This window comes from Oncorhynchus mykiss, chromosome 16, assembly GCF_013265735.2.
Source record: "Oncorhynchus mykiss isolate Arlee chromosome 16, USDA_OmykA_1.1, whole genome shotgun sequence".
In the NCBI taxonomy this organism is placed as follows: Eukaryota; Metazoa; Chordata; class Actinopteri; order Salmoniformes; family Salmonidae; genus Oncorhynchus; species Oncorhynchus mykiss.
Genome location: NC_048580.1, coordinates 53955844 through 54100022, shown reverse-complemented (window position 1 = coordinate 54100022; position 144179 = coordinate 53955844). Strand labels below are relative to the sequence as shown.

The 144179-nt window shown below is 42.4% G+C and overlaps 6 protein-coding genes across 32 annotated transcripts in view; 1 reads left to right on the top strand and 5 right to left on the bottom strand.

Annotated features, from left to right (window-relative positions):
• The window catches only part of LOC110492305 (acetyl-coenzyme A synthetase, cytoplasmic), a 20237-nt gene extending 19156 nt beyond the window's left edge, over positions 1–1081 (bottom strand). The window contains exon 1 of one of the 3 annotated variants that reach the window (XM_036947292.1): positions 147–1081. In XM_036947292.1, coding sequence (XP_036803187.1) covers positions 147–273 — 127 coding nt within the window. In that variant the 5' untranslated portion in view covers positions 274–1081. The remainder of the gene's footprint in view (positions 1–146) is intronic. The other 2 variants (XM_036947293.1, XM_021566515.2) reach the window with 2 other exon arrangements.
• A 150-nt stretch (positions 1082–1231) lies between these two features.
• LOC110491104 (WD repeat-containing protein on Y chromosome) lies at positions 1232–21756 on the bottom strand. Its single transcript, XM_021564464.2, is given in 27 exon segments — positions 1232–1822; positions 4175–4273; positions 4503–4674; positions 4927–5059; positions 5555–5723; positions 6619–6768; positions 8597–8812; positions 8976–9107; positions 9285–9503; positions 10594–10798; positions 10976–11046; positions 11152–11379; positions 11515–11622; positions 11789–11926; positions 12114–12262; positions 12483–12550; positions 12852–12982; positions 13712–13782; positions 13902–14010; positions 14013–14017; positions 14924–15041; positions 16800–17017; positions 17285–17307; positions 17879–17982; positions 19201–19319; positions 21280–21427; positions 21712–21756. Coding segments are annotated over 27 exon segments (3582 nt in total). The 3' UTR covers positions 1232–1588.
• A 262-nt stretch (positions 21757–22018) lies between these two features.
• On the bottom strand, positions 22019–29690 carry LOC110492304 (microtubule-associated protein RP/EB family member 1). 5 transcript variants are annotated; one of them, XM_021566511.2, is made up of 8 exons: positions 29116–29297; positions 28439–28461; positions 28172–28295; positions 27820–27965; positions 26909–27101; positions 26455–26564; positions 26172–26324; positions 24175–24810 (listed from the first exon to the last, which is right to left on the bottom strand). In XM_021566511.2, the coding sequence occupies exons 2-8, from the start codon at positions 28457–28459 to the stop codon at positions 24760–24762; spliced, it is 798 nt and encodes a 265-aa protein (XP_021422186.1). In that variant the 5' UTR covers positions 28460–28461; positions 29116–29297; the 3' UTR covers positions 24175–24759. The 5 variants fall into 5 exon arrangements, with proteins under 5 accessions (XP_036803185.1, XP_021422186.1, XP_021422189.1 ...); XM_036947290.1 differs by lacking the exons at positions 28439–28461; positions 29116–29297 and adding an exon at positions 28997–29018 and having other exon boundaries at positions 22019–24810; XM_021566514.2 differs by lacking the exons at positions 28439–28461; positions 29116–29297 and adding an exon at positions 29545–29690.
• An 8483-nt stretch (positions 29691–38173) lies between these two features.
• On the bottom strand, positions 38174–54088 carry LOC110492303. 2 transcript variants are annotated; one of them, XM_036947289.1, is made up of 25 exons: positions 53919–54088; positions 52883–53009; positions 52490–52635; positions 50668–50866; positions 48972–50533; positions 48690–48807; positions 48372–48416; positions 48167–48252; positions 47986–48063; positions 44522–44671; positions 44269–44376; positions 44044–44185; positions 43499–43786; positions 43299–43343; positions 43107–43186; positions 42391–42503; positions 42066–42249; positions 41846–41930; positions 41397–41542; positions 41217–41307; positions 40782–40930; positions 40215–40300; positions 39658–39727; positions 39338–39459; positions 38174–39227 (listed from the first exon to the last, which is right to left on the bottom strand). In XM_036947289.1, the coding sequence occupies exons 2-25, from the start codon at positions 52995–52997 to the stop codon at positions 38990–38992; spliced, it is 4446 nt and encodes a 1481-aa protein (XP_036803184.1). In that variant the 5' UTR covers positions 52998–53009; positions 53919–54088; the 3' UTR covers positions 38174–38989. The 2 variants fall into 2 exon arrangements, with proteins under 2 accessions (XP_036803184.1, XP_021422185.2); XM_021566510.2 differs by having other exon boundaries at positions 52883–53014; positions 53921–54087.
• Positions 54089–65677: 11589 nt separating this feature from the next.
• On the bottom strand, positions 65678–128072 carry dnmt3bb.1 (DNA (cytosine-5-)-methyltransferase 3 beta, duplicate b.1). 18 transcript variants are annotated; one of them, XM_036947287.1, is made up of 23 exons: positions 127598–128072; positions 125084–125194; positions 110887–111037; positions 106281–106375; positions 105855–105909; positions 104660–104836; positions 95188–95349; positions 94416–94574; positions 93552–93659; positions 91755–91896; positions 90460–90582; positions 90082–90126; positions 89877–89956; positions 81072–81184; positions 80511–80694; positions 80215–80308; positions 79576–79721; positions 73562–73652; positions 72724–72872; positions 72428–72513; positions 72071–72140; positions 67351–67469; positions 65678–66822 (listed from the first exon to the last, which is right to left on the bottom strand). In XM_036947287.1, exons 4-23 carry the CDS (start codon positions 106367–106369, stop codon positions 66681–66683), a joined length of 2334 nt encoding a protein of 777 aa, XP_036803182.1. In that variant the 5' UTR covers positions 106370–106375; positions 110887–111037; positions 125084–125194; positions 127598–128072; the 3' UTR covers positions 65678–66680. The 18 variants fall into 18 exon arrangements, with proteins under 18 accessions (XP_036803182.1, XP_036803183.1, XP_036803171.1 ...); XM_036947288.1 differs by having other exon boundaries at positions 104660–104833; XM_036947276.1 differs by lacking the exon at positions 105855–105909 and having other exon boundaries at positions 104660–104833; positions 125075–125194.
• A 3815-nt stretch (positions 128073–131887) lies between these two features.
• On the top strand, positions 131888–143112 carry commd7 (COMM domain containing 7). 3 transcript variants are annotated; one of them, XM_036945764.1, is made up of 9 exons: positions 131888–132064; positions 133100–133153; positions 133484–133586; positions 135218–135274; positions 135385–135422; positions 135533–135623; positions 139161–139210; positions 141326–141374; positions 141475–141608. In XM_036945764.1, the coding sequence occupies exons 1-9, from the start codon at positions 131981–131983 to the stop codon at positions 141480–141482; spliced, it is 534 nt and encodes a 177-aa protein (XP_036801659.1). In that variant the 5' UTR covers positions 131888–131980; the 3' UTR covers positions 141483–141608.
• Positions 143113–144179: the final 1067 nt, after the last annotated feature.

Below are 144179 nucleotides of genomic sequence, written 5' to 3'. Positions count from 1 at the left end.
TGTTACCTTTATTTCGTATTTGTATTTTTTTAAACTGCATTTTTGGTTTGAGGCTTGCAAGTATTTCGTTGTAAGGTCTACATCGCTTGTATTCGGCGCATGTGACTAATTCCATTTTATTTAAATGTGTTTGTAAATAAACCTACCATCTGGATGTTCAATAGATTTCAGGTAGAGTTCTTTGTACTTCTCAAAGTTGGGTACATGAGCATCCTTCTTTAAGTCTCCTCCTGCATGAAATACGTCCTCCTTCGGTGCTTTGTCTGGAATCATTTTGCCCTTCAGTCAGCTGGCTTGCGATCTATCCTAACTATCGAAATACGAGACAAAAGATGGAAAAACTGCGAAGAATGGTATTGACGATAAATTGCGCTATTTGCTCGTGCCCACTGCAGCTCAAACTACTACGTGCAATTTAAAAAAGCCTCCAGTGAGTCACCCTCTCACTACATGGTATTGAACAAAAACAATGGTACAACCAACTGGCATAGTTAATTCTGACTTCCTTGTTTAAGGATGCTTCTTTAGCCTCCTAGCTACTTTAGAAGTCGACTATCTCGATTAATGCATAGGAAAACAATACATTAACTAAAATAATAACTGTCAAACTAGCCAACGTTAACTTAACTGGTTGCGAATCTAAGCAATATTTCCAGGCAGTGGAAACCAAAAGAAACGAGATAGCAGCTAGCTAACTTTAGGGACATCAGCTATTCAAAGCGTTAGAAAATAGCTTAAAATATAAACCACTTCCTGCTATTCAAGAAGGTTAATAACTGCGTTTCCAGTTAGCTAGCTAACTTAGACCCACCGCTAGCTGGAGTTCAAATCCTTGTAAAAAAAAATATCTAGCTGCTATAACTATAAGGAAGTAAGTAGTAAACGATTGACTTGAGAGCGAGACGAGGCCGTTCTGTTTGAAGTGGTAGGTTGGACACCACTTGACTTGATAGCGCCTTCTTCCATTCAAATTAAGCAACATTAAATATTTTTCTGGAAAAATATCCGTTTTTCCTGAAGTGGAAGTGGTCTGCCCTTCGTCCAAATGTCTTTTGAAGGCAGAGACAACGCGAAGGAAGAGCGCATGAGGAATGACGGTAAACTGAACTCCGGTTGGCCCTAAAATGGGCGGAGCGGCAGCCAATCATATTTGAGGAGAACGATGACGATACCATTAAAGACGTTTGAAAGACCTCCACTTCCTCCAAAGCCAAAGGGTATTTTTATTGATACACTTTCATCTCATCAGGTGTGGGTATGTGTGCATATCACATTTTATTTGTCACATGCTTTGTAAACAACAGGTGGAGTTAAAGTGAAATGCTTACTTATTGGCCCCAACAATGTGTCTCCAGGGGTCAGTGTTTTGGGGTCATAAATAGGATGCCACTGGAGATAACTGATAGCCCTAAGTCCACTCGAAGGTTGTCACCACTGTGTAGTAGACAGTAAAACAGGTGCCAATTAAAACAATTTAATAACATGACAGTAATTACACAAATTGTGTATTGAAGCAGTTAATTCAGAAACAGGGAGAAATAACAGGTAAAACCAATGGACACTGCCACAATCACAGCTATTCAGTTCCCTAGGCGATGCTGCTGCCTCCCCTGGTCTGCTGTTTGGGAGCAATAGACTTCCTGCGCGCCCCTTTGTTCGAGCTGAAGCGTACATGAGCACCACGCTTGTTGTTCCTCTTCTGCTTGCCCAGCATGTCAGCCCCGTCCTGGGTCTTCTGCTGCTGCTCCTTCAGTAGCTCAGGTACTGGAGGCTGGATGATGGGCAGCAGGGATGTGCAGGGCATTGACTTGTACACCCGTAGCTGCAATGGACAATGAAGAATGTTAGAGTAGGAGCTGAATACACACAGAATTTGTATTTTTGTCTCCTATGAGGCTTGACATCTATGCTTGCTGTATATAATGTGACATTATGAGGTAAATCCTCCAGGGTTGGGGTCAATTCCAGTTTAATTAGAAATTAAATTGTTGAATTCACTAATGAAGTGGAGAATTAACATTGAATTCAATTCAAATGAACAATCTTCAAGTTATGGAATTTAAATTAGACTGCTTGAATTGGGAAAAACATTTAATCTTTGGAATTGAATATTTGTACATTTCCCAGTAATTTTAATTAATGACCTTAGTATTTTTTTAAATCACTGCAGGTGTTAAATCATTTCAACATGTTTTTATATATTTCCAGCTAGGCAGTCTGAACAGTGACATGATAAGCCTGAAAGCCTGAGGGAATTGAATTCATATTGGGATTTGTGGAATTGTCAGGGATATTGAATTGGGAATTTAATTATTTGAATTGAACCAACATTGGAATTGAGAGGAAATTAATTCTCTCTGAATTCAAAGACTGACCTGGAATTTTGAGTTAATTAAATGGAATTTACATGGAGAGCCCAGCTAGCACATTTGGTTTCTTGAAAGTTGTGGGAACGCACGTTTTTGGATTACCATTGTTTCAGGGAGCAAAGCCATACGTTTCCTAACCGGTGAAACTGAACGTTTTTTTAAACGTTCTGAGAATGGATGTTTTGCCTGTTCTGGGAACATTCATTTGTAGTTTGCAGGGAAGTCAAAACATTTTACTATGGTTCCCAGAATGTTTTCCTGAGAAGTTTTATAATTTCTGTTCTCAGAACATTAAGTTATTTGAAGATTTTTGAACAACTTAACTTTCGCTGAATGTTTCAGTAAGACTTAATAACACTGCTAACTTTGTTTGGTTTAACTGTTTTGAACTCCAAGCACAGATAGGACACAGAAATGAATTTGGTTATGCATTAATCATGCAAACACATTTATTTATTTATTGTGGCACGTGTCAGTGAGATTCAAACCTATGATCTCTTCTATATACCTGGAATTAGTCCACTGTGCCACCAGGATGGTGTTTTTAAAATTCATACAAAGCTGTTCATTTTAATCTACTCAAAACAGACCACATTTCAAAGGAAATAAGCACTCTTTAAGATGAGGCGTGGCAAATTAGTGGGCGCAGCAAACACACCTGAACACACTTAAGATGGAGGATAGAGTGTTTTGTTATTGCTGAGAATGGAATGCATGTTTTTAAATCGCATTCTTAGAATGTTATTTTTTTTGGAAAGTTCTTAATGTTTTGACAACATGACTCTAAATAGAACCACGAGGAAACCTGCAGAAAAAATGCTGAAGTACTGAAATTCCCACAGAAAATTGTTGTTTCTTAAATGTTCTCAGAACAATGAGAACATTACTTTAAAATAGAACCACAAGGAAACGTTATGCTGAAGCAAGCGGTACTGGAGCACCAAGTCTGGGACCAACAGGCTCCTGAATAGCTTCTACCCCCCAAGCCATAAGGTTGCTCAACAGTTAATCAAATGCTTCCCGGAATATTTGCATTGACCCCCTTTTTATTTGCACTGAATCTCTTGAATCTCTATGCAGACTCACTGGTCTCTACCCACATACTACACTGACACTCCAACACACACCCACCCACCCATGCACACATATTGACGCCACATGCACGCACATACTCTTTCACATATGCTGCTGTTACTCTGTTTATTATCAAACCTGATTGCCTACCCCTACCTACATGTCACAAGAGGTTGGTGGCATCTTAATTGGGGAGGACAGGCTCGTGGTAATGGCTGGAGCGGAATGGTATCAAATACATGGTTTCCATGTGTTGATAAGATTGCATTTACTGTATTACCTCTACCTCTTACCCCTTGCATATTGACTCGGTAGCGGTACTCCTTGAATATAGTCTCGTTGTTATTTTATTGTGTTACTATTTTTTAACTCTGAATTGTTGGGAAAGGGCACGTAAGTAAGCATTTCACAGTAAAGTCTACACCTGTTGCATTCGACGTAACAAATCAAGTTGTATTTGTTTTGAAGTACCAAAATTCCCACCTAAGAAACATATGGTTCTCAGAATGTGCTAGCTGGGTATCCTGCTCTATTCCCAGAATGCTGTGGGAAGGTTGTATGCAAAATAACCATAGGACAACCACACGCTCACCAAGCTCTGAGAAACATATGGTTCTCAGAACGTTAAGTGACCGCTGGGAGGTCATTGAATTTGTGGAATTTACCCCAACCCTAATAGTCTCATGCGGAGGAACAAGGAGATGGTCATGGTAAAAATGGGAAGCACCCACCTGCTCTCGGCTGCTAAAGGACACCTGGAGGTCCGGGGGACAGGAGGGCAGGTGGTGCCTCACTTTCTGCTTGTAGGCAAGCCCCAGGATGGCACTCGTCTGCAGGGGAAATACAACAAGTAATGCTCTCTCACACCTAAACCCAACCACACTTTACAGTGCTATATAACATTCAAATTCAAATTGATTCATTTGAACAATATAACCACAAAGATTTGAAAGTAAGATTGTGGAACTAACAATTCAATGTGATATGGTTGGCCATATATATGGAGCACCTATGTATCCCCACTATCCAGTACCCCGTTGTCATCCTCCTGCCGCTCACCTGTTTGCCCTTCTCTTGCCAGTGCTGCCAGGTCTCCTCGATCTGGTCGTTGCTGTACTGGGCGATGCGTGGGTCGGCTGGCACCAGCTCCTGCAGGTCAGAGGCAGTGCTGGCCATGGCTGTATGCCGGAGCTTCTGCTGGGTCAGTGTCTCCAGGATACGTTTGGCACAGCTGTTTAGTTTTTTGGGCTCAGTTCAGTAAATCTTTATCGTCACAGGTGGGCAATGTGTGCAGCATTAGAAATGTAAAACCATAGAGCCACAACACACAATATAAGAAATAGGAAAAGCGTGTAGGCTTACTGTATAATAGGACATGTTTAAGTAAAAAAACAATGGCTCAGCAATGCACTCACAACAGAGGAGTCACAGTGAGACCAAAAACTCCCAGGTTGCACTTTGCCCTTTGGGGTTTGAGACTCACTTCCAGTGGGGTTGTGTTCCCTGGTTGAGCACTTTGAGGGTCTGGCAGGAGCCAACCCTCCTCAGGTCCACTGGCAGTTCCCAGGGGAAGGCATGGTGGTCTCCAACACGCCACTGGGCCTGGCCAAACGTGCCTGAAGAAAATACTTCTAGTTAGCGTGACATTACCTCTACCCTAGCCTCCAACCAGCCATGCGCATCTATCCTCTATTATGACTGATAGCTCAAACATTGTATTGTGATTATATTTGACTGTACAGATGTGATTCAATAAATAAATAAAAAATAAAAAAAGACTGATAGCAAGACCCCCACAGTCCTAAAAGCATTTCACTGTTACGGAGCAAGCATGTGTCAAATAAAACTTGATTTGAAATGATATCATTTTCATCTAGGTGCTTTTGAAACAAGATCACACAGGGCAGCAAGTACACTACTGGTTAAGAGCGTTGGGCCAGTAACCGAAAGGTTGCCGTGTCGAATCCCAGAGGCGACTAAGTTCAAAAAAACTTCTGATGTGCCCTTGAGCAAGGCACTTAACCCTAATTACTCCTGAAGTCGCTCTGGATAAGAGCTTCTGGTAAAATGTAAAAATGAGACCGCAACAGGCCCATATGAGAGCACCACACCTATGTAGCTGCCAGCGATGGTCCACAGTCGCACATTACAATCCAGGCTGGCGGTGACAATGAGGCGGAAACGTTCCACATACTCCAGACTAACAATGCCCTTCAGGTGACCCCGCCAGGAGCTGAGGAGGGGCGGAGGGGTGAGGGAGACGCTCCAGCCATCCACCACCTGTCAAAGTGGAAACCGTGAAGAATTAATGAATAAATGAGACAGGGTTATAAACTCTACAATCCTCTTTGATTGGAATGAAATGGATAATGTGGTGAAAATAATATATCCATGTACACTGAGTGTATAAAATATTATGAACAAATGCTCTTTCCATGACAGTGTAGATGAAGAAGAGGAGACCGGTTAAAGAAGGATTTTTAAACCTTGAGACAAATTAAATATTGGATTGTGTATGTGTGCCATTCAGAGGGTGAATGGGCAAGACAAAATATTTAAGTGCCTTTATGGTAGTAGGTGCCATGTGCACTGGTTTGTGTCAAGAACTGCAACGTTGCTGGATTTTTCATGCTCAACAGTTTCCCATGTGTATCAAGAATGGTCCACCACCCAAAGGACATCCAGCCAACTTGACATAACTATGGGAAGCATTGGAGTAAACATGGGCCAACATCCCTGTGGAACACTTTTGACACCCTGTAGAGGGCAAAAGAGGGTGCAACTCAATATTAGGAAGGTGTTCTTAATGTTTTGTACACTCAGTGTATATTAATTAGTCAGTGAGAAAGCAACAATGGATTTGTTGCTATGTATTTTCAATATTTATTTCCCAGAAAGCCACTGAAATCAACATGTAAAATTTGTCTGAACAGGGTCGTGTGCGGTAGGCCCGAAGCAGAGAAAACGTTTTAAAATGGAGGATGTGCCACAGAAACTTGCGTAACACTGATATCGGTCTTCTGTTGCAAAACATTTCACTACAGTGTGCCATACAGAACATGACTGATTTTGTAACCATCTCCTCCTACTCTTACCCACCAAATTAGAATGGTTTATTAGAAATTAGAAAGGTTTATGACATGTTACTCTTGTATGTTCTCTCTCTATGCTGCACCTCGGTTCTCTTCTCCACCTTCATCCTGCGAGGCCCAGTCACCTTACAGTACCTGGGGATGAGGCTGGGCAGATGAACGGCCTTTTCCAGAGGGGCCATCCCCTCCCGCTCCCCTTGCATACAGAAGCAGTACCTCTCTATGTCCCACAGCTGTGGAGGGGGATAGAAAGTGTTAACTGTAAGTGGCTTCAGATAAGCGTCTGCTAGCAGCAAACAACCATATTCACATACAGTGGGGAGAACAAGTATTTGATACACTGCCGATTTTTGCAGGTTTTCGACTTACAAAGCATGTACAGGTCTGTAATTTTTATCGTAGGTACACTTCAACTTTGAGAGACGGAATCTAAAACAAAAATCCAGAAAATCACATTGTATGATTTTTAAGTAATTAATTAGCATTTTATTGCATGACATAAGTATTCGATCACCTACTAACCAGTAAGAATTCCAGCTCTCACAGACCTGTTAGTTTTTCTTTAAGAAGCCCTCCTGTTCTCCACTCATTACCTGTATTAACTGCACCTGTTTGAACTTGTTACCCGTATAAAAGACACCTGTCCACACACTCAATCAAACAGACTCTAACCTCTCCACAATGGTCAAGACCAGAGAGCTGTGTAAGGACATCAGGGATAAAATTGTAGACCTGCACAAGGCTGGGATGGGCTACAGGACAATAGGCAAGCAGCTTGGTGAGAAGGCAACAACTGTTGGCGCAATTATTAGCAAATTAAAGAAGTTCAAGATGACGGTCAATCACCCTCTGTCTGGGGCTCCATGCAAGATCTCACCTCGTGGGGCATCAATGATCATGAGGAAGGTGAGGGATCAGACCAGAACTACACAGCAGGACCTGGTCAATGACCTGAAGAGAGCTGGGACCACAGTCTCAAAGAAAACCATTAGTAACACACTACGCCGTCATGGATTTAATCAAATCAAATTTATTTATATAGCCCTTCGTACATCAGCTGATATCTCAAAGTGCTGTACAGAAACCCAGCCTAAAACCCCAAACAGCATATTAAAATCCTGCAGCGCATGCAAGGTCCCCGTGCTCAAGCCAGCGCATGTCCAGGCCCGTCTGAAGTTTGCCAATGACCATCTGGATGATCCAGAGGAGGAATGAGAGAAGGTCATGAGCTTTTTGGTCTAAACTCCACTCGCCGTGTTTGGAAAAAGAAGAAGGATGAGTACAACCCCAAGAACACCATCCCAACCGTGAAGCATGGAGGTGGAAACATCATTCTTTGGGGATGCTTTTCTGCAAAGGGGACAGGACGACTGCACCGTATTGAGGGAAGGATGGATGGGGCCATGTATCACGAGATCTTGGCCAACAACGTCCTTCCCTCAGTAAGAGCATTGAAGATGGGTCATGGCTGGGTCTTCCATCATGACAACGACCCGAAGCACACAGCCAGGGCAACTAAGGAGTGGCTCCGTAAGAAGCATCTCAAGGTCCTGGAGTGGCCTAGCCAGTCTCGAGACCTGAACCCAATAGAAAATCTTTGGAGGGAGCTGAAAGTCCGTATTGCCCAGCGACAGCCCCGAAACCTGAAGGATCTGGAGAAGGTCTGTATGGAGGAGTGGGACAAAATCCCTGCTGCAGTGTGTGCAGAACTGGTCATGAACTACAGGAAATGTATGATCTCTGTAATTGCAAACAAAGGTTTCTGTACCAAATATTAAGTTCTGCTATTCTGATGTATCAAATACTTATGTCATGCAATAAAATGCAAACAAATTACTTAAAAATCATACAAATGTGATTTTCTGGATTTTTGTTTTAGATTCCGTCTCTCACAGTTGAAGTGTACCTACGATAAAAAATTACAGACCTCTACATGCTTTGTAAGTAGGAAAACCTGCAAAATCGGCAGTGTATCAAAAACTTGTTCTCCCCACTGTATATCGTAATATTCTGATATGGGAACGTCTACGCTACTAATCCTCCATGATTCTTCCGACCAACCATGATGTAGCCGGTGCTGTCCCCAGTTAGCAGCATCTGGTCTTGCAGATCAGTAGACATGGTGCTGATGGCCGTGCCCTCGGAGTGGACCGCCCGGAATTTGCCCAGCAGCCCCCCCAGGTGGTGGATGGACCAGGCGTACACGTAGCCGTCAGCTGCACTGGTCAGCAGGATGGCTGTGTCAGGGCTCCGCTCCCTGGTTCCCAGGAAAAGAGCCTGAGGGAGTGAAGGAGGGGATTTGTGTGTGTTCAACCAATTTGTTGGTACTTGTTACATCATTGTGACCTGATCTGCTCTGATGTCGTGGGAATATTGCTCAGTGTCTGAGGGTGTCCAATGTTGCGTCCAGACTCCCACTGACTGGTCCATTAGCCCATACCTTCTCCACAGCCAGTCTGGGTTTCTCTAACTCTTTTGCACTGATCGGCTGAGGTTTGCCGCTCTTGTGCCGCTGCTTTGGTGACTTCTTCTGATGAGTTCTCTCATTTTCTTTCTCAGCGCCTGACTCCCCCTGGTGGGGTCAAACAAGGTCAAATGTCAACTAAGAGAGAAGCCAATGGGAGGGTTAGAAGAAGGGTTGAGGTCAATTCAGTTTTCAATTCAGGCAAATAATACATCCTCATTGAAAACACACACTTCATGAATGGACCTTAACCCTGGTCAGCAGTTATGGGTCAGAATGTCTCACCTGGATCATCTCAGGGGTGCTGCTGCAAGAGCTGTCCTTGTCCTCCTGAGGAGAAGGGGGATGAGGAGGGGGTGCACCGGGCCCCACTGAGACCCCCTGGCTGGACTGGGAGACTGTGGCCTCCCCTCTGTCCTCTGATGAATCTGTCCATTCGCTCTCATCAAATGAGCCCTTAGACTCTGATGCCTCAAATCTGTCAAAAGCTGACCTGTCAATCACCTGGAAGGCAGGATTGGGCAACAAAAACATGATAATTTAGCCTTCTAGGGTTTTCAAACTTTACTTGCCCAGGGACCCCCTGCCCAAGCAAACTGGCAACCCAGGGACCCCCATCATATGTTAGAAAAAAAAGAAAAAAAAACTTGCGTCTTGTAGCCTGGGGCTATGGAACCCTGACCTGTTCACCGGACGTACTACCTTGTCCCTGACCTGCTGTTTTCGACTCCCTCTCTCTACCACACCTGCTGTCTCTCACACTGAATGCTTGGCTATAAAAAACAACTGACATTTACTCCTGAGGTGCTGACCTGTTAAACCCTGTACAACCACTGTGATGATGATGATTATTATTATTATTATGATGATTATTATTATAATACCCGGCTGATCATCTATGAATGTTTGAACATCTTGTCCATGTACGGTTATAAATCTCCACCCGGCACAGCCAGAAGAGGACTGGCCACCCCTCAGAGCCTGGTCCCTCTCTAGGTTTCTGCCTTTCTAGGGAGTTTTTCGTAGCCAACGTGCTTCTACACCTGCATTGCTTGCTGTTTGGGGTTTTAGGCTGGGTTTCTGTACAGCACTTTGAGATATCAGCTGATGTAAAAAGGGCTTTATAAATACATTTGATTGATTATCAGGTGAATGATAATGGCAAGTAGAAGTAATCAACATTTTAAAATGAATAGAGTTTCATTATTTTGACCTCCACACACTTAATTGGAAGAGGAAGTGTAAACTCTAACATACCCTATTAGCTAGAAAGGTATCTTGGCAGCTAAGAAAATATTTTTGTTGGCATGTTAACTGTTTCTGTAGATTTTTATTAATTGTGCTAACGCCAGTTAGCATTGGCTCGTGAAACTACATATGACTTCATACTGGACACAGACATATAAATGGCATTATGTTGTAGCTAGCAATATTCATAAAATAACTTTTTCTCCAAATAATAAAACAAATATGATAAAAATTACGCTGACCCCCTGCAGTACCTCCTCGTACCCTAGTGGGCCATGGACCCCAGTTTGAAACCCCCTGTTCTAGGGGATTGGTCAAAAAGTAAGTATGATCACTATCCCCTCACCCGATTGGGCAGCAGAGGTCGCGAACTCTCGCAGGCGTTGAAGCGGCAGAAAGCCCGCCCCGAATCGATGTTCCATACGATGATGTCACCACTGTAGGAGGCGGTCACAAGCATCTTGTTGCCGTGGGCATGCATGGAGTAGATATCCTCGGCATGGTACTGGTTCCAGATACGGTACTCCATCTCCATATCCTCCTTCACATCCCTGGCAGCCATAGCAACAACCACACGCCATCAGAGGAGCCTTAAAAAGGTACACTCAGAAATACAACATCATCCGGCATGAAGTTGTTCCGCAGTGTATGATGTCGTCACATTGCTCAGTATACATTTAACCCTGCAGACTTTAATGGCACATGGTGTGGATGGGAGGTGTACTCACAAGTACCACATGACCCTTTTGCTCCAGCCGGACACATATATCCTTTGGTTGATGTAAATGACCCCAGTCACCTGGAAAAAAAGCAGGGTCAGATGTTCTTATCCCCCTATTGGATAAGGCTGAACGAAGGTAGGCTAGCTACTGATCCCTGATCTGTAGTTAGGCTTAACTTCTACCTCGTTATCGTTCAGTATGGGGAGTGTAGCTAGCAGCGCTCCGTTGTTGAAGTTCCAAAGGCGCAGGCTACCATCCTTGGACCCCGTGATGAGGCGGCGCTTGGGCCCGTCAAACGTCATGGCCGTCACCTCCACCGCCTTCTCCGGAGATGTCTGGAATTGCATGATCTTCTCCCCAGTCAGGATTTCCCACACGCTCACCACGCCGTTATGACAGCCACTCACTACCTGGAACAGAGAGAAGGCAGGCACCTTGGGGTTCAAATGGGACAGAACATTGTTCTTTCATTCATCTCTTAATGAATGAGTTATTTGTTCATTCATCCAGCCAACTGGTGTTTTAGAGTATACCCAACAACTCACCTGTTTGAAGTTGGTGTTATAGAGAGCTGTACACAGGGGCTGCTCATGTGATGTCTGCAGCTTGTGAACAGTATCCACATCATCCACCACTCCATGTAGAACCCCTATCTGCACAAAGATTGCTGTTATAATAGGGGGAAAAAAGCATAGCTGTTGATGCTAGAGTAGCTGTAACATATTTGTGAGACGATAATCTTCCTAGGGCCTTGATTACGTCAATCAGTCCCCTTTTATGTGTCCTACAGTATGTGAATGAACAAGGTGGGGAGCATACCAGAAAGGTGGCCAGCACTAGGGTGTTGGTGTCTCTGTTGTAGTGGACACTTGAGATAGGGAAGCGACTCATGGTCACATTCCTGGAGTGGATGTTCTGGAGACAGGCACAGTCCTGCAGGTCCCACACACGCACATTCTGAAACCAAGAGAGACACAGACAGAGAATAGGAAAGAAAACAGTGTGATCATGTGCGTGAAATCTAGCAGTGCTTCTCTTACATTCATGGCAATTCTTGCTCATCACATTTCTCATAACATGATTTCAAGTAATCCTGATCACCGAGTAACCAGAGACCGTAGATCAGGTTTGTCCCCAGACAGACCTTGTCCTTGGAGATGCTGATGATCTTGTTGTCACTGCTGTTGACCATGATGTGTGTGATGGCTGTGGAGTGGCCCTTCATCTGAGAGGTGGCACAGTTGTTCACGTACGGGTTCCATATCCTCACAATGCGGTCAAAGCCTCCAGTCACTATAACAGGGATTCAAATTCAAAACACAACCCTTCTTTTAACTTTGAAATTCATTTATCTACACAAAGTGATTTGACAGTAAAAAAATGTAAGAAACAAAATGCAGGTGGTGAAAAAAAGACACAAAAAAAGATATTTTTGCACAAACATAACCCAAATTACTAATTGCCTTATTATTAGACTTTAGTGAAGGAGGATTCATCCTAATCAATCTCTTACCCAGAATGTTAAACTCGGGAGAGTAGTCAAAGCAGAGGATTCCCTTCCTCAGCTGAAAGAATGAGTTGCTATGATGGAGAAAGCAGTCACTTTTGGAAACAAATTGTATTCCTAAACATTTAGTACTTTTGTGAAAATGAGCAAAATGCTACTGTAACAATCAGGGCTCTTATTCAGTGTCTTGAAAGTATTACTTTTAAAGGGCAGCTGATCCTAGATCAGTACTCAAAAACGCTTTGTGAATATGGGCCCTGTTCCTCTGTACGGTCGACAGAGATACAGATACGTGTGAGTGGAATAAGGTAGAAGAGAGAGTTCCTGGACCACTATGTAGGAGCATGCACTGTGTGCCGGGCAGGGGGAACGTACTGTATTTTAGCCTTCTGAGAGTGGGGCACAGTGGTGAGAACCATGGAAGTTTGGTCAGATGCACAGCAGGTGGCGACAGCGTTTAACTCCGGTAGAAAGCGGATCTGATGGCACCAGTTATTGTGCAGGGCCTGGGGGGGGCACAGAGGCATGAAAAGTAGAGATACAGTAATGGTGTGAAAAAGGCGAGATCCTGATCAAATAAGAGACCAACGTAATAAATAGGTAATAGAGTAGTGTAATAAGGGCTGCTGAGAGGGAAGTGGAGGCACATGTGGTCAAATGGAAGTGTGGTCTACTATCAGTCCATCTTCCGGCCCAGGCTCCCCCCTGACAAGCAGACTATCATCTTCTACCTGATTAGTATGTATTAGTCAGTGATATGTCCCCAGGGTCACAGATGGGTAAATAGGACAGTCCCTTTGTGACAGACTGATCCATCACAGAGGTAGAGACACTCTCTCCATAACCCCATCCCCATCTCTCACAATGCTGTTGTCATCCCTTTATTTTTCCTTCCTCTCCAACAGACACAAAACTGTGTTGACTATTATAAAAATAGAGACCTTATCATTAACGTTATTTTCATCAAATCCTTTACATCTCTGCAAAACTCTGGAGCAGGAGAGAGGGTTACCGTCCACCCAAATCTTCATTCCAGTCCTAAAGATCTACTGGTGGGTGGACATTCATTCAAAAGCCTACAGTAACAGACCCCAATTCAGCATAATTGTAAGTGAAGTGAAGACCTTAATTAGTTAAATATTTGAATCAAGTGTTACTGCTGGGCTATAACAAAACCATGTACAGATTCCTGCTCTTAGACTGACCAGAATAATTGCCTTTGTAGAGCAACGTACCACTTTGAAACACAGGAAATACTTGGAGGTATTCTTCAACAGAGCTGGGACCGGGATGCGGCAATTCCCCCCTGAGACAGAGAGAGAGAGGGTAACCATCCACCCAACTAGCTGAGAACCATCATAAGGTGAAGAGAAAGGGTTGAATTATGTACAGTGAAGGGTGCATCAGGACAGGGAGGGTTAGTACCAGACTTAAAGGCCCCGCTGTTGAACAGTCCATACTGGAGCACATCACTGGAGATGAAGACAGACACATAACCCTCAATGTCCCCTATCGAAAACACTGCTTTGGTTCCATCTGACCTGGACAGACATATAGACAGACACAGACAGTGTGGGAAATTAGCCTTACACAACAAAATGCACCAATAACAGATCCTCCCTTTGACTGACCTGATGTTTTATCTAAATGTGTGATGCCCTATAGCCAATGTCACACCAGTAATTGAAAGTCCTAGCCAATGCCCTATCAGCAGTGGTGTAAAATACTTACAAGTACTACTTCAGTCGTTTTTTGGGGTATCTGTACTTTTTACTCCATACATTTTCCTTGACACCCAACAGTACTCGTTACATTTAGAAATGCTTAGCAGGACAGGAAAATGGTCCGAATCATACACATCAAGAGAACATCCATGGTCATCCCTACTGTATTTTATCTGTCAGACTCCCTAACCACATACTTAAGTATATTTAAAACCAAAAACTTTTAGGACTTTTACTCAAGTAGTATTTTACTGGGTGACTTTCACTTGAGTCATTTTTTATTTAAGGTATCTTTACTTTTACTCAAGTATGACAATTAGGTACTTCTCCACCACTGCCTATCAGTAATCTAAAAACATATCCATTGCCCTATCAGTAATATAAGTTGCTAGGACTAGCTAGTGTCCGGAAATCCAATGCACTTGCCAATGCCCTACCAGTAATCCATGACAACCACGTAGCCCTCCAGTCCAGTCAGAGAGAATACAATGTCACACTTGCTGGCGCTGATGTCATAAAACTCTAACACACAGACAGGCATAATACACAGAGAAACACATTAAATAATGTCTAAAGCTATACAAAGTGAAAGTAAGGGATGTTAAATTGCTACTACCGAATCTGTTCTGATGTGGTTCATGGTTTTGTTCAGGGTTAATTACAATTCTTACAGACACACACCCTCGCATGCACTTTCTGCAGGCTCCACACATGCATACACACCAACGTCTCGTCCGGTGGAGGCGATGGCCAGGAGGTTAAGGTTGCTCAAGCAGATCATGTCGGTTACCCAGATCTGTTGGATGGAGGTGGAGGGGGGGGCTCGTTTCAGCTGGTCCAACTGATAGAGGACAGATAGAGAAGGACGGTCAAAAGTCAGTAGACCACTACAACCACACATACACTCCCGTCCAAAATGTTTGGGTCACTTAGATATGTCTTTGTTTTTTTTGTACAGATGAACATGGTACCTTCAGGTGTTCGGAAAATGCTCCCAAGGATGAACCAGACTTGGAGGTCTAGAATTATATATTTTTTCTACAATCTTGGCTGATTTCTTTTGATTTTCCCATGATGTCAAGCAAAGAGGCACTAAGTTTGAAGGTAGGCCTTGACATTTATCCACAGGTACACCTCCAATTCAGAAGCTTCTAAAGCCACGACATGATTTACTGGGAATTTTCAAGCTGTTTAAAGGCAGTCAACTTAGAGTATGTAAACCTCTGACCCACTGGAATTGTGATACAGTGAATTATAAGTGAAATAATCTGTCTGTAAACAATTGTTGGAAAAATGACTTGTGTCATGCACAAAGTAGATGTCCTAACCGACTTGCCAAAACTATAGTTTGTTAACAAGAAATTTGTGAAGTGGTTCAAAAACGATTTATATATATATATATATATATATATATATATATATATATATATATATATATATATTTATATATTTATATATATATATATATTTATATATTTATATATATATATATATATATATATATATATATATTTATATATATATATATATTTATATATTTATATATATATATATATATATATATATATATATATATATATATATATATATATATATATATATATATATATATATATATATATATATATATATATATATATATATATATATATAAGCGATAATGTTGATGTTTCAACTAAAAGGGATGATGGCCCATGTTGACTCCCACAGTTGTGTCAAGTTGGCTAGATGTCTTTTGGGTGTTGGGCCAATTCTTGCAGCATTGCAATTCTTGACACAATCCAGTGCACACGGCACCTACTACCATAAAGGCACTTAAATAGAAGTCTTGCCCATTCACCCTCTGAATGGCACACATACACAATCCATGTCTCAATTGTCTCAAGGCTTAAAAATCCTTCTTTAACCAGTCTCCTCCCCTTCCTCTACACTGACTGAAGTGTATTTAACAGGTGACATCAATAAGGGATCATAGCATTCACCTGGTCAGTATGTCATGGAAAGAGCAGCTGTTCTTAATATTTTGTATACTCCGTGTATACTGTGTATAGACCACTAATCCCATGTAATAAGGTTTAATTAAGTAAGACACCTGCTTGGTACATAGGTCTTCTGGATCACATTACAGAGATAGCATACCATGCAAGATTCAGAGGGTTTAGATATATTGAGATGTTGGTAATCTTGGTCAGCCTTTACAGAAGCAGTGGTTTTAACAGATCCATGGAGAGACGAGGCAATCCGCCTACGGTGTCCTCAGTGGCCCGCCCAATCAGACGGGTGATGTGTGGCACCACCTGTCCCAGTGGAGCTGAACTATGCCGGCCTGATTTATTGCCATGGCAGATGTCTACTTTATATCCATGGATGAGTCATTGTGGCCAACTTTAAAATAGACTAGGTGGTGACAGGACATCCATCCTTCTCTATGGAAGAGCAGCATTGACTCAATTCAGGTTTTTTCATCCTACCATGCAATGCACTGAATTCCTCTCTCCTCAGTCTAACCTCTGAAGGGAAGTACTCTGGTGTTTTAAGTGTGAACACACAAAGATGCACTTGTACACACACAGTGGCGTGCACACACAGACACACTCACGTTGACAGTGCGTGTCAGTTTGAACCTCTCGCTCCAGTAGTTGAGGATGCCATCTCGGCTGACAGACAGGTAGCGTCCCAGCTGGGCGCGGGTTTTGGGCACGGCCCTGCCCTGCCCCCCGTTCTTCTCTGCCTGGGGGGTCTGGAAGGGGTAGAACTGCAGCCGAACGATGGGCTCACAGTGGGCACTGTAGAGAACCAGACAGAAACCACACAGACCTCACAAACCACCAAGACATCAGTCAAAGAACAAAACCTGTGTGGATTATTGGACATTTAGGATTCAGAGTATTTTGTTTGTCAAATATATGAGAAAAAAAGCGGCAAGCTGCAATATTTCTGAAGACCTGTTCTCCAACGATTCCATTAAATGACATTATCTTAGCCGTTCTCTGGTGATATTTATAGACTGCCTATATCCATGTCTCCTACAGTCAAAAATAGACCCCAGGGGGACTGGATGCCAGTGATCTCAGATAGACACACCATGAGTAAGGAGAGTAGCAGTGCTGTGTCATCCACGGACATGAGTTATCATGAGTCACTGACACAGACAGGGGGATGCATGCATGGCCACACCAGACACACACAACCCCGTACAGACAGAGAATAGGAAAGAAGGCATACACTTGATAGAACAGAAGAATGCAAAGGGCGTGGGTGTAAAGAGTGGGGGTTAGAAAGTATGGGAGATTCATGGCAAAAATCCTTGGACCCTTTGAATAATTTACATGTGAAACTACAAAAGGCACTGTTATATGCAAATAATCTCTTTCACCCTCTCCACACACATACAACTGGGGAGTAGTTGTCCTAGCCAACGATAATGGGAACCATCCATGTCTATCGGAGAGCCATCACTCGTCTCACATACAGCAGTAGCATCCCATCCTTCTCCGGTCTCCCAGGCATGGCACCGTACCATGACAACACACCTAACCCAGGGTCGAATTAATGGACTGAAACACAGAGGGACTGCTTGGACTTTTCCAATAAGAAACGCTTGTTTTTGTTTTCCATTGCAAAACGTTTTGCAACGGTGTGCTGTAATGAATAGGATCCAAATGAGAGAGCACTTACACAGGGACGATCTTTAGAGGTTTAGGGAAGTAGAGGGGACGGTTCTGCTTCTGTAGGGAGTCCTTCTCCCTGTACTCCAGCAGCATGTAGTTTAGATACTCATCCTACAGGCAGACAGGCACACATGAGCTACTGTATGTCCAAAGGCGAATAAGAAATGACACCCTATTCCCCACATGTGTGCTAGAGAGTAGGGAATAGTGTGTCATTTTGGATGCATGAAAAAGAAAGTCGCACTCTAGGAGCTCAGAAGCAAAATTATTTTACAACCAATGTTCCAACATCCAAGCTATCTTCATCAGAGTATAATGACAAACACTGCAGATCACTAGTTTATATAGTTTGAAAGGACACACACATACCGGTGTCCATAATCAAAGCTAGCTGTGGCTTGATTTCATTGGTTAATTTACAGATGTCAATAGACCTAAGTCATGAATGGATAACATGTGATCATAAATACAATTTGGCTACATACGCCTACAAACACTTATAATGATAGCAAAAACACAATAGCTTCAGATCAAACTCTACGTTGAATGTGCAGCTCTGCTTTTCTTTTTCAAGTGTTCTACTCTGCTAGCCAGCACCTCTTCTAAGCAGGTGTGCATTTCTGGGCCTTCATTTTGGGTGCAGCCATTAAGTATGTGGAGAAAGGTGGAATTTTTAAAATATTGCTCACTACTTGTGAGCATAGAGGTTTGCCAAAAAGTCTAATGATCCATGGGTTTCATGAGAAAGCTGCCTGCCTGTGGATGTATTCATATAGGGAGTAAAAGTAGTAAAAACATCAGTGAGGAATGACGAATCATATCCAACTCCATTTGAAACTAAAACAATGAGATCATGTGTTATTCAAATAAGTCCTTTCTCCCTCTGGAGTGGATGTTGCATTCCAGTCTTTCTAGTAGGAGTCTGGCCTGGATCAGTGTGTGTGTGTGCGGGGGGGGGGGGGGGGTATTCACTCTTCAGGCATTTAGATAAGAGACTCCCACCACAGTCACCCTCTGTGCCTCAGCACACAGACATCCCTGGTCTGGCCCTCTGTCTAGTAACAGGCGAGGGATCATCGTAAATAATGGTTTGGGGTGGCAGCTAGGGGTTTGAGGCAGAGGGGGCTCACTGTGAGAGACGAGTGGCACTCTTTGGGACATACCCACCGGAGCATGTAAAAAGCCTGAGGAATGATGAAATTTGACTCTTTTTATCCCCCTAGTCCCAATTTCGCCCTGCCGTGTACCCATTAACCCATACCCTGAGAAATATAAAACGCCTTTGTTTACAGTCCTGAAAACTACCAGCTTGGCCAGACAGACACCCACCCAGTCCACACCGCCGTCACAGTTGGTGTCCACCTTCATGAAGATAATGTCCACATCTTCATCATCAATGTCACCCATGATCTTCTTGATTGCCTCACGAAACTCTTCCATATCCAATCCTTTCAGCGAGGGAGAGAGAAAGAGAGGAGAAAAGAGGGTCATTAGGATAATAGTGTTGAACCATGGTTGTACAGTGGGGCAAAAAAGTATTTAGTCAGCAACCAATTGTGCAAGATCTCCCACTTAAAAAGATGAGAGGCCTGTAATTTTCATCATAGGTACACTTCAACTATGACAGACAAAATGAGAGAAAAAATCCAGAAAATCACATTGTAGGATTTTTAATGAATTTATTTGCAAATTATGGTGGAAAAAAAGTATTTGGTCAATAACAAAAGTTTCTCTCAATACTTTGTTATCCTTTTGCGTGTAGGGGGCAGTATTTTCGTTTTTGGCAACAAAAAAAAACATACCCATTTGAAACTGCCTATTTCTCAGCTCCAGAAACTAGAATATGCATATAATTGTCAGATTAGGATAGAAAACACTCTAAAGTTTCCAAAATTGTAAAAATATTGTCGGTGAGTATAACAGAACTGATATTGCAGGCGAAATCCTGAGGAAAATCTAATCAGGAAGTGCCTCTTATTTTGAAACCTCTGTGTTCCTATGCATGCCTATCCTTCATTTAAAGGGATATCAACCAGATCTTTTTCTATGGCTTCCCTAAGGTGTCAACAGTCTTTAGACATAGTTTCAGGCTTTTATTTTGAAAAATGAGCGTGAAGGATCACATTGCGTAAGTGGATAGGTGGGGGCTCTCAGAGTGAGTTTTGCGCAACTAAGTAAAGCTGCCATTGTTTCTCCCGCTGTTATTGAAAAAGCTACACACTCGGTTGAAGTATTATCGAATATATATTTTTAAAACAACTTGAGGATTGATTATTAAAAACATTTGACATGTTTCTGTGGACATTATTTGGAATATACGTCTCAGCATTCTTTGTCCTCCAAACACGACGAGTTGAGTTTTTACCAAAAAGTTATATTTTGGTTTCATCTGACCATATGACATTCTCCCAATCTTCTTCTGGATCATCCAAATGCTCTCTAGCAAACAGACGGGCCTGGACATGTACTGGCTTAAGCAGGGGGACACGTCTGGCACTGCAGGATTTGAGTCCATGGCGGCGTAGTGTGTTACTGATGGTAGGCTTTGTTACTTTGGTCCCAGCTCTCTGCAGGTCATTCACTAGGTCCCCCCGTGTGGTTCTGGGATTTTTGCTCACCGTTCTTGTGATCATTTTGACCCCACGGGGTGAGATCTTGTGTGCAGCCCCAGATCGAGGGAGATTATCAGTGGTCTTGTATGTCTTCCATTTTCTAATAATTGCTCCCACAGTTGATTTCTTCAGTCTTCCCAGCCTGGTGCAGGTCTACAATTTTGTTTCTGGTGTCCTTTGACAGCTCTTTGGTCTTGGCCATAGTGGAGTTTGGAGTGTGATTGTTTGAGGTTGTGGACAGGTGTCTTTTATACTGATAACAAGTTCAAACAGGTGCCATTAATACAGGTAACGAGTGGAGGACAGAGGAGCCTCTTAAAGAAGAAGTTACAGGTCTGTGAGAGCCAGAAATCTTGCTTGTTTGTAGGTGACCAAATACTTATTTTCCACCATAATTTGCAAATAAATTCATTAAAAATCCTACAATGTGATTTTCTGGATTTTTTCTCTCTCATTTTGTCTGTCATAGTTGAAGTGTACATATGATGAAAATTACAGGCCTCTCTCATCTTTTTAAGTGGGAGAACTTGCACAATTGGTGGCTGACTAAATACTTTTTTGCCCCACTGTATTTCTGATCATGCCACAACGTATCTTCAGACGGTGTTGAAAATGAGCACAGCGATGGCACTGCTATAGTCAAGAGGCTTTCATGAGGAGTGAGGCATCAGAACGGTACCCTTGTCTCCAGGTTAATTTCTACCGCATATAGACAGACGTCAAGCTAGTGGATTTCACTATCAGAACTGGATCAACAGGAGATGGGGTGTGGATGAGAGGTACGAAATCTATGTACCTCCCCCTCCGTCGGTGTCTGCTTCATGGAACATGGCCTCAATCCGTTGAAGGTGCTCCTCGTTGATCTGGTCCTCCACACGTCCCTGGTTCCTCTTCTCGCCCTCCTCTGGGGAGTTACTCTTTGTGCACCCGCTGCCAGCAGTCGGCTACACAAGGGACGGAATAGAAGGAATAACAGTACTTTTACATCTCTCACAACCAGACAATCAGACCAAGAAGAATAAAGTAGAAGGTTCTGTAATGCACAAGTGGTCTTTACACTATACCTGTGGTCCATTTTGTTTGTGCTTGTCTCCATCAGTAGGGGACCTGGAAGAAAAGTTATTTATGCAGACAATTGTGATAAACATTTACAAAATGTTGATCCTCAGTGTAAATGGCTAGACAGAAATCTTATCACTCAATGCACATACCAGGCCTCTGAAGATACCTTCATCATGTTGGTATTGCTGCCCTGGGGCGAAGTACTTCCCATGACTAACATTAGGCCATATGGTTGGTTTGTTGTTGTCTCAGGCTTTTCAACAATTGAGTTTCACTTCAATAATTGACATTCCAGAATAATGCACACTCTTTATGATGTCACAGCAATGGAATTCCAATCTGGCAAGTTGACCTGGAAATGTGAATTTCAAATTCTGAACTAGAACTGCTTGTTTTGTCAACTGAATAACAGACATTTTCCGTCATATATCACCTTTATATTAGAGCAACAAAAATGAACAGCCAACAGAAGGTGAAAAAAAAAACTTGAAATACTGTTTTATTGTTTGTAAGAAACTTGAGTCGGCTAACATGATTTAAGTAAATCAGAAAAAAATAAAATACATTTCCCGCTGAAATATATAAATGTAAACAAAAATCACAAAATAAATAAAATCACCAAAAAAAAACAGAGACAAACAAAAAAAAAGAGAGCAGAAGGTGGCACAAGGCCCACAGTGTACCAGAATGTCAACACAGATGTCACAGGGGAGATCTGATGCAACACCACTGATCTTTCACACCCCAAAAACACAAGAGCTGCAAGGGCTCCTTCCAATAACCACACCAATCATTCAGAAGATCTAGAAAATAATACAATCAGGGACCAATAGCTAACAGGGTTAAAGGTCAAGATTGGCACCAGGTTAGATTGAAACAGGCCATTGCGGGGTTCTGCCTTGTATATAAAATGCACTTCACCAAAACAATTTCCACCTTCCAGACTGACTACATTATAGATGTCTGCCAAATCTCAACTCCTGGATAAGTGTTTAATATCTGCAAACCACATATATAGCAAACTGATAGACTGTGCAGTCGATGACGTTGGTTGTAGACTGCTGGAACATGACCCGTGTTTAAGACCCAAATAGCCACAAAAATCTGCCACCAGGATAGTTTAGTCATCAAACAAGCCAAGTTCAAAAAAGACAATTATGTTTTTAAACGATCACTCAAAACAACATTTCTTGACTTAAGGTTAACAGTCATAATGATTATTTCTGTGTTTTAAAACATACACATTCATATCCCAATACATTTTGAAACACTGTTTTGGACATGGTATTCCCAAAAAGTAGACAAATTAAATTAGGGTTGTGGTCCTGAAGAACGTAACGAGGACCAAAACGTAATTGAAAAAAATAAATATTACAGCCAGGCATCACCATGCAAAAACTTTCCGAAATGCACGACATTCAAACTTCCTTCATTACCTAAAAAAGTCCCGTTTTAGTGCCAGAAAACTAAAGTACACTACAATGGTCAAATCTATGTGCAGCTCCCACGTGGGCTTCAAGCCAATTCATTACATATTCAGCATCAGAAAATCCCCTTCATAAAAAACTACATGCAAAGCTGATGCCCAGCCATCAGCACAACCAAAGGATGCTATAGATCACATTGTGGCATTACTGTTCAATTTATTATACATTATTTAACAGGCCTTGTAAGGAGGCAAGACTTTGGACTTGTCAGTTATGTACTTCTAATTAATCAGATAGGTCATTTCAGCCAACAGATGGGTGGCACGAGTTAGATTAAGTACACCAATAAGTTCAGAACACTTCAAATGAACCATCAATGATGTCCACATGGAAATTGGCCTGTCAGAGCATTGTATTAACTGGAAGACTGAACATCTATTTGCCAGATTCTCTAGACGTCCATTCAGAGCAGCAGAAAGAAGAAAACAAGATCTGAAATGACAATTCTTTAAATTGAATTACAAACATTTGCCAAAAAGAGAGTACAAAGTCACATATGTAGGTTATGAAAGGTATATAAGAATAAGGCAAAGGTATTTATTATGATTTATTCTTAAATACCTTCCATAACCTACATATGTGACTTTGTACTCTTTTTGGCAAATGTTTGTAATTCATAAAACTTTTTTTTTTTTTTAATCTCTGATCTTCCAGTGCAGAGACTGGCAGTTGTATTTGTGCATCAGCATTTTGGGCCTAGAACCTGTCAATGGTGCAGTGGCTACATAATCAAAACAGATTAAAACGCAAGACAGGAGTTTAAAAAAATAAATGAACTTAAGAAAATGAACACTAGAGGTGCTAAATCAAGTTAAAACTCCATACCCTGCCAACTGAACAATTTTAGACAAGAGAAATTACAAAAAACAAAACAAAGTGGGTAATTTGGGATGTGCTTGGGACCAGAGAGTTTCTGGCATCCACAGTGCACATGCCTTCCAACATCCAAGAGACAAACACGCACAAAATATTCCACCATAAGCTTGTAGTTTAACATGTTTCTTCATAAATATCGTCAGGTTGTTATGAGCTGTCCCGAGAATTGCAGCCACACTAAGAGACGTTGACCTGAATCTTTGAGAAAAAAGTGCCACTTTCCTAGAATAAAAAGGATTGCACCGTTTAATAAAAATTGTAATCTCCAAACAGGAGGAGACCAAATGAAAGTAGACAACTCAACTAGGTTTGAGAGATATGAACAGTTGGTTACTAAAGCAGATAAAAATGTCCCACGATCACTACATTAACAAAGTGAATTTGCTCAGACCCAGAAAACAAAGACAGTGATAATTTAGAAAACAGATAAAACCAGAAAAATACTATGTACAAAAGTGAGTGCAGGTTCCAATGACCTTGTAACGCCAATTCCTGGAACAGACACAGAAATTGAGGGGAAAGACAAGCAAACAAAAAAATCTTAGACAGTTCACTCTTCTGGACCCCAATGGCTGCCTTCTAACAACATGATGCTGATACGGGCCAATGGGATGACCCAGAGAAGGGCTTTCAAAAGAGGTACTTCACACACACACTTACTTATTTCAACTTGATTTTACAGAAAACAAACATTTGATATACAGTCCACTCGGAGATCACGAACGCATAACATGATACATTTTTTGGAGTGGGTGTTGTACGTAGGGAGAGGATAGAGATGTTGTAGCTGATTGAAGGAGTTTGGTGGGTTGAGGGGTTGTATTAAAAGCTGCATGATCCAGTCTTGAACGTTAGAATTCCTCCTGGTCCTCTGACTCAGCGTCCGGTATGACAAAGCCCTCCTGAGATCACAGAGGGATGAAGAGGAAGATATCAGGTTAGATATTAAATTGAGATCGACGTCTGACCTGGGCCAAATACACTACACAGCCAAAAGTATGTGGACATCCCTTCATATTAGTGGATTTGGCTATTCCAGCCACACACTTTGCTGACAAGCACAGAGCCATGCAACGTTCATAGACAAACAGTAGAACGGCCCGTACTCAAGAGCTAAGTGACGTTAAACATGGCACCGCCATAGGATTCCACCTTTCCAACAAGTCAGTTCATCAAATTTCTGCCCTGCTAGAGCTGCCCCAGTCGACCTTAAGTGCTGTTTTTGGTGAACTGGAACCGTCTAGAATCAACATCGGCTCAGCCGCGAAGTGGTAGGCCACACAAGCTCACAGAACGGGACCGCCAAGTGCTGAAGCACGTAATAAAAAAAAATTTGAAAGTCACCTGTCCTCGGTTGCAACACTCACTACAGAGTTCCAACCTGCCTCTGGAAGCAATGTCAGCACAATAACTTTTGTCGGGAGATTCATTAAATGGGTTTCCATGTAAAGGGAAATCCTAACGCTACGCCAGTCAGACGATTCTGTGCTTCCAACTTTGTGGCAACAGTTCGGGGAAGGCCCTTTCCTGTTTCAGCATGACAATGCCCCTGTGCAAGGTTTGCCGAGATCAGTGTGGAAGAACTTGACTGGCTCCACAGAGACCTGACCTCAACTCCATCAAACACATTTGGGATGAATTGGAATGTCCTCTCTCATTAATACTCTTGTGGCTGAATAGAAGCAAGTCGCTGGTGCGTGATGAGACAAGGACATCCCTACCGGCCAAGCCCTCCCTAACCCGGACGACGCTAGGCCAATTGTGCGTCGCCCCATGGACCTCCCGGTTGCGGCCGGTTACGACAGAGCCTGGGTGCGAACCCAGAGTCTCTGATGGCACAGCTGGCGCTGCAGTACAGCGCCCTTAACCACTGCGCCACCCGGGAGGCCCTGTAGTGTACTTTTCAAACACTTGAGTGGCATTTAATTTGGTTTGCCTGGTATAGAAGGCACCAATGGAATAGTCCCAAAAGTGCAAAGTAAGCTAAATCAAGCACACTAGTGTTTGGGCATTTATTAGACGCAGTTCTGATCTAAGCACGCATGAATTTCAAACAGAATGAACCAATCATGCGTCGCCTGGGAAGGAAACTGCACAAGCTGTATGAGCATGCTTTAGCATTCCGTTTGAGCTACATACATGCCATTCCACAAACTGAATTTTAAGAAGGCATCAGCAGTTGTTTGAACCAAAACACATGGGCTCAAACCTAAAAAAGCTGAAGTGACCCGGCGAGGCTGTGTGTAATGTTGACTAAACTCACATCTGTGGCGTAGAGTATATCCACGATCCTCTGCAGTGTGGGATCACCCTCTCCTTCCTTTTCTTGGCAGATGAGCTCAATGTTCCTCAGTTTGCCGAAATAAAAGTCCCTCTCCTTCTCCATGTCCTGGATGGTGGACTTTAGTATATTTACCTGGGAAGAGGGAGGTGGGAAACAGATGATATAACCTGTATCTCTGAACTTTGGCAAGAGCTTCAGTCAAACCAATTGTTATCATTTCTAATAAGACATGGCACATGAATGGAAGGATGGATGACAGTACCTCCTGAATGAGTTCTGCCCGCTCCTCGTCACCTCCGCCAGCCCCTGGTCTCCGCGCCAAGCTGGGCGCCATTTTGGGTGCTACCTTGGCAACTGCTGCTCGCTGGGATGCTGATGGGAACAAGCAACCAGTCAGAAAAGAGATGGGGAGAGGTTGTTATTGACAAGCTCAGTAGATTTAAGTATGGAAAGACAAATCACCTCTAGACTGCTTACAGAAGCCATTTCTTGCTGCTAGTCAGTCTTTCTCCTACAATGTTTCCATTCTCCCCCCAAACTAAAAGCATTTTGATTTTGTTGCTTTCAATTGACAATTAGTTCAACAGGTCTCAAGATGTTGATTTTGGGGCCTTTGTGCCCCACCTAGAACCTTCTGTAGGGGAACCACTCCTAAAAAGTAATTCCACAGTGAATATTAAAAAAAAACATTGCACAGGCTCAGCTACTACTCTCACCAGCGTTGAGGATTTTCTTGGGCTTGTTGAGGGCCGACATGGCGGGGTATGGCATGGAGTCTTGGCCCTGGCGAGCCTCCACAGGGTCGTACTCTTTCCCATCATAGTTGGCATCAAAGAACTTCTTGAACCACTGCACAAACTCAAAGTTGTCCTGGAACTTGCTTTTTATCAACTTGTCAACAGGGATGATCTTGGAAAGAACAAAAGCACCAGGTAAGTGAATTCAACACCACAAAAAAGGGTTAAATAAACACTAGTGGATGTCCACATCATACACAGTTGATTTAGACTAAACATGCATCGCAGAGGTAGTGACTATCGTTAGAAATGCTGTCGGGATGTGGATATAACACACAGAGACTAGGAGACGAGGACTGTCCATTTCTAAGGGACTTTGTCATGACACTGAATTAGAGAAAATCTAAACTCTCGCTCTGAAGTGTTTTGCTCTCTGTCTCTCAAAGACAGGACAGCTCTTCACTGTAGCCGAATCCAACAAATACACCATCTAACTGCTGGATGAGAACCAATGACTAATAGAATGGAGATTGCATAGGATGCCAACAGTCCTGTCTCTGCAGGCACAGGAAAGTCAATATCAGTGAGCCACTGTAGAGAGGTCATGCTAGCTCAGCAGTAAACACAATTAGCAAGCAGTGGCAGAGCACAGCAGCTGACGACATTGGTACACACACAGACAAACCCACACTACGGGCAACTCAGATGTGTAAGTCCAACAACATGCCGTTGTAACATGATAACAATTCAACAAGCCAACACATGGTAAAGACAGAACGCAAAAGGATCAATAGATTAATATGCTTCGAAAGCAACCAGTTCAAATAGAGCTCTGGATGTAGACTAGAGCCTAGGACATGCTGAGAGGGAAAACGAAATATCCCACTTACTTTTTCGACACCCATTCTTTTGAAGCCAGCTTGCAAGATCTTATAGTTGTGAATGAATTCGTGCTCTAGTTTTGCAGCAAATTTGACTTTCTTCAAAGGCACACAGCCGGGGAAGAGCATGTCCATGAACTGGCAGTAGGCCGCACCTTGAGAGGACAGGCACACCAGGGGTCAACACAAATGCTAATGAACTATTCCTCTATGATGACATACTGACACTAAAGGAAAGTAGGATTAACCTTCAGGCTACATCAATTACAGGATTTACTTTCATTTTCCCTAACCATTACTTACACTTTATGAAGTAATGGAAGAACAAATGCAGTTGTGCCATCCATAACCCGCAAATTACCTGAACATAACAGCTCTATCTTAGTAAGGTTGATCTGTAACGATTCGTTGATCCAGGCAAGCATGTCATGACGACTCAAGTTATCACTACACACTGAGGTTGAGTAAACGTTCACAGCCATTTTCTGTTGAAGCACAAAAGGAGAAATGTTGATTTCAACTTCATGTCACGTTAGAAAAAGCACACAGGTGATTATTTTTGGGGGACATTTCTATGCAATATAATCATGTCAGAGATACAACAGGTTGGGGTTGGGGGGAAACCTACTACTGGTTCAGTGGGGACCATTCCTGAAACGAAGGGAAATGATCATGATCAGGAGAAGATGAGTTGAAGAAAGCTGCAGTCAGTTCTGTTAACCAAAGACAGAATCCCTTCTGAACACTGGCTAGCTAGCTAGGTAACTAACTAGGTAGTTTAGTTCAGTTGGACTAGCTTTCGTAACGTTGGGTAGTTAATGTAGACGTATTGGTGAGTGGAAATTACGAGGATAGAAGCAAGCATTGTCTTGCAGATGTGTAAACTACCCAAGTTAGGTAGCTAGAATATCCCTGAAATTACTATCAAATAAATGTGCCAACGTTAGTTAGTCATGAAGTCTGCTTGTAATGAAAGTTAGCTAGCTAACGTTTCTAAGTTACGTTAACTAGGTTGTCATTTTCAACCTAACAGCTAGCTTATCGAGCTAGTAAAGACAAAGTAATGTTAGATAGCTACGTTACATATTAATAGTGCGCAAACTATCTGTGGGTGGCTAACTAGCTGGTCTGGTAACATTTCCCCCCGCCCAACTCAGTCGTGTTAGCTAACTAAACCCCCATATACCAGAGATATGCATTCAATCGAACCCCGGCCTCTGCGCCCCATCCATTCCATTGGCTAACTAAATGCTAGCTAGTTAAATTACGTTTTCAATTGCAAATATTGCTGTATAAATGACTTACCCTGTTTTGGCGTAGGTGTTGCCAATATATTAATTCAAGAGACGTCAATGTTTACTGCTCTCAGTTCATTCGAGAAATCTACCCGCGAGGCGATATATTTAAATGCAACTGAGTGCGTTTGTTCTCAAGTCAAACGTCGTCAAGACGTAAAGTCTAGACGCATGCTGGAGCATGCTGATGCTGGTGGATATGGGAAGAGATGGATACCTGGGCCCAATGAGTGTCGAATTTAGTTATCGAAAGATGTCATGGATTATTTGCTACGTGTGGTTTATTTGATCAAATATACGTTTCGTAAAGCACAGTTAGGTTGTTGCGAGTGTACTGATATAAGTAGGACACGTGACATCACAGCAATTTTGAGAAAAATATCGGAGTTGTGCCTGATAACGCACTCGAATCTGCCCTCATTGGCAATAATGGTCTCACCTGTTATCGCCTCCTCCCAACTGTCTTCCATATTTCTTTGAATACATGTATTTTTATTGTTAGAGCGCCCAATTGAGTATCACACACACTAGCTGGTGGGCTAAGTCAGCAGAAGACATGGAAGCCCGATATCCTCCCATGAAGGGGAGAGGTAGGAATGAGCTGTCACACAGCCTTGGAGGGCAATTTTCGCGCTCTGACCCACAGGTCACAGTTGCCCTGTGGTCATAGCTAGGCTCACCTGAAATTATTGTAGCTCTCTACCCTTACTGTGTATACATTCTCCGGTTACTAATTATATTACTTAATTTGATGAATTAGTATATTGCTTAAGAAATATTTTATATTTATATTTTGTAACCCATTTACCATTTTGTAACCCATTCTTTAAGAAGGCCCTGGCAGCTACACCTTTCAGTGTGCCACCTTCACCGGCTTTTCTTACGGAGCTTCAGAGATGCTGGTCCGACCCACGGGCTCTCGCCCACCATAGCAAGGACAGTAGGACACTATCTGACATGCACGATGCAAAACAACATGGGCTGGACCATATGCCTAGGGTGGATGAATTTATAGCAGAGCTGATGCTCTCCTTAGATGAAGGATGATGGCCGCTGCCCCAGACCTCATTGCAGGGCCACAGATGAGCTACTGTCACGGGCCTCCAACACAGCACCCCGCATTGGGAACTCCCTCTCAGTGCTCATGTTGCACAGAACAGTATGCTCCAGCCAGACCACGCAGACCTGGACCTCTGCAACCTGAATGACGCATCTCTTCAAGCGTTTGCGTTCATGACCAGAGAGCTAGGCAGACTGATGTCCACCCTTGTTGTGACTCGTCACCAGGTCTGGCTCGCCCAAGTCCCAGTGTCCGATGACTCCAGAAGGGCACTGAGAAAGCTCCCAGTAGCTCTTCTGCAACAATTCTTCTGCCACAATTCCAGTTGAATGCATTGGTGAAGGTACGAATGTTCCAACAACTGATGGGCATGCTTGCTGGGTGACACCATTAGGCTTGTCTTTAAGGCCACTACACGTGTGGTTCAACGACCTTCACGTGGAGGAAGAGAGCCTACCTGATTACAGGTGTCCCTCTCGGATCATTTCCGGCAAGGCGGGAAGTAGTGATGACCAACGCTTCACTAGCAGGCTGGGGATCAGTGTGGCAACACAGGTCTGTATGGGGAGAGTGGTGCCCCTGCTGGAGGAAAGAGCACATCAACGTGCTAGAACTTCAGACAGTTTGCCTAGCCCTGATTCACTTTCTGCCGGTCCTCAAACACAAACATGTCATGATACGATCAGATAATACCTCAACAGTGTTCCACATCAACCATCTACCACATCTGGCCTCCCTACGAGCCTACCACATCTCTGAACGAGGTGGCAGACTTCTTGTCTTCACTCCCTGGGGGAGTGGAGACTTCACCCACAAGTAATGAAGATGATATGGCAGTGGTTTGAAACAGCACATTTGGACCTGTTCGCCTCAGAGCAAACACCCCACTGCTCCCTCTGGTTCTGTCTGTCAGAGATCAAGAACCCCTTGGGAATGGACGCCTTAGCCCACACATGGCCAGAGGGCCTACTGTATTTTTACATGACATAGGGTTGAGCGTTCTGACCTCACAATGGCCGTCAAGCACTTAAGGTAACTAGCTAAAGTTGGCTAGCTTGTGTGTGTTATCAATCAAATCAAATGTATTTATATAGCCCTTCGTACATCAGCTGATATCTCAAAGTGCTGTACAGAAACCCAGCCTAAAACCCCAAACAGCAAGCAATGCAGGTGTAGAAGCACGGTGGCTAGGAAAAACTCCCTAGAAAGGCCAAAACCTAGGAAGAAACCTAGAGAGGAACCAGGCTATGTGGTGTGGCCAGTCCTCTTCTGGCAGCCGGGTGGAGATTATAACAGAACATGGCCAAGATGTTCAAATGTTCATAAATGACCAGCATGGTCAAATAATAATAATCACAGGCAGAACAGTTGAAACTGGAGCAGCAGCACGGCCAGGTGGACTGGGGACAGCAAGGAGTCATCATGTCAGGTAGTCCTGAGGCATGGTCCTAGGGCTCAGTTCCTCCGAGAGAGAGAAAGAAAGAGAGAATTAGAGAGAGCATACTTAAATTCACACAGGACACCGCATAGGACAGGAGAAGTACTCCAGATATAACAAACTGACCCTAGCCCCCCGACACATAAACTACTGCAGCATAAATACTGGAGGCTGAGACAGGAGGGGTCAGGAGACACTGTGGCCCATCCGATGACACCCCCGGACAGGGCCAAACAGGAAGGATATAACCCCATCCACTTTGCCAAAGCACAGCCCCCACAGCACTAGAGAGATATCTTCAACCTCCAATTTACCATCCTGAGACAAGGCCGAGTATAGCCCACAAAGATCTCCGCCACGGCACAACCCAAGGGGGGGCGCCAACCCAGACAGGAAGATCACATCAGTGACTCAACCCACTCAAGTGACGCACCCCTCCTAGGGACGGTATGAAAGAGCCCTAGTAAGCCAGTGACTCAGCCCCTGTAATAGGATTAGAGGCAGAGAATCCCTGTGGAAAGAGGGGAACCGGCCAGGCAGAGACAGCAAGGGCAGTTCGTTGCTCCAGAGCCTTTCCGTTCACCGTTCATGTGTTAGGCTAGTAGGTGATTGTGTTGTACTTACCAGTACCCAGTGTTCGCGGGGTCCGACATGCCAATCAACCTGCTATCTGCCAAACACGGGAATGCCTGGAATGTTCTGATGCCGGGCTTCCTGGTGGTTGGCAGAGTGGCGTGGAGGGGGGTTGGGCAGGGGGATGGAGCATTGGAAGTTAAGACCAGGTTTAGCCATTGTTCTCTCTCTTACGTCTGGCCTTCATAAGAGAAGGTCACGGTTGGCTTGTGGGTTATCTTTCATTTATTTGACGTGGGCTATGGCCAAACAGGGTTTATTAACTCTGTGTAAAGTTGGGTTAATAAACCGTCAATTCGTAAACTCAATCCTCTGTCTGGACAATTGTTGTTTTATGATCTAGTTAGGTCATTACACCACTTCCAGGCACAAATGAGAGCGAACCTCGCTCTGACCATTTCACTCGCCTTATCAGAGCTGTTTAGGCTGTTTTCATGTTATCTAGACATTGGTGACTGTAACTGCTGCTGGAAAAAATGTAATAACTTTTTTTTTTAACTGACACCAGTCATTTTCATCTGGTTTTACGAGTTTGTAAATTCATCAGTTTTTCTGCGCTCTGGCACCCTCAGACGAGAGTGCTCTGAAATCGGAGGAGATAGCCAGAGTGAATTTATGAATGGGCTGGAGGGAAGCAAAAGTAATTCCGCTACCCAAGAACAGCAAAGCAACCTTTACTGGCTCAAACAGACGACCAATCAGCCTGTTACCAACCCTTAGTAAAATAAATAATGTTTGACCTGTGTAGCGTGCAGCAGGTCAGCCACCAGGGGGAGACTCTTCGAGGCCTGGTGACAGATGGAGTATACATCACGAGGCGACGGCTCCATCTGCTGGACGTGCCAGGTCTCGACGGTCTCTCCGGCCAGGACTAATTGGGGCTGATTGGGAGTTGGTCAAGGGTTGATTGCTCACCAGCTGTGCAAGTCCCATAAATCTGCCAGACGAGCCACACACAGGGAGAGAGTGGGGGGGAGAGAGAGGGGGGTGGGGGAGAAAGAAAATAAAAGAAAAGAAAAGAAAAGAAAAGACTCCTGTATAGTTGGGGACGGTTGCAGAGGTAACAGGAGTGAGTTAAAATTTTTATCCCCACAGGATACAGCAAGACCCGGAGCCAAGAAGACGTTATCCCAAAGAGGGTCTCATGGGGGAGACCTGTTATTTTCTTCTGAACTATTATTTTAATAAACACCTTTGAAACTGAGCTAATCCTACTGTGTCAGTGTCTGATCTGTGTAAACATTTTGACCCCCTGGTCTGCCACACCAGATATATTTCACAGTAAACAAATTAACAGCTTTTTAGCACTTTTATAAGGGCTTTCAACATGTATGGCACTTAAACAAATTACTGATGATTGGCTGACAGAAATTGATAATAAAAAGCTTGTGGGAGCTGTTTTGTTAGACTTGTGCAGCTTTTGACATTATCGATCATAATATGCTGCTGGAAAAACGTGTTGTGGCTTTATATCCACTGCTATATTGTGTATCGAAAGTTACCTGTAACACAACACGGGGTGTTATTTAATGGAAGCCTCTCCAACATAATCCAGGTAGAGTCAGGCATTGTTAATTGTTTCAATCTTTACTAATGACCTGCCACTGGCTCTGAGTAAAGCCTGTAAGTCTATGTATGCTGATGACTCAGTACCTTACAAGACAGCAACACCTGACAAAAAGCTGCAGTCAGTTTCAGAATGGGTGGTAAGGAATAAGTTAGTCCTACATATTCAAAAAAACAAAGCATTGTATTGTATTTGAGACCAATCATTTACTAAACCCTAAACCTCAATGAAATCTTGTAATTATTGTGGAAATTAAGCAAGTTGAGGAGACTAAACTGCTTGGAGTAACCATGTATTGTAAACTATTGATGCAACAGTAGCTAAGATGGGGAGAGGTCTGTCCATAATAAAGCGCTGCTCTGCCTTAACGTTATCAACAAGGCCGGTCCTACAGACCCTAGTTTTGTGGCACCTGGACTACTGCCCAGTCGTGTGATCAGGTGCCATAAAGAGGAACTTAAGAAAATTACAATTGGCCCAGAACAGGGCAGCACGGCTGGCCCTTAAATGTGCACGGAGAGCTAACAATAATACGCATGTCAATCTCTCCTGGCTCAAAGTAGAGGAAAGATTGACTTCATCACTACAGTCGTGGCCAAAAGATTTGAGAATCCACAAAGTTGGCTGCTTCAGTGTCTTTAGATATTTTTGTCAGATGTTACTATGGAATACTGAAGTATAATTACAAGCATTTCATAAGTGTCAAAGGCTTTTATTGACAATTACATGAAGTTGATGCAAAGAGTCAATATTTGCAGTGTTGACCCTTCTTTTTCAAGACCTCTGCAATCTGCTCTGGCATGCTGTCAATTAACTTCTGGGCCACATCCTGACTGATAGCAGCCCATTCTTGCATAATCAATGCTTGGAGTTTGTGGGTTTTTGTTTGTCCACCCGCCTCTTGAAGATTGACCACAAGTTCTCAATGTGATTAAGGTCTGGTGAGTTTCCTGGCCATGGACCCAAAATATCGATGTTTTGTTCCCCGAGACACTTAGTTATCACTTTTGCCTTATGGCAAGGTGCTCCATCATGCTGGAAAAGGCATTGTTCGTAACCAAACTGTTCCTGGATGGTTGGGAGAAGTTGCCCTCTGAGGATGTGTTGGTACCATTCTTTATTCATGGCTGTGTTCTTAGGCAAAATTGTGAGTGAGCCCACTCCCTTGGCTGAGAAGCAACCCCACACATGAATGGTCACAGGATGCTTTACTGTTGGCATGACACAGGACTGATGGTAGCGCTCACCTTGTCTTCTCCGGACAATATTTTTTCTGGATGCCCCAAACAATCGGAAAAAGGATTCAGAGAAAATAACTTTAACCCAGTCCTCAGCAGTCCAATCCCTGTACTTTTTGCAGAATATCAGTCAGTCCCTGATGTTTTTCCTGGAGAGAAGTGGCTTCTTTGCTGCTCTTCTTGACACCAGACCATCCTCCAAAAGTCTTCATCTCACTGTGCGTGCAGATGCACTCACACCTGCCTGCTGCCATTCCTGAGCAAGCTCTGTACTGGTGGTGCCCCGATCCCACAGCTGAATCAACTTTAGGAGAAGGTCCTGGCGCTTGCTGGACTTTCTTGGGCGCCCTGAAGCCTTCTTCACAACAATTGAACCGCTCTCCTTGAAGTTTTTGATGATCCAATAAATGGTTGATTTAGGTGCAATCTTACTGGCAGCAATATCCTTGCCTGTGAAGCCCTTTTTGTGCCATGATGTCAGCTGATCCTTTTGCGGTAGGGCTGAAATGCATTGGAAATGTTTTGGGGGGATTCAGTTCATTTGCATGGCAAAGAGGGACTTTGCAATTAATTGTAATTCATCTGATCACTCTTCATAACATTCTGGAGTATATGCAAATTGTCATCATACAAACTGAGGAAGCAGACTTTGTGAAAATTAATATTTGTGTCATTCTCAAAACTTTTGGCCACGACTGTACCTGTATTTGTGAGAACTATCGACATGTTGACTGCACCGAGCTGTCTGGTTAAACTACTAGCACACAGCTCGGACACCCATGCATACTCCACAAGACATGCCACCAGGTCTCTTCACAGTCCCCAAGTCCAGAACAGACTACGGGATGCGCACAGTACCAAAGAGACCTATTCTAGGTCTAGCTCTATTCCACATCAAGTAACTCTTGGAAGCAATATAATCAAATGTAAAAATCTGATAAAAATACACCTTATGGAACAGCGGGTACTGTGAAGAGACACACACACACATGATAACACACTCATTATATGTACACATGGATTTTGTGTTGTAGATATGTGGTAGTAGAGTATTGGCCTGATGGTGCACACTTAATGTGTTGTGAAATCTGTTGTGAAACTGCTTTAATTTTGCTCAACCTTTGGCAACAGCTAATAAGGATCCATAATAAACACAGCTAGTGGGGTGGCTTGCTTCCTCTTCTGCCTTTTTTATTATTACTTTCCACAAATGGCTATAAATAAAAACAAATCATGAAAACAACAATTTGGTTTTTAATCTTTATTAATTAAGGTTAGGTTTAAAATCTAATTTTAAGAAGAGAAAGTGAAGAAATAGCCGGGATTTGAGTGCTTGGCCATCGAATCCCCGAGCTGACAAGGTAAAAATCTGTCCTTTTGCCCCTGAACAAGGCAGTTAACCCACTGTTCCCTGGTAGGCCGTCATTATAAATAAGAATTTATTCTTAACTGACTTGCCTAGTTTAAATAAAGGTTACATAAAACAAAAATACTAAAGGGAACATCAGTTATTTGCAACATAGTAAGCAAATAAAAAAGAATAATTCTAAAACAGATTTCTTTACACTTTTGCTTTACACCATTTATTTAAACTTTACAACTGTGGCAGTCATGCTGGTTATTAGTACAGGCATCAGTGTTGGGGAATAGTGAACTACATGTAGTTCAACTAGTAATTAAACTACATTTATTTAAACTTTACAACTGTGGCAGTTATGCTGGTTATTAGTACAGGCATCAGTGTTGGGGAATAGTGAACTACATGTAGTTCAACTAGTAATTAAACTACATTTATTTAAACTTTACAACTGTGGCAGTCATGCTGGTTATTAGTACAGGCATCAGTGTTGGGGAATAGTGAACTACATGTAGTTCAACTAGTAATTAAACTACATTTATTTAAACTTTACAACTGTGGCAGTCATGCTGGTTATTAGTACAGGCATCAGTGTTGGGGAATAGTGAACTACATGTAGTTCAACTAGTAATTAAACTACATTTTTCACTAGGTTTGTGGTCGTTAAACTAAATTCAAATTTTGCTTTTAGCTTATTACTTTTTTTTAACCATGTAGCTAGCTAACTACTGGAACTACATAATACTTTTTTTTATATATATAGAGAAGAAAATATGGGGGGATATAAGCAAACATTGTCTTTATCAGCAACAGGACAGCTTAATTCTCACTTGAAACAGTTTTTGTGTTTAATACGGCAAATTACACATTCTTGTAGTCTGACATTTCGGATTTAGATATGTCCTGAAGTAGCTTGGATGTAGTGAACTACGTTTTCAAAGTAGCTTAACTTCTTCTAGTGTGAAGTATTTGGTAGATTGGTAAATTAACAATTACTTGCATGATTCCCTCCAATCCAACATGGGGTAGGATAAACTGCTCAAGTTGTATCTCAAACTAAATATCAGTGACTTCATCCTTTTATTCTAGATGGTTGTAATGTTGTCACCAATGGCTCCTCTGTGCTATGAAAGGGCCATTTCATCTGAATGGGCTCTTCTCACAAAAGGCTTGACCACAACCTACACACTTACAAAGCAATGTATGCACTAGAGGTCGTCTTGGGTGCAAAACATTGGTAGTGTTTATTACTAGATGTGACACTACTTGTCTCAAGAACAATCAGACCCGAACGACAAAGAAAGTACATGTTGGAGCTCATTATGAAGAAAGACCAGTGGTTGTTCCCAGTGCTGACCGGCTCGCTGCTTTGAGGTAGGCCTGGTTGAAATGTAAATATGTGACCCCATGGTCTTTTGGGCAAGTATTGTAAGGTAGACTCAGTGACGTTGCCACGAGCAGCACCACAGATATTGAGATGCAAGACTTCTCTCACAGTATCTGTGCATGTGCACGGGTTCACTTCACGCTGTTCAGTGTGGTAGCCAGGGTACCAAAACAGCTGAGAAGTTGAGCCTCACGCTCCAACGCTCTTAGTTGTTGCGGAAATCGACCCACTATGCTGTTTACTTTCTGCATCTACGTCATATCGCTGAGTCTACCTTTAACTTATACTAATTACTATAATAATCTATTTGGATTACATTTGTATGACATACTACAATCACCCAATGCATATGACTGACGATACAATAAAACGCAACCATGACATCATATTAAACATTTCATAAAATGTTTATTTGTACTATTCATTTTTAAATAAGACATCGCTATATAGCCCTGGGCTTAACACAATAGCACTCAGTTTTTAAAAAATGACCATGATTCTGTCTGCCTCCTTTCACACAATAAAGGAATCTTATAAAAACATCCAATATCTGACCAAATTTACAGTAGTATCATACCATAACAACTTCAATTCTATGTACAAAGGTACATTATATTTACAGTAGAAGGTGGCTTGTTAGCAGCAGATGTTTGAGTGTTTCTCATATGGCTGTCATAAAGCAACAGAGGTAGTCTTGCTGGATCTAACCAGCTTTGTTGAGAACATCCCTGCATGTCACAGCTTCAACTTGCACAGAAAGTGACAGTGCTCATAGTAGGGAGGCCATTGACCTCATAAAAAAAACATACATGAAATCTCAAGCCATCTAATAGAGGCCAAATATCAAGTATTTTCCCATAAAAAGAGACAAATGAATAATAACCCAATGAGAGGATTATCCCAACTCAGAACTATTAACACAATCAGACTGAACCCAACGGTGATGATGAAGAAGCTTTGTCTTAGTAAGATGTGTCTGCTCTTTCTTGCTTGGCCTTTGTCTCAGGTAAGAAAACCAGTGTGAAAATAAAAGAGATGCATAAAAGGGTTTAAGTAGAACACTTAAAAGATTAAAAAAGATCAGATAAGTAGATTTTTTGTTGTGGGTATTTTCTGTTTAGTTTTTTCCCCTGTTAATTTAGTTCTGTCTTATTGGCTAAAGCCCCGTAGGGTGGAGTGTAAGCGCCCTTGATGAACCTGACTGTCACTCCAGGGGACTACACCATGATGGGCCACCCATTGACCCCTCCCCCATAGCTGTTGCTGAGGAACTAGATGGCTGCGAAAGGAACGGGGGAAGTTGTTCGCAGGCAAAGTAGTCCTTCAGTGGGGCAAAGAGATGGCGGATCACAGGCACACTCCAGGACTTCCCCAGCACCTTCTGCCTCTGCTGGCGATTCATGTTCTTTACATCGGTGTAGTGCTTGGGGAAGCCGAAGATCCTTGAAGTGAAAGGCAGAAGAGAAGAGAACATCTTTAATATCCACTGAATTATATATATAAAAAATGGAAAGTGATAAAAAAATTAAATGCCATATTTCAAAATGCCTACTTCTCTAACTCTGTGATCCACAGGTTGTCATCCACACCTTTCACTGACACAGGGAGCTTGCTCACATTCTTGCCCTGCTTGAGGGAGTTGGGGTTGGTGGTGATGGTCCTCACTTTTGTGAACTGTCCAATAGAAAAGAAAATAAACAAAGGAAAACAAGAAAGTAAGACACAAGGAAATGCTCAGACAAACAGTCACCGGTTCTAAAGAAAGATGGGTAGAATAACTCAAATGAAAAAAAATAAAACATTTGAAAAGAACCAAAGAGGATCAGATTGGGACTTCCTAGTTAAATAGAAAATTTATTTGAAACATTTGACCTTGGCAACTCTTCCCCTTTCAAGGCAGTCCTGGAGAAGAACCTTGTCGGTCTGGGATGCAATGATGGGTCTAGAACAGAATCAGACACATTGAACAAATCCTAAGAAGATTTCTAAAGGCAGGAGGCAGACTCATCACTAAGAAGATAATTATTGTAATTATTTCACCACTATGGCTTATTTATTGCCTTACCTCCCTAATCTTACTACATATAGACTTTTCTATTGTATTATTGACTGTACGTTTGTTTATCCCATGTGTAACTGTGTTGTTTGTGTCGCACTGCTTTGCTTCATCTTGGCCAGGTCGCAGTCGTAAATGAGAACTTGTTCGCAACTGGCCTACCTGGTCAAATAGTCACAGAGATGGTACTAAAGATGGTGTCATACTGGTGTGGTCCTGGGTTTTTGCGAAGACCCACATATCAGTAGACTATAGAGATCAATTGCACTGAATAAATAATTTTAATCTATGGTTTCAATAATCAAAGGGGTTGATGAGAAAGGATCATGGATCAGCTGAGTGGTTTAGTTTGGTCCAGGGTCCAGACACGTACCTGTTCATCCCAGGGATGTTGCCCCAGAAGTATCGCGCTCTGTGGGCCGGGCTCACTTTCACCGCATCCACCAGAACCGGGTTGCACTGAGAACAGACTGTCAGTTATTATTTGGGTTCTAAACTACAGAACATTTAGACAGTATGATTTGTATACAAATAAAGAGATCTGGTGCTGTGTTCATGTGAATTATTAGATTCTGACTTCAAACCCATTCATTCTATAACCCAGACCAAAACCACAAAGACCCAGAAATATAAGCGTCAAAATTTTGTTTTAAGAATTCCCAATTTTCAGAGACAAATGTACGCAGTTATTATTTGGGTTCTAAACTACAGAACATTTAGACAGTATGATTTGTATACAAATAAAGAGATCTGGTGCTGTGTTCATGTGAATTATTAGATTCTGACTTCAAACCCATTCATTCTATAACCCAGACCAAAACCACAAAGACCCAGAAATATAAGCGTCAAAATTTTGTTTTTAGAATTCCCAATTTTCAGAGACAAATGTACGCAGCACGATACAACTGTTCTAAGAGGAGAGTGAATGGGGCTGGCTAACCTCCAGGAAGCGGCAGATGTCGACCTTGTGGTGGTTGTTCATGAACACCACGTTCTCAAAAAACCAGAAGAACGGCCTCCGGTCGTCTTCTTTGGGCTTCATGATGTGAAGAAGCCGGTAATACTCAAAGAAGAGCCTCCCCGTCCCTTCTACAGACAGAATGACAGATTTAATAAGCACCCATAACACAGGGGAATAGTCTGGGAAGTCGGGTTATGCACTGTAGCTAGGCAGTGAACATTGCAGAGCTGATATCCACATTAGAGCTAACACAGATGTTGCACTCTACTTGCCTATTCCAAACTAACCACACTGTTGTACACTGCACTCTGCTGGTAATGTCTATAAGTCACACTACAAAATGTGTAGAAAATATTTAAATATATTTTTACTCTGTTGATCTCACAAGGTAAACTATTCAAGTCCCAAACATACCAAACAGTCCCTTCCGTGCTGGGTTCACCATGGCCAGATCATTGCAAGGGCTCCCACCAATGAGCAGATCGAACGGACCCCACTTTAGGATCTGCATTGGACAAGAGTAGTGAGGTCTGTTTTAATAATGACCAATGTTTCAAACCGACAGTAAAAGTGCTGTGCTCACATAAGACGTACGTGCTCTTTGGTGATGAGCCGGACATCATCCACATGTATGATCTTGCCTTCATGGTTGATCTCAGAAACAGCAATGGACTCCGAACAGATCTCCGAGGCCACATATTTGTCCACCTTGAATCCCAGCTCTTTCAGCACCAAGTAACCTAAGGGTCAAATAAAACAGATGTCTGTTTCGGTTAAGTGCTACTGTGCAAAGTCTCTGATTATTGAAGTTCCTCTTCTCGTTAGACCTAAAAAGGGGTATAATTTTCACAGTAGAATCAGAACAGTTGAAAAACAATAGAATTAGCATCAAATGGAATAGTCAAATATTCACAGTAGATCATACTAGAAGCAGAACAAATATTAGTAGAATTAAAACAAATAATACAGTAGTATTTTTGTCAGCAGAATCAGAACAACACAGAGTAGAATTAGAATGGAAGAACTCCGGCGCAGCAGCTAACCTGTGCCAATCCCATCAAACAGTGAGAGGACGCTGATTGGTCGACGCAGGTTGGCAGGGATGGACGGGTATACCCGATCGGGCTCCTAGAGAGGGCAAAGGTTTAGCACAGTCATTCGGTTATTGACCAGTAAGAGCAGTACCGGTATGTAAATGAATGTTACTAATAGATCAAATCAAAAAGCATTCCATTCTAAGGTAACGCTACAACCGCCACTCACAAACTGAAAGGCACTGTTATTTGCAAAAAACTCCTGGACACGGATGCTCCAGTCAAGACGGGGTTTCAGGGCACCGTGGGCATTGTGTGGTTCACACAGGTAGCAGATCCATGGATCCACCTCCTTCAGAGAGTCAAAGGTACCTGGGCCAACCAAGATGTTTAGGCAGTCCAAACAGTAGGAGCTGGGAGAAGACATGTTAGAACATGACCCATGTCGGGAAGGTTTAGAGTAAACAATGGCATAGGAGGCTGGTGAAGTGAGAATGGGGAGGACGGTCCCTCTTCCACCAGAGAGAGCGTTAGTAGCAAATACTGTTACTCACCGGCAGCAGCTGTCGTTCCCACAGAGGATGACCTCCAGGCCAGCACAGCACACTGTACAGTATGACTGGTAGCCATCCTCATCGTATCGATAGAGAGTCTCAGTGAAGTTATCCTGTAGGGAAGAGTAGTCAGTGTTATAACTTCCCATATAAAGATTTAGGAATTGGCACAACTAGGGAAGACATGACCATCTGAAAAAAATGGAGGCAACACACCCAATATACATTTAGTTTTTTAACATATACAGTACCAGTCAAAAGTTTGGACACACCTACTCATTCAAGTTTTTTTACTTTAATAACACATATGGAATCATGTAGTAAACAAAAGTGTTAAACAAATCAAAATATATTTGAGATTCTTCAAAGTAGCCACCCTTTCCCTTGATGACAGCGTTGCACACTCTTGGCATTCTCTCAACCAGCTTCACCTTGGCTGCCAACAAGTGCTCATCGTATGTGGGAACTCCTTCAAGACTGTTGGAAAAGCATTCCAGGTGAAGCTGGTTGAGAGAATGCCAAGAGTGTGCAACGCTGTCATCAAGGCAAAGGGTGGCTACTTTGAAGAATCTCAAATAGTCCAAATAAAGAAAAACCCATGAATGAGTAGGTGTCCAAACTTTTGACTGGTACTGTATGTTTTTGTAACCTCTCTGACCTCTACAACATGGTGAAATGTAGCAAGAACCACAAGATGAATATATGTTTTGCTTTACCTTGCATTTAAGGCAAAGGCTTCCTTCAAACAGTGGATGGAAAATCTCTATATCGTCAGCCATACAGCACAGGCAGAAAGCTTTGGAAGATTGTAATTTTCTAAGTGAGTGAACAAAACAATGAAGGAAACAGACTTCCAACACAATACCACTATTTAATACAAAAGTGTCCATGTCAGCACAAGCTCTCACCTTCAATGTCCAGTCTTTTCTTCTGTACCCTTTGAACCATCTCCTCTGAGAAAATAAAGATACAAAATACAGTATATTAAATGTGTGCAGAGTGCATTGAGAAAAGTAAACAAGTAGGAAATAACGCCGTTGGAAGTGATTTGAAACAATTATTAACAGAGTATATATATATCAGCGTGAAGAAAGTAGAGAAGGCCCACCTCTGTATTTCTGATCCGGCTGTTCATAGACGTAGCCTGGGTCTTCTTTTTTGTTGGACTGCTGCTTTTGTTTTTTGAGTGGTGGCTGGCAGTCTGGACTTTGATCATTTTTCTCCATGTTGGACGAGGCACCTGCATCCTCCTCCTGCCTGAGGTTGAAGGTGCCGTTGTCCAGGTTCAGCGAGAGCTTGGTGAGACACACAGACACCTGGCTCATGTTGTGCAGTTCGCTGTTGATGGATGTTGCCTTTTTTTGGTCCGGTTGCGTCCCATTAGCAATCCCTTTAGCTGTAAAATCATTATCAAAATACTGTACACCGTTAAGACAAAATATATCTATTTATTTTCATACAAGTTCTTATAACATCTTCAAAATGAAAGAGGGATCATGTATGTAATATTCACTAGGCACAGACGTCAGTTTAACGTCTATCCCACATTGGTTCAACGTAATTTAATTGAAATGACGTGTGAACCACATTGGCTCAACCAGTGTGTGGCCAGTGGGTAGATACAGAATGATGTTAGTCAGCCTCTTAGCTTACCCTCTGTCTGGAGTGGTGGTTGGAACCCATCTGGGCCAGAGGGTTTGAAACCGTCGAAGGCCCAGTCCACCATTTCCCCGAGGTGCTCCTCCTGCTTCTCTGAACCCAGGGAAAACACCTTCCTACATCTTGAAGCAGCCACCTACACGGTTACATATTAACACAATCAGGTGGGATACACACATACATATCGACAATCATACACAAGCAGAGATACAGACTGACCTGTAAAGACTGGAACATAGCATCCCTGTACGTGACGAGGGTGGCGAAGCTATTTGCGCAGAAACATTGTGCAAACGATCCAAATGGCAGCAGTCCCCGGGTGTTTATCTGAAACAGACAGAATTTCACTGAGTGATAGGCACAACAATTCACCTTTACAATTTAATTTAAAAAAACATTATTGTCCATCAAATATGGACACTCATAACTCAAACACTGAAAACAAAAACACAATGTCTTTCTCCCCCCTCACCTCGGAAAACATGCCAGCCCCAAACCATTCAACTTTCCGGATGCGGTTGGCTGCCTGCCGTCCCTTCCAGGGTTGGACAGTCCCTGGCCACAGGGAGAATCCCTCTATCTGTCCCCATACCAGATCCCCCACATTGTAGCCCTTCTCATCCTACAGCACAGTCAGCCATACACCACAAAACAAATCTGGTGAGATTGAACACCGAAATACATTGATATGTACCATTGTTGGCCTCAAAGCTAACTGTCATGATAATGTAAATCAGAAAAGAGAAAGGATTATTTTACACACTTCAGTTAAGTAGAGAGAATTTCAAGACAAATAACATAATACTACTTAACAAATGTATAAGATCTTGGCAAGAAAAAGTGCGTGAACCCTTTGGAATTACCTGGACTTCTGCATAAATTGGTCATCAAATTTGAACTTCATCTAAGTCACAACAATAGACAGTCTGCTTAAACTAAATAACACACAATTATACGTGTACATATCGTTAATGAACATACTGTGTAAACATTCACAGTACAGGGCGGGAAAAGTATGTGAACTAGAGGTCAACCGATTAATCGGAATGGCCGATTTCAAGTTTCCATAACAAATCGGAATTTTTGGGCGCCGATTTGCCCAAAAAATGTTTTGTACACCTTTATTTAACTAGGCAAGTCAGTTAAGAACACATTATTTTCAATGACAACCCACCGTTCCTAGGCTAACTGCCTCGTTCAGGGGCAGAAAGACATATTTTCACCTTGTCAGCTCGGGGGAACCAATCTTGCAACCTTAGTTAACTAGTCCAACGCAATAACGACCTGCCTCTCTCGTTGCACTCCGCAAGGAGACTGCCAAATGCAGTAAGCCAAGGTAAGTTGCTAGCTAGCATTAAACTTCTTATGAAAACAATCAATCATAATCACTAGTTAACTACACATGGTTGATGATATTACTAGATAGTATCTAGCGTGTCCTGTGTTGCATATAATCTGACTGAGCATACAAGTATCTAAGTATCTGACTGAGCGGTGGTAGGCAGAAGCAGGCGTGTAAACATTCATTCAAACAGCACTTTTGTGCGTTTTGCCAGCAGCTCTTCGTTGCGCTGTTTATGACTTCAAACCTATCAACTCCCCGAGATGAGGCTGGTGTGACCGAAGTGAAATGGCTGGCTAGTTAGCATGCACTAATAGTTTCTCAAATTTAACTCGCTCTGAGCCTTGGGGTGGTCGTTTCCCTTGCTCTGCATGGGTAACGCTGCTTCGATGTGGTGGCAGTTGTCGTTGTGTTGCCGATTCGAGCGAGGAGAGGGACGGAAGCTAGTGTTACACTGGCAATACTAAAGTGCCTATAAGAACATCCAATTGTCAAAGGTTAATGAAATACAAATGGTATAGAGGGAAATAGTCCTATAATTCCTACAACCTAAAACTTCTTACCTGGGAATATTGAAGACTCGTTAAAAGGAACCACCAGCTTTCATATGTTCTCATGTTCTGAGCAAGGAACTGAAACGTTAGCTTTCTTACATAGCACATATTGCACTTACGTTCTTCTCCAACACTTTATTTTTGCATTATTTCAACCAAATTATCTACTTGAGGCTAAAATGATTTTATTGATGTATTATAGTAAGTTAAAAGTGTTAATTCAGTATTGTTGTAATTGTCATTATTACAAATACATTTCTCTTTAAATTGGCCGATTAATCGGTATCGGCTTTTTTGGTCCTCCAATAAGTTGGTATCGGCATTGAAAAAAATAAATCATAAATCGGTCGACCTCTAATGTGAACCCTTGGTTTTAATAACCGGTTGACCCTACTTCGGCAGCAATAACCTCAACCAAACATTTTCTGTAGTTGCGGATCAGACCTGCACAACAGTCAGGAGGAATTTTAGACCATTCCTGGAACAAGTGCGCTGAGAGTCGGGAAGCAAGTTCAGGGAGTGAGTGTTTTAATAAATAAAATAAACACACGACATGAAAACAGAGTCATTAACACCAGAGTAAAGATCCATGGGGAGTGACAGCTATAGGGAAGATATTCAAGGAGATTATGGAGTCCAGGTGAGTGACATGAGGCACAGGTGTACGAGACAATGGTGACAGGTGTGCTGGATAATCAGCAGCCTGATGACCTAGAGGCCGGAGAGGGAGTATAAGTGACATTCACAGAGTTCAAGTAACAGACACATCAACTCTTCAGGAGACTGCGTCACAATTCCTCTTTACAAAACTGTTTCAGTTCAGCAATATTCTTGGGATGTCTGGCGTGAACCGCTCTCTTGAGGACATGCCACAGCATCTCAATTGGGTTGAGGTCAGGACTCTGACTGGGCCAATCCAGAAGATGTATTTTCTTCAGTTGATTTACTTCTGTGTTTTGGGTCATTGTCCTGTTGCGTCACCCAACTTCGGTTGAGCTTCAATTGGCGGACAGATAGCCTTACAGTCTCTGCAAAATGTCTTAATAAACTTGAATTCATTTTTCAGTTGATGATAGAAAGCTGTCCAGGCCCTGAGGCAGCAAAGTAGCCCCAAACCATGATGCTCCCTCCACCATACTTTACAGTTGGGATGAGGTTAATGTTGGTGTGCTGTACCCTTTTTTCTCCACACAGTGGTGTGTTCCTGCCAAACAACTCAACTTCAGTTTCATCTGGCCACAGAATATTTTGCCAATAGCGCTGTGGAACATCTAGATTCTCTTTTGTGAACTTCAGACGTGCAGTTATGTTTTTTTTGTACAGCAGTTGCTTCTTCAGTGGTGTCCTCCCATGAACAACATTCTTGTTTACTGTTTTACGTATCATAGACTCGTTAACAGAGATGTTAGCATGTTCCAGAGATTTTTTAAAGTCTTTAGCTGACACTAGGATTCTTAACCTCATTCAGCATTCTGCGCTGTGCTCTTGTAGTCATCTTTGCAGGATGGCCATTCCTAGGGAGAGTAGCAACAGTGCTGAACTTTCTCCATTTATAGACAATTTGTCTTAACGTGGACTGGTGAACATCAAGGTTTAGAGACACTTTTGTAACCTTTTCCAGCTTTATGCAAGTCAACAATTCTGAGATCTCTTTTGTTCGAGGCATGGTTCACATCAGGCAATGCTTCGTGTGAATAGCAAACTCAAATTTTGTGAGTGTTTTTATAGGGCAGGGCACCTCTAACCAACATCTCCAATTTCATCTCAATGATTGTACCCCAGGTTAGCCGACTCCTGGGTTCACATACTCTTCCCAAACTACACTGTGAATGTTTAAATTATATATTGAATATAGACAAGACAAATACAATAGTTTGTTTTATTAGTTTAAGCAGACTGTTTGTCTGTTGTGACTTTATGCAGAAATCCAGATAATTCCAAAGGGTTCACATACTTTTTCTTGCCACTGTACATACATAACAGTACAATTTAATATATTAACAGTTACAATCTGTTGTTGATGGAGTCAACAGTACCTACCTCGTACAGGCAGGAGGATGTCTTAGATGGTCCTTCAGGGATGGATGTGGCCATCGGCAGGGCATTGTCATTTTTAAGCTGGGGGTCAGTGAGAGAAACACTTATATTATGCTTCCATAATATATGCACATAATCATATTTTATATAAAAGGAAATAGATTTAAACAAAAATATAATGTACCTTGTGCTGTATGGTCTCAGTCCAAATAACGTCATCGTCGCTATCATCGAGAACAATAATTTCAATAGACTCAGTTGTCTTTAGCGCTGCCATTGTGGGCAAATTGCAAAGAGGTCAATATTTTTTTAGGATATATACAATATTCATACAATTGTCTGACAATGATCCTTTAATGAGTGTATGTGATTCTCAGTGCTATCCTTACCTGGTCTTGTGTCTGTCTCAGCAGGCTCTGTGATGTCAATCAAATCTTGAACAATAGGAACAATCGGAATTATTAAATATACAGTATATCCGTACTCACCTACAGGGTATGCAATGTTTGTTCCAGCCTAGCACTCACACACTTGTGTCAAATAAACAACAAATAACGGCCTTCAGTCTGGAGAGAGGCTTAGTTGAATTGAGTGTTACTGCTGGGCTGGAACAAAAGCCTGCACACAGAAACAGAGCTGGAGACCTCTGCTCCAAATAAACAGTTTGTCAAGTGTCACATTCCGGTAAATATATAGTACAATCTTACCAGATGAGTTACTCTCCTGTTTTAGAGGACTTGAGGGTGATGAGGGTATGCCTTCATCCTCACTGCGTTCTGTGAGCCAGTCATCCTCATCCCGACTACCATCACCAAGCAAGTTAGCCTGGACACATACAAGACATCCATACCAACACAAACAAAACATTAAAAAATGGTATCTTCTACATTGCAAAACAATATGCTACTACTATAGTCACACATTACAGCAGAGCTAACACACCAACATAATTTCCCAAACAGTGCCGTCTAGTCCAGTTAGCTACACACCCGAGCGAAGACCTTGTCCCTTTGCAGAGAGCCAGAGGGGAGAGTAAGCAGGCTGCAGATCAGCCTCCGTAGGATAGATGTCTTTCCCATGGTTCTCAGCACCTGTTTCCAGTGCTGCTCCACCGTGGGCCCAGGGGTGGGAGAGTCGGCGGTAGGCTTCTCACCCTCTGAGATCATATACTCCAGGAACTCATCGGTCAGCAGGGCCATGTCCCCCGGGACTCCACACAGCCCCATGAGGGACCCCAGCTCGGCCACTACCCTACTCGTCACCTCCAGCCTCCCAGCAGGCCTCAGCAAGATGGGAATGTTTTTCAGGGCCACGTTGGGTAGTGGCAGGCTCTTCATCAGGCTCCAGGTGGTGGCCTTGTAGAAGGAGACACTGCTCTCCAGGAAAGAGTCTACGACATCGTCGTCGAGTTCTGCCTGATGTTCCGACAGGAAGTCCTTCACGCGGGCGCCCGTATTCACATCCACCCTCAGGAGGTGATCCTTCTCGTTGACAAGGAGCGTGGGCTCCCGCCGCCTCAGGAAGCGGTCCACGGCGGGCGAGCGGAGGAAGCTGGCTGCATAGGAGTGCACCAGGCTGGAGGCCTGCTGTAGGATGTTGGCCACATCAGAGTCGCCCCATTCAAGGAGCTCCTGGAAGGCACAGAGGGGCTCCAAGGCTTGCCCCAGGAACAGCAGGCTCAGTCTGACTTTTAGGTCCCTTAGACGGGCACACACTTGCTCCGCATCCCCCTCATTGCCCCGGGACTCAAAGTACTGGAGCAGCTCGGGCCAGGCGTCTGCCATCCTCTGCACTGTCCTGCCCAGGAAAAGGCACTGGGACGACAGGGGAAGGAGAGGGTCCAAGGATGTCACATCGGCAAATATCTCCTTGAGGTTGTCGTTGGTGGTGGGGCAGGTGGAGTAGTGGTGGTGGATGTTTCTAACCAGCTCCAGGACCGACTCCGGCAGCGCACTCACGCCCACTTGACACGCCCGTCCAGCCAGGCCAGGGAGACCACAGAGGGACACCAGCCCAGGGTTCAGGGCCCTGAGCCCAGTCACCAACACCTGGCTCAGCCCTGAGTCTCCACAGTAGAACACAGCCAAGTTCGCCATGGGGAGCTCAAACCTCCTCAGAGTCTCCACCAGACAGTTCAGCTCTGCTGTACCAGCTGACACTGTGGCATCCCTGGGCTGAAGGGTGTCTAGCAGGCGCACATGCTTGACCCCTGACCTCTGGTCAAAGTAGCCCACCAGAAGCACACTGGCCGTCTCCCGGTCTCCATCCCCTCCCAGCTCCACACCTCGGTACAGGTAGAGGCAGTAGGGGGTCTGGGAGCAGGCAGCAGTGATGTCCTGAGGGTATTTCTGACCCAGAACGTGTCTGGCTACCTGATCCTGGGTAAGTTCTGTCCCGTGCTTTGCTGGGCTGGGCCAGTGCTTCTGGATGAGCTGCAGCAGGCTGGGGCTGAAATGGAAAAATGTATCCTCCTTCTCCTCCTCTGCTGTTTGAACATCCAGTGCCATTTCCTGGTTCTGCCAGGGCCCCTCAGACATCTCCACTTCCCTAGCTGTGGGTGACAAATGACAACATTGAGAAACCAAAACACAAATAAAGTGGATACAGTGGACTAGAATTTCATACTAGCAATTCACACGAAAAAACAAAAGAATAGAACAGAGAGAGAGTGAAGTTGAGTCTCACAGAAATCGAGTTGTGTCAGGGCTTTGGGTCTTTGTGGCTGTTTAGCAGCATTAGCAGGTGGCATGCTCTGACCAGCCCGCGACTCCAGAGCATCATACTCCTGGCCATTGTGGTTGGAGTCAAAGAACACCTTGAACCACTGTAGGAAGTCCAGGCTCGCCTCAGAGCTCCCTCCGATCAGACCCTCCACTGGGATTGACTGGGGGAGGAGAGATTTTACACAACATTATTAAATCACATGTAACAATATGCCTGTTATAAAATGTAATAAGTACTAGATTACATATACACTGCTCAAAAAAATAAAGGGAACACTTAAACACAATGTAACTCCAAGTCAATCACACTTCTGTGAAATCAAACTGTCCACTTAGGAAGCAACACTGATTGACAATACATTTCACATGCTGTTGTGCAAATGGAATAGACAACAGGTGGACATTAAAAGCAATTAGCAAGACACCCCCAATAAAGGAGTGGTTCTGCAGGTGGCGACCACAGACCACTTCTCAGTTCCTATGCTTCCTGGCTGATGTTTTGGTCACTTTTGAATGCTGGCGGTGCTTTCACTCTAGTGGTAGCATGAGACGGAGTCTACAACCCACACAAGTGGCTCAGATAGTGCAGCTCATCCATCATTGCGAGCTGTGGCAAGAAGGTTTGCTGTGTCTGTCAGCGTAGTGTCCAGAGCATGGAGGCGCTACCAGGAGACAGGCCAGTACATCAGGAGACGTGGAGGAGGCCGTAGGAGGGCAACAACCCAGCAGCAGGACCGCTACCTCCGCCTTTGTGCAAGGAGGAGCACTGCAAGAGCCCTGCAAAATGACCTCCAGCAGGCCACAAATGTGCATGTGTCTGCTCAAACAGTCAGAAACAGACTCCATGAGGGTGGTATGAGGGCCCGACGTCCACAGTTGGGGGTTGTGCTTACAGCCCAACACCGTGCAGGACGTTTGGCATTTGCCAGAGAACACCAAGTTTGGCAAATACGCCACTGGCGCCCTGTGCTCCTCACGGATGAAAGCAGGTTCACACGGAGCACATGTGACAGACGTGACAGTCTGGAGACACCGTGGAGAACGTTCTGCTGCCTGCAACATCCTCCAACATGACCGGTTTGGCGGTGGGTCAGCATTTCTTTGGGGGGGGGGGCGCACAGCCCTCCATGTGCTCGCCAGAGGTAGCCTGACTGCCATTAGGTACCGAGAGGAGATCCTCAGACCCCTTGTGAGACCATATGCTGGTGCGGTTGGCCCTGGGTTCCTCCTAATGCAAGACAATGCTAGACTTCATGTGGCTGGAGTGTGTCAGCAGTTCCTGCAAGAGGAAGGCATTGATGCTATGGACTGGCCACCCGTTCCCCAGACCTGAATCCAATAGGTAGGGAGGTCATACAGGCACGTGGAGGCCACACACACTACGGGGCCTCATTTTGACTTGTTTTAAGGACATCACATCAAAGTTGGATCAGCCTGTAGTGTGGTTTTCCACTTTAATTTTGAGTGTGACTCCAAATCTAGACCTCCGTGGGTTGATAAATTTGATTTCCATTGATAATTTGTGTGATTTTGTTGTCAGCACATTCAACTATGTAAAGAAAAAAGTATTTAATAAGAATATTTCATTCAGATCTAGGATGTGTAATTTGAGTGTTCCCTTTATTTTTTTTAGCAGTGTATAACACCATGTTATTACTAGAGTAATTGCAGTGTTGCTACACATGTGTAAGAGCAATGGAATGAAGAAGTTGTGTGCAGATTACACACAGTCCTACCAGACTGCAGTATATCATTAACGGGTGTATGGCTGTAGTGTAACTCACTTTGATCACCCCACTCCTCCCGAAGCCGGCCTGCAGCACACTGTAGTTGTGACGGGCATCCACCTCATCACTGGCATGGAACCTCACTCTCTGTACGTCCACAGAACCAGGGAACAGCCAATGCATCAGCTGGCAGAACGCAGCACCTGGAACACACACATTTAGAGTCTTTACCCCCCATCCCTGAAACTCATGCAAAATAGCTAACTGTGATTGTTTTACATGGTAACTTCTTCTCAACTGGCCTACCTGGTTAAATAAAAGTTAAAAACATTGATGTAGAGAGGAATGTTCTCTAAGTATGACATCAGACACATAACAGTGTATTATCTAGAGACAATACATGGGCCTAGAGAATTTGTCAACAGGGTGTAAAATGAGCATCTAGCCTACCTGAGCATGTTTGCTCCACCTTCGTGAACCTGGTCTGTAGAGATTCATTGAGCCAAGCCAGCAGCTCATAGCGGTTGTGTTTCTCACCAGGCTTGACTTGGACATTCACTGCCATCTCCAGGTCTCCTCCACCTGTAGCAAAACCACATATCAATAACAATGTAGCTTAATAACTAAAACAAGGATCATAGTATTTGTATAAGTGATAGTATGTGTTAAATGCATGAATTGATATTCAGTACGGAGTGCACACTCCACGAACAAGGCTACTTTCAGGCACTGGTAAACATCAACATCCATTTGCGTATTGTAAAGGTTGGGGGAAGGAATCGAACATCGCAATAAAAGTAAACTACCGCTACAGTGTGTCACTTATAGCTGCTGCAACATTGTATCGCTTTCGAACGATTCAGGGTGTTGTAAAATTGTGTCGATTCATCTGCGCTCTTGCTTTGTGCATTCGTGCTTCGCGTTAACTTCCTGAATGTTCAAATAGCCTATATTAACAGTTACTATAGTCATCAAAATGTTCTGATTTTAAATGTTTACACAAATCGCCAAGGGCTAAACTTACACATGCTCATATTATTTTCCCGCAAAAACACAGAAGGAATGTATTGTATTTGGACCAATGCTGACCCAAGCAGCCACGTGTATAGTAACCATGCAGTGTTAAGAGAAAACGTGAGTGAACCGAACAAACGCAGAAGTGTTTCTTCAGGTGCCCCACATGTTATTAGAACGTTATTTAGAACAATATTTAACTAGTGTTTTCAACAAGGCTGGTAAACTGTAGACAATATCGCAAAACATATATTTCTCAGCATTCCAAGCAATAATCATTTATTTGGACATATTGTAAAATAAAAGCATATATCATTCAATTACATTGTTATATGTGTAACCTACGCTATTTATAAAGCTTGGTGAACGTAAAAAGTACAATACAACCTGGTAAAAGTTCATGTGAGGCTATGAGCTAGGCTACTTGTCTATTTGCTTACGATATATCGAAAATGTTCAGACATGTGCGCTCACCTCGCTCTCCTTTCCTTTTCACGGCGTTTTCAATGTCCCAAACTCGTGGTCTGTCGTTTGGCCAAGCTAGCTACTCACCCCTTTGGCTCAGGGAATACGGAATATTTAACTCGCTGCAGCTGTACAGAAGACCCATAGCTATGTTTCGTCCGCGGGATTCCAACCAATGATCTCTCTATGCTAATGTCTGGCGTTGGCGGGATTCCAACCAATGATTTCTCTATGCTAATGTTGAGTGGGGTTGGACTACGTGAACCAGCCGATCCCGCTTCGTGAGCAATTACGCAAACTATGCTTTAGCTATTTGCGCCCGCCAACCACCGAAAAAATGGAAACACTATCTGTTTTACAGTTTCCAAGTCAGAATCGTAGGCGAAACATCGTAATCTATTGTTGTATCATTGTAGGGTTGTGTTTACGACATTTTGAGAGCCACAAGGTGTTGCAGACAAAAAGCACATCAAAACGGATCTAGGCGAAATTTACTCAGCATCTCAGATGATCGAACTTTCTAGTGTGGCCACTAAAAGGAAGTAACCGAATGTACCCACATATTCATCACGTTCCACGACAAAACAACATTTAGGACTATAAAAACACCATGGGGGTAGGTAGGGGGACCACAGGGTTGAACTTTCTTGATAGAAACATAACGCCTTCGTTCCCGAAATATGCCTAAATCTGGACAGGCTAAATCTAGTGTAGTAATGTGACCATTCCGTCCTATTTAGTTGAACCATTCTGTGCATAGGCCTACAGTAGCCTGGTGCTTCTGTTGTCAAATGGCAGCTCCAACGGGTCTAAAATGGCGAAGGTCGAAACTAAGCTCAGTTGGGATCGACTCAAACTCCGAGTAATTTAGTTGTTAAACGAATGGATTAACATTATCCACGTTTCTATCCACCGTTTTATGTGAGTAAAGTAATATGTATAAAATAAAAAAAACACGACAGATGTGATAGAAAGTTTTGGTGTAATTGTTATAAATGCCGACAAATAGGCCTAATTTGTTCGTTCAACATGGTGGGATCTTTTTGTGACTAATATTATTTATCTGGAAATGGTGGTGAAAAGTTATTATAGTATTCAGACCCCATTACTTTTTCCACATTTTGTTAAATTATGGCCTTATTCTGAAATCGATTAAATTGTTATTTTTCTCCTCATCAGGCCTTTATGGCAGAGCAGCCAGACAGAAGCCACTCCTCAGTAAAAGGCACATGACAGCCTGCTTGGGGTTTGCCAAAAGGCACCTAAAGACTCTCAGACCATTAGAAACAAGATTCTCTGGTCTGATGAAAGCAAGATTGAACTCTTTGGCCTGAATGCCAAGCTTCACGCCTGGAGGAAACCTGGCACCATCCCTATGTTGAAGCATGGTGGTGGCTGCATCATGCTGTGGGATGTTTTTCAGCAGCAGGGCCTGGGAGATTAGTCAGGATTGAGGGAAAGATGAACAGAGCAAAGTACAGAAAGATCCTTGATGAAAACCTGCTCTAGAGCACTCAGGACCTCACACTGGGTGTCACGGCTCTTGTCGTAAAATAAATAATAAAAGCCACTCTATGGCCAGGGCGTGACACTGGGGCGAAGGTTCACCTTCCAACAGGACAACGACCCTAAGCACACAGCCAAGACACCACAGGAGTGGCTTCAGGACAAGTCTCTGAATGTCCTTGAGTGTCCCAGGCAGAGCCCGGACTTGGCCCCTTAGTTCCAGTGAAGGGAAATCTTAACGCTACAGCATACAATAACATGCTAGATGATTCTGTAATTTGTGGCAACAGTTTGGAGAAGGTCCTTTTGTGTTTCAGCATGACAATGCCCACATGCACAAATCGGTCCATAAAGAAATGATTTGTACAGATCGGTGTGGAAGAACTTGACTGGCCTGCACAGAGCCCTGACCTCAACCCCATCAAACACCTTTTTAATGAATGAGGTCAGGGCTCTGTGCAGGCCAGTCAAGTTCTTCCACACCGATCTGTACAAATCATTTCTTTATGGACCGATTTGTGCATGTGGGCATTGTCATTTTGAATCTCACCATACCTTCTCTGCTATGCAATCTGGTTTCAGAGCTGGTCATGGGTGCACCTCAGCCATGCTCAAAGTCCTAAACGATATCTTAACCGCCATCGATAAGAAACATTACTGTGCAGCCGTATTAATTGATCTGGCCAAGGCTTTTGACTCTGTCAATCACCACATCCTCATCGGCAGACTCGACAGCCTTGGTTTCTCAAATGATTGCCTCGCCTGGTTCACCAACTACTTCTCTGATAGAGTTCAGTGTGTCAAATCGGAGGGTCTGCTGTCCGGACCTCTGGCAGTCTCTATGGGGGTGCCACAGGGTTCAATTCTTGGACCGACTCTCTTCTCTGTATACATCAATGATGTCGCTCTTGCTGCTGGTGAGTCTCTGATCCACCTCTACACAGAGGTGTACTTCTGTATACTTCTGGCCCTTCTTTGGAGACTGTGTTAACTAACCTCCAGACGTCAATGCCATACAACTCTCCTTCCGTGGCCTCCAACTGCTCTTAAATACAAGTAAAACTAAATGCATGCTCTTCAACCGATCGCTGCCTGCACCTGCCCGCCTGTCCAACATCACTACTCTGGACGGCTCTGACTTAGAATACGTGGACAACTACAAATACCTAGGTGTCTGGTTAGACTGTAAACTCTCCTTCCAGACCCACATCAAACATCTCCAATCCAAAGTTAAATCTAGAATTGGCTTCCTATTTCGCAACAAAGCATCCTTCACTCATGCTGCCAAACATACCCTTGTAAAACTGACCATCCTCGACTTTGGCGATGTCATTTACAAAATAGCCTCCAATACCCTACTCAACAAATTGGATGCAGTCTATCACAGTGCAATCCGTTTTGTCACGAAAGCCCAATATACTACCCACCATTGCTACCTGTACGCTCTCGTTGGCTGGCCCTCGCTTCATACTCGTCGCCAAACCCACTGGCTCCATGTCATCTACAAGACCCTGCTAGGTAAAGTCCCCCCCTTATCTCAGCTCGCTGGTCACCATAGCATCACCCACCTGTAGCACGCGCTCCAGCAGGTATATCTCTCTGGTCACCCCAAAACCAATTCTTTCTTTGGCCGCCTCTCCTTCCAGTTCTCTGCTGCCAATGACTGGAACGAACTACAAAAATCTTTGAAACTGGAAACACTTATCTCCCTCACTAGTTTTAAGCACCAATTGTCAGAGCAGCTCACAGATTACTGTGAGCTGCTCTGATATCGTTTAGGATATTGAGCTTGGCTGAGGTGCAACCATGACCAGCTCTGAAACCAGATTGCATAGCGGAGAAGGTACGGTGGGATTCAAAAAGGCTTGGTAATCTGTTTGTTAACTTGGCTTGGAAGAGAGGGTCAGATTGTCTAGCCCAGCTGATTTGTAGGGATCCAGATTTTGCAGCTCTTTCAGAACATCAGCTATGGTGATGGAGAAATGGCGAGGCTTGGGCATGTTGCTGTGGGGGGTGCAGAGCTGTTGACCGGGTTATGGGTAGCCAGGTGGAAAGCATGGCCAGCTGTAGAAAAATGCGATATAGCCCTTGAGAACCAAGGGCCAGTTTGTCAATGTGGTGCCTGTATAATGCTGTAAATTTACAGGAGAATACTTACAGTAATATACAATTATTTTACAGTACTAAGCAGCATTGCAAGTTGTCTTTAGAAGACACCTCCCTGAAATGTAATATTGTAAGAAAAACAATGTGTACAAATATATTTATTCAAATTCATAATAGGAATTTCACATGAATTGCACTTTAACCACAAATAACAACATTTGAAAAGAGCAACATTACAACTCCAGATAGTAGGGGAGAGAGAGAGACAGAGAGAGAGACAGTGATAAGAACATTGACAAATACTGGCCAATAATGTACTTCACCATACACAAAACAAGACATCAGAATAGGGCATTCTTGAAAATACAGGATTATGTAAGAAAAAAATTAAATCTAAACAGATCAATGAAAAATAGGAAAACAACAGTAGAAAATGAAGACATTTTGACAAAAAACTACAACAAGAACTGCTTGCCTGCCTGTCTTTGAGAAAGAAATGAGAGAAAGAGAGATCGAGAGAAAAAGGGTCTGAGAGAAGGACGGATAGAAAGGAGCAAGCAGGGCTAGACTGGAGCCAGAGTAGCACGCTACCACAAGCCAACACAGGCTCTGGGATGGAGCAAGCAGATCATTTTCAATGCCTCAACTGATTTAATGTATTCCATGTTGGGTTGTGCAGGTTCCTTGGTTCGAATAAACCCTGAAGGAACCAAATTCACAGCGAAAGCAGAAGTGAGCCGCAAGACCGGAAAGGTCGTTCTGAGGAAGCCATTGCCAATTGACCCACATGTTACACGCTTTCTCGCAGACCTGAACGTGTTTGAGTGGAAAAAGTACACAAACAATAAGGAATATCATTGCAATGTAACTAACAAATGCTAAATGTAAGTGTTGGATTAATGAATGTTCAATGCTTACCTCTGTATCAGCTCCAAGGTTGCAGAGGTCGACTCCTGGTATTCTATGTTAAAAACATAGAAAGTGCTGAAGAGCACAGAGGGCAGCAGCAAAGTTGGACTCACTGTCCAAAACACAGACCACTCTCCCCCCGATCGACACCATCCATTTTGAGGATGGATTTCTTGAAATACACAAAAGTAAGGGTGTTAGTGTATACTTACTAGACATCTCTAGATAGGTACCACAATACTATATATTTCTGTTCCACCTTAAATCAAATAAATGTATTACCAAGCATGATCAGCCTTGGTGTGTCTGGCAAAGGAATTTGCGCCTCAACATCAACCTGAGATGCAGCGACCTAAAATCACAAAACATACATATAGAAAATATTCAAATCATGTGTAATAGTACAGTATAAACACCATTAATCATATTAACTTTCTAAGTATAAAAATACTATTCCTTACATCTGCCAAGAGGAACAGAGACTCGTCCTTCTCTTTGAAGTGGGTCATCAACAGAAGAATGGCAGCAGTGGCAGTTAGATCATCATTGCCTTTTATGTAACCGTCGATTTCATTCAGCAGACACTGGATCTCTCTCCTCAACTTGGTCTTTTGGCTTTTAAAAAAGTAGAAAATTCTCTTACCCTTGTTCAGGAGAGCTTGAGTCAGGTGACTGTCAATCACAAGTATTGAAGTGGTCGCAGAGCCATAACTTGGTGAAAAGGATAGGCTACTGTTCCTGGAGGTCACTGATGCTTGAAGGAGGACAAGTGTCCTATCCATTCTTCATTTTCTTTTAAAAAATACAAAGAAGAAAAATGCTGTTAGGCTATGCGCTGCACTCCATACCAGCACAAGAGGACAAACAGCTAATTTTCAGAAACATTGTCACGTTCTGACCTTAGTTCTGTTATTATATCTTTGTTTTAGTATGGTCAGGGCATGAGTTGGGTGGGCAGTCTATGTTTGTTTTTCTATGTTGGTTTTTGAGTTCGGCCTAGTATGGCTCTCAATCAGAGGCAGCTGTCAATTGTTGTCCCTGATTGAGAATCATACTTAGGTAGCCTGGGTTTCACTTTTGGGTTGTGGGTGTTTGTTTTCCGTGTGAGTGGTTGGTCCACACAGTACTGTTTTCGATTTTGTATATTCACGTCGTTGTTTTGGTCGAGTGTTCTATTGTCTTTATTAGAAAACATTATGGACACTTACCACGCTGCATTTTGGTCCTCTGATCTTTCATACTACTCCTCCTCGTAAGAAAACCCTTACAAACATTTGAATATTTCTGTACTTTTATGTATTTTTGTCATTTCCGTCCATTTTATTGCACATGTCTCGCTCCCTCGTAGCATAAACCATTTCTTTTGAGGGCAAACTAACTAAACTCAGCAAAAAAAAAGAAACGTCCCCTTTTCAGGACCCTGTCTTTCAAAGATAATTCGTAAAAATCCAAATTACTTCACTCATTGTAAAGGGTTTAAACACTGTTTCCCATGCTTGTTCAATTAACCATAAACAATTAATGAACATGCACCTGTGGAGCGGTCATTGAGACTAACAGCTTACAAACGGTAGGCAATTAAGGTCACAGTTATGGACACTAAAGAGGCCTTTCTACTGACTCGGAAAAACACAAAAAGAAAGATGCCCAGGGTCCCTGCTCATCTGCATGAACGTGCCTAAGACAGCGCCATAGGGAGACAGGATGGACAGCTGATCATCCTCACAGTGGCAGACCACGTGTAACAATACATGCACAGGATCGGTACATCCAAACATCACACTTGCGGGACAGGTACAGGATGGCAACAACTTTTTTAATTTAACCTTTATTTAACGAGGCAAGTCAGTTGAGAACAAATTCTTATTTACAATGACGGCCTACACCGGCCAAACTCGGACAACGCTGGGCCAATTGTGCGCCGCCCTATGGGACATCCAATCACGGCCAGTTGTGATACAGTTTGGATTTGAACCAGGTTGTCTGTAGTGACGCCACTAGCACTGAGATGCAGTGTCTTAAAGGCTGACTACACCACTCACGTCGCATACGCGAGCATTGCAAAATAAATTTTGAAATCTATGTTATTCAATTATTGCACCCACACTGCTCGCGCGTGCCAACGAGTGTCTGCGTTGCCAAGTGCTAAAATAGAAATCAGTTCTATTTCTGACGCAGATTGCACTGCAAGTCCTGCCTCTCCCATCTCCTCATTGGTTTTTAGAAGCAGGTACCCACGTGCCATCTCCTTATTGGTTATACCCACGTGGGTGACTCATTGTTTATACCCACGTGCAGGCTCATCCTGACATGACCCTCCAGCATGGCAATGCCACCAGCCATACTGCTCGTTCTGTGTGTGATTTCCTGCAAGACAGGAATGTCAGTGTTTTGCCATGGCCAATGAAGAGCCTGGATCTCAATCCCATTGAGCACGTCTGGGACCTGTTGGATCGGAGGGTGAGGGCCAGGGCCATTCCCCCCCAGAAATGTCTGGAAACTTCCCCCCAGAAATGTCTGGAAATCCTTTCCACAGAGAACCCTCTGTGGAAAGGGTTCTACATGGAACCCAGAAGATTTCTACCTAGAACCAAAAGGGTTATACATGTACCTGGAATCAAAAAGGGATCTTCAAAGGGTTCCCTTATGGGGACAGCCAAATAACCATTTTAGGTTCTAGATAGCACCTTTTTTCATAACAATTACATAAATATTTATCAATATTTATCATTTATCAATCAAGAGCTCACCTCTGGTTGAAGGACTGAAGTAATTCCCGGCACTGTGTTGGCGTCAAATGGTATTTTATGTCCTCCGGCTGAACATATTCAAGGTCTTTAATATTCTCCACTCCAACATTTGCCCTCAGATGCACCAACAAAGATCTCACCATCTCGGTCTCCAACTTGGGCAGTTGGTGTTTAATTGCACCTTGAAGACCCTCCAACCTAACATTGGTTTAAGGAGAACACACTGAGTGATGCAGGGAAACAAAGAAACCTGACACTAAATTGGTAGTGGGTAATAATTACTCAGACTATCTTCATTAACACACACATAATTAATCAGAGAATCTGGTATAAAATGCACCCGGACATTGATCAGTGACACAGACTGATACACCCCAACAATAAAATGAACATGTGATTCTGTGACCAGTATCAGTGAGATCTTTCCAAATGTGTATCCATCATTTTCTCCCATTAGAACAAGGCCTTTAGTGTGTTTTTACTTTGTATACAATTTTGAACATCTACAGTGCTTTGCTTTGTGAACACTTTTGACTGTACAGCTCCCTGAATGGCGTTGTTATTAATAATTGCTCCTCAAATGAATTAATGACACCAACAACTTCAATACTACGTGGGAACAATTAGCAGCTGCATAAGTAAGATTGGAATAACAGGTGGCTTCCAGACAAGTTTTCTGGCTCACTCCTTGAAGCAGGAGTGCTTGCTCTCAAACCTTGGTGTCCACAAACTAATGAGTCGCCCAAATTGCAGGATGAGGTCGTGGTAGTGCAACAAGTTGTGATGCTTTGGTGCAAGGGCATTCTACCCCACAAGCAAAACTGTAGTTCGCCACATTTCTATGTTTTTTTTGCATGAATAATGAATTCAGAGCCAAACATCTGTGGTGTGTGTGAGAGAGAAAGAGCGCTGTATCCCATTGTTGAAACCAAGACTGTTCTCAGGGCAGGTCTGCCGGTTTTGACTATTAGAAGTTGCTTTTCTTAGCAGGTACTACTGTAAAGAAATAAACTAAGAGTCATTTTTACAGGCTTAAAATAATAACAGTATTTTTCAGCATTTTACCCATATGCAGTGCAATCTACAGCATTAATGCTGTAAACCACATTTAAGGTATTTTACAGTGGATTCTACAGTGTTTTACTGTTGAAATTACAAGGAAAACCAACATAGTAAAGAACATAATTAAAGCCGTTTTTATTGAATAGAAAGAAGTAACATATATGAGTAAAAATAAATACTTTCTTGCTGCATTTCCAAACAGTACACAAGTACAAAAATAGGAGACAGATCTTTTAGAATAACTCCCTCTTCAAACAACACGTTTAGTTTAAAAACATCTGAATGCACAATGGAAGTACAGTATTATTGGAGAAAGTATTTTTCACCAAATATAAATCATATATATACACAGTGCCTTGCGAAAGTATTCGGCCCCCTTGAACTTTGGACCTTTTGCCACATTTCAGGCTTCAAACATAAAGATATAAAACTGTATTTTTTTGTGAAGAATCAACAACAAGTGGGACACAATCATGAAGTGGAACGACATTTATTGGATATTTAAAACTTTTTTAACAAATCAAAAACTGAAAAATTGGGCGTGCAAAATTATTCAGCCCCTTTACTTTCAGTGCAGCAAACTCTCTCCAGAAGTTCAGTGAGGATTTCTAAATGATCCAATGTTGACCTAAATGACTAATGATGATAAATACAATCCACCTGTGTGTAATCAAGTCTCCGTATAAATGCACCTGCACTGTGATAGTCTCAGAGGTCCGTTAAAAGCGCAGAGAGCATCATGAAGAACAAGGAACACACCAGGCAGGTCCGAGATACTGTTGTGAAGAAGTTTAAAGCCGGATTTGGATACAAAAAGATTTCCCAAGCTTTAAACATCCCAAGGAGCACTGTGCAAGCGCTAATATTGAAATGGAAGGAGTATCAGACCACTGCAAATCTACCAAGACCTGGCCGTCCCTCTAAACTTTCAGCTCATACAAGGAGAAGACTGATCAGAGATGCAGCCAAGAGGCCCATGATCACTCTGGATGAACTGCAGAGATCTACAGCTGAGGTGGGAGACTCTGTCCATAGGACAACAATCAGTCGTATATTGCACAAATCTGGCCTTTATGGAAGAGTGGCAAGAAGAAAGCCATTTCTTAAAGATATCCATAAAAAGTGTCGTTTAAAGTTTGCCACAAGCCACCTGGGAGACACACCAAACATGTGGAAGAAGGTGCTCTGGTCAGAAGGTGCTCTGGCATTGTTGGCAACAATGCAAAACGTTATGTTTGGCGTAAAAGCAACACAGCTGAACACACCATCCCCACTGTCAAACATGGTGGTGGTAGCATTATGCTTTGGGCCTGCTTTTCTTCAGCAGGGACAGGGAAGATGGTTAAAATTGATGGGAAGATGGATGGAGCCAAATACAGGACCATTCTGGAAGAAAACCTGATGGAGTCTGCAAAAGACCTGAGACTGGGATGGAGATTTGTCTTCCAACAAGACAATGATCCAAAACATAAAGCAAAATCTACAATGGAATGGTTCAAAAATAAACATATCCAGGTGTTAGAATGGCCAAGTCAAAGTCCAGACCTGAATCCAATCGAGAATCTGTGGAAAGAACTGAAAACTGCTGTTCACAAATGCTCTCCATCCAACCTCACTGAGCTCGAGCTGTTTTGCAAGGAGGAATGGGAAAAAATGTCAGTCTCTCGATGTGCAAAACTGATAGAGACATACCCCAAGCGACTTACAGCTGTAATCGCAACAAAAGGTGGCGCTACAAAGTATTAACTTAAGGGGGCTGAATAATTTTGCACGCCCAATTTTTCAGTTTTTGATTTGTTAAAAAAGTTTGAAATATCCAATAAATGTCGTTCCACTTCATGATTGTGTCCCACTCGTTGTTGATTCTTCACAAAAAAATACAGTTTTATATCTTTATGTTTGAAGCCTGAAATGTGGCAAAAGGTCGCAAAGTTCAAAGGGGCCGAATACTTTCGCAAGGCACTGTATATAAAAATATGTTGCAAATCTAACATACAAAAAAGCCTATTAATTAATCATGCTCTAAAATGCTTGATAAAATAATACATCTCAAGCAAGCCTTATACAGTGCCTTCAGTAAGTATTCACACCTCTCAACTTTTTACACTTTTTGTCACTGGCCTACACACAATACCCCATAATGTCAATGCGGTATTATGTTTTTACAAATTAATTCAAATTGAAAAGCGGAAATCTCTTGAGTCATTAAGTATTGAACCCCTTTGCTAAGGCAAGCCAAAATAAGTTCAGGAATAAACATGTGTTTACAAAAGGGACATTGGATATCGAAGGAAGCCTGTACATAATAAAAATATTCCAAAACATGCATCCTGTTTGCAACAAGGCACTAAAGTAACACTGCAAAAAATGTGGGCAAAGCAATACATTTTTGTCCTGAATACAAATCCAATACAACACATTACTGAGTACCACTCTCCATATTTCCAAGCATAGTGGTGACTGCATCATCTTATGGGTATGCTTGTAATCGTTAAGGACTGGGGAGTTTTTCAGGATAAAAAATATAGAGCTCAGCACAGGCAAAATCTGGTTCAGTCTGCTCTCCACCTATGAGCAGGACAATAACCTAAAACACAAGACCAAATGGCCGAGTTACAGTTTTGACTTAAATTTACTTGGAAAAATATGACAAGACCCTGAAAATGGTTGTCTTGCAATGATCAACAACCAATTTGACAGAGCTTGAAGAATTGTAAAAATAATGAGCAAATGTTGCACAATCTAGATGTGGAAAGCTCTTAGAGACTTACCCAGAAATACTCACAGCTGTAATCGCTGCCAAAGGTGCTTCTACAAAGTATTGACTCAGGGGTGTGAATAGTTATGTAAATGGTTTATTGCATTTTCAATAAATGTGCAAAAATGTCTAAAAACATGTTTTCCCTTTGTCTTTATGGGGTATTATGTGTAGAAAAAAATCTATTTCATCCGTTTAGAATTCAGGCTGTAACACAACAATATGTGGAATAAATCAAGGAGTATGAATACTTTCTGAAGGCACTGTATATATTGTGCTACTACTTCAGCTCTTGTTGCAAGTAAGCAGACGATCTGAGTATATAAAACAAAAAATGTTGAAGGTGTAGTCATAAAAAGAATAGAAAAAACATTTTGAATATTCAAAATCATAAGTATGACATTTATCAAAATGACAAGGATACAGTGCTATTAATAAAGCATGTAAACATCTTATGTATTTTGGTATCTTAGTTAAAAATAACCTTTGAAGTAAAGCAAGTGCTGGTTATGACATATAGTCAGTGTTTTACTAAAGTTAGCTCTTTGAACAGACTGCTAAAAGGCACCATGAACGAGTGAGTAGTACTGAGTAGTACTCAGTAAAAAACAAATAACTGGCAGGTCTCCACTGTGAACATATGCTATGTAAAATCAGTAAAACAAATGTCCAGTATTTTAAAACTGCACAGCAAACTCTCCACATTTATTTACCAAAACAAAAAAGGGCTACAAAAGTAGACAAAATGAGTAGACAAAATGAGTAGACAAAATGAGTAGACAAAATAAGTGTATATTGTACTTCAATCTGAAGTCCAGAGCACTTTAACAATGGTGAAGGATATCTATGCACTATACTGGGGTTTATCAACCACTGAAATTTACAGATTTAAAAATATAAATTTAAGATGACATTAGGACAATGAAACTCCCAAAGTCCAATCAAATATTTTTAAAATCTTGTAAACATTTTCATATATACAGTATAAAAATGAAGTATACCATTTCTATAAAACATTCCAGTGACTTTTTGTACAGATAGCCAAGATGGGTTTTCAGATGTCCTGGATGATGAGGTAACTCTCACTTATATTTGGTGAAAGCAAAAACTAACTTCCAGTTCAAGAATATGGATACTTTAGAACAGTAGCACATGACAAATGTCAAAATGTCCAATATTGAGATGTCATTACGTCTTTGTATTGATTTCACAGTACATTTTTAAATGTATTTTGGCATGGCTGAGAACGGAGCGTTCTTTATTCTGTCTCTCAGCTCGATTGGACATGTTTGTATTGAATTGTTTCAAGTGTTACTTCACATTGGCATTTGGGAGAAGAACACGTACATTTCCCAATGTTGACATCATGAAAATGAAACAGAAATGTCTACTCATTGATAAAGAGATCTATATACATTGTTATATAAAACTTTCTCTAGTTTTAGAAAATCAGTGTGGCATAAAAATATGTCTGACTTTGTGATTACAACAAATCCACTCAAAGACAACATGAGGGGAAGTCATTTGTTAAAAAGTAAAAGCAGTGTATAAAACCTTAAAACCCTAAAATAACACTTTGGCTTTTGCCTACCAGGGGATAACAAGATTGTCTAACTTGACATTGGCACTTCTGATTGAAGCCAAGTTAGAACTACAGAGAGGTTGGTTAGGGAGGGCGCTATTCACATGCAAAGTAGTCCTTCAGAGGGGCAAACAGGTGTCTGATGACAGGTACGCTCCAGGACCTGCCCAGAAGCTTCTGCCTGGCACCGCGGCCCATGTTGGACACATCTGTGTAGTGGACCGGGAAGCCAAAGATCCTGGAGGGAACAGAGGTTTCCAAACGTGTGAGCGGCACAGTCTGAATATAATTGTGGGTCTTGGTCTCACCCAATGGTGTTTATAAAACCTGGATTGCTAATGCTATGTATTAGCCAATGAGAGGCTTTGAAGCTACCGGTTGGGCATATTGGCACACCCTTTTAGGACCAGTCCTCCATAGGAATACATGGAATTCTACAGTATTTGAATTAAATGTTCTAAAGACAAAAATGTGTATTTAAGTTTTTGTTTGTTGCAGAGGTGATAGTAACATTAGTACTCTCTAAAATACATGAAGGAAAATGTTATTATCTTTATGTTTAGCTCACATAATATAATTTAAAAGCATACATGAAGGTGTTTGTAATAGAATAAATGTGTCAAAATCGAATGTAGACATTAACAAAAGCGTATTCTATAGTATCCAAAATCTTTTACAATTGAGGAGTACCAAGATGGCTGCGCGGTGGCTTCAATACAGCTCTTCCTGTTAGTCATCCAGGGTTTATACACATCATTGGTCTCACCTCTCCAGTTCGGTGCACCACAGAATGTCCTCTTTGCCATTCATCATGACGGGAAAGTGCTGGTCTTTGCCCTGCTTGATGGAGTTGGCGCGCGTGGTGATGGTGCGCACCTTTCCAAACTACAGGACAGAGAAAATACACACCCATATTAACACTATACAGATGCGATCAAAATATTGACCCTCTTGCTCGATTCACTATTTCTTCTAAAATAAGTGGAAATGACCAAGGCAGCAGCTACTCTTCCTGGGGTCCAGCAAAAGGAAGGCAGTTATACAATTTTACATTTTGTGTGTGCCCTCAGGCCACTACTCTACTACCACATATCTACAATACAAAATCCATGTGTACGTGTGTATGTTATCATGTGTGTGTATGCATGTGTCTCTTCCAGAGGTGTGGACTCGAGTCACATGACTTGGACTCAAGTCAGAAATATGATAACTTGCAACTCGACTTTGACTTTAACACCAATGACTTGTTGTCACGTCCTGGCCATAGTAGGCTTTTTATTCTCCATTTTGGTTAGGCCAGGGTGTGACTAGGGTGGGCATTCTATGTCCTTTTTTCTATGTTTTGTATTTCTATGTCTTGGCCTGGTATGGTTCTCAATCAGGGACAGCTGTCTATCGTTGTCTCTGATTGAGAACCATACTTAGGTACCCTTTTCCCCCACCTGTTTTGTGGGAAGTTAACTATGTAGTTGTTCAGGGCACATAGCCCAAAGCTTCACGGTTGGTTTTCTGTTCTTCGTTTTGTCGGTGTCATTTTGGTCCAGTCCTTCAGCCAGCCGTGACACTCGTGACTTAACTTGCACTTGAGCCTTTTGACTCGAACCCTCTTGATACCCTCCCCAAGCCCAAATATAAAATTGATGCTATTAAAAAAAAGTGTGCAGCGTGTCAACTCTTCATTTAACAGATTACAGTTTGAACTGGACAGCAGCCAATCAAATCGTGCCACCTGAGAAAAAGTTGTGCGTGGCTGTACAGAGGAACGTCGGCGGGTGAATTCAGATGGAGCGCTTGGAAAGATGATACCCCAAATGATTATTTTCAGATATAAATACGCCGCTGTATCAACAAAAAACGAAAATTACAGACGGAGGGGCAACAATTTCCAACTTTGTTCAACATTTGAAGCTGCACAAAGAATCGTGGCTAATATAGCCGACAGCTATATAATTTATAACTTTGCTAGTGTAGCATGTAGGCTAATGTAACGTTAAATCAATGACCCTCCACACAGTCAGTCAGTGCGGGAATGTGATCATTGCAACCAAGATTGAGCTACAACTGGCTAGGCAGTTGGTAGCCAAATTCCTGCCCAACTTTACTGCTGTTCCTAAAACCATTGACATACCTTAGCCTACTGTAACCACATACAGAGAGTATGTGTGGGTTAAGGTTGGGCAATTGTGTACAAGCCTACATCGCCTGATTGCGCCTCACAGCGATCCTCGATAGTCAATCGCTATTGAGGGGGGGGGGGGGGGGGTCATGCCCCGACCTGAGTATTCTTTGTTTTCTTTATATATTTTGGTTAGGTCAGGGTGTGACATGGGTGATGTATGTGTTTTTGTACTGTCTAGGTTTTTTTTGTAGGTTCATGGGGTTGTTTACCATCTAGGTGTTTATGTATGTCTATGGTTGCCTAGATTGGTTCTCAATTAGAGGCAGCTGTCTCTGACTGGGAACCATATTTAGGCAGCCATCTTCTTTGGGTATTTCGTGGGTTATTGTCTATGTTATGCTGCATGTTAGCACAGTGTTTCGATAGCAGTCACGTTCGTCTTGTTAGTTTGTTTTCGTGTATTTCGTGTTTTTCCGTCTTTCATTAAATCATGCATTCACACCACGCTGCGCTTTGGTCTCCTCAATACGACGATCGTGACGGGGGGGGGGGGGTCTTTTTTAAATCTATAAAACAATTACTGTAATTTTCCCTTTCATTCTCTGAGAGCACAGTCTTTCTCACGGTCTTTCTCCTGGCTACCCATATATTTCCATGGAAATATAAAGTTTATTTGGAAAGTAATAAATATATATATTTTTTAAAAGCATTCATGATTTGTGTAAATGTAATATACTAACTATTACTAATATGAAAAGGTATTAAATTTGGTGAAGAGCACATTATGACTTGTTTAGGACTCGAAACTCAGTTTAGAAGTTGAGACTTGTCGGTCTTGACTTGAGACTTGACTTGAGTGCTAAGACTTGAGACTTGACTTGAGTGCTAAGACTTGAGACTTGACTTGAGTGCTAAGACTTGAGACTTACTTGTGACTTGTAAAACAATGACTTGGTCCCACCTCTGGTTTCTTCACAGTCCCTGCTGTTCCATAAGGTGTATTTTTTATCATTTTTAAAAATCTAATTTGACTGCTTGCATGATTCTTGATGTGGAATAGAGTTCCATGTAGTCATGGCTCTATGTAGTACTGTGCATCTCCCATAGTCTGTTCTGGACCTTGGGACTATGACATTTGACCTTTACATTTTAGTCACTTAGCAGACACTCTTATCCAAAGCGATTTACAGTGCATTCATATTAAGATAGCTAGGTGAGATAACCACATATCACAGTTGTAGAAAGTACATTTTTCCTCAATAAAGTGCTAGTAGGAAAGGACAAATGCTATTTAAAAAAAAAAATTGGTGGGGGATATGATTAAGATATCTTATTTAAGATGTTCTTGACCGGAACTGTATATATTGAAGGAGACACAGAAGGACTGAGTGTGGTTTTATTCATATCTGTACTGTACTGTAATAGCATATACAATATATATGTACAAAAGTATGTGGAAACCCCTTCAAATTAGTAGATTAGGCAATTTCAGCCACAGTCGTTGCTGACAGGTGTATAAAAATTAAGAAACACAGCCATGCAATCTCCATAGACAAACATTGGATGGCCTTACTGAAGAGGTCAGAGACTTTCAACGTAACGCCGTCATAGGATGCCACTTTCCAACTAGTTAGTTCGCCAAATTTCTGCCCTACTAGAGCTGCCTCGGTCAACTGTAAGTGCTGTTATTGTGAAGTGGAACAGTCCAAGAGCAACAATGGCTCAGCCGCGAAGTCACACAAGTTCACAGAACAGAACCGGAAAGTGCTGAAGCGCGTAGCGTTTAAAAATCATCTGTTCTCGGTTGCAAAAATCACTACCGAGTCCCAAACTGCCTCTGGAAGCAACTTCAGCACCAGAATAGTTAGTCGGGAGCTTTGTGAAAAAGGTTTCTATGGCCGAGCAGCTGCACACAAGCCTAAGTTCACCATGTGCAATGCCAAGTGTCGGCTGGAGTGGTGTAAACGGTCAAGTTTGGTGGTGGAGGAATAATCGTCTAGGGCTGTTTTTCATGGTTTGGGCTAGGCCCCTTGGTTCCAATGAAGGGAAATCTTAACGCTACAACATATAATGACATTGTAGACGATTCTGTGCTTCCAACTTTGTGGCAACTGTTTGGGGAAGGCCCTTTCCTGTTTCAGCATGACAATGCCCCAGTGCATAAAGCGAGGTCCATACAGGAATGGTTTGTTGAGATTGGTGTTGAAGAACTTGACTGGCCTGCACAGAGCCGTGACCTCAATGAACCCTATCGAACACCCTTGGGATGAATTGGAATGCTGAGTGAGAGTCAGGCCTAATCACCCAACATCAGTGCCCGACCTCATTAATGCTCTTGTGGCTGAATGGAAGCAAGTCCCTGCAGCAATGTTTCAACATCTAGTGGAAAGCTTTTCCAGAAGAGTAGATGCTGTTAGTGTAGCAAAGGAGGGACCGACTGCATATTATTGCCCATGATTTTGGAATGAGATGTTTGACGAGCAGGTGTCCACATACTTTTGATCATGTAGTGTGTGTTTTCGGTGGGATATTGTGAAATATACACTCAGTGGCCAGTTTATTGGCTACAAAATCTCATTCACAAAAATGGTTCATGTGGCCGTGGCTTGCTATATAAAGCAGGCAGACAGGCATCGAGACACTCAGTTACTGTTCGATTGAACGTTAGAATGGGCAAAACGAGTGACCAAAGCAACTTTGAGCGTGGTATGATCGTCTGTGCCAGGCGTGCCGGATCCAGTATCTCAGAAATGGCCGGCCTCCTGGGCTTTTCATGTACGACAGGAGTTACCGAGAATGGTGCGACAAACATACAGTCAGCGGGCAAAAAACGCTACTTGATGAAAGGTCGAAGGAGAATGGCAAGAATCGAGCAAGTTAAATGGCGGGCCGCAAACAGGCAAATAACGAACACACTGGGTTCCACTCCTATCAGCTAAAAAACCAGAAGAAGCGGCTCCAGTGGACACGCGATCACCAACACTGGACATTGAGGAGTGGAAAAACGTTGCCTGGTCTGACGAATTCCGGTTCCTGTTGCGTCATGCTGATGGCAGTCAGGATTTGGCGTAAGCATGAGACCATGGCCCCATCCTTCCTGGTGTCAACGGTACAGCCTGGTGGTGATGGTGTAATGTTGTGGGGAATGTTTTACTGGCACACGTTGGGCCCCTTAATACCAATTGAGCAACATGTCCATGCCCCAGAGAATTCAGGATGTTCTGGGGGCCAAGGGGGGTCCCATCCGGTACTAGATGGGGGTACCTTATAAACTGGCCACTGAGTGTATATTGTAATATACTGAAATAAAACCACTTGTTGATCTTTGTCCAGTTCCACTGAGTGAAGAAAAGGTAGATAGTGTTACCTTAGCCACACGGCCATGTTCCAGACAGTCCTGTAGCTCTAGCTTGTCCATCCCAGATGCACACCGAGGCCTGGCACATGAACAATGGTAATGTGATATGGAATACGAGATATCCATAAATGGCCATTTATTTTACGGCAATGTTTCCACTAGATTTCAATTGGTAACCATGTGTACTTTCTGGCATTTACTTTATTTCAATACAATTGACAACTACCAAAGTAAAACTAATTCATAGGATATAACTGTGTAGTTACCAACCATGCAATTAGGTCATTTTTGTATTGTAAATTAAAAACAGGAATATGAAAGACTGTGTTATTATAGGAAAACAAGTAGACTGTGGGCATCACACACCTGTTCATCCCTGGTAGGTTGCCCCAGAAGTACCTAGCCCTGTGAGCCGCAGACACCTCAATGGCATCGATCATCACTGGATTGCACTGTCGGACACACACACATATACATTTAACATACCACAGCTATCTATCATGGGTTACACATTTTCGCTCTTTACAACGCCTTTGTGTTATGTTGTGAGTCCACAACGACATATAAAGACTACAACAACTTCTAAAACGCTCTAATGAAGTAATGCCAAAGACCTCTGAGATTGTCACTTGCATTGTATTGATATTGTGGATATAACAAACCTCGAGGAAACGAGAGATGTCCCTCTTGTCGTTGACGCCCATGGCGACCACATTCTCGAACATCCAGAAGAATGGGCGGTCCTCGCCCTCCTTGGGCTTGGCCTCACTCAGCAGGCGGTAGAACTCAAAGAACAACCTCCCTGTGCCCTCTGGACAGACAGACAGACAGGAGAACACGTTAGGAGATTTTTAATACAGTCCAATGTTGACTGAATAACAATATATATCAATTGCAAATATCTCTTTGATTGCTGTACCTTTAATGTATATGGAAAACAAGGTATAAGTTTATACTATGCATATAAGAGGGAATGTATAGAAATGACATTTTATAAGAACTACTTCCCTGCCACTTCAGCCTGTAACACATGGAGTGTAATTGGAGTGAAGTGAAGCATGCTTCGTAACACATTAATTATTATTAAGTTTGATTAAGATTAATAGATTTATTTTGTGTGTGTGAATTTTTACCCCCTTTTCTCCCCAATTTCGTGGTATCCAATTGTTAGTAATTACTATCTTGTCTCATCACTACAACTCCCGCACGGGCTCGGGAGAGACGAAGGTCGAAAGCCATGCATCCTCCGATACACAACCCAACCAAGCCACACTGCTTCTTAACACAGCGCGCATCCAACCCGGAAGCCAGCCGCACCAATGTGTCAGAGGAAACACTGTGCACCTGGCGACCTGGTTAGTGTGCACTGCGCCCGGCCCGCCACAGGAGTCACTAGTGCGCGATGAGACAAGGATATCCCTACCAGCCAAACGATGCAGTGTCCTAGATCACTGCGCCGGCCAGGAGGCCCAATTAATAACTTTTTATGAAGTTTCTTACCGTACAGTCCCTTCCTGGCGGGGTTGACGATAGATAGGTCGTTACAGGGGCTTCCTCCTATCACCAGGTCAAATGGGCCCCACTCTTCTATCTGTGTGAGACAACAGCACCACCTACTGTCAGACTGAGTGTAACACAAGTCAATGCCCCAACATTTGTACCCATCTGTAGTCAGGGCATTTTCTCATTCCCAATCCCCTCTACTCTATCCCTACATAGCGTCACCTCCCCCATCCATATTACCAAACAACCCCAACACAGGATAGTATATAGCCCCCACTGGAATCTCCAATTACATTGAATGAACTACAGGACAAAATACAAACCCTTCAACTCAAAAAGGCCTGTGGTGTTGATGGATTTCTAAATGAAATGTTAAAATATACAGACCACAAATTATAATTGGCTACACTAAAAACTTTAACATAATCCTCAGTTCTGGCATCTTCCCCAATATTTGGAACCAAGGACTGATCACCCCCATCCATAAAGGTGGAGACATATTTGACCCCAATAACTACCGTGGGATATGCGTCAACAGCAACCTTGGGAAAACCTTCTGCATTATCATTAACAGCAGGCACTTACATTTCCTCTACTGAGCAAATGTCATATTGTCTTTTTACTAAATTAACATACGACAGACCACATATTCACCCTGCACACCCTTACTAACAAACAAACAAAGCTTTGTTGATTTCATAAAAGCTTTTGACTCAATTTCACATGAGGGTCTGCTATACAAATTGATGGAAAGCGGTGTTGGAGGAAAAACATACAACATTATAAAATCCATGGATACGAACAAGTGTGCGTTAAAATTGACAAAAAACACACCTTTTTCTCCACAGGGCCATGAGGTGAGACAGGGAGACAGCTTGAGCCCCACCCTCTTCAACATATATATCAACAAATTGACGAGGGAACTAGAACAGTCTGTAGCACCCGACCTCACCCAAGTAGAATCTGAAGTCAAATGTCTACTGATTATCTGGTACTTCTGTCCCCAACCAAGGAGGGCCTAAAGCAGCACTTAGATCTTCTCCACAGATTCTGTCAGATTCTTTGCCCAAAAAGTTCCACGAATACAAATTCCATCTAGACACCGTTGCCCAAGAGCACACACAATAACAGCACCCAGGGTAACTTCTGCAAAGCTGTGAACGATCTGAAAGAAAAGGCAAGAAGGGCCTTCTAAGCCATCAAATGGAACTTAAAATTCAACATCCCAACTAGGATCTGGCTAAAAATAAAAAAAAACACCAACTAATGCATGCAGAGCAGAATTAGGACGATCCCCGCGATTGATCAAAATCCAGAAAAGAGCTGTTAAATTCTACAACCACCTAAAAGGAAATTATTCCCAAACCTCCATAAAAAAGCCATCACCTACAGAACCTAGAGAAGAGTCCCCTAAGCAATCTGGTCCTAGGGCTCTGTTCACAAACACAAACAGACCCCACAGTGCCACAGGACAGCAACACAATTGAGAACAAATGAGAAAACAAAAAGATAATTACTCGACACCTTGGAAAGAATTAACCAAAAAAACAAGAGCAAACTGGAGTACACAGTGGCAGAATACCTGACCACTGTGACTGACCCAACATCAAGGAAAGCTTTGACTATGTACAGACTCAGTGAGTTTTGCCTTGCTATTGAGACAGGCAGTCGTAGGCAGACCTGATTCTCAAGAGTCGCTATGCGCACACTGCCCACAAAATGAGTTGGAAACTGAGCTTCACTTCCTAACCTCCTGCCAAATGTATCACCATATTAGTGACACATATGTCCCTCATATTACACAGACCCACAAAGAATTTCAAAACAAATTCAATTTTGATAAACTCCCATATCTATTAGGTGAAATACAAGTGTGCAATCACAGCAGCAAGATTTGTGACCTGTTGCCACAAGAGAAGGGAAACCTGTGAAGAACAAACATTATTGTAAATACAACCCAAATTTATGTTGATTTATTTTCCCTTTTGTACTTTAACTATTTTCACATTGTTACAACACTGTACATAGCCATAATATGTATGGCATTATAATGGTGCCGGAGAAGAAGGCAGACGTTTTACGTGTACCCAACCGATTGTGTTTTATTGCTCGTTTATTAGCATTTTTTGTAACTTATTTTTTAAACTTATTTTGTACATAATGTACATCACGGACTGGCAGAATCCTTTATTTCCTTTAACGTGTCTGACGAGCCCGACGCGAACGATATACTGCTTTCTCGGGAACAGGCCAAGATCCCCGTGATTTGCGTGAAGAGGAGGCGGATAAAAAAGGCTTCCTTCTGAGAATTCTTAGGCGATCAAATAAAGCCCCACTTCCTTCCATTCTACTAGCAAACGTGCCATTTTTATTTATTTATTTCACCTTTATTTAACCAGGTAGGCAAGTTGAGAACAACTTCTCATTTACAACTGCGACCTGGCCAAGACAAAGCAAAGCAGTTCGACACATATAACAACACAGAGTTACACATGGAGTAAAACAAACATACAGTCAATAATACAGTAGAAAAATAAGTCTATACACAATGTGAGCAAATGAGGTGAGATAAGGGAAGTAAAGGCAATAAATAGGACATGGTGGCGAAGTAAATACAATACATCAATTAAAACACTGGAATGGTAGATTTGACAGTAGATGAGTGTGCAAAGTAGACAAACTGGGGTGCAAAGGAGCAAAATAAATAAATAAATACAGTAGGGGAAGAGGTAATTGTTTGGGCTATTTATAGATGGGCTATGTACAGGTGCAGTGATCTGTGAGCTGCTCTGACAGCTGGTGCTTAAAGCTAGTGAGGGAGATAAGTGTTTCCAGTTTCAGAGATGTTTGAAGTTCGTCCCAGTCATTGGCAGCAGAGAACTGGAAGGAGAGGCGGCCAAAGGAGGAATTTGCTTTGGGGGTGACAAGTGAGATATACCTGCTGGAACGCGTGCTACGGCAATCTTTGGAGAATAAAATCAATGACCTACGCGCAAGATTAAACTACCAACAGGACATTCAAAACTGTAATATCAGTCGTGGCTGAACGACGACACTATCAACATACAGCTGGCTGGTTATACGCTGTACCGGCAGGATAGAACAGCGGCGCCTGCAAAGACAAGGGGCAGTGGACAATGTATTTTTGTAAATAACAGCTGGTGCACGATATCTAATGAAGTCTCAAGCTATTGCATCTCATGATAAGCTGTGCACCACACTATCTACCTAGAGAGTTTTCATCTGTATTTGTCATAGCTGTTTACATACCACCACAGTCAGAGGCTGCCACTAAGACAGCATTGAATGAGCTGTATTTCTGCCATAAGCAAACAAGAAAACACTCACCCAGAGGCGGCGCTCCTAGTAGCCGGGGACTTTAATGCAGAGAAACTTAAATCTGTTTTTCCAAATTTTTAGTGTGGTTAAGTGTGCAACCAGAGGAAAAAAAACTCTGGTCCACCTTAACTCCACACACAGAGATGCATAAAAAGTTCTCCCTCGCCCTCCATTTGGCAAATCTGACCATAATTCTATCCTCCTGATTCCTGCTTACAAGCTTAAATTAAAGCAGGAAGCACCAGTGACTTGTGGTCAGATGAAGCAGATGCTAAGCTACAAGACTGTTTTGCTAACACAGACTGGAATATGTTCCGGGATTCCTCCGATGGCATTGAGGAGTACACCACATCAGTCATTGGCTTCATCAATAAGTGCATCGATGACGTCGTCCCCACAGTGACCGTACATACCCCAAACAGAAGCCATGAATTACAGACAACATCCGCACTGAGCTTAAGGCTAGAGCTGCCGCTTTCAAGGAGCGGGACTCTAACCTGGAAGCTTATAAGAAATCATGCTATGCTTAGTCCTGCTTAGTCCTGTCAATACAGGACTAAGATCGAATCGTACTACACAACATTCACAAGGCTGCAGGGCCAGATAGATTACCAGGACGTGTACTGCGAGCATGCGCTTACCAACTGGCAAGTGTCTTCACTGACATTTTTAACCTCCCCCTGTCCAAGTCTGTAATACCAACATGTTTTAAGCAGACCGCCATAGTGCCTGTTCCCAAGAACACTAAGGTAACCTGCCTAAATGACTACCGAACCGTAGCACTCACGTCTGTAGCCATGAAGTGCTTTGAAAGGCTGGTCATGGCTCACATCAACACCATAATCCCAGAAACCCTAGACCCACTCCAATTTGCATACTGCCCCAGCAGACCCACACCACAGATGATGCAATCTCTATTGCACTCAACAATGCCCTTTCCCATCTGGACAAAAAGAACACCTATTGGAGAATGCTATTCATTGACTACAGCTCAGCGTTCAACACCATAGTGCCCTCAAAGCTCATTAATAAGCTAAGGACCCTGGGACTAAACACCTCACTCTGCAACTGGATCCTGGATTTCCTGACGGGCCACCCCAGGTGGTAAGGGTAGGTAACAACACATCCGCCACGCTGAAACTCAACACGGGAGCCCCTCAGGGGTGCTTGCTCAGTCCCCTCCTGTACTCCCTGTTCACTCATGACTGCACGGCCAGGCACGACTCCAACACCATCATTAAGTGGTAGGCCTGATCACCGACACATTGTTGTCTATGTAATGTAGTGTTTAATTCATTTGTCAGGTCAAGCCATCTCTGGTGACCATACACCCAGATTAGCTGCAGGGAATTAGAGTGGAGACCATAAAAACACAGACACTAGTAGGACAGAAATGTCTTACTATTAGTTAAATATTAATTGTTAACCTTTAATATCAAATAGATCAGGTAAATATGTAATTTGTCAACCACACGTCTTGGTCAGTGTTGTATTCGGCACATGTGACTAATATAATTTGATTTGACATTTGAAATGTCATGATTCCTTTGAAACATTTGTGAGTGTCATTTTTACAGTTAATTTCTGATTGTTAATTTGTTTACTATCTATTCCACTTGCTTTGGCAATCTAAACATTTTCCCCGTGTCAATAAAGCCTGTTGAATTGAATAGAGAGAGAGAGAGAGAGAGAGAGAGAGAGAGAGAGAGAGAGAGAGAGAGTGAGTAGTAGTGCTACTGAGACTCTTACGCAACTTCGAGGGGGTGGTGGCCGTTGACTACCTACTGCCTAAGGGTTATGTGAGAGGGGTTGTAGGTTCCCAAAACAGCCAGGCCGAACCTCTTCGGGCCCAGACCCTCTTTGAGGAGTGCTCTGAATCGTTGACAAAGGGATGAATGAGTTCTGGGGGATTTACTCTGGGGATTTACAGAGGCTGTGCTTTGTCCTCTAACCCAGATGACGTCAAGGACTCGCATGCAACCCGGCAGCGCGTCCCTCTCTGCCACTGTGGCGGAGTGTTGTGTTTAGCTATGACTTGGGAGTAGAGGGGGAAGTTGTGTTTTGTTATGAACAGGGATGAAAGCTGGGTGGATAAAGGTTTGTGTGGTTAATGTTGTGTGTTGCTGTATTGTGTGTGTGTGTGTTGTGTTGAAGCACTCAAAAGAGCCCTCAAGAGCCCATGTGTCTGTATATGTTTCATTGTGGATCCACAAAGTAGGGTAGGGGAGCATTCACTAGAACTATAACAGGTGAGGCTCATTAAGCTATAATAAGGTACTACTGTCCTGTCTGGACAGGCAATAGCCCACAGAAACAGCAGTAAACGGGTGTGTCGTATGTGTAAATGTTTGCATTTCGAAAGACACTGAGAACTACTCCATGAGACATAAAGGCACTAGCCCTTGGTTCTTGGCAATTTATTCCCATATGATAAATAATATGAATAATGTAGACCAGTTCAGATGATAATCCTCAGAAAGAAATGTTTCATGAAGCACCTGCTTTACACAACAACAACATCAGTCATTGGGGAAGGGATTGAACTTAGAACTATCCCTTCTCACTCCTCCCTCTATTTGACTTGACTCAGATTAAGTTTGCTCTGCCCATCCAGTTGTCAGTAATGCGAAGAGGGAAAGAGAAAGACAGGGAAGGAGATGTGTTCTGCTTACATTTTTTCTGGTGATGTTGCGCACGTCGTGCACGTACTGGATTCTTCCTTCATGTCGGACGACCCCCACCGATATGGAATCCTCACACACCTCTGACGCAATATAATGGTCCACTTTGAATCCTAGGTCTCGTAGCACTAAGTAGCCTAGACACATGCACCCACACACATGGAAATATACAGTACCAGTCAGAAGTTCAGACACACCTACTCATTCAAGAGTTTTTCTACATTGTAGAATAATAGTGAAGATATCAAACTATGAAATAACACACATGGAATCATGTAGTAAGCAAAAATGTGTTTGACAAATCAAAATATATTTTATATGAGATTCTTCAAAGTAGCCACCCTTTGCCTTGATGAAAGCTTTGCACACTCTTGGCATTGCACACAACTTGCAAGAACCCGGCCCGACACAAGGAGTCGCTAGAGCGCAATGGGACAAGGAAATCCCGGCCGGCCAAACCCTCCCTTAACCTGGACGACGCTGGGCCAATTGTGCGCCGCCTCACTGGTCTCCAGCTCGAACCCGGGTCTGTAGTGACGCCTCAAGCATTGTGATGCAGTGCCTTAGACCGCTGCACCACTTGGGAGGCCCTCTGAATATTACACTTGACACCTACGTGCACACACTTACCAGTGGCGATGCCATCAAACAATGAGAGCACGCGGATGGGGTGCCGCTGTTCTGCAGGGACAGCCCGGTAGATATTTGGGCTTTCCTGAGAAACATATAGACCAAATCACAATGTTTATATAAACAACCACATCTATGTAGTAATGTTGCTATGAGTGGAACCCTGAGGTTTTCCAGACCCTGTGACCCGAGCAAGGAGAATGGTAGGCCCTAGATGCTGTATGAGATAAATTGGTTTGTGATCAGTATTGTGACAAGGGCCAATGTGAGGAGTTAAGTATCTTGATGGGACTCACAAACTCCTGGCCGTTGTCGTTGATAAAGAACTCCTGCAGCTTCATGCTCCAATTGTGGCGTTGTTTGAGCACACCGTAGGGCTGCAGGGGCTGGCACATGTAGCAGCGCCATGGGTCCAGGTTACGGGCACTGTTCGACGCCCCAGCGCCCACCAGAATGTCCAGGCATTCTACACAGAAACACCTGCATGGGGAGGAAGGAGACAGACGGAGATGTGTGAAATAAGGTTGAGGGGGAAGGAGGGGAGAGAGGGAGGTGGATGAATAAGGGAGGGGATAGGGGGGAGAGACAGATGGAAAGCAACGATAGGAGGCAGGAGGAACTAGTGGTAAAAAAAGGTGACACGAGAGAAAAAAAATACTTCTAATCAACAGGTGAAAGAAAGTAGAAGCTGACTGAACATACAGAAGTTAAAAATTAACTAATATACAGTAGATACAGTCTGTGTTCCCTATATAGTGCACTACTTAGGAGTTAACAATAAAGGGAAAAGGGTGTCATTTGGAACACACTCAGTAGAATACAGAGTTACAGTTGAAGAAGTGAGTGTTGAGTCCCACCTGCAGCAGTTGGCGTTCCCACACAGTAACACCTCGCGGCCCCCGCAGCACACGGTACAGTACGATTGGTAGCCATCGTCATCATACATGTAGGAGATCTCAAGATACACGTCCTAACACACACAAAGATAAACACTAATTAACAACAATATCCAGATGCCAGTGTTCTACATACTGGCAAACAGAACCACATTTTCAAAATGCAAATTCTTGGCACCAGGATTAACTAGGTGCATGTCTGGTGAGCCAGGAGATCAGACAAGAATGTGAATGCAAACAGGACCGGCCCTCACATTAGGCCCTCACATTAGGCAGGATTAAGCGGCCGCCAGGGGCTGCAGATTGATGAGGGCAGCATTTTCCGAGCTAAACTGACCAAGACGTGTGGTTGACAAATTACATATTTACCTGATCTATTTGATATTAAAGGTTAACAATTAATATTTAACTAATAGTAAGACATTTCTGTCCTACTAGTGTCTGTTTTTATGGTCTCCACTCTAATTCCCTGCTGCTAATCTGGGTGTATGGTCACCAGAGATGGCTTGACCTGACAAATGAATTAAACACTACATTACATAGACAACAATGTGTTTTACTAGACATGGATTGTTCTACTCCCAAGATCTCATTGTCTCAAAATCATCCTGGCAACTGGGAAACTAATCTAGGGGTTAAGACAACAACCCCATGCAGATGAGGACAGGATGAACCCAGAGTGGCTTATAATGTCCTAATCTGCATGGGAGTGTAAGGACTGACGCTGGAGTCGAGAAGCAGGTACGAGGAGTCAACATTTAATTAGGGACAGACATGGAACAGGACATTAACAGCTTCAGAACTGGGTAAAACACAGACGTAAGACAATGAATGCAGTGGCGGGGAACAGAGATGGGGAACTGACAAATATAGGAGAGGTAATAAACAGGTGATTGAGTCCAGGTGAGTCCAATAAATCGCTGATGCGCGTGATGAGGGAAGACAGGTGTGTGTAACGATGGTGGCAGGAGTGCGTAATGCTGGGGAGCCTGGCAACCTCGAGCACCAGGGGGAAGAGCAGGAGCAGGCTTGACAGGGAGGTGTGGAACCAACCATGAGTGAGCATTCTTAGTGTCAGCTATATAAAGAACTCTGCATTTGTGTAAAGGTTAGGCTACTCAGCCCAAAGGTCAAGACTGTGGGATAGTCTCATTACTGCAATAATGAATCGATAGTAAATAAAGATGATTGTTTGAAGAAATGACAGTCTTTCTCAGTATGAATTTCCACCTCCAACACATAACGTAATTCTGCCCAAAAACAATGAAAATACAGGCAAGTGTCTGGAACTCTATTGGAGGGATGCAACATCATTCTTCCACGAGAAATTCTATCATTTGGTGTTTTGTTGGTGGTGGTGGAAAAAATTGTCTCAGGCTCCGCTCCAGAATCTCACATAACTGTTCAATTAGGTTGAGATCTGGTGACTGAGACACACAAACACACACAATTATCTGTGATTAATTGTGATTATCAACTTGGTAATTCTGTCAGACATGGTTAAAACAAGAGTCAGGGTCTCTCTAAAATGAGATCATATGAATTTATACAAACTGTGCTAACTGAACGCAAAACCAACACTGTTTTATTTACCTTTTTAAATACTGCCATACCACTGAAAATGCGCCCTTCTTTGGTACCAAATCGACATTCTCGTTAGCACTAGCAACCATCATGTTTCCGACACTTACTCTGCACTCAGGTTTTTAGACAGAAATACCTTACTTACATAAGTATTCAGACCTTTTGCTATGCGACTCGAAATTAAGCTCAGGTGCATCCTGTTACCATTAATCATCCTTGAGATGTGTCTACAGCTTGATTGGAGTCCACCTGTGGTAAATTCAATTGATTGGACATGATTTGGAAAGGCACACACCTGTCTATATAAAGGTCCCACAGTTGACAGTGCATGTCAGAACAAAAACTAAGCCATGAGGTCGAAGGACTTGTCCGTAGAGCTCCATGACAGGATTGTGTCGAGGCACTGCTCTGGTGAAGGGTACCAAACATTTCTGCAGCACTGAAGGTCCCCAATAACACAATGGCCTTCATCATTCTTAAATAGAAGAAGTTTGGAACCCCCAAGACTCTTCCTAGAGCTGGCCGCCCGGCCAAATTGAGAGAAGGGAGAAGGGCCTTGGTCAGGGAGGTGACCAAGAACCCAAAGGTCACTCTAACAGAGCTCTAGAGTTCCTCTGTGGAGATGGGAGATCCTTCCAGAAGGACAACCATCTCTGCAGCACTCCACCATTTAGGCTTTTATGTTAGAGTGGCCAGACGGAAGCAACTCCTCAGTAAAAGGCACATGCCAGGCCGCTAGGAGTTTTCCAAAAGGCACCTAAAGGACTCTCAGACCATGAGAAACAAGATTCTCTGGTCTGACGAAACCAAGATTGAGCTCTTTGGCCTGAATGCTAAGCGTCACGTCTGGAGGAAACCTGGCACCATCCCTATGGTGAAGCATGGTGGTGGCAACATCATGCTGTGGGGACTGTGGAAGCCTAGTCAAGATTGAGGGAAAGATGAACGGAGTAAAGTACAGAGAGATCCATGATGAAAACCTGCTCCAGAGCGCGAAGGACCTCAAACTGGGGTGAAGGTTCATCTTCCAACAGGACAACGACACTTAGCACACAGCTAAGACAATGCAGGAGTGGTTTCGGGATAAGTCTCTGAATGTCCTTGAGTGGCCCAGCCAGAACCCGGACTTGAACATCTCTGGACAGACCTGAAATCACTAATAGTATGCTATTACGTCCCCAATTTGTTTTACACTACCCAAAGGGAAATCTACTTGCTTTGAGAGGAAATATGTTAAATTATGCTTATGGTGGCACAATACGCTGGATGATGGCATGCAATAGCGCTCTGTTGTTCATGACAACTGACCTCTGTTCTGAGACCAGTGATTTGGCAGGTGTTGTCCACGTACAATATATATACAAAAGTATGTGGACACCCCTTCAAATTAGTGAATTTGGCTACTTCAGCCACACCCATTTTTGACAGGTGTATAAATATCAAGCACACAGCCAAGCAATCTCCATAGCCAAACATTGGCAGTCGAATGGCCTTACTGAAAAGCTCAGTGACTTTCAACGTGGCATAGGATGACACCTTTCCAACAAGTCAGTTCATCAAATTTCTGCCCTGCCAGTTACCCTGGTCAACTGTAAGCGCTGTTATTGTGATTAATCAATTTTAGAATAAGGCTGTAACGTAACAAAATGCAAAAAGTCTGAATACTTTCCAAATGCGCTGTATAAAGGACAAATTGGTAATACCAAAACTGTAAATTGGTGCATGTCATTCTCCTTAATTAAATTGTTACTAAAGCCAGAAACAATCTCTTTATGTTTTGTCTAGGCGACAGAATGATTTTCAAATTGGTAGTGCTATGTTTCTCTCATCCATAAAAACACAGACACAGTGCCTTGCGAAAGTATTCGGCCCCCTTGAACTTTGCGACCTTTTGCCATATTTCAGGCTTCAAACATAAAGATACAAAACTGTATTTTTTTGTGAAGAATCAACAACAAGTGGGACACAATCATGAAGTGGAACGACATTTATTGGATATTTAAAACTTTTTTAACAAATCAAAAACTGAAAAATTGGGCGTGCAAAATTATTCAGCCCCTTTACTTTCAGTGCAGCAAACTCTCTCCAGAAGTTCAGTGAGGATCTCTGAATGATCCAATGTTGACCTAAATGACTAATGATGATAAATACAATCCACCTGTGTGTAATCAAGTCTCCGTATAAATGCACCTGCACTGTGATAGTGTCAGAGGTCCGTTAAAAGCACAGAGAGCATCATGAAGAACAAGGAACACACCAGGCAGGTCCGAGATACTGTTGTGAAGAAGTTTAAAGCCGGATTTGGATACAAAAAGATTTCCCAAGCTTTAAACATCCCAAGGAGCACTGTGCAAGCGATAATATTGAAATGGAAGGAGTATCAGACCACTGCAAATCTACCAAGACCTGGCCGTCCCTCTAAACTTTCAAAGGCCAGACCTGAATCCAATCGAGAATCTGTGGAAAGAACTGAAAACTGCTGTTCACAAATGCTCTCCATCCAACCTCACTGAGGTCGAGCTGTTTTGCAAGGAGGAATGGGAAAAAATGTCAGTCTCTCGATGTGCAAAACTGATAGAGACATACCCCAAGCAACTTACAGCTGTAATCGCAGCAAAAGGTGGCGCTACAAAGTATTAACTTAAGGGGGCTGAATAATTTTGCACGCCCAATTTTTCAGTTTTTGATTTGTTAAAAAAGTTTGAAATATCCAATAAATGTCGTTCCACTTCATGATTGTGTCCTACTTGTTGTTGATTCTTCACAAAAAAATACAGTTTTATATCTTTATGTTTGAAGCCTGAAATGTCGCAAAGTTCAAGGGGGCCGAATACTTTCGCAAGGCACTGTATCAGTTATATTAGCCTACCTTTAAAAAAATGAATATTAAAGCCATATCAGGTGTTATTTCATCTTGATCATCTGAGTAAACAAGCACATTTGCAACATTCTTTCTTCTATTAGGCTACTTTCTGACAGTATCAGACTAAAAAAAAGTGATAGGATTTACTCGGGGGGAGGGGCTGATCCAAATCTAAGTGTCAGGGAAAAAATGCCCCACTCTTCCCAACATTACAAATATTTTCACAGGACCCTGCCCTTGTACTGTAAAATAAATGGAATACCCCACCCCCGGGATCGGGGGCACTCAAATTACTATGATATGCTAAGTTTGGTTAAATAACGTAAAAACGAACCCAAAGTGTGCGAGTTCGAATCTCATCACGGACAACTTTAGCATTTTAGCAACTTTTCAACTACTTACTACTTTTTAGCTACTCTGCAACTACTTAGCATGTTAGCTAATCCTTCCCCTAACCCTAACCCTTTTAGCTAACCCTTCCCCAAACCTTAACCCTTTAACCTAACTCCTAAACTTAACCCTAACCTTAGTCCTAACCCTTAGCCTAGCTAATGTTAGCCACCTAGCTACAATTAGTAACATTTCATAAGTTTAGCAAATTCTCAACATATTGTAAAATTGAGGCAAATTTGTAACATTTTTCAAACCAAGTAAAGACAAGGATGATCAAAGGCACTTGAAAGAGGGGTGGAACACAAAGAATTTCTAAAAAGACCAACACCAGCAGAAACCTCAAACATATCCAGAGCTGAAATACTGCTGAATGTGAATTGCGAGAGACCAATAAAAGCTGCAATTAAACTACAAAAGAGTGGAAAGGCAGCTGGAGCCGACAACATTCCATCGGAGGCCTTTGAGGTGATATCAACGCATCTACAGACATGCTCTATGAGGGGTCTGGGAAAAGGAGAAAACACCCAAAGAATGGGCTGAGGGGCACATTGTCAAGCTTCCGAAAAACGACCTAATGGAATGCAGGAATTACTAAGGGATTACTCTGTCTATACCCTGCAAAATCCTGAATAGGATCATCCTCATGCGCCTTCAAAAAGCTGATCAGGGACCAGCAGGCCAGGTTTAGAAAAGACAGACAATGTACGGACCACATGGAAACACTACGCATCATCATAGAACAATCAATAGCTAGACGATTATGGCCAAAATATCATATTATATTTTTCAACCAAAAGTTGATCTCATTTGAGATCATTTCCACACTGCAAGATATGGCCAAAAAAAGACATGCTCAGGAACTTTAGCGACTACTAAGTATTTTTGGGCTAGATGTGTCAATGTGTAGTTCATGCATGTATAATATATGACCAGAATTACTGTTTTACCTCAAATAGCCACGAAATCCCTAGTTTGATAGCAACTGTTTTTCTGGAAGCTGTGCTGCACCATTTTCCCCCACGTTTCCGAGCCCCTAGCAATTTGAGTTCAACCAATGAGCTTCAGCTTCTAGCTATATGAGTGACAGCTAGCAAGATGCACATGATACACACACAGAAGAGCGAGAGAGAGCAATGACATAGTGCACATACAGTGGGGAGAACAAGCATTTGATACACTGCCGATTTTGCAGGTTTTCCTACTTACAAAGCATGTACAGGTCTGTAATATTTATCATAGGTACACTTCAACTGTGAGAGACGGAATCTAAAACAAAAGATATTAACTGCACCTGTTTGAACTCGTTACCTGTATAAAAGACACCTGTCCACACACTCAATCAAACAGACTCCAACCTCTCCACAATGGCCAAAACCAGAGAGCTGTGTAAGGAAATCAGGTATAAAATTGTAGACCTGCACAAGGCTGGGATGGGCTACAGGACAATAGGCAAGCAGCTTGGTGAGAAGGCAACAACTGTTGGCGCAATTATTAGAAAATGGAAGAAGTTCAAGATGACGGTCAATCATCCTCGGTCTGGGGCTCCATGCAAGATCTCACCTCGTGGGGCTATAATCCAAGTTTATCATTTTAAAAGGCTAATTAATCATTAGATAACCCTTTTGCAACGGTATTGTTTATTGTTGTTCTTAAAATTTGAATTCTATATTGCTCCAAATGTGCACACACCCCATGTTCCATAACATTGTCATGGAAAATATGAATTATGTTTCCAACTACCAATCAGTCAGTAACTGCGCCTTAAATCCAGCTGCATATTGAACGTTGAGATTTCTGAATGGCCAGTCTCTTTGGCAAATAAAAGGAGTGTTAGCTAAAAAGACTGGTACCCAGACTGATCTATTGGACTGGAGGTATTCGATAGAAGCAGCCAGCCAAGCCTGGTATCGATGCCTCTAGTCCAGGGGTACCAACCTTTTCTTTTTTTTACCCCTTTTTCATGGTATCTAATTACTAGTTAACAGTCTTGTCCCATCGCTGCAACTACCGTACGGACTCGGGAGAGGCGAAGGTCGAGAGCCACGTGTCCTCCGAAACATAACCCAGCCAAGCCGCACTGCTTCTTAACACAATGCCCGCTTAACCCGGAAGCCAGCGGCACCAATGGGTCTGAGGAAACACTGTACACCTGGTGACCATGTCAGCATGCATTGCGCACAGCCCGCCACAGGAGTCGCTAGTGCGCGATGGTAAGAGGACATCCCTGCCGGCCAAACCCTCCCCTAACCCGGACCACGCTGGTCCAATTGTGTGCCGCCCCATGGGACTCCCGGCTGCAACAGAGCCGGGAGCAACAGAGCCTGAACTCGAACCAGGATCTCTAGTGGCACAGTTGGCAGACCACTGCGCCAGTCGGGAGGCCTGTTACCAACCTTTGAGTCAAGATCACTTTTGGAGTCAAAAGGCAAGCCGAGATCTACGTCTCAGATTTCTTTTTAAACATGACAAAAAAATAGAACCCTATGCAACATTAACCTAATAAAGATAGTTCTGTAGAAATGAGGTTTGTGCATTAGGCCTAATACATTATCACAGCATATTGGCTATTTGATTGGGCTGCCAATATTGTTAATCAGACCATATTATATTTCAAAACTCGAGCTTGATAACAAAATAGATCAGTTGTTGTATCACTTGCGAGCATAAATTTAAATAATTCCCTTTTTTATTTTACTGGACTGATGGTACCTGCATCTGATGGTCAGTCTCAGCGGAGGGAGAGAGCAGCAAAGGGTTCGCCTCTCACGTTCCCTGCTCTCTCCTTTCCTCCGGTGAGATTGACCAGAGAGAGGGGACACCGTCTTCCACCTGGTGGCAAGACTAGAGTCGCACCACATTATTTCTGACTCGTGCACAAATTCATGTTGTTCCTATGATGAAAGAAAGTGAAATATTCCCTCGATATTAAAATAGACACGACGATCTGCTAATAATAAAAACACAGGCCTATCGATACACTTGGCTACTCATTGATTGCAGCTGCAGTGCTAGTTGTAGCATGAGTGGAAGTAGGGCGTTTTATGTTTTGTAAAAGTGTTGAATAAAAACAGTGTTGACAGTGCTGAATAAACAAACAAACAAACTCATTAAAATATTAGCTCTATGCTGTATTTGTTGACAGTTTCTCTCTGGTCATGGTTTTAAAAGTTATAAAATCTCACATAGGAGGATATCAAACTTTGCCGTGGGATCGTGGAAGCTGTAGGCACGGTGATTTGAGCTATCCGATTGGCCAGCGCAGTAAGCACACTTGATTTAGTTATCCTGGTCCACCGGGTAGGTGGAGTTTGTCCCTTCAGACAAATTAAATGGTTCAAAATGGGAACACTTTGCCTACCCAGTGTGCAGGGTTTCTGAATAAAGTGCACCTACCACCAACAGCGCAGGACAAATTGAAACAAAGTAGGAGCGCAAGGATTTATCGCTGGAATTTCTACAGAAATGTTTGGTGATTGACTAGGAATGCCTTGAAGATTGACCAGTTGGTCGACCGGTTGGTGACCACTGTGCTCTAGTCCCTTACACAACAAAGAGAGGCAAGCCCAGGCATTGACAACTCTAAAATTTTGAACACAGTGGCTCTATTGACAGAATAGCTCTAGATGGCTATTGTGGAAATCCTGCTTCCAGAGAGCAGCACAAACACATTAATACACATTTTGACACATCGTAGGGCTCGGAGTGGATTAAATATTTTGGTAGGTAGGTAAATGTCTGTATGTCATTCACCTCAGGGTGTCCTGCTTTTTTCAACAATTATTTTCTACTCTACAAGTACAACGTGGGATCTACTGTATAGTCAGTGGGTGTTGTAAGGATGGTTGAGTGAGAGTGATGACAGTTAAAGATAATATTGGTGTATTTCTTGGGAGTATGCCGTTTCTGACTGAGAGAAGTGCACTAACCTTGCATGCTTGGCAAAGGCCTCCTTCAAAAAGTGGATGGAAGGTTGCCGCTCGTGTTTTCCCACATGAGAGGCAAAACTCTGCCAGAAAAAAGACAGGTAGATAAAGTCTTCAGACTAAAGCACTTTTCGCAGTTTATGTTCCATAGCTACATCAATTAGAGATCTTTTTTTGAGAAATGTCCAAAACTAAAATGAGAACATACCTTCTATACTTCTGTTATTCTTCAAAACTTCATGCACCATTTGTTCTGAAGGGCAGAGAGGATACACAGAGAGAGACACACACATCCAAGTCAATAATCAAGACAGGTCTTGAGACACATGAACAATAACATACTACCGTATAATAATAAAGAACAATCTTAAGGGAATTAGCTACATATGTTTGAAACAGACAACTCCAGGATCGTATTCATTAGGGCATAACATTTGAAATCGTTTTGCAACAGAAATGGGAAATTAATGTTTCTTATAGGACAAATCTAAGTAGTCCCTCCCTGTTTCAGTCTGTTTTCTTCTGTTTGGTGCCTAATGAATATGACCCTGGTACTCCAGGTTGACCCGTTTGGTTGACCTCTGACCTCTACTGTAGACCTCCTCTGGGCTGCTCTTGGCCTTACAAAGGCTGATGCGGGGCCTCTTGGTTGTGGGGAAATACTCTAGCAGACTGACGTCCAACACTTTGTGGTTTAACGGGTTGCTGTCTAGAGAGGACACATACAGAACAAAAACAACAAGTCAAATTATAACACAGATTAAGTTATACCAGCTTACTTTCAGTGAGATAAAAAAAAGTTTAGGCAAATGTTGTATTACTTTTTTAAATCTCACTGACAGTAAATTATTGGCCAAGTAATATCGGGGTGAAAGTAAGCCGGGACAGTCCGGTATGGAGTAGACGTTACGGCGAACCAGTATAACATGAGCCTATCACAATAATTAAAACAAAGATGCCAAGAAAACCAAAGGCAATTACAATATTATTTATCATTACTGCATGTCATTTGCATGACAAATGAAAGAATGGACATGAAAACGTGTAGAATACACTCCAAAATGCAGTGTGGTTTGACGATAAAAGTTACATTTTGCGAAGGCAGAGGTGAGTGTCAGAGACTGAGACTCTTGCGGACAGCAGTGGACGCATCATTTCAGGTTACAAGTGTAGGCCTAATGAATGTGTCACACCCTGATCTGTTTCACCTGTCCTTGTCTCCACCCCTCCAGGTGTTGCTTATTTTTCCTGGTGTATTTTTCATTGTGCTTCCTGTCTCTCTGTGCCAGTTCGTCTTGTACGTCTTTCAAGTCAACTAGCGTGTTTTCCTGTACTCCTGCTTCTATTCTCTTTTTGCTAGTCCTCCTGGTTTTGACCCTTGCCTGTTTTCTGGACTCCGTACCTGCCTGCCTGCCCTGACCTCAAGCCTGCCTGCCACTCTGTACCTCCTGGACACTGAACTGGTTTTGACCTTTTGCCTGTCCATGACCACTCTCTTGCCTACACCTTTTGGATTGATTAATAAATATCAAAGACTCAAACCATCTGCCTCCCGTGTGTGCATCTGGGTCTCGCCTTGTGCTCTTAAAGAATGACAATCACTGATGGTCATTCATTATACTTTTTGGTGTTTTGTAACAGATGTTTCTTTCCATGCCTGCCATTCTGGACCCTTTGCACCCTCTCTGGATTACTGACCTCCAGATATGCTTCCTAGCTTATTCTAGCAAATTCACAACTATTGTATGATGTGAAAACTGAAAAAACGGCAGCTATCCCTTTAAGGGGCCCATAGTGGACAAGACTGGACAGAAGGGGGCCAGGAGAAAAACCCAGCAATGGCATTAAGACCTTATATTGACTTTGGTTAGTGAGTCTCACCAGGGTTCTCTGTGGGTTTGAGGCCCTCTTGGCCCTTAGGCAGGAAGCCCCCGTTGGCCCAGTCCAGCATGGGCTTGACCTGGTCCTCTGGCCCCTCTGACTCACACGGAGGGAATGGCTTCTCAGCACGCAGACTGGCCATCTGAGAGAGAGGGGGAAAGAGAGGAAAGGGAGGAGGTAGGGTTGTGGAAGAGGGAGAAAAGGTGGGGTGAGGGAAGGAGAGAGGGAGGAGAGGGAGAGGGAGAGGTAGGAGGTTAGGTGGAAGATAGAGAGGTTGTAAATGAGAACTTGTTCTCAACCAGCCTACCTGGTTAAATAAAGGTGAAAAAAAGAATAATAATAATTTAAAAAAATACAATTGCTTGTGTGAGTATACCTTTTAGGGGAAATATTATAGGCCTATTTAACAATGAAAAGGAATTGTCTAAGTTAAATTAAAAAATCCATGTGACATTGTCACATACAAATATATAACCTGACATTTGATATTCTTAATTTAATAAAACAACAACTTTTAAATGTAGTTTGTATCCTCTGCACCCCATAAAAAACATATCCCACTTGTTGTGTCTGCCAATCAAAGCGGCACTACAGTCATAGAGGCTCCATGTGTAGCAAGTCAAGTGAGAGATCATTGTTATTTGTTGCTATTTGTAGACAAGGACAGGAAGCACAGCAAAATTTTGCCTCAATTAGCCTAGCTAGCTAGCTGGCTAGTTTAGGTAACTTCTCTTCTCCGATTTGATGCAGTCAACACAGGCACTGTCAGATGGGACTATAAATAACATATGGCATCAACAAGTTAGCGCGAGTTGACTAGGCTACATTGCATCTCTCTCTGCCTCACCCTGTTTGCTCAGCACACCCCTTACACACACACTGGCACCTCCCCCCGCCTGCTTTGCTGCAGCAGAGTGCATTGCCTCTACCTTGCTGAGCAAGTGTTCAGGTTAAAAACATAGCGAAGTTAAGGAAACACATGTATTACGAAAATCTGAATACCCCTCAAAAATGTATGATATTTTTCAAATAGTAACATTATTTCAAATTCCCATACCTACTGTCTGTCTGTTTGTCGGTATTGTGAAGTTATTAACAGGCCCTAGTATTGAGATCAAGGAAATGCAGGGAAATTCCCGGACCCTGTATTGACATTAAAAATTAATATACAGTACCAGTCAAAAGTTTGGACACACCTACTCATTCAAGGGTTTTTCTTTATTTTTACTATTTTCTACATTGTAGAATAATAGTGAAGACATCAAAACTATGAAATAACACATATGGAATCATGTAGTAACCAAAAAAGTGTTAAACAAATCTAAATATATTTTATATTTGAGATTCTTCAAAGTAGCTACACTTTGCCTTGATGACAGCTTTGCACACTCTTGCACACTCTGTGGTAAATTCAATTGATTGGACATAGGGTTGTGGCGGTCACAAAAATGTAGTCAGCTGGTGATTGTCAAGCAAATAACTGTCGATCTCAAGGTAATTGACCATTAATTAACACACACTTTTATTTTTAATGCAATTCTAAAAATGGCTAAAAACCTGTTTTTGCTTTGTCATTAGGGGCTATTGTGTGTAGATTGATGATGGGAAGAAACAACTTAATCTATTTTAGAACAAGGCTGTAATGTAACAAAATGTGGAAAAAGTCAAGGGGTCTGAATACTTTCCGAATGCACTGTAGAGTAACCAAATCCTCCCCCACACATCACACATATATACACACACACACAAATTAATCTCTACATTCTTCTTTGCCACCCTCCTCCTCCCCCTCCTTACCTCCAGTGTCTGGAAGATGGCCCTGCGGTAGGATGCCAGCTTGGCGTAGGAGGCTTGGTTGAAGAACTTGGGGAAAGCAGTGATGGAGTCCAGCTTGTCAGCTGAAACCTGGTGAGGATGATGTGTGGAAGCCAAGGACAAGACATTAGCAGGTGGAGATATAGAAGGTTAAAAGCTCATTCATTGCTTTACTGTAAAACAAGGTCCATATTCACAAAGCGTCTCAGAGTAGGAGTGCTTAACTAGAATAAGGTGCCCCCTGTCCATGTAATGTTATTCTTTATGATCTACAAGAGGACTGATCATCGACCAGCACTCCTACTTCGTGTCGCATGAGCCTCGTTTACACCTTGCACTAATATGTGGGGTTCATGATCTTATCAATAAGATCCAATCACTATCTAATCAAGGTTTATCTTTCATCCATCCACTGTGTCCGCATTTTGACCAGATTTCCTAGTCCCTCCCTGTATGCAATTTCTTTGCATTCAGATAATATGAATGTATTTATTTATTTTAAGAGACGATTATTGGTATCCAGATTTGTCTACACTTGATTGATTTCCAGACACAATGCTTGCCTGACTACCTCCAGATGTGGTCAGGAAGATCTGATCACAACCAGATCACAATTGTCTACACCTGTCTAAAAATGTGGGCACAATCAGAATGTGGACAAGATAACGTCAAAAGGATGAATGTTAGCCCCGGGTATAAACGGGGCTTTTGTCAATGCTGACCCTGAAATATAGCAGACTTTATGACAGCCATAACATCCAAAATGTTCCTCTCTGCCAAAACAATGATGGAGTGTTGTGATTGTTGTGAGTACACAGGGTGGGAACCATCCTCCTCAATTCTCACCTCAGAGAACTTGCCATCACCGAACCACTGCAGCCACCTCATGCCATGAGTGGCTTGTCGTTTGCCCGTGGCGCGCCAGGTGACCACGATGCCTGGCCACCAGGAGAACCCCTTGATCTTCCCCCACACCAGCTCTCCAATGCCAAAACCCTTGTTGTCCTGCGAGGGGAGAGGACGGGGGACAGTTTGAGAGGTAAAGAGGTGTGTGTGTGTGTGCAAACTAGATTTGGAGTTTGAAACAGGTGGGTCTTTGACTCTAGGACATGTCAGCGCATAGACAATCCGCCAGGTGCACATCATTATAATGGATATACCACTGCTAGGGGACTGTGGGTTCCATTAGTCTTGTTGTGGATACAGGTTGACCTCCAAACACACATTACAAAGACTCAGTCTTACTATGAGACTATGTTATACTTCATTTACTTCCTGTGCCACTGCCACTGACTAACCGCACACCACACAGCTCTGTAGACCTGTGAGGTTACAGACATCAAAGACAATGGAGGCAGAGATGTACAAACACACACAGTCAGTCATGCTCTAAACACACATTGTCTCTGCAGGTGGACAAACAGAAGGGATGGGAGACTTCTATGATATTATCCACATTCTCCTCTCGTTTTCTGTTAAAACTTAACTCCCTCTTCTATTGGCCCTATATTCCCCCCTTTGTCCTCTCCCTTCTCTCTCCCCCTTCCTCACTTCCTCCCCTCTCCCTGTCTCCCCTCCTTCCTTCTCCCTTCCTCTGTCCTCTATCCCCTTCCGTTACCTTGTACTCTGGCTGGCAGGCAGGCTCTGTGGTGTTGGAGGCCAGGGAGGTGGAGGAGGTGCTCTGGGCCGAATCCTTAGAGTCCTGCTCAAGGAGCTCCAGGGAGGGGCTCTCAGGGACCACGGACACCAGTGGCCCGGGGCCAACACTGCAGGCCAGGCTCTGTGGAGAGAGAGAGACAGGTGGGAGGGGGAGAGATGGGAAGGAGAGAAGGACAACGCATTAAACCTTAGTTGGGATAAGGGTTGCAAAATTCCAGGAACGTTCAATAAATTCCCTGGTTTTCCCAGAATCCCGGTTGGAGGATTCCTGTTTATTCCCTCCAATTCTGAGAATATTCTTTATTGAATGTTTCCGGAATTTTGCAACTAGCTTTATGAGAAGGTTACATGTTTTGAAGTGTATTAAAACCTATGTGTAATTACACAATGTTACCAAGTACGAACAACTGCTAAATCTGTGTGTTTTTTTTGTTTAATTTGGTCCCTATCCACCTGATGTTCCCTACTCCACCCAATCCTAGTTCTTAGCTCCATCAGTGTGTGTTTTAGCATAGTTCTCGTGACCCAAATGGACTTCCACGTCTACCCAGATAATCCAGAACATCAATTCGGCACCTACTCAGTGTCCTTTAATCCAGACCATCACCTTGGAACCTACTCAGTGTCCTTTAATCCAGACCATCACCTTGGAACCTACTCAGTGTCCTTTAATCCAGACCATCACCTTGGAACCTACTCAGTGTCCTTTAATCCAGACCATCACCTTGGAACCTACTCAGTGTCCTTTAATCCAGACCATCACCTTGGAACCTACTAGGTGTCCTTTAATACAGACTAACACCTTGGAACCTACTCAGTGTTCTTTAGTCCAGACCATCACCTTGGAACCTACTCAGTGTCCTTTAATCCAGACCATCACCTTGGAACCTACTCAGTGTCCTTTAATCCAGACCATCACCTTGGAACCTACTCAGTGTCCATTAACCCAGACCATCACCTTGGAACCTACTAGGTGTCCTTTAATACAGACTAACACCTTGGAACCTACTCTGTGTTCTTTAGTCCAGACCATCACCTTGGAACCTACTCAGTGTCCTTTAATCCAGACCATCACCTTGGAACCTACTAGGTGTCCTTTAATACAGACTAACACCTTGGAACCTACTCAGTGTTCTTTAGTCCAGACCATCACCTTGGAACCTACTCAGTGTCCTTTAATCCAGACCATCACCTTGGAACCTACTCAGTGTCCTTTAATCCAGACCATCACCTTGGAACCTACTAGGTGTCCTTTAATACAGACTAACACCTTGGAACCTACTCAGTGTTCTTTAGTCCAGACCATCACCTTGGAACCTACTCAGTGTCCTTTAATCCAGACCATCACCTTGGAACCTACTCAGTGTCCATTAACCCAGACCATCACCTTGGAACCTACTAGGTGTCCTTTAATACAGACTAACACCTTGGAACCTACTCTGTGTTCTTTAGTCCAGACCATCACCTTGGAACCTACTCAGTGTCCTTTAATCCAGACCATCACCTTGGAACCTACTAGGTGTCCTTTAATACAGACTAACACCTTGGAACCTACTCAGTGTTCTTTAGTCCAGACCATCACCTTGGAACCTACTCAGTGTCCTTTAATCCAGACCATCACCTTGGAACCTACTCAGTGTTCTTTAGTCCAGACCATCACCTTGGAACCTACTCAGTGTTCTTTAGTCCAGACCATCACCTTGGAACCTACTCAGTGTCCTTTAATCCAGACCATCACCTTGGAACCTACTCAGTGTTCTTTAATCCAGACCATCACCTTGGAACCTACTCAGTGTTCTTTAGTCCAGACCATCACCTTGGAACCTACTCAGTGTTCTTTAATCCAGACCATCACCTTGGAACCTACTCAGTGTTCTTTAGTCCAGACCATCACCTTGGAACCTACTCAGTGTTCTTTAGTCCAGACCATCACCTTGGAACCTACTCAGTGTTCTTTAATCCAGACCATCACCTTGGAACCTACTCAGTGTCCATTAACCCAGACCATCACCTTGGAACCTACTCAGTGTCCTTTAATCCAGACTAACACCTTGGAACCTACTCAGTGTCCATTAACCCAGACCATCACCTTGGAACCTACTCAGTGTCCTTTAATCCAGACTAACACCTTGGAACCTACTCAGTGTCCTTTAGTCCAGACCATCACCTTGGAACCTACTCAGTGTCCATTAATCCAGACCATCACCTTGGAACCTACTCAGTGTCCTTTAATCCAGACTAACACCTTGGAACCTACTCAGTGTCCATTAATCCAGACCATCACCTTGGAACCTACTCAGTGTCCTTTAATCCAGACTAACACCTTGGAACCTACTCAGTGTCCATTAACCCAGACCATCACCTTGGAACCTACTCAGTGTCCTTTAGTCCAGACTAACACCTTGGAACCTACTCAGTGTCCTTTAGTCCAGACCATCACCTTGGAACCTACTCAGTGTCCATTAATACAGACTAACACCTTGGAACCTACTCAGTGTCCTTTAGTCCAGACCATCACCTTGGAACCTACTCAGTGTCCTTTAATACAGACTAACACCTTGGAACCTACTCAGTGTCCTTTAGTCCAGACCATCACCTTGGAACCTACTCAGTGTCCTTTAATCCAGACCATCACCTTGGAACCTACTCAGTGTCCTTTAATCCAGACTAACACCTTGGAACCTACTCAGTGTCCTTTAATCCAGACTAACACCTTGGAACCTACTCAGTGTCCATTAATACAGACTAACACCTTGGAACCTACTCAGTGTCCATTAATCCAGACCATCACCTTGGAACCTACTCAGTGTCCTTTAATCCAGACCATCACCTTGGAACCTACTCAGTGTCCTTTAGTCCAGACCATCACCTTGGAACCTACTCAGTGTCCTTTAGTCCAGACCATCACCTTGGAACCTACTCAGTGTCCTTTTCTCTTTTTGATGTAATTAGCAATCTCACTGGTAACTGAAATAAAGCAACCTTTTTGCAGGTACTGTAGACTGACAGAGAGACACACAGGGTATGAGAGAGACAGAGAGAGAGAGGAAGAGAGGTGATGAGAGAGTGAGAGACAGAGAGGGGGAGAGACAGAAAGAGGGACAGAAAGCAAAAGAGAGAGAGCACAAGAGGGAGAGTGAAAGAGACAGGGAAAGAGAGAGATAAAGAGCCGTTGAACATTGTCAGTCACAAAGGGCAGACGCCGAGCACTTAAGAAGGCACTTTTGAAATCTCATCACATGATGGACAGCAGACAAGCATGTTTTAACTGGCTCACTCTGCAAACAAGAGACTTCAGAAAATAAACCACGAGGATCCAATTGTACACTGACTGTCACTCCTTCCAGGCCGCAGCGTTTCACACAAAGGCAGCCCCTATGGTTGCTGTGTGTGTCTCCAACAGTTTGGTTTCTCCTCTGTACCTACCCTCTCAGAGCTGCTGTTTGAGCGTGGCAAGTGTGTGTGTGTGTGTGTGAGTGTGTGTGTGTGTGTGTGTGTGTGTGTGTGTGTGTGTGTATGTGTGTGTGTGACTGTTTCAGAGTGACAAGTCATTCTTGTTGGATGGTGTGTGTTTCTACAGGTGCTGTCTCATAATTTCTCAGAGAACTGACAGAAGACACACAGAGCTACATTCCTCCAGCCACATGTCATGTCTTGTCCTGTCATACTCTGTTAGTTGTGTTAATGGCAAGGATGTTGCCATGGTTCAGAGTGATTTTTTTTTATTTCACCTTTATTTAACCAGGTTCGGCCAGTTGAGAACAAGTTCTCATTTACAACTGTGACCTGGCCAAGATAAAGCAAAGCAGCGAGACAAAAACATTACACATAGGATAAACAAAAGTACACTCAATACAACAATAGAAAAAATCTATATACAGTGTGTGCAAATGGAGTAAGGAGGTAAGGCAATAAATAGGCCATAGTAGCGAAGTAATTACAATTGAGCAAATTAACACTGGAGTGATAGATGTGCAGAAGATGAATGTGCAAGTAGAGATACTGGGGTGCAAATAGAGCTAAAAAGTAAATAAAAACAACATGGGGATGAGGTAGTTGGGTGGGTTATTTACAGATGGGCTATGTTGAGCTGCAGCGATCGGTAAGCTGCTCAGATAGCTGATGCTTAAAGTTAGTGAGGGAGATATGTCTCCAACTTCAGCGATTTTTGCAATTAGTTCCAGTCCTTCGCAGCAGAGAACTGGAAAGAAAGGCAGCCAAAGAGTGTGTTGGCTTTGGCGATGACCAGTGAGATATACCTGCTGGAGCGCATGCTACGGGTGGGTGTTGCTATGGTGACCAGTGAGCTGAGATAAGGCGGAGCTTTACCTAGCAAAGACTTATAGATGACTTGGAGCCAGTGGGTCTGGCGACGAATATGTAGCGAAGGCCAGCCGACGAGAGCATACAGGCCGCAGTGGTGGGTGGTATATGGGGCTTTGGTGACAAAATGGATGGCACTGTGATAGACTGCATCCAGTTTGCTGAGTAGTGTGTTGGAGGCTATTTCGTAAATGACATCGCCAAAGTCAAGGATTGGCAGGATAGTCAGTTTTACGAGGGTATGTTTGGCAGCGTGAGTGAAGGAGGCTTTGTTGCGAAATAGGAAGCCGATTCTAGATTTAATTTTGGATTGGACATGCTTAATATGAGTCTGGAAGAAGAATTTACAGACTAGCCAGAAACCTAGGTATTTGAAGTTGTCCACATATTCTAAGTCAGAACCTTCCAGACTAGTGATGCTAGTCAGGCGGGCGGGTGTGGGCAGCGATCGGTTGAAGAGCATGCATTTAGTTTTACTAATGTTTAAGAGCAGTTGGAGACCACGGAAGGAGTGTTGTATGGCATGGAAGCTCGTTTGGAGGTTTGTTAACACAGTATCCAAAGAAGGGCCAGATGTATACAGAATGGTGTCGTCTGCGTAGAGGTGGATCAAGGAATCGCCCGCAGAAAGAGCGACATTATTGATATATACAGAGAAAAGATTCAGCCCGAGGATTGAACCCTGTGGTACCCCCAACGAGACTGCCAGAGGTCCTGACAACAGGCCCTTGACTTCTAGGTTAGACTACTGCAATGCTCTACTTTCCGGCTACCCGGATAAAGCACTAAATAAACTTCAGTTAGTGCTAAATACGGCTGCTAGAATCCTGACTAGAACCAAAAAATGTGATCATATTACTCCAGTGCTAGCCTCCCTACACTGGCTTCCTGTCAAAGCAAGGGCTGATTTCAAGGTTTTACTGCTAACCTACAAAGCATTACATGGGCTTTCTCCTACCTATCTCTCTGATTTGGTCCTGCCGTACATACCTACACGTACGCTACGGTCACAAGACGCAGGCCTCCTAATTGTCCCTAGAATTTCTAAGCAAACAGCTGGAGGCAGGGCTTTCTCCTATAGAGCTCCATTTTTATGCAACGGTCTGCCTACCCATGTCAGAGATGCAAACTCGGTCTCAACCTTTAAGTCACATATGTCAGAGTCAAGGCCCGCGGGCCACATCCGGCCCGCAAGAAGGTTTTTTACGGCCCCTGGGATGATCTTGATTTATTATTAGAACCGGCCCGCAGCAAGCCGGCAGCCCGCAGATCTTTTACACGCACCAATACTACATTTCCCACAATGCAAAGGTGACGCACCGAGCAGTAGGCTGCTTCATTTCAATATTTATTGGCACAGCAGTCGTCAGCATCACAGTAAAATTAACTTTCAGATACCCATCAAAAATGGCAAAACGGAAGGTGGATACTGAGAACCGGGGGTTTCAAACAAGGTGGGAGTCGGAGTATATGTTCACGAAGGTAGCTGGAAAACCTGTGTGTCTTCTGTGTGGAGAAAGTGTGGCGGTACTGAAAGAGTATAATCTGAGACGACATTATGAAACGAAACACGCGGACACACACGCGGACGCAACTGTCAAGGCCAGTTTTATTTTGGCAGAAGAGATCGCTAAATCAGCCCGGCCATTTACGGAGGGGGATTTCATCAAAAACTGCATGATTAAAGTTTGTGACGAAGTTTGCCCAGAAAAAAGGCAACTCTTTTTAAATGTGAGTCTGAGCAGAAACACCATTGCCGAGAGAGTAGACCAGTTGTCCATCAATCTAAAAGAGCAGCTTGTGAAAAAGGGAAAAGATTTTATTGCATATTCCTTGGCTGTGGATGAAAGCACCGACATTTCTGACATTGCCCAGTTGTCAATTTTCATCCGCGGAGTGGACTCCAACCTAAGCGTGACAGAGGAGTTTTTGGCTTTACGTCCTATGCATGGCACAACTACGGGGCATGATTTGTATGAAGAGGTGTCAAGATGTGTAAATGAGATGGAGCTGCCTTGGGAAAAACTCGTGCGTTTGACAACCGACGGAGCACCTGCGATGTGTGGACACAGGAGCGGACTGGTGGCGAAGATACGGGAAAAGATGCAAGAGGAAAACGCGACAGGTGAGCTGACAGCTTATCATTGTATCATACACCAGGAAGCGTTGTGCGGTAAAGCCTTGAAAATGGAGCATGTAATGAGCATCATCACGCGCACAGTTAACTTTATCAGAGCCAAAGGTTTGAATCACCGCCAGTTCAAGGCATTTCTGACGGAGTTAGAAACGGAGCATGGTGATTTGCCTTATCACACAGAGGTGCGATGGCTAAGCCAGGGAAAGGTGCTTCAAAGATGTTTCGAGCTTCGTGAGGAGATTTGTCTGTTCTTGGACAGCAAAGGGAAAGACACAACACAACTCCGAGACGAAATGTTTCTGTGTGAAATGGCTTTTCTGTGTGACATTACGAGTCATCTGAATGCAATAAACTTGCAGCTGCAGGGTCGGGATCGTGTCATCTCTGATATGTACAGTACAGTGAAGGCATTTAAAACCAAACTGACTCTGTGGGAGACGCAGATGCGGAAAGAAAATTTGAGCCACTTTCCCAGCTGCCAGACCATGAAAGAGAAGCTCTCTACCAGTGCGTTCCCGAGCACACAGTTGGCTGATAAAATAGGTATGCTTGCCGCTGACTTTCGACGCCGATTTGCTGACTTTGAAGCACAAAAAAGCAGGTTGGAACTGCTCGGTAACCCATTTGCTGTTGACGTGGAAAGCTCACCACCAAACCTCCAAATGGAGTTGATTGACCTCCAATGCAATGATGCACTGAGGGCAAAATATGCGGCAGTGGGTGCTGCGGAGTTCGCCCGTTTCCTCCCCGGCACAATGCCCCAGCTGCGCATCCAGGCTGCTCAAACGTTGTCTATGTTTGGCAGCACATACCTGTGTGAACAACTGTTTTCTTTGATGAACCTGAACAAAACATCACACAGAAGTCGACTTACTGCTGAACACCTCCACTCAATTCTGAGGATTTCTTCAGCTCAGAGCCTTACCCCGAACATTGATGAACTTGTGGAAAAGATGGGACACCACCAAGTATCACCCTCAACCTCAAACAAGTGAACATTACTGTGCAATCACATATTTAGAGTTTTTACTCAGTTCAAGTTTAAAAGTTAAAATTTAATATTTGTTTTCACTGCATGTTACTTCTCCTTAAACAAAGTGTTGTTTTTGATTAATAGATTTTTGCACTTTATTTTTTTGTATTTCAATCCAATTATATTTTAAAAATATTTCAGTTGAGTGGATGATAGAAAATTGCTATTATTGTTTTTTCTTTGAAGTAAATTTAGCCCACTTTTGCTAAAATAGAAAATATAGTCTACTGATGGTGCCTTGAATACCGGTTTCTTTCATTTAATGTTCATGTTATGGGGATATTTATATAAAGGAAATTTGTCTTTTGTGTCTGTTGAAAATTAAAGATTACTGACAGAGCCATAAGAAAATATTGCTTTATTTATCTGATCATATTGTAATATATTTGTTAGGTTTTCAGTAGGTTCAATTAGGTTCACTAGACTATATGCGTCATTTAAAATTTTTTCAATGAACATTCGAACAGTCCGGCCCTCGTCTTGTAGCTGATTTTTTTATTTGGCCCTCCGTCCATTTGACTTTGACACCCCTGCTTTAAGTCTTTACTGAAGACTCATCTCTTCAGTGGGTCATATGATTGAGTGTAGTCTGGCCCAGGAGTGGGAAGGTGAACGGAAAGGCTCTGGAGCAACAAACCGCCCTTGCTGTCTCTGCCTGGCCGGTTCCCCTCTTTCCACTGGGATTCTCTGCCTCTAACCCTATTACAGGGGCTGAGTCACTGGCTTACTGGGGCTCTCTCATACCGTCCCTGGGAGGGGTGCGTCACCTGAGTGGGTTGAGTCACTGATGTGGTCATCCTGTCTGGGTTGGCGCCCCCCCTTCCCCCCTCCCTTGGGTTGTGCCGTGGCGGAGATCTTTGTGGGCTATACTCAGCCTTGTCTCAGGATGGTAAGTTGGTAGTTGAAGATATCCCTCTAGTGGTGTGGGGGCTGTGCTTTGGCAAAGTGGGTGGGGTTATATCCTTCCTGTTTGGCCCTGTGCGGGGGTGTCCTCGGATGGGGCCACAGTGTCTCCTGACCCCTCCTGTCTCAGCCTCCAGTATTTATGCTGCAGTAGTTTATGTTGCAAATTAATGAGAGCCAGAACTTGCTCCAATAAAATGGGGCTAGGGTCAGTTTGTTATATCTGGAGTACTTCTCCTGTCCTATTCGTTGTCCTGTGTGAATTTAAGTGTGCTCTCTCTAATTCTCTCTTTCTCTCTCTCGGAGGACCTGAGCCCTAGGACCATGCCTCAGGACTACCTGACATGATGACTCCTTGCTGTCCCCAGTCCACCTGGCCGTGCTGCTGCTCCAGTTTCAACTGTTCTGCCTTATTATTATTGGACCATGCTGGTCATTTATGAACATTTGAACATCTTGGCCATGTTCTGTTATAATCTCCACCCGGCACAGCCAGAAGAGGACTGGCCACCCCAAATAGCCTGGTTCCTCTAGGTTTCTTCCTAGGTTTTGGCCTTTCTAGGGAGTTTTTCCTTGCCACCGTGCTTCTACACCTGCATTGCTTGCTGTTTGGGGTTTTAGGCTGGGTTTCTGTACAGACCTTTGAGATATCAGCTGATGTACGAAGGACTATATAAATAAATTTGATTTGATTTGACACACTGAACTCTATCTGATAAGTATAGTATGACTACCTAGTCATGTATCACAGACAGGATTGACAGAATATATATTTTTAATATCAAATGTCTAAGGTACTGTTAGAACAGAGTAATTCATTTCTGTGGGGGTGTCAAATTTGAATGAAAAAATATGTCAAATCAAATATGACTCAGAAGTGGATTTGTTTTTCTTTGTGAGAACATAAAACAACAGAGCTGAATATTTTTGACAGACTAGTTGTGAGCCCTGGGGTATATAGTGTCTGTTCATTACGTTGCTGCATATTCAGTCTACTCTGAATGGCGTGTGTCCACATGTAGTGTGTGTTCTCACCAGAGTACTGCTGTGGTGCTCCAGCTTGTTCTGGCGTCCTCCCCTTCTCTGCTCGCGGCTGCGTGGTTTGCTGTGAGGGGCCAGCAGACCGGCCTGGAAGATGGTCCTGGGAGAGGGTCTCTGTCTCAGACCCGAGCCAGACTCCGAGCCCCCCACTCCTGCTACCTTGGCCTTCTGCTGTAGAGAAGACAAAGCACTGCTAAACCATGGTTGACCAACTCCCTGCCCAATCTGGCTGACCTTTGGACCATCATAAGAAGGTTCATGTCCATTCCTGTATCCTAATTCTACAGCGCACAGTGTCTGGCTACGAGACAACATCATCACCGTTCAGGTTTTGTTGATGAGATGGGGTTCAATACAGACTAACAGCAGGGCTAACTGGTTCTCCTGTTAGGATCATCACTTTGAGCACTACGTATTTGTGCAGATAGTGTTCTCCTGGCATTCGGCAAACCCAGATTCGTCTGTCGGACTGCCAGATGGTGAAGAGTGATTCATCCCTCCAGTGTTTCCACTGCTCCAGAGACCAATGGCGGCGAGCTCAACACCATTCCAGCCGACACTTGTTATTGCGCATGGTGATCTTAGTCTTGTGTATGGCTGCTCTGCCATGGAAACCCATTTCATGAAGCTCCCGACGAACAGTTATTGTACTGACGTTGTTTCCAGAGGCAGTTTGGAACTCGGTAGTAAGTGTTGCAACCGAGGAGAGATTATTTTGACGCGCTACGCACTTCAGCACTCGGCGGTCCCATTCTGCCAGCTTTTGTGGCCTACCACTTCGCGGCTGAGCAGTTGTTGCTCCTAGACATTTCCACATCACAATAACAGCAATTACCAGGGCAGCTCTAGAAGGGCAGAAATTTCACGAACTGACTTGTTGGAAAGGTGTCACGTTAAAAGTCACTGAGCTCTTCAGTAAGGCCATTCTACTGCCAATGTTTGCCTACGGAGATTGTGTGCTCGATTTTATACACCTGTCAGCAACGGATGTGGTTGAAATAGCCAAATCTACTAATTTGAAGGGGTGTCCACCACAGGAGGTTGCTGAGGGGAGGGCGGCTCATAATAATGGATGTATTTTATGCCAATCCACATATTCCGCTCCAGTTATTACAATGAGCCCATCCTCCCCAATTAAGGTGCCACCAACCTCATGTGGTGTCCACATACTTCTGTACATATAGTGTACCTTGAGAAGCAACTGCTCTCGATGTATCCCGTCTTGATCCCGCAATCTTTTGTCTCTTATGTAGCAGGTGTAAAAGAAACACAGACCAGACAAGTAGATTATGGTTGGATTGGATTATGGTCATTGTAGTTCAGTATCACGTATTCTGCGCTAAACTATGCAGAACATTGGCCTGTTGGAAACTACAACCCCATACAGTTTGGGCATGATCTGATTTATTTCTAGAGAAACTGCAGCACAATTTGCAGAGTCTGGTGGAGTAGAGTGTTGGGCATTGTGTGTGTGTGTGTGTGTGTGTGTGTGTGTGTGTGTGTGTGTGTGTGTGTGTGTGTGTGTGTGTGTGTATCTACATGTGTGTATCTATGTATGAGTAAACTGTCCGCACGCATGTGTGTGTATGTGGGTCTATGTAGTGTGAATACTCACCTCACTATAGGAGGAGTCCCAGCTGCAATCTTCCTCCTCAGAGGACCTCTTCCTGGTTCTCTTCCTGCTCCCAGACAACTGGTTAACATCTGAGTCTGGGGAGAGAGATGGTAGGAGAGAGAGCAAGAGAGAGAGAGAGCGAGAGAGGGAGAGAGAGAGCGAGAGAGAGAGAGGGAGAGAGAGAGAGCGAGAGAGCGAGAGAGAGACATGGTGACTAATGAAAACACAGGGTACAGAGAGTGTGTGAGAAGTTTAGGCTTGAGAGGTGAGAGGAAGCTGCTACTTAATGCGGTAGTCAAGTGTAAGGTGAGAATTTGGTCAAACGAATCAAATAAAGCCCTTTGTACATCAGCAGATGTCACAAAGTGCTTACAATTGAAGTCGGAAGTTTAAATAAACCTTGGCCAAATATATTTCAACTCAGTTCTTCACAAATCCGGACATTTAATCCTAGTACAAAAATCCTGTTTTAGGTCAGTTAGGATCACCACTTTATTTTAAGAATGTGAAATGTCAGAATAATAGTAGAAAATTATTTTTCATCACATTCCCAGTGGGTCAGAAGTTTACATACACTCAATTAGTATTTGGTAGCATTGCCTTTAAATTGGTTAACTTGGGTCACACGTTTTGGGCGCCTGCCACAAGCTTCCCACAATAAGTTGGGTGAATCTTGGCCCATTCCTCCTGACAGAGCTTGTATAACTGAGTCAGGTTTGTAGCCCTCTTTGCTCGCACACGCTTTTTCAGTTCTGCCCACAAATGTTCTATAGGATTGAGGTCAGGGCTTTGTGATGGAAATTCCAATACCTTGACTTTGTTGTCCTTAAGCCATTTTGCCACAACTTTGGAAGTATGCCTGGGGTCATTGTCCATTTGGAAGAGATATTTGCGACCAAGCGTTAACTTCCTGACTGATGTCTTGAGATGTTGCTTCAATATATCCACATAATTTTCCATCCTCATGATGACATCTATTTTGTGCACCAGTCCATCCTGCAGCAAAGCACCCCCACAACATGATGCTGCCACCCTCGTGCTTGTCACACTGACCATTATTTGCATTGTTTGTTTCTATGTTTTGTTTGGTCAGGGTATGGGCATTCTATGTTACATGTTTAGTTTGTCTGTTTCTATGTGTTTTGGCCTGATATGGTTTTCAATTAGGGACAGGTGTTTGTTGTTGTCTCTGACTGGGAACCATAATTAGGTAGCCTGTTTTGTATTGTGGTTCGTGGGTTATTGTCTATGTGAAGTTGCCTGTGTCTGCACTCGTTGGTCATAGCGTCACGTTCGTTTTGTTGTTTTTGTTTAACTGTTCTTCGTGTTCTTCTTTCAATAAAATGTTTTCTAATCACGCTGCGCTTTAGTCTCCCCATTACGACGATCGTGACAGTGCTTCACAGTTGGGATGGTGTTCTTTGGCTTGCAAGCTCCCCATTTTTCCTCCAAACATAACGATGGTCATGATGGCCAAACAGTTCTATTTTTGTTTCATCAGACCAGAGGACATTTCTCAAAAAAAGTATGATCTTTGTCCAGTAGAAAACCGTAGTCTGGATTTTCTATGGAGGTTTTGGAGCAGTGGCTTCTTTCTTGCTGAGCTCACTTTCAGGTTATGTCGACATAGGACCTGGTTTACTGTGGATATATACTTTTGTACCGGTTTCCTCCAGCATCTTCACAAGGTACTTTGCTGTAGTTCTGCGATTGATTTGCACTTTTTGCACCAAAGTACGTTCATCTCGAGGAGACAGAACGCGTCTCCTTCCTTAGTGGTATGACGGCTGCGTGGTCCCATGGTGTTTATACTTCCCTTGAAACACATCCCCAGGTACACCTCCAATTGACTCAAATTATGTCAATTAGCCTATTAGAAGCTTCTAAAGCCATGACATCATTTTCTGGAACTTTCCAAGCTGTTTAAAGGCACAGTCAACTTAGTGTATGTAAACTTCTGACCCACTGGAATTGTGATACAGTGAAATAATCTGTCTGTAAACAATTGTTGGAAAAATTACTTATGTCATGCACAAAGTAATGTCCTAACCGACTTGCCAAAACTATAGTTTGTTAACAAGACATTTGTGGAGTGGTTGAAAAACAAGTTTTAATGACTCCAACCTAAGTGTATGTAAACTTCCGACTTCAACTGTACATACTGTATGCGGCTACAGTAAAAACGACAACACGATATACAGAAAATAAGGAACTTACTTTGATAGGAACGAACACATGTCCAAAGTTATTATGTGTAAGGAAAAAAATAAGGATAGGCAAAGCGAGCGCCAGCAAGAAAACATTCAAATTCTTGCAAGACTGTGCAAATATAGTCATACTTGATCAGCACAAACATGAGTGAAGTACGGTGGGTTCTCCTGGAAGAGAGAAGTTTATCTGGCTCAGTAAAGCCTCAAACATAAATTGTGAATTAATGAGGAGGGAGGACACACCTCAATTCAAACTGTTGTTAGAAAATACAACTTGTTCGAAAATAATTTGAAATTGACAAGTTCAAACATAGCCTATAGATAATTAGCAGGAAGCGCATGTTAAACTGTCCTGTTGCGTAATAATCATATTTTGGAACAGTGAGTGAATTCTGACATCAAGTGCATTAAAAAACTCACACTGTTAGAGATATTTGGAACTCACATGTGAAAAGGTTAATGCGTTTGAGCCAACCATTTGCACACACTGTATATAGACTTTCTTTTTTTATTTTGTGTTATTGACTGTATGCTTGTTTATTCCATGTGTAACTCTTGTGTTGTTGTTTGTGTCGCACTGCTTTGCTTTATGTTGGCCAGGTTGCAGTTGTAAATGAGAAGTTGTTTTCAACTGGCCTACCTGGTTAAATAAAGGTGATTTTTTTTTAAAATCAGTTGTGTTGTGACAAGGTAGGGTTGGTAGACAGAAGATAGCCCTATTTGGTAAAATACCAAGTCCATATTATGGCAAGAACTGCTTAAATAAGCAAAGAGAAACCACAGTCCATCATTACTTAAGACATAAAGGTCAGTCAATGCAGGAAATATCAAGAACTTTGAAAGTTTCTTCAAGTGCAGTTGCAAAAGCCATCAAGCAACTATGATGAAACTGGCTCTCATGAGGACCGCCACAGGATAGGAAGACCCAGAGTTACCTCTGCTGCAGAGGATAAGTTCATTAGAGTTACCAGCCTCAGAAATTGCAGGACTATCCTGATAATTCCTACAAAGATTTTCAATGGGGTTGAGATCTGGAGACTGGCTAGGCCACTCCAGGACCTTGAAATGCTTCTTACGAAGCCACTCCTTCGTTGCCCGGGCGGTGTGTTTGGGATCATTGTCATGCTGAAAGACCCAGCCACATTTCATCTTCAATGCCCTTGCTGATGGAAGGAGGTTTTCAATCAAAATCTCATGATACATGGTCCCATTCATTCTTTCCTTTACACGGATCAGTCGTCCTGGTCCCTTTGCAGAAAAACTGCCCCAAAGCATGATGTTTCCACCCCCATGCTTCATAGTAGGTATGGTGTTCTTTGGATGCAACTCAGCATTCTCTGTCCTCCAAACACGACGAGTTGAGTTTTCACCAAAAAGTTATATTTTGGTTTCATCTGACCATATGACATTCTCCCAATCTTCTTCTGGATCATCCAAATGCTCTCTAGCAAACTTCAGACGGGCCTGGACATGTACTGGCTTAAGCAGGGGGACACGTCTGGCACTGCAGGATTTGAGTCCCTGGCGGCGTAGTGTGTTACTGATGGTAGGCTTTGTTACTTTGGTCCCAGCTCTCTGCAGGTCATTCACTAGGTCAACCCCCCCGTGTGGTTCTGGGATTTTTACTCACCATTCTTGTGATAATTTTGACCCCACGGGGTGAAATCTTGCGTGGAGCCCCAGATCGAGGGAGATTATCAGTGGTCTTGTACGTCTTCCATTTCCTAATAATTGCTCCCACAGTTGATTTCTTCAAACCAAGCTGCTTACATATTGCAGATTCAGTCTTCCCAGCCTGGTGCAGGTCTACAATTTTGTTTCTGGTGTCCTTTGACAGCTCTTTGGTCTTGGCCATAGTGGAGTTTGGAGTATGACTGTTTGAGGTTGTGGATAGGTGTCTTTTATACTGATAACATGTTCAAACAGGTGCCATTAATACAGGTAACGAGTGGAGGACAGAGGAGCCTCTTAAAGAAGAAGTTACAGGTCTGTGAGAGCCAGAAATCTTGCTTGTTTGTAGGTGACCAAATACTTATTTTCCACCATAATTTGCAAATAAATTCATTAAAATCCTACAATGTGATTTTCTGGATTTTTTTTTCTCATTTTGTCTGTCATAGTTGAAGTGTACCTATGATGAAAATTACAGCTCTCTCTCATCTTTTTAAGTGGGAGAACTTGCACAATTGGTGGCTGACTAAATACTTTTTTGCCCCACTGTATGTGATGTCAGGTCAATTACAGTAGTTGTTTAAAAACAGTAAAATAACCTACATTTCTGTTCATCACTTAGCTCTACTGTAAACCAACTAGAGAGCTTAAAATATTTTAAATGTCCCTTTCCAGTCTTGCTGCCATGCATGTTTGCTACTATCAGTGTTGTATGTGTTCCTGACCTGCAGGTGAAGCAGCGTCTCCGTTTTGCTTGGGGCTGAAGGGGGAGGGCGGCTCAGCAGCGGTCAGCGGGCTGTTCTCATTGGTCATCTCTGCGCCACTGTCGTTCTCTGATGGTCCCTCGGCTGCAGGAATGTCCCCGTTCACCTCAGCCTGGGGACGACAGAAGATGTGCTATCAACTCAGTTAAAAAAAACAGCAAAACAGTCCAAACAAACCACCCCAAACAGCAGCCAACTACCTATAGACCAGTCAGCTTCCATCACAAACCACCCCACCTAACATAACACTTAACATAACACAACAACAATTGTCATCAAAAAAGCTTGAAGCATTCATCAGAAAACTTGCATATTAGCAAGTCAAGCTACGGGCAGTAATTTTCTGTCTATGTGTGCTTTCACTGTGCACAGTATGTAAGAAATGATGCAGATTCAGAAATGGTGTCAGTCTCGTGGCAAGAATCAAACGTGTATGGACTGCTAGATTTGAATGACTCAGCTGTGGTGCCTGTGTCCCACTTCAGCAATCATCTCTTCCCCTTGAATTACACCCTTTAATCTAGAGACAGCCAGTAAAGGAGTGATGAAAAATTAGGCGGTCTCTCTCGCCGTGGCTTCAATAGCATTGTGGGTCTATAAATCACATGACCCAGCGTCCTCTTTGCTAATTCTGCCACTAAGACAACACTACAGTTTTTCTCAATCGCGTACAAGCATTTTTGGAACAATGCTGTCAATTTTCAAAACAATCCAATCTGTGTTTTTTTGCAAGACAGTACATGTGTTTTCCAAATGAAGTTGTCAAAATTGCAAATACATTCATCAAAACAACACGACTGCCAGCAAAAAGATTAACGCAACCATATTTATCTCGAGTCCAAGCAGACAGAACAGAAAGTTAGTCTGTGTTTAAAAAATCCCAGGAGATCAATACATTTTCTTTGCAGTCACTAATGATGATACAAATGTCTACCCCTGTTTGGACCCCAGGAAGAGTAGGTGCTGCCTTGCCAACAGCTACTGGGGATCCTAATAAATACTACTAAAAGTACAACTATGCAAAGATGAAGAATTATGGGCAATTACTCTCCCTTTATGCATATTTCACACAACAATTTCATACACATCAAATCAAATACTATTCCTGTAAAAACTAAAATAAAAAACAAGCACATCGTGTTCAGGATTCATTCATCTGTATCATCACAATCCATCAGCGAAAATGTTTTGCAAATTCGGCATGCGGGCAGCCAGTTGGGGAACCATGTACATGGTATGACATGTTATGACACTGACGGAATGATTTAGAATTCCATGCAGTAGTATTTACTGATTGCCTGAAACAATGAACACAATTGCACACCTTTATCTTCTGATTAAAACAATGTGTTAATATTCTGGGAACAAAACATTTAACACTGAATGTGTATTCACTGATAACATTTGCATTTAATGGACAGAGCTGGTGTAACTGAATCAGGTTTGTAGGCCTCCTTGCTCGCACACGCCTTTTCAGTTCTGCCCTCAAATGTTCTATGGGATTGAGGTCTGGGCTTTGTGATGGCCACTCCAATACCTTGACTTGGTTGTCCTTATGCCATTTTGCCACAACTTTGGAAGTATGCTTGGGGTCATTGTCATTGCCATTTCCGACCAAGCCTTAATTTCCTGACTCATGTCTTGTGATGTTGCTTCAATGTAGCTACATAATTTTCCTTTCTCATGACGCCATCTATTTTGTGAAGTGCACCAGTCCCTCCAGCAGCAAAGCACCCACACAACATGATGCTGCCACCCCCGTGTTTCACGGTTGGGAGGGTGTTCTTCGGCTTGCAAGCCTCCCCCTTTTCCTCCAAACATAAAGATGGTCATTATGGCCAAACAGTTCTATTTTTGTTTCATCAGACCAGAGGACATTTCTCCAAAAAGTAAGATCTTTGTCCCCATGTGCAGTTGCAAACCGTAGTCTGGCTTTTTTTTATGGCGGTTTGGAGCAGTGGCTTTTTCCTTGCTGAGCGGTCTTTCAGGTTATGTCGATATAGGACCCGGTTTACTGTGGATATAGATACTTTTGTACCGTTTCCTCCAGCATCTTCACAATGTCCTTTGCTGTTGTTCTGGGATTGATTTGCACTTTTCACACCAAAGTTCGTTCATCTCTAGGAGACAGAATGCGTCTCCTTCCTGAGCGGTATGACAGCTGCGTGGTCCCTTGGTGTTTATACTTGTGTACTATTATTTATACAGATGAACGTGGTACCTTCAGGCGTTTGGAAATTGCTCCCAAGGATGAACCAGACTTGTGGAGGTCTACAGTTTTTTTTGAGGCCCTGGCTGATGTCTTCTGATTTTCCCATGATGTCAAGCAAAGAGGCACTGAGTTTGAAGGTGGTCCTTGAAATACATCCACAGTTACACCTCCAATTGACTCAAATGATGTTAATTAGCCTATCAGAAGCTTCTAAAGCCATGACATCATTTTCTGGAATTTTCCAAGCTGTTTAAAGACACAGTCAACTTAGTGTATGTAAACTTCTGACCCACTGGAATTGTGATACAGTGAATTATAAGTGAAATAATCTCTCTGTAAACAATTGTTGGAAAAATGACTTGTGTCATGCACAAAGTAGATGTCCTAACCCACTTGCCAAAACTATAGTTTGTTAACAAGACATTTGTGGAGTGGTTGAAAAACGAGTTTTAATGACTCCAACCTAAATGTATGTAAACTTCCGACTTCAACTGTAAGTCAGGTAAAAAGGCAAGAAAATAATCACATGGTGCCATCTTTAATGTTAATGTTATTATTTACATTTTTATGCACACAAAAAGTACATAGTGCTGCTAATTGTTGTTTGTTTATTTAATTTGCTTACTTACGGTTGTGTTCATTTAAACCTACACTAGGGAAACTTTTGTTGGTTGTTGTTTTTCATTATAAAACTTGATGAAATTATTTCAGTATGTGTATCAGTACTTTTTGAACATTTCCAGCACATTTTAACAATACCGCAATAATACTGATAACCGTAATCATTTTGGTCACTATAATCGCGATATGAAATGTTCCTGCCATTTCATCTCTATCAATGGGTATGCATACTTTCTGAAGGAACTGTAAATCCCCCTCTGTAAATGGTATGTTCCCACTGCAATGAGCCTATACTCCAGAATTTGTTTATTGTTCCGATATTGTATATTCTGTATGATGTCTATGTTGGCTTTTGTCTGTATTCCGTTAGTATATTTTCTATTGCTGGTAGTGCCTTCTCACTAAGTCAAATTACGGGTGTAGGTAAATATACTTGGCGAATAAAGGTCATTCTGATTAGTAGCTTTGTAGTCTTGTGCGGATGGCATTTCTACGTAAAAAGACCCATGAGGATTAACATGTGAAATTGATAGGAGCATATCAAATTGGATGTAAAAATAAAGCTCAGTCTATATTTTGGGGAAATTAAGGCATACATTTTTCTAAAATGTTCCATCTTAAAAATGTGGAATGAGTAAAGGTTCATATGGAAAAGGGGTCTTAGAAAACATGTACCAGAAAAGGTCTCAAAAGGTATTTGAAATACATAACACAGTAATGTTTCATTAAAGACCCTTATCAACTAATATCAACACTGACATTTCATTTTGGAGAAGTTATTTGACTTCTGTAAGTTTAAGAAAAATGACCTAATGTCTTGTCATTCTGTTAGCAAAAACCCACATATATTTATGATCATTTTTGGGGGGGTTGTATCATTTGATTTACACAACACTTTGAAGATGCAACATATTTTTCATTGTGAAACAAACAAGAAATAAGACCAAAAAAACAGAAAACTTGAGCGCACATAACTATTCACCCCCCCAAAGTTAACATTTCGTAGAGCTATCTTTTGCAGTAAAAGGTGCAAGTCTCTTGGGGTATGTCTTTATAAGCTTGGCACATCTAGCCACTGGGATTTTTGTCCATTCTTCAAGGCAAAACTGCTCCAGCTTCTTCAAGTTGGATGGGTTCCGCTGGTGTACCGCAATCTTTAAGTCATACCACAGATTCTCAATTGGATTGGTTTTGCCTAGGCAAGGCATTTAAATGTTTCCCCTTAAACCACTCAAGTGTTGCTTTAGCAGTATGCTTAGGGTTATTTCCTGATGGAAGATGAACTTCCGTCCCAGTCTCAAATCTCTGGAAGACTGAATCTGTTTTCCCTCAAGAATTTCCCTGTATTAGCGCCATGCATAATTTCTTCAATTCTGACCAGTTTCCCAGTCCCTGCTGATGAAAAACATCCCCACAGCATGATGCTGTCACCACCATGCTTCACTGTGGGGCTGACCTTCTCAGGGTGATGAGAGGTATTGGGTTTGCGCCAGACATAGCGTTTTCCTTGATGTCCAAAAAGCTAAATTTTTGTCTCATCTGACCAGAATACCTTCTTCAATATGTTTGGGGAGTCTCCCACATGCCTTTTGACGAACACCAAACGTGTTTGCTTATTTTCTTCTTTAAGCAATGGCTTTTTCTCTGGACACTCTTCCGTAAAGCCCAGCTCTGTGGAGAGCACAGCTTAAAGTGGTCCTATGGACAGATACTCCAATCTCCGCTGTGGAGTTTTGCAGCTCCTTCAGGGTTATCTTTGGTCTCTTTGTTGCCTCTCTGATTAATGCCCTCATTGCCTGGTCCGTGAGTTTTGGTGGGCGGCCCTCTCTTGGCAGTTTTGTTGTGGTGCCATATTCTTTCCATTTTTAATAATGGATTTAATGGTGCTCCGTGAGATGTTCAAAGTTTCAGACATTTTTTTTATAACCTAACCCTGATCTGTCCTTCTCCACAACTTTGTCCCTGACCTGTTTGGAGAGCTCCTTGGTCTTCATGGTGCTGCTTGCTTGGTGGTGTTGCAGACTCTGGGGCCTTTCAGAACAGGTGTAAATATACTGAGATCATGTGACAGATCATGTGACACTTAGATTGCACACAGGTGGACTTTATTTAACTAATTATGTGACATCTGAAGGTAATTGTTTGCACCGGATCTTATTTAGGGGCTTCATAGCAAAGGGGGGAATACATATGTACATACCACTTTTCTGTTTTTTTTAAACAAGTTATTTTTTAATTTCACTTCATCAATTTGGACTATTTTGTGTATGTCCATTACATGAAATCCATATAAAAATATATTTAAATTACAGGTTGTAAAGCAATAAAATAGGAAAAACACCAAGGGGGATGAATACTTTTGCAAGGCACTGTAAGTAACAAGGTAGTCCTACCAATTATGTGTAGTGATTTTCCTGATTTTAATTTAGTTTATGAATTATTATGTGATTAAAACTCTTTCTGTTACAAAATTGGTAAAATAATTACTTTAAATAATTGATGGAATTCCTGCAATTAAATTGACTACAATGGGAAATCATAGTAGTCACAAACAACATTTGGGTCACATGCTCCCTTCCACTGGCAAACTGTGATAATCAGTTCAGCTCTTAACAACCTCTCTCAATTTGTATCTTTTCTCTCTCTCACTCCATTTAAAGGGATATTGTGAAATTCTGTCAATTAAGTTGTTCTACTTACCCAGAACTAGTGGATACCATTTTTAGAGGTAGTTTACCGAGCTAATTCTAACTACTGTAGCATTAGCGCAATGACTGGAAGTCTACAGGTACGCTAGCATATGAATAAAAAGGTTAGCTAGCTGCAAGACTCAGTGACTCTATATGCCAGAAGGAGTGAGTGGGGCCAGTGGTGGAAGAGTGTATGGATGGATACATGTTTGTTTTTTCCTTTCCCTGTATTTTTCTGTCTCTCTCGATCTCTATTCAAGCGAAGGCATTATAACCTGGTATGGCAACTGCTCAGCATTTGATCGTAAGGCGCCCCAGAAGGTAGTGCAAACAGCCCAGTACATCACTGGGGCCAAGCTTCCTACCATCCAGGACATATATAATAGGCAGTCTCAGAGGAAAGCCCATAAAATTGTCAGAGACTCCAGTCACCCAAGTTATAGACTGTTTTCTCTGCTACTGCACGGCAAGCGGTACCGGAGCACCAAGTCTAGGACCAAAAGGCTCCCCAACAGCTTCTACCCCCAAGCCATTAGACTGCTGAACAATTCATAAACAATACATTGACCATCCCCTTGTACACTGTTGCTACTCGCTGTTTGTTTGTTGCCTATGCAGTCACTTCGCCCCCAACTACATGTACAGATTACCTCAACTAGCCTGTTCCCCTGCACACTGACTCGGTACTGGTGCCCCCTGTAAATAGCCTCGTTATTGTTATTCTTATTGTGTTACTTTTTATTATGACTTTTTATTTTAGCCTACTTGGTAAATATTTTCTTCTTCTTGAACTGCACTGTTTGTTGGTTAAGGGCTTGTAAAGTAAGCATTTCACAGTAAAGTCTACACTTGTTGTATTCGGCGCATGTGGCAAATAAAGATTGATTTGATTTAAACGGGACTGCAAGACTCCAGTGCTTTGCCAAATGCCAGCTAAAGATGTGGAGTTTCAGCAGCATCAACTGCAGCCTTGTTTTTTTACCCTAACACGGAACCCAAACCGGCTGCGCGTGTGCACCATCGTGCATAAATATATTTTGTCCCCCTACACCAAACGAGATCCCGACACGCAGGTTAAAATTTAAAAAAAACTCTGAACCAATTACATTAATTTGGGGACAGGTCGAAAAGCATTAAACATTTATGGCAATTTAGCTAGCTAGCTTGTACTTGCTAGCTAATTTGATATAAGTCTCCAGCTTCAGTGATTTTTGCAATTTGTTCCAGTCATTGGCAGCAGAGACATGGAAGAAAAGGCGGCCAATGGGGAAGTTGGCTTTGGGGATGACCAGTGAAATATACCTGCTGGAGCGCATGCTATGGGTGGGTGCTGCTATGGTGACCAGTGAGCTGAGATAAGGTGGGGCTTTACCTAGCAAAGACTTATAGATGACCTGGAGCCAGTGAGTTTGGCAACGAATATGTAGCGAGGGCCAGCCAACGAGAGCATACAGGTCACAGTGGTGGGTGATATATGGGGCTATGGTGACAAAACGGATGGCACTGTGATAGACTACATACAATTTGCTGAGGAGAGTGTTGGAGGCTATTTCGTAAATGACATCGGCAAAGTTAAGGATCGGTAGGATAGTCAGTTTTACGAGGGTATGGTTGGCAGCATGAGTGAAGGATGCTTTGTTGCGAAATAGGAAGCCAATTCTAGATTTAATTTTGGATTGGATATGCTTAATGTCTGGAAGGAGAGTTTACAGTCTAACCAGAAACCTAGGCATTTGTAGTTGTCCACATAGTCTAAGTCAGAAATTTAAGCCCTGGATGACTGTAGAATCTAAGAGTAAAAACAAACTGTTATCTTAAGTAAAGTTCATAGGTTAAAACAATGAGAGTGATGGGATCTGCTGACTTGATTAAAGGTAAAGGAGAAGAATGTTAATTCCAGCTGTGAAATAGATGCAGAGGTAGCTATAGGAACACACACACACCAAAATAAAACAAGACCACAAAAAAAATATAACAACATAGAGAGATACAGAGTTAAAGCATCTATCCAAAATATTTAGACTGAACACTGGGCTGAGACTGGAAGAGGGTGAGAGAGGTGGAACTCCCTGAGGGGGAGACAGCCAGGGAGTTGGGGGTGAGAGAGTTAAGGGCCTTCACCCCATTGGCAGGCTTCCTCCTAAGGAAGCGTAAGCCCTTGGCCTTGGGAACAATGCATGCGGTTGTGGGATATCAGGAATCTTCCTCTGGAATGCCAGTCTGAGTCACGTTTCCCTTACCACCATCGCTGTCCTCCAGTGGCACAGTCACTTGCCAAAGCTAACACAGCCAACCAGCAGGCACAGGGGAAGACACAAGCCAACCCAGGCTAGCACAGCTGCACAGTAGAGCTGAGCATAGTTCAATTACATACCACACACTGTGCACTCTCTCACTCTAGGAAACCAGCACTGCAATACAAACGCTATACAAAGAAATAAGCAGTTTCTCTCTGTCTCAAACCCTCTCTCTCTCCTGCCCCCCCCCCCCCCCCCTCTCTCACAGGCAGCAGTGAGATTCTTTCTCACGCACCTCCAACCGTGTCAGCTCAAATCACACCTCACCTAAGCCAACCTGAGCCGCTCAGCACAGTATAACATAGTAGAGCACGACACAGTACAGTTATAGACCCCAAAGCACTCAATGCACCGTGGATAAAGGGATTATTAAGGCCACAGGGGCAAAGGTGGAGAGAGAGAACTAGAGAGGGGGAAAGAGAGAGAGAGACAGAGTGAGGGTGAGAATGAGAGAGAGAGAGAGAGAGAGAGCACGAGAGAGAAAGAGAGACAGACAGACAGAGACAGAGAGAGAAAGAGAGGAGACAGAGTGAGGGTGAGAGAGAGAGACAGCTAGGTCAGCAGGTCAGTGCCAGAGTTTCTCTCATTAGTGAGATTAGACCTGAGAGAGACGCCTTTTTCCAGACCAGGAAACCCCTCTACACCTGTCAACACTTCGTCTGCTACCCCCATTGCCCCTCCCTAATCTCCTGTCTGCACCCTTTCACCCCTCCTTCTCTCTCAGCCCCACATCTGGCTAGGAGAGGCTAAAGGAACATCTCAGGGCAGACGGCTATGAAAACCGTGTCTGACATAAGACAATGCACGTGTGGATTGATTAAAAGTGTGTTGACAGATTAAAAGAGCAAGACCTTTGGTTGATCTGTCTGTCCGTCCATCCCGTCTGTTTCTGCCCACTCAAACGTCCTCAAAATAAATATTCCCTGACAAAGTACATCTTCACCCCCCCCAGCCCAAGCTGAAGGGGCCCAGACAAGGCTCTGCCACAGCCCCTGCTTTTGTAAAAGGAGAACAAAGTATGAGTGGAAACTAGAAGCTGGGGCTCAGACCAGGTGTCTAGGAGCCCTTTCAGTATATCTGCCTCCCTGACACCTCAGCCCTTGATCTGCTTTCTGGGTTGGACACAGATACGGGAAACAAAGGAGAGGTTAGGAAGGATGGACTCAGTTGGAGAGAGATACTCCCTTTCAATGGACCCATACCTGACCTACAGTATAGCACACACACCTTCCAGACACATTTACAACATGAGGCACTGGCTAGCCATGTAAATGTGCTTAGCTAATGTCAGTTACTCTCATCCCTGGCTTGGCACAAAGACACCAAGATAACAGCGTGACAGAAAACCCTAAAGGGGAACTACATAAACTATACACCTGTGAATACCATGTCTGTGCTTTAACTGCTTTCTATAGAACAATATTATTCTTATCTGGGATCACAGATTCACATAGTTGAGAACCAGTTTGCCAGGAAGACCCAGGAATGATTCAAAAAACTATTGTAAAAGCATGTAGAAACCCATAAGGCATTTCCCAGGGTATCACTGTACACTGTGTTCCAAGGTATACCGAAACTACTGTACTTTTCTAATAAAATAAAAATACATTCAGTACAAATGTGTTTCTCGGCATTGAGAGTCTATCAGCGGAGTGGAGCAAAGTACCTGCTCTACTTCCTCATTCATTGTTAGAGCTGTCTGGGCTGCATTGTTACCTCCCCACTCGTGCTGCACAGAAATTAACACAATTGAATTTTTGACCTTTATTTAACTAGAAAAGTCAGTTAAGAACAAATTCTTATTTTCAATGATGGCCTAGGAACAGTGGGTTAACTGCCTGTTCAGGGGTAGAACGACAGAACCTTGTCAGCTCGGGGGTTTGAACTTGCAACCTTCCGGCTACTAGTCCAACGCTCTAACCACTAGGCTACCCTGCCGCCCCTCAATAACGCAACACTATATGTAGAAATGTTGACACTGTTCATTACTGTTCGCAAAACAATGTCCATACAGGCTAGAACACTTTTACAATGCAAGACAATGCCGGTATCTTTCAGCTTTAATTGAAGGCTAAATTTCCTTCCTAGTTTACAGATGAATTCACTACTTTGTTTGTGATAATATGCAAACATAACGCAAAATATGCTGATTTCAAAGCTGATTGTCACCAAAAATGTTATTAATTGACTTTGTCTCCCTTGCCAACAAAAAGTAATTAACTTCTTCATCTCCCTCGCCTCCCGTCTGGTTTCCACTAGATTCCATGGCCACAATGTCAGATTCCACAGCCGTGTGAATGATGTCATAACTTTCTAAGAGACAGCATACACTTTTATAAAAGAAGAGATCGCTTCTTCTATGCAAATGTTATACAATAAAATAATATGTTCTCCTAGCAGTTGCCAATAAAATAAGTCTTAAATTGGAGGTACTGTTTGTCATCTGTAGCCTCATGAAATCAGTTAAAACAAGCTCAAATATTTTTTTAATTGAACATTTATTTAACTAGGATAGTCAGTTAAGAACACATTCTTATTTACAATGACAGCCTAGGAACAGTGGGTTAACTGCCTTGTTCAGGGGCAAAACGACACATTTTTACCTTGTCAGCTCGAGGATTCAATCTAGCAACCTTTCGGTTCCTGACCCAATGCGCTAACCACTAGGCTACCTACTGCCCCTCAATACCCGAATGCATGCACACTCTCCTATTGAATCATATGAATTCACCTGTATTGTGAATAGACCTAGGCTAAATCTTCATTTACCCAGTTTATCAACAGAGATTTACCATTCAAATAAATTATTACCACTATGTTGTTTTGTAAAAACGAAGTCAAATTGATTGTTTAATTGATTAAATAATGCATATATGGCTGTAGGGCTGGGCAATATGGCCTAAAAGTAATATCTCTTTACATGGTTCAGATGATTCACTATATATATCTCCATTTCTTGTTTCTCTCTAAACAAATTAAAAAAGGCCAAGACTGTCACGACTTCCACCGAAGGTGGCTCCTCTCCCTGTTCGGGCGGCGCTCGGTGGTCGTCGTCACTGGTCTACTATCCGCCACCGATTCTTTTTTATTTTCTGTTAGTTTTGTCTTGATTGTTTTCACCTTGTTACTTATTTGTTGTTAATTATGGCCTATTTAAAATTCCAGGGCCCGCCTGCTTTTGTGCGGGCTTATTCTCACTGTCAGTGGTGAAATTGTTTTGCTTACGTATTTTGTTGTCTGTTATTTTCCCTGGTTTTGGGGACATACCTGTTTATTGGTCATTTTGCCAGTTTGTTGGCTAGACCCAGCTTAATAAACGTATGTATTGGAAGCATTGCTCTCTGCGCCTGACTCCACACCCACCGCTCCTAGCTATCCGTGACAGAGACATAATTCTTAACTGAAGTTAAAAAAATTAAAAATGTACAACGCCTTAAGGCCTATTTGTGCAAAACAAATGAACAACCCCCCCCAAGTCTATTCTATTGTTTAGAAATGTTTGACAAATAGCTGTTTGAATAAGTAATTTATATAATCATTTTGATTGAAAATGTATTAATTTAGTTAATTTGTTATAATTAAAACAGCCTGTGGTTATTTGCTATTGGATTGGAGGAATGACTCAACTACTAACACATTAGCCTACAGCTGGCCTGAACATAACTTTTTTGAATGCACTTTAATTATCCAATGTCACATTTACCGATGGCGAGGTGAAGCCTGTGCCCAAAGCACTGCTGGCGGGTCCAGTTGTTCAAGTACAATGCATTTATCATGTTGCTCCTGCTGTCAGTTGTCATGCACACCTGTCGGTCATCTTCCACGATGCCAGAGTCTTTTGAGATCCTGGGCCATATTTCACCCATATGCTCATCTGGGAAGTAAGATGTCTGGAGGCAGACATTTTGCCATTTCCAGTCTTCATTTATGTAGTGGACTGACAAACTTAGGTATGGCTCTGACGTTCTGTGGTGGAGAAATAAGAAACCTCGCCAGCTTCTCTGCGGCTCTTTCGCGGGTAGCAGTGTATAATCGCAGCAGGGCTTCTTCCATGAAATACTTGCGGCTTGGCAGCTGATATTTGTGGCCAACTGCAGCTTTTTAAAGCCTGGCTTTTCTACTGTAAAGATTGGAACCATATCATTTCGCTATGTAATAGGTCACTGCATCTGTTATCTCCTTCCACCTCAAACTTTTCTTGTCATAAGGGATTACGTTTGAAAAGGATGTGGCTATGGTAGTTTGTCTTTTAGCAGACGTTTTGGGAATCGGGCAACTGGAATTGGCACTGCGTAGTCTCACGCATTCCTTCCATTCCACCGCGTGTTTCAGTTGCAGGTGATGGAAAGGGTTGGTTGTACTGCTGCGTTTCGTGCCTTTCAACACATTTTGCACAAGACATTTGTTTGCTGAACATCAGACTTCTTAAACCCGAACCACTTCCATATTACTGAAAAAACATTGCCACCCTTTTTGGGGATGATTTCATCCTCACGAGAGGCTGAGCTGCCTTCCCCATTTTCCATTTTGGTGGAACTCTTACTGCTGCTACACTTCTCTGGCGTGGTTACAATTTGTGAAAGGCTGTCTAGGGTGGTGATTGGTGGATAACCTCTGTGCACATGTTGTCTCACAATTGGGACATTATTTGACATTGGGCTGAAAGAGAAGAGACAGTGAGATGCTGCATTTGTAAAACGTTCCAACATTATAACAGAACCTCGATTCTTGCGATACAGGCATTTCCATATCGCGCTAAAACATAAATTCGAATATATCTAAAAAAACCTTGATATATCGCTCAGCCCTATATGGCTGTCATAAAAATGTTAACCTCAACATGTTAAAATGTAATGATATTGAACTCAAAAGATGGCCAACAATTGAATAGGGCAGTAGCTGAGTTTATCTGTCTGGATGAAGTGCCATTCTGTGACCTTGGCTAATACGCCTTATTTTTTGTTGTTGTAGTATCGTGATGGGATCGAGTACTGTGATACTAAACCTGGTATCGATGTCAAAATTCTTATATCGTGACAACACTACTGTACACTTTCTGAAAAAATATGGTGACCACCGGGCCAACTCTTGTCTGCCACGCTACTAAGCCCCTCGGGCAAGAACCAACAGGCCTAAGAAAGGAAGCGTCTAGGAGTCCTACAGTGTCTAATGCTATGGAAGGTGGAAACACAACACACATACCACACCAGTAGACAAAGTTGAAATACAACTATGCCCCCCAAATGGTGATCCATCCATCATGAGTATAGTGGCCCATTACAAGACCATTATGACAGAGACAAGCAGGCCTCCCACAAGTCTCCAGAAGCTTCTGAAAGCCTGGTCCCTGAGGGAGAGGGTGAGGTGATTGAGGTAAGGGGTTAGGCGATTGAGGTAGGGGGTTAGGTGATTGAGGTAGGGGGTGAGGTGATTGAGGTAGGGGGTGAGGTGATTGAGGTAGGGGGTTAGGGAGTTCCAGTGGCTGTGTGGTTTATTGTACTGTAGCAATAGAGCAGGACCGGAAGCAACAGGATGAGAAATGGGGGGAGAGAGAGAGAGTTCCCTGATGCCGTAAAGACTAGTGTGGGCTCTGAGGCATAAATCACACTGAATCATAGTTAATAACTATCTCACTCTGGGATAGAGCAACAGCCAACACTACACTACCACAGAAGGTCATTTATTACATTTATTATAATGATATGCAGATTTATCTAGATAGTCCTTATAACAACATTTTTAAACATACGCATGGTACTAATGGTATAATCCAGGAGTGAAGGCCAAAACCCAACTGGCAAAGGATGCTACTGGGGCTGCCTGGAAGTAACTTTTTTCTAATGTAACTAACGGGGCAGAAATATTGTCCTACTGAATGGAAAAGGTCTGAGGGCAAAAGATCTGAGGGCAAAACTGATCCAACCAAAACTTTCAGTCACAGTGTATCATGGTCCAGTTTTGTGTGAGAGTGTTAGTGGGTGAACCAATAGGCGTGCTATCTGGTAAAAATTGGACCTAGTGGCATGCTGTTGAGTTGTGGACGCAGGAGAGAACAATCATCCTAAAATCTCATTAGAAATTAGGTGTTTCTTTGTCTTACAGTAACATTATACTTTGCTATTATATTCGGTTCTGTTATGTACAATGCTATCATTATGTGATTTTGCAGACATTGATTCAGCTTTGATGTAACTATTAAACAAGCACCATTCACCAGAGTAGCCTGTTCTCTACGAGTAGCACATGCTTCAGGACCTTTAGCAGTTGGGAAGAAAGGTCCAGAAAAGTCAGCTCTGCAGCCACTCTGTAAAATAAAAATGGAGACCCACACTACTTACTGTTGCCGTCATCTTGTCACTCTCAACCATGATGGCTGAAGAATACTTGTTGGATGGCATTACTGTTGCAGTTAACTTCCTCGATTCTTGTTATTTTGATTATCTTCTAACCTGGAGGCAAAACAAACAAGACAATGCAGTAGTTAGGAGAGTGCACAAAACAGTACATTTAAATGTGCAATATTCATGCATAAAATCACACTGAATCACTAGCTGTGATTCCTTGAACAATTTTTCTGAGTAACATCTGTTTCTCAAACTAGACACTCTAATGTACTTGTCCTCTTGCTCAGTTGTGCACCAGGACCTCCCACTCCTCGTTCTATTCTGGTTTGTCACGCCCTGACCTTAGTTATCTTTGTTTTCTTTATTATTTTGGTTAGGTCAGGGTGTGACGAGGGTGGTATGTGTGTTTTTGTCTTCGTCTTTGTCTTTTTTGCATGTCATGGGGTTTTGGTATGTCTAGGTATATGTAGGTCTATGGTGGCCTGAATTGGTTCCTAATCAGAGACAACTGTTTATCGTTGTCTCTGATTGGGGATCCTATTTAGGTTGCCATTTTCCATGTTGGTTTTGTGGGTTATTGTCTATGTGTAGTTGCATGTCAGCACTAGTTGGTTATAGCGTCACGGTCGTTTTTGTTAGTTTGTTTAGTGTTCTTTGTTTAATAAAGAAGAATGTATTCATATCACGCTGCGCCTTGGTCTCCTCGTTATGACGAACGTGACAGAATAACCCACCAATCCAGGACCAAGCAGTGTGAAAAGGAGGAACAGCGCTTAATGGGGAGATGGACCTGGGAGGAGATATTAGATGGAGCAGGACCCTGGACGCAGCCGGGTGAGTATCGCCGTCCTAAGGAGGAGATGGAGGCAGCGAAAGCGGAACGGCGATACTACGAGGAGAAATACCGGAAGGTATTAGCTGGCTAGCACGGAAGCCCGAGAGGCAGCCCCAATAAAAAATGTTTGGGGGGGGGGGGGGCACACGAAGAGATTGCATGAGTCAGGTCGGAGACCTGAGCCAACTCCTCGAGCTTGTAACTGGTCAGGCACTGTGTTATGCAGAGATGCGCATGGTGTCTCCAGTGTGCTATTCTAGCCTGGTGGGCTCTATTCAAGCTCCTCGCATTTGCTGGGCTAGAATGGGCATCCAGCCAGGACGTATTGAGCCAGCTCTATGTTCTGGATCTCCAATGCATCTCCACGGTCCAGTGTATCCTGTACCTCCTCCCCGCACTCGCCCTGAGGCGCGTGTCCCCAACCTGTACAACAATAAAAAATGTTTTTGCTCAGAAAACTTGTGGGGACAAATAAAACTTGCATGCTGCCAGTTGGAGAACCGTGGCACAGCCTATATTATAGCGCTTCCCAAACTCGCTCCTCAGGTGCACGTTTTGTTTTCTGCCGTAACACTACACAAATTATTAAAACGATCAAAGCTTGATGATTAGTTGAGTATTTGAAAGCTGTGTAGTGCTAGATCAAAAACCAAAACGTGCACTCCTTGGGGTCACGAGGACCGAAACCCTGAATTAGCTATTGCGGTTTGGTGCGGATGAACAAACAGCTGACACGCGCACGACTAACGCGGGCACTCTCCGAGAATAAAGACCCAACTTCAAAAACTGCAAATTTGATTGAAAAAAATCCACGCAGGTGCACAACAGTCCACGAAATTGTGTCATACTTAAGCGACTAGCCTGTGGTTATAGGCATATTATATTATGTTTCAGCATTCGAATTGAAATTCCACTACAGGGAATGATTATCAAGGCATACAGAAGACAATTATTTCAAATAAACCATACAAAAATACTAAACGACCTGTCTAACGGCATGGAGTAGGAAACATGCACTTGTTTGAATGAAAAACAACGCAATCGAACTTATAGTGATTTTGAGGAAATTGTGCCAATACCACAAGAAAAATCTAACCCTTCATTAGTGAAGTTGAAGTTCAACAAACGTTGAAATAAACGTCCAAGACACGCTAAAAATAAATACATCACCACCTGATTGGAAACCACAAACTACCCACGCATAAAAATCCATTAGGTTCCACTCGCAACATCTGTAGCCTACTGTAGGCTACAATACTGAGTGCGCGTGACGCAGATCAACTCTGAATTGAAACTATGCAATAACATATGCAATAACATTCCCATACAAAAAAAGTATCATTATTTTATTATAGGATAAATATCCTTATATTTACCATGTTTGAGGATATGTTGGGTATTTTCCCTTTCTTGTCTCCAATTTATATAATCATCGACGCAACATTGTTTCATCAATTGATTCGAAATGTAATGTTACCCTACGTCTTTCCGCAAAAAAGTTTAAATTAAATTGACTCTATTGAGCAAATTACTGTAACAGTAAGAAAGTTATCAAACCTCATGCATGAATTCTTCCAGTTTCTGACAGCATGCTGTTAACTGATCTCCTAAATAATGTTCAGCAGACTAGCATGCATAAACACATCATAAATGGCAACTGCACAAAAATGTACCTGTTGCAGGGGTAGTCGTTCGGTGAGCGGGGAAGAGTTGAGATTGATTGGTCCTCTCTCACTGCTTGCCAAGGTGCCTCGAAGTGTCACACTACTTACCTCAACATATGCATGCCTTTATACCCTGTGGGGCAAATATCTAAGTGGAGTTCTCTTCTTTTCAAACTTGCCTGTTGTAATCTTTTTTTCTTCGTTTTTTTTCCACAATGTGCCACAATGTTCAGGCGTAACTTTTCCCGGGTCTCGAATCACACTGTATCTGAATGGAAACTAGATTTACCTTTTCCAGTGTTAACCCTTAATACAAAGGTATTGCATTTATACACCATTATATGCAGTTCTGCCAATGGTCTACTACCCTGCTGGCAAATACAAATACTTTAAAGTGCTACTTAAGTCGTTTTTGTGGGTATCGTTACTTTACTATTTAGATATTTTTCAACTTTTACTTTTACTTCACTACATTCCTTAAGAAAATTATGTACATTTTCCTCCATACATTTTCCCTGACACACAAAAGTACTCAGTACATTTTGAATGATTAGCAGGACAGGAAAATAGTTAAATTCACACACTTATCAAGAGAACATCCCTGGTCATCCCTACTTCCTTTGATCTGGTGGACTCACTAAACACACATGCTTAGTTTGTAAATTACATCTGGGTGTTGGAGTATGCCCCTGTCTATATGTAAATAAAACAATTGTGCCTTCTGGTTTGCCTAATATAAGGTATTTGCAATTATTTATACTTTTACTTTTGATGCTTAAGTACATTTTAGCAATTACATTTACTTTTGATACTCAAGTAGTATTTTACTGGGTGACTTTCACTTTTACTTGAGTAATTTTTACTAAGGTATCTTTACTTTTACTCAAGTATGACAATTGGGTACTTTTTCCACCACTGGTCCTTATTAGGAGAGTGCGTGAAGCCTAATGTTCACAATAAACCAACCCATCCAAACATTTGATGTTGTCACTGGAAAAGGATTGTTCATTGAATGAATATACTGAAATAGTATAAAGGGTAGAGTTAGCTATATGAAATGTAGATGCTCAAAGTAAACAGCATAGTGGGTCAATTTCCGCAACAACTAAGAGCATTGGAGAGCAAGGCTAAACTTCTCCACTGTTTTAATCCCGTAGCTACCACATTCCAAAAGCATGAAGCGAACCCATGCACATGTGCAGATACTCTGTGTGATTGTGTGAGAGCAAAGTCTTGTATCTTGCTCATTGCAATATCTGGCTACCTTATTGCTCATCCCAATATCTGACTATCTTTAAATCCATTGGTATAATAACAGATACATAATCATATAATAATAATCATAACTGTGCCCATTTAAATTATATCACACTATTGTCTTACGTGTCTCTGTTATTGCATTGTAGCCTGTGTAATGTTCTGTGTTCATCCTACTTGCAAACCAAACCTGACCTTTGACCCCTTCTCTTCTGACCAGATCCAATTTCTGAAACCCAGAACTAAAATATTGCATAATTGCGTCAGCTGCTCGATACCAGTTAGGCTATGTTATGTGTGTCTGTCCATGAGATATTAGATCAGATATAAACCAGAAGATTATAGGGGGATATGACAGACTGTGTATAACCTCTGCTGAGGGTGCATACACCCACTTATTATATGGTTGCCACTCAAATCAGAAGCAGACCACAAGGCCCACAGCCTAGCCTACTGAACAGTCACAACTCACCACATTGTCTGAGTATTGTCGTCATTCATAAGTAGGCCCTATTGTCACGAATGCAATAGATCAGTATTAGAGTATTGCTATGACTCATGACTGAAATAAAACTTTTGAATTGGCTTTCCTTATTGAATCCAATAATGTGCGTAGCAACTAACCATACCTTTTACCTATTGGTACAAGCAAAATACAATATGTGGATGCTATAATATAAATCATAACCACTTAATTTAACTGATGCTGTCGCCCCGTAGCACTCACTTCTGTCAACATGAAGTGCTTTGAGAGACTAGTCAATGATCATATCACCTCCACCCTACCTGTCACCCTAGACCCACTTCAATTTACTTACCGCCCCAATAGGTACACAGACGATGCAATCACCACCACACTGTACACTGCCCTATCCCATCTGGACAAGAGGAATACCTATGTAAGAATGCTGTTTATTGACTATAGCTCAGCATTCAACACCATAGTACCCTCCAAGCTCATCATTAAGCATGAGGCCCTGGGTCTGAACAGCGCCCTGTGCAATTGGGTACTGGACTTCCTGATGGGCCACCCCCAGGTGGTGAATGTAGGACACAACACCTCCACTTTGCTGATCCTCAACACTGGGACCCCACAAGGGTGCGTGCTCAGCCCCCTCCTGTACTCTCTGTTCACACATGATTGCATGGCCAAGCACACCTCCAACTCATTCATCAAGTTTTCAGACGACACAACAGTAATAGGCTTGATTACCAACAACAATGAGACAGCCTACAGGGAGGTGAGGGCTCTGGGAGTGTGGTACCAGGAAAATAACCTCTCACTCAACGTCAACAAAACAAAGCAGATGACTGTGGACTTCAGGAAACAGCAGAGCCCACTTATCCACATCGACTGGACAGCAGTGGAGAAGGTGTAACGTTTTAAGTTCCTCGGCATACACATCACTGACAACCTGAAATGGTCCACTCACACAGACAGTGTGGTTAAGAAGGCGCAACAACGCCTCTTCAACCTCAGGAGGCTGAAGAAATTTGCTTGTCGCCTAAAACCCTAACACACTTTTACAGATGCACAATTGAGAGCATCCTGTCGGCTGTATCACCTCCTGGCACGGCAACTGCACCGCCCACATCCGCAGGGCTCTCCAGGGGGTGGTGAAGTCTGCACAACACATCACTGGGGGCAAACTACCTGCCAAAAAGATAATCAAGGACAACAACCAACTGAGCCACTGCCTGTTCACCCCGTTATCACCCAGAAGGCAGCATACCATTGCTGGCTTGCTTCTGAAGATAAACAGGGTTGATCCTGGTCAGTCCCTGGATGGAAGACCAGATGCTGCTGGAAGTGGTGTTGGAGGACCAGTAGGAGGCTTCCTTTCCTCTGGTCTAAAAAAAAATATCCCAATGCCCTAGGGCAGTGATTGGGGACATTTCCCTGTGTAGGGTGCCGTCTTTCAGATGGGATGTTAAATGGGTGTCCTGACTCTCTGTGGTCACTAAAGATCCCATAGCACTTATCGTAAGAGTAGGGGTGTTAACCCTGGTGTCGTGGCTAAATTCCCAATCTGGCCCTCATACCGTCACGATCACCTAATCATCCCCAGTTTACAATTGGCTAATTCATCCCCCTCCTCTCCCCTGAAACTATTCCCCAGGTCGCTGCTGTAAATGAGAATGTGTTCTCAGTCAACTTACCTGGTAAAATAAGGGTTAGATCAAAAAAAGTGAGGTCCGTACAGGTGCATCAAAACTGGGACTGAGAGAATGAAAAGCTTCTCTCTCAAGGCCATCAGACTGTTAAATAGCCATCACTAGCAAAGAGAAGCTGCTGCCTATATACACAGACTTGAAATCATTAGCCACTTGAATAAATGGAACACTAGTCATTTTAATAATGTTTACATATCTTGCATTACTCATCTCATATTCCATATTCTGTATTCTACACTATTCTACTGTATCTTAGTTTATGCTGCTCTGACATTGCTTGTCCATATATTTTTATATTCTTAATCCATTTCTTTACTTGTTAGATATTGTTGCACTGTCGGAACTAGAAGCACAAAATAATTTAGCTATATCCGCAATAACATCTGCTAAACAAGTCTATGTGACAAATAACATTTGATTTGATGAATAGCCATGCCATGTGCTAAATTGTAGCGGTGAAGATTGAACAAGGTGCAACTCCCTTTGTATTGCACCTTGTTCAATCTTCACTGCTACAATTTACCACATGGCATGGCCATTCATCAAATCAAATCAAATGTTATTGGTCACATAGACTTCATTTCATTGTAATTACAGCACCATTTAAGGCCAAATCTTCTCCAATAGGCCTATGTTATCCAAGGCAAGTTATCTTTAATGCATTAGAGGTGAGGATTGTCACACTTCCATTGTATTTAACTATTGCCACACGTGTAACAATGCATGAACAAATAAAGCATAAAATACTTTACAACAGATTGTGTATTTTTGTAATAAATATATTTTCAATTCGATTATTATTATTTTTTAAATAAAATTGATGGTTTTCCCGCCTTGAATGCACTGTATAGGCAAGATAAAAATATGGAATGTGCTGAGTTGAATAGCAAGATAGCTTCATTTGAGTATACCATCACGGAAGTAGCCACTAAAGTAAACATTTCCAGGCCGACAGCTATAATGTTGCAACTGCAATTTACCAAAGATACTTTACCAGATTCTGTGAGCAATGACTTTCAGAACTTGAACAAATTCAACGAACAGGTGAGCATTCAATAACTCGAAATGTTCGTTTTGAGCGTTAGATAAGAACAGTGAATTGCATGCAAATCTTAGCTGTATGCTTGTAGTCAATATAATAGACAAGCTTTGCTCAGGAACAAATTAATTGACATACCGGTAGTAGTCAAACTGTTATAGAATCATGCTGTTTTTATTATGATACAATGTTGCAAAATGAAGATGAAACACATTTGTGTCGACAAATATAGACATTTGTTCCTTAGCAAAGATTGTCTATTATATTGACAAGATAGTCAAGGGACTGCTCTAACAATGGAAATACATGTCCTCAAAGATGGAAGGCAGGCTAGAGGAGGCGAGATCAGACTGGGCAGATACACGTGCAAAGAACAGAGTCAGAATCTAAGAGATAGAGGACTCATCTTTGTATCGGTGTCATTATAGTGTCTGTGACAGCATGGGCAGCGCCATTGAGGCCATCTCCATTTTATTTAAAGTATTCAATTTTTTTCTTCTTGACTGATTGCTCCCAACTCATAGGAATCCCCACCTGGTTGACTACTTTAAAATGGTGGAATCCCTAAATGGCAATGTCTATGCTAAAATGGGTTATATCCATGATGAGTCCTCTATTTTTCTCTATGAAAACGGGCACAACAAGTTGCAGAAATGCTCACTTATATCAGTGCATTCGTAACAACCTAACCATTATGACATTTCTATTAGATCAAATAAGCCTCACGTAGCAAATGAGCAATTACATTTTTTGTTGACCAAATTCAACTCTCTCTCATTGACCTCTATACAAAAATTCCTCACTTTGTGGGCATATTTTCATAGACAGATTTTTATTTAGGCAGAGTAAAACCTCTCACTTTGTCTCATCCTCTCTGGCCTAAGTCAACATCCCGGGTCACATGACTAGCAAGTGTCACATGATTCATAATTCAAATTAGGTCTTACCTGCCTTACATGTCAACAAAGTAGATCTGTGGCAAAATAGCAAATACTGTATTGAAGAGGCCAATAAACACATTTTAAACTGTTTCCCTGTAGCAATTCACAAGTCTGACTGAGATTCTTTTCAATTTCCTGTTGGAGCCAAAAGAGGTAAACACACCCATGCATGAACTTATTTTTGACATTTTAGTCATTTTGCAGACGCTCTTATCCAGACCGACTTAGTCAGTGCATTCATGTTAAGACAGCTAGGTGAGAGAACCACATATCACAGTTGTAGTAATGCATGTTTTCCTCAATAAAGCCGTTATCAGCAAAGTCAGTGCAAGTAGGAAAAGTCAAGTGCTAGTTTTTATTTTTTGGGGGAGGGAGGAATAAGACTTATTTAATATATTATTTGAATAGCTTTTTCATTCATGGTGTGCTGTGTGGACAGACAGCCACTTGACTGGTGTTTCATTCATTGTGTTGTGTATGCAGGCGGACAGGTTCCTGCATCAGCTGAGTGAGTTTGCAGGAGAGAATGGGATGAGTGCAGGCCCACTGAGGAACCTCATGAAGAGCCTCCTGCTGCTTCCCCATGGTGAGCACTCACAAATAAGCAGATTAAAAAAAAACAACTTTTGTATTTAGCTTCAAATGTGTACAACATGAAATACACATACACCAAAATATTGTAAAGATTCCATCACACATCTTAGATATATGGTATATCAAGGAAAAATTCATTTTTTGTGGTCCATACTGTTACCACCATAGAGAGCAAAAATGTAAATGCAAAATGTAACAATTTTAAAGATTTTACTGAGTTGCAGTTCATATAAGGAAATCAGTCAATTTAAATAAATAAATTAGGCCCCAATCAATGGATTTCACATGACTGGGAATACAGATATGCATCTGTTGGTCACAGATACCTTAAAAAAAAAAGGTAGGGGCGTGGATCAGAAAGTCAGTCAGTATCTGGTGTGACTACCATTTGCCCCATGCAGCGCGACATACAGTGGGGCAAAAAAGTATTTAGTCAGCCACCAATTGTGCAAGTTCTCCCACTTAAAAAGATGAGAGGCCTGTAATTTTCATCATAGGTACACTTCAACTATGACAGACAAAATGAGAAAAAGAAATCCAGAAAATCACATTCTAGGATTTTTAATTAATTTATTTGCAAATTATGGTGGAAAATAAGTATTTGGTCACCTACAAACAAGCAAGATTTCTGGCTCTCACAGACCTGTAACTTCTTCTTTACACAGGTACAAATATCTTACTTTTTGGAGAATTGTCCTCTGGTCTGATGAAACAAAAATATAACTGTTTGGCCGTAATGCCCATTGTTATGTTTGGAGGAAAAAGGGGGAGGCTTGCAAACCGAAGAACACCATCCCAACCGTGAAGCACGGGGGTGGCAGCATCATGTTGTGGGGGTGCTTTGCTGCAGGAGGGACTGGTGCACTTCACAAAATAGATGGCATCATGAGGAAAAAAAATTATGTGGATATATTGAAGCAACATCTCAAGACATCAGTCAGGAAGTTAAAGCTTAGTCGCAAATGGGTCTTCCAAATGGACAATGACCCCAAGCATACTTCCAAAGTTGTGGCAAAATGGCTTAAGGACAACAAAGTCAAGGTATTGGAGTGGCCATCACAAAGACCTGACCTCAATCCTATAGAACATTTGTGGGCAGAACTGAAAAAGCATGTCTAAGCAAGGAGGCCTACAAACCTGACTCAGTTACACCAGCTCTGTCAGGAGGAATGGGCCAAAATTCACCCAACCTATTGTGGGAAGCTTATGGAAGGCTACCTGAAACTATTGACCCAAGTTAAACAATTTAAAGGCAATGCTACCAAATACTAATTGAGTGTATGTAAACTTCTGACCCACTGGGAATGTGATGAAAGAAATGAAATCTGATATAAATCATTCTCTCTACTATTATTCTGACATTTCACATTCTTAAAATAAAGTGGTGATCCTAACTGACCTAAGACAAGGAATTATTACTGGAATTAAATGTCAGGAATTGTGAAACTGAGTTTAAATGTGTTTGGCTAAGGTGTATGTAAACTTCCGACTTCAACTGTATGTAGGGTTTCATCCAAATCAAAAGTGGTGGTGTCAAAAGGTGATTGAATTCAAATGGATTTACTCAAAAGGGATGAAGTGTTGTATAATTTAACTCAAACCAAGATTTTTTTTAAATTCTAGGTTCCCTGAAGAAAAATCTGACAGAAGACCAAGTCAAAGAGGACCTTCTCACTTTAGGTCTGTTGTAATATGAAATACCATATGCTGTATGTATCAAAGCTAATCCATACTCCTGTCTCCACAGTCCTGAGTTTTACAGTGTCACTGTATAATGTTTTCATTTTTAGGAGTCAGTGAAGACAAGGCAGACCATTTTTCACAACAGGTATATTTGATATCATATCCTCCATGCTGTGTCAGTACTCTATTTAAGTACAGTTCTGAATTGAGAAAAAAGGTAATTGATTGACTTTTTATATATATTTTTTTTTTCAGTGGAGCCTCCACTACCCTGTGTTGTCCAGGCTGGCTGTAGGACAGACACTGATGGTCAACCAGCTGGTGGACATGGAGTGGAAGTTTGGTGGTAAGACTTAATCAGGGACTGACATCTTATGAACAGAAGACCAGGGCCTGTAAGAACAGTAGTGCTGATCTAGGATCAGTTTAGCCTTTTAGATAATAATGAATACTTATTATATGGCCAGGATGGACCTGATCCTAGATCCGTACTCCTACTCTGAGATACTTTACGAATAGGGGGCAAGGATAGAATTGCCGTTGTAAATAACCCTCATCGTATTATAGATAGATGGATGTTGTGTATAGTGTGCATTTGGGATGGATGAATTACCCTATTCCTGGTCTTCTCCATGAAGGATGAGGGAGAGAGGGGGCAATACGGAGCTTATCTTTGGGGAGGCACAGCTTTCTCTTTTCTCGTTGAGATGTACAAAGGCCACTAAATTGCTCTATACACTTGAATAGGCACGAACAGAGCCGTGTATTTAGAGAGTTGGGCCAATGCAGTTTCTACATTATGATGCATTTACATGAACGCTTCTTGCTCCGGGCCAAACTCTACGCCACACCCACGGACTTTAGTTTCTTCTCCGCAATGGGTTGAGACAGAGGCAGAACACACGTGGGTAAAGCAACGTTTTGAAAATGAAATTGCTTAGAGCAGTGGTTCCCAAACTTTTTATAGTCCAGTACCCCTTCAAACATTCAACCTCCAGCTGTGCACCTCCTCTAGGGTCAGCGCACTCTCAAATGTTGTTTTTTGCCTTCATTGTATGCAGCTGGAGGTTGAATGTTTGAAAGGGTACGGGACTATAACAAGTTTGGGAACCACTGCCTTCATTGTTAAACATAAGAATGAGTGAGTTTTTGTCACAACCCAGCTCGTGGGAAGTGACAGAGTTCTTAAAGGACCAGGGCACAAATAATAATCAATAATGTTGCTCTTTATTTAGCCATTTTACATTGTAAAATCGTATTTGTTCATCAAAAATTGTGAATAACTCAACACAGGTTAATGAGAAGGGTGTGCTTGAAAGGATGCACATAACTCTGCAATGTTGGGTTGTTTTGGAGAGAGTCTCAGTCTTAAATCATTTTCCACACACATTCTGTGCCTGTATTTAGTTTTCCTGCTAGTGAGGGCCGAGAATCCACTCTCACGTAGGTACGTGGTTGCAAAGAGCATCAGTGTCTTAACAGCAAGTTTTGCCAAGGCAGGATACTCTGAGCACAGCCCAATCCATAAATCTGGCAGTGGCTTCTGATTTAAATTATATTTTCACAGAACCGCTTGTTACAATTTCGATGAGGTTCTCTTGTTCAGATATCAGTAAATGGACTGGAGGCAGGGCATGAAAGGGATAACGACTCCAGTTGTTTGTGTCGTCCTTTTCGGGAAAGTATCTGCGTGATTACGCACCCAGCTCACTCAGGTGCTTCGCTATAGCACATTTGACAAGCTTGAGTTCATTTGCACACAAAAAATCATACAATGATGGAAGGACCTGTGCGTTGTCTTTGTTAATGCAGACAGAAAAGAGCTCCAACTTCTTAATCACAGCCTCAATTTTGTCCTGCGCATTGAATATAGTTGCAGAAAGTCCCTGTAATCCTAGATTGAGATCATTCAGGCGAGAAAAAACATCACCCAGTTAGGCCAGTCGTGTGAGAAACTCGTCATCATGCAAGCAGTCAGACACGTGAAAATGATGGTCAGTGAAAACTTTAAGCTCGGCTCTCAATTTAAAAAACATGTAAATTCTTTGCCCCTTGATAACCAGCGCACTTCCGTATGTTGTAAAAGCGTTACATGGCCGCAGCCCATATCATTGCAAAGTGCAGAAAATTCACGAGAGTTCAGGGGCCTTCCTTTAACAAAGTTATCCATTTTCACTGTAGTGTCCAAAACGTCTTTCAAGCTGTCAGACATTCCCTTGGCAGAAAGAGCCTCTCGGTGGATGCTGCAGTGTACCCAAGTGGCATCGGGAGCAACTGCTTGCACGCGCGCTACCACTCCACTATGTCTCCCTCTCATGGCTTTTGCGCCATCAGTACAGATACTAACGCATCTTGACCACCAAAGTCCATTTGATGTCACAAAGCTGTCCAGTACTAAATATCCTCTCCTGTTGTCCTGGTTTCCAGTGGTTTGCGGAAGAGGATGTCTTTCTTATTTGACCCCCCCCCCCCATAAACGTAACGGATGTATACCAGGAGCTGTGCCAAATCTGTTGACTCGTCCAGCTGTAACACATATAATTCACTGGCTTGTATGATAAGCAGTAATTGTTTCAAAACATCTCCTGCCATGTCACTGATGCGTCGTGAAACAGTGTTGTTTGATGAAGTCATTGTCTGTATAGTTTTGTTTTTGCCTTTTCCCCCAGTATTGTCCCAGTCATATCCGTGGCAGCAGGAAGAATTAAATCCTCCACAATAGTATGGGGCTTGCCTGTCCTAGCCACTCAGTAGCTCACCGTATAAGATGCTTCTAGCCCCTTCTTATTAATGGTATCTGTTGCTTTTATACGTCTTACTACTCGAAAGTTGTCTTTATTCTTCCTCAAAATCCCGTGGCTTATTTTTCAAATTGTCATGTTTCATTTCTAAATGTCTGTGCGAGAGTGAAGTTTTCCCGCGAGAGTAATGGTTCATGTGATTTGATGTTAATTATTTAACTAGGCTACCTGTATTTGACATTGTTTTTATTTCGCTGAACACTAGATGGTTTCATTTTATTGTTGGCAGTGAAATGAGGCTACTCAGGCGAGAGAAAAACCTCACCTAAATGTATAGCCCTGTTGGAAAATATAAATGTACTGTATGAAAATGTTAAGAAAAATATTTTTTTTGTTGAAGAAAAAAAAATCACATTTTTATTTGGCGTACCCCAGACGGCATTGCGCATACCTCTGGGGAATTCCTGGCTTAGAGGATCCAATCGCTGATTACTTTGTTTTGTACAACAACCATCATCACAAACTACTTCAACGATGGCAGTCTCACTGAAGTATGTAGCGAACATAGAGCAGAGGAACCATTCCGTTTGAGTCGTCAGGCAAAGTCATGTTAGCTCTCCATTAACATAGCACTGTTTAAATATTCCCCATGTTATGGAACTTAAAGTCTAAAATTAGAACAATATTCAAAATTCTAAAAGTTGACCTAACTCTCTAAATATATGTCTCTGGGCACGACAACATTAGCAGAGCATGCTATTGTGGTTTGTTGGCTTTAGACTCATTAAGTTATCTGTTGTGATTAGGTGTACAACGATACATAAAATGTTTGTGATCAGTGAGTGGTCTAAACTGAAAGATTTAACAGTGGCCTAATGACTCAACCAATCAGTATTCACTATGCTAAGTAACAATTATGCTAAGTACTATACGTGAGTATGCTAAGTACAATCTTAATTTAACAAATTACTGCTCAGGCATGCCTATTATTGCTCAGGCATCTGCGCATGTCTATAATCCACGTGTCTCGAGCACTTGGCTGAAGCCAAGCTAAATGCCTCCCTCTCTTGATAGTTAAAAGTGCAGTTCAATTACAATATGGACAATAAGGCATTGTGATTGAATGTTGTCTGTCTCCATAGTGACCGTGGGGACGAGTGAACTTCAGAAAGTTGGAAACACCTTTCTACAGGTATTATTTGTTGCCATCATGATTACATATAGAATACATGTACAGTGCCTTCAGAAAATATCCATACCCCTTGACTTAATCCACATTTTATTGTGTTACAGCCTGAATTGAAAATGTATTTAAATTTTTCAAAAATCTCACCCAACTACACACAATACCCCATAATGATAGTGAAAACATGTTTTTAGAAATGTTTGCTAATTTATTGAAAATTAAATACAGAAATATCTAATTTACATATGTATTTACACCCCTGTGTCAATACATGTCACCTTTGGCAGCGATTACAGCTGTGAGTCGTTCTGGAAAGTCTCTAAGAGCTTTGCACACCTGGATTGTACAATATTTGCACATTATTATTATTTTTTTAAATTTAATCTTCAAGGTCTGTCAAGTTGGTTGTTGATCATTGCTAAACATACATGTTCAAGTCTTGCCATATATTTTCAAGCTGATTTACGTCAAAACTGTAACTAGGCCACTCAAGAACATTTTATGTCGTCTTGGTAAGCAACTCCTTGTGTATATTTGGCCTTGTGTTTTAGGTTATTGTCCTGCTGAAAGGTGAATTTGTTTCCCAGTGTCTGTTGGAAAGCAGACTGAACCAGGTTTTCCTATAGGATTTTGCCTTCGCTTTATTCCATTTCTTTTTATCCTAAAAAACTCTGTATTCCTTGCCGATGACAAGCATACCACAACATGATGCAGCCACCACTATGCTTGAACATATGAAGTGTGGTACTCAGTGATGTGTTGTTAAATTTGCCCCAAACATAACACTTTGTATTCAGGACAAAAAGTAAATTTCTTAGCCACATTTTTGGAAGTTTTACTTTAGTGCCCTATTGTAAACAGGATGCATGTTTTGGATTATTTTTATTCTGTGCATGCTTTCTTCTTTTCACTCTGTCATTTAGGTTAGTATTGTGGAGTCAGTTATCTCCAATCACAGCCATTCAACTCTGTAACTGTTTTAAAGTCACCCTTGGCCTCATGGTAAAATCCCTGAGCGGTTTCCTTCCTCTCCGACAACTGAGTTAGGAAGGACACCTGTATCTTTGTAGTGACTGGGTGTATTGACACACTATCAAAAGTGTAAATAATAACTTCACCATGCTCAATATTCAATGTATGTGTGTGTGTGTGTGTGTGTGTGTGTGTGTGTGTATGTATATATATATATATATTTTTTTTTTAACCAATCTACCAATAAGTGCCATTCTTTGCGAGGCATTGGGAAAACCTCCCTGGTCTTTATGGTTGAATCAATGTTTGAAATTCACTGCTCGACTGAGGGACCTTACAATTATCTGTATGTGTGGGGTAACGAGATGAGATAGTGTTTACAATGATTTTTGAAAGACTATTATTGCAGTCCATGCAACTTATTATGTGACTTGTTAAGCACATTTTTACTCCTGAACTTAAGCTTGCCATAACAAAGAGGTTGAATACTTATTGACTCAAGACATTTCAGCTTTTCATATTTGATTAATTTGTAACTTATTCTAATAAACATAATTCCACTTTGATATTATGCGGTATTGTGTGTAGGCCAGTGACACAATCTCTATTCAATCCATTTTCAATGCAGGCTGTAATGAAACAAAATGTGGAAAAAGTCAAGGAGTGTGAGTACTTTCTGAATAGATTGACCAGGTTCTCAAATATGGCTAATACAATATGGATTCAGTGTGTATCTACTGTCTAGACCATAAACCCATAGCGTAGAGGTTAAAATAAGGATTGATGGACAGTAACATTTTATTGTAAGAAGTGTGAATTATGAATGTTACAGGTTTATGGACTGACCGATGGTGTGCTAGATCGCTATGACAACAGACTTAGCCGTTAGTTTTCGTGGTCTGCCTTCCTACTTGTCAAAATTCCTGCGGACTGCTAATACTGTATTTCTCCCCTTCAGCCGCTTTAATGTGTTGACAAAAGTATGTCCACACACAGTGAAAGTAGCACTCTGAATGACCATAGCATGAGCATATGTTTAGTACTAGCACAATATACACAATCTGTCCTCACCAATGTCTAATATTTCAAAGACATTGGCACATTGCTGTTTTCTACTGCACTATTTTAAAATATATATGTCTTTTCCAGCTTAAGTTGGTCATCAGAAAGGGGAACTCAACTGAAAATGTCTACATGGGTGAGTCTCTAACTCGTACTGTACACCAGTCAGTATGTCATTGGTTCACTTTGCTTATTGTTCTTGGTATCATTCACAGATTTTGTCTTTTTTTTTGTTGTTCTTTAAAAAAAATTTTTTTTAGAGTTGACCCTCCCCCAGTTTTACAACTTTCTCCATGAAATGGAGAGGGCCAAAGCCAGTATGGACTGTTTCAGCTGAGCCTGATCGCCAGTAGCAAGAGCATGTACTGAATATGTGTCCTAGAGGGGCAGCAGAAAACAAAAGAGGAGATGGAAGTGATTGACACTGGATGGATCCCAATTGGCACTCTATTCCCTTTATAGTGAACAGGGGCAATTTGGGGCATGCATGCAGTTCAAAATAGAACATACTGAATCTGAATGAACCTTCCAGCTTCTCACATACCAAGATTTCAATATTTCTTTTGTGTAATTTTGACATTTGTCTTTTGAAATGTGCACAATTGTTTTGCAGTAGTGATTTTGTGTGTATTAGTAACTGTCCGTGAGTTTGTTTTGCGAGAAAGTATTATATTGTAACCCAATGACTTCAATTCCATTGGCTGTCACGACAAGTGATGTGAGGCATACGTGTAACAATTTTTTGCAATCTCTCATCATTTATATTACTGATTTGCTTAACTTTATTTTTAACTAAATCAAATGGAACATGATTCACACTTGCACTTACTTTTTTCTCTCCAAATAAAGTATTCAGATGTTGTCATATTGGTCTGCTGTAGGTATTCACATAATGAATGAATGATAGAAATTCTGAATAATATCCTCAGACAATTACACAACAAGATAGTCAGTTATTACGCTGATATAGAACATACTGTAAAATTGGTTCTAATAACAGGTTTCAGTAGATATTCCACTGACACCAACATGAGACAACGATGGGGAGCCAAATACACTGTAGAGAGAAGCATGTGAATACTAGTTGTTATTCCATCCTACTTTTATACCTTAATTAGCCAAGAAGTCACATTAAATGTACACCCATCCATTTCCCCAAAAGGAAATAGTTCATACTAGCATTTGGGCCTGCAACAATGATCTGTCATTTGTGGACATTCTGTATTCATTAAATGTTGTGAATAAGAGCTTGAAGCAGAAAACAACTTTAATATTGTAATCTCTACCATCCTTACCCTAACTGGAGTAAACTAACAGACAGCAATACTTCTACTTCACTCACATCTATGGTACCTGTAGTTAAATATTTATAGATGTATTCCTAATTTCCTCAAGTGCTTGATCTTTACCCACAGCGTCCACTCCACTATTCATTCTGATCTTAACTCCAAATCTTTATTTTACCTTTATTTAACTAGGCAAGTCAGTTAAGAACAAATTCTTATTTTCAACGACGGCCTACGAACAGTGCCCCTGCCTTGTTCAGGGGCAGAAAAACAGATTTTTACCTTGTCAGCTCGGGGTTTCGATCTTGCAACCTTTCAGTTACTAGTCCAATGCTCTAACCACTAGGCTACCTGCTGGCCTGGATTGATTTGTCAATTATTGTTTTATATGTCAGTTCATACACCCTATGCCACGGTATTGGTACATCAAAAAACTGTTTCCAACTGTCTTGAATTATATACGGTATTACTGTCAAACTTTTTGACTTTAAGTGAAACTGATACATTTTGTCAATTTATAATTTGAAGTAATTTATGATTTTTTTTATGGGTGGTAGACAGACAAATTAAATAAAGTAATTGTCTCTTCCAATTTTGTGGCAGAGCCGCAATGAGTTGGTTATCATTTTGTATTGATCATACACCTCCATACACTATTGTTAGTTGCTTGTGTGACAATTTTACCGTTCTTGTTTTACAATGTCCTTCATAAATATACTCTTATACATTTTTTCCCCCATTTAAAAATAATATTAAATATTTTTTTCTCTGTCAGTATATTGGAGTTTAGCCATATTATTTACTGTACTATTAGAACTGCCTTTTCTGGAGGATGAAATTTGAAATTGTAGCCAACTATGTATGACTTAATTTTAAAATTAGGATAAACAGGGATCCATTTTCAGTACCACCAATGGGTCAAAAAGGAAAAGAGCCCACTCTCCTAGTAGCTTCCTAGCAAATCCATTTGGATTTAGATACAATGGAGGCTTTAGGAGAGAGGTTTGGGTTTAAACAAAAACAACCTAACACTGCCTGCATTGCTGCTTACATGGTTATTATGACAAATAGGATGTTGAGCAGAATGTGATTTGTTTTTGGAGATGTAAAACTTAAGAGGAATGTCTGTCTCCACTTGTCTCAGTGAATGTACAGTATATGATCTTGCACTTGTTTGTATTAAGTAACTTATCAGCCATGGCTTTCCACGTTTAATGACAATGTCATCAATTCATTCGATTACTCATTCAGTCATCTTGGGTTTAATGTCTTCTTTATGAACACATCTTCTGTCTGACCCTACTCACTCTTTCAGTTTCTCAAGTTGCTGGCCTCCTCCCAAAATCCCCCCTCTTCTCCTCTTTCACTTTTTATCCACTCTTCCCTCCCTGACAATCCCTGCATGTCGGTGCTTGTCCCAGCCAATACTAAGTCTATTCAGAAGAAGAAAGGAGGGAAATATTGGTCTCTACTTAAGTGAGCTCCAAAAGTTTTGGGACAGTGACAATTGTGTTGTTGTTTTGGCTCTGTATGCCAGCACTTTGGATTTGAAATTACACAATGACTGAGGTTTATAGTGCAGACTGTCAACTTTAATTTGAGGGTATTTTCATCCATATCGGGTGAACCGTTTAGAAATTACAGAACTTTTTGTA

What these genes read in the sequence shown, in the direction of transcription:
- LOC110492304 (XM_021566511.2), bottom strand. Translation starts at nt 28,459, where the DNA reads ATGGTCCCCACTGAACCAGTA. An exon ending in GATAGAGCTGTTATGTTCAG is followed by an intron (nt 27,966 to 28,171) that starts GTAATTTGCGGG and finishes TGTCCTCTCAAG; the next exon opens with GTGCGGCCTACTGCCAGTTC. An exon ending in GGGCAGAACTCATTCAGGAG is followed by an intron (nt 26,325 to 26,454) that starts GTACTGTCATCC and finishes CCCTCTTCCCAG; the next exon opens with GTAAATATACTAAAGTCCAC.
- LOC110492303 (XM_036947289.1), bottom strand. Translation starts at nt 52,997, where the DNA reads ATGGCAGTGAATGTCCAAGTCAAGCCTGGTGAGAAACACAACCGCTAT. An exon ending in GGTGGAGCAAACATGCTCAG is followed by an intron (nt 52,636 to 52,882) that starts GTAGGCTAGATG and finishes TGTGTGTTCCAG; the next exon opens with GTGCTGCGTTCTGCCAGCTG. An exon ending in AGCACGGAAGGGACTGTTTG is followed by an intron (nt 40,931 to 41,216) that starts GTATGTTTGGGA and finishes TTCTGTCTGTAG; the next exon opens with AAGGGACGGGGAGGCTCTTC.
- dnmt3bb.1 (XM_036947270.1), bottom strand. Translation starts at nt 125,143, where the DNA reads ATGCCATCCAACAAGTATTCTTCAGCCATCATGGTTGAGAGTGACAAG. An exon ending in CCATCTTCCAGACACTGGAG is followed by an intron (nt 91,897 to 93,551) that starts GTAAGGAGGGGG and finishes CCTCTCTCTCAG; the next exon opens with ATGGCCAGTCTGCGTGCTGA. An exon ending in TGGTGCACCGAACTGGAGAG is followed by an intron (nt 66,823 to 67,350) that starts GTGAGACCAATG and finishes TGTTCCCTCCAG; the next exon opens with GATCTTTGGCTTCCCGGTCC.
- commd7 (XM_021564407.2), top strand. Translation starts at nt 131,981, where the DNA reads ATGTTGCAACTGCAATTTACCAAAGATACTTTACCAGATTCTGTGAGC. An exon ending in CATGGAGTGGAAGTTTGGTG is followed by an intron (nt 135,624 to 139,160) that starts GTAAGACTTAAT and finishes CTGTCTCCATAG; the next exon opens with TGACCGTGGGGACGAGTGAA. An exon ending in TTGGAAACACCTTTCTACAG is followed by an intron (nt 139,211 to 141,325) that starts GTATTATTTGTT and finishes TGTCTTTTCCAG; the next exon opens with CTTAAGTTGGTCATCAGAAA.